The sequence below is a fragment of the Salvelinus alpinus genome, chromosome 26 (genome assembly GCF_045679555.1).
Source record: "Salvelinus alpinus chromosome 26, SLU_Salpinus.1, whole genome shotgun sequence".
Lineage (NCBI taxonomy): Eukaryota > Metazoa > Chordata > Actinopteri > Salmoniformes > Salmonidae > Salvelinus > Salvelinus alpinus.
Window position 1 is genome coordinate 10,055,009 of NC_092111.1, and position 142,777 is coordinate 10,197,785.

Here is a 142,777-nt window from a genome sequence, read left to right on the forward strand (position 1 = left end):
AAATCAGAGCAAGATTACTGAATGTAAGTACATTATTTACCTTCAGAAGTGAATGTATCAAACCAAGTGCCATGATAAAAGTTTAGTTGTTGTGCACTCTCCTCAAACAATAGAATGGTATTTTTTCACTGTAATAGCTACTGTAAATAGAACAGTGTAGTTAGATGAACAATCATTTAAGCTTTCTGCACATATAAGACATGTCTATGTCCTGGAAAGTTGGATGTTACTTACGTCATTCTAGTCACATTAGCGCACATTAGCAACAAACGTCCCGGTATAGGGTTTTCTTTTAACAATAGTCACTTTTGAGGAGTTATTTTCTATGCTACAGGAAGTGTTACTTTTACCAAGAAGAACTTACAAACGGAATAATTCAAGGTAAAAAGGAGTTGGAGATGGATGAAATTAAGCAAAAATAAATCAAATTGTACAGGATGCGAACAGGTGACTGATGTTTCGACGTCAAGCTGACGTATTCCTCAGAGTGACCTGACCTTTGCACTTTGCTCCTATTTATAGCCTAGTGGCTCATTGAGACACAACAACGTAAAAAAGAATCCTGTTTCAAGCTAAATGGCCAATTACAGCATCAAATAATAAGAGAAATAGCACGTGTCAAAATATACATAGGCCTGTAAATCCAGAAACACAGAGACCCCCCAAAAAATCAGGGCAACAACATTATAGGAGGCAACAACATCCTCGTTTAGCCCCTTTGGATCCACAATGTGTAAGATGTGTTGTCAGAATGCCTCGGTGTTAGTTAATGTATGATGTCATGTCCTCTTGGTGAAATGTGGATGTGTTCTATGGCGGCAAAGAGCAGGGAGGAAGGTGAGCCATGGTTGGCGTCGATACAGTGTCGCAAAAGCATAGTCCATGTTTTATCTTGAATAGCAGCCTTATGTTCCGCGATGTAAAGTTTCGATGCTCGTTTGGTTTGGCCAATACAAGCAGCCCCCTCAGATTCATTTGAGCATGTACAGTGCATTTGGAAAGTATTCAGACCCCTTGACTTTTTCTACATTACAGCCTTATTCTAAAATGGATTAAATCGTTTTTTCCCCCTTTATCAATCCACACACACAATACCCCATAATGACAAAACAAAAATAGGGTTTTTAAAAATGTTTGCAAATATATATTTTAAAAAACTACTTAAATATCACATTTACGTAAGAATTCAGACTCTTTACTCAGTACTTTGTTGAAGCACCTTTGGCAGTGATAACAGCCTCGAGTCATCTTGGGTATGATGCTACAAGCTTGGCACACTTTTACTTGGGGAGTTTCTCCCACTCTTCTCTGCAGATCCTCTCAAGCTCGGTCATGTTGGCTGGCGAGTGTCACCGCACAGCTATTTTCAGGTCTCTCCAGAGATGTTCAGCTCTGGCTGGGTCACTCAACGACATTCAGAGACTTGTCCTGGAGCCACTCTTGCATTGATTTGGCTGTGTGCTGAGGGACATTGTCCTGTTGGAAGGTAAACCTTCGCCCATTCTGAGGCCCTGAACGCTCTGGAGCAGATTTTCATCAAAGATCTCTCTGTACTTTGCTCCGTTCATCTTTCCCTTAATCCTGAATAGTCTCCAAGTCCCTGCCGCTGAAAAACATCTCCACAGCATGATGCTGCCACCACCATGCTTCACCATAGGGATGGTGCCAGTTTTCCTCTAGATGTGACGCTTGGCATTCAGGCCAAAGAGTTCAATCTTAGTTTCATCAGACCAGATAATCTGTTTCTCATGGTCTGAGAGTCCTTTAGGTGCCTTTTGGCAAACTCCAAGTGGGTTGTCTTGTGCCTTTTACTGAGGAGTGGCTTCCGTCTGGGCACTCTACCATAAAGGCCTGATTGGTGGAGTGCTGCAGAGATGGTTGTCCTTCTGGAAGGCTCACCCATCTCCACAGAGGAACTCTGGAGCTCGGTCAGAGTGACCATCGGGTTCTTGGTCACCTCGCTGACCAAGGCCTTTCTCCCCCGATTTCTCAGTTTGGCTGGGCGGCCAGCTCTAGGAAGAGTCTTGGTGGTTCTAAACTTGTTCCATTTAAGAATTATGGAGGAGGCCACTGTGTTTTTGGGGACCTTCAATGCTGCAGACATGTTTTGGTATCCTTCCCCATATCGGTGCCTCGACACAATCCTGTCTCGGAGTTCTACGGACAATTCCTTCGACCTCATGGCTTGGTTTTTGCTCTGACATGCACTGTCCACTGTGGGACGTTATATAGACAGGTGTGTGCCTTTCCAAATCATATCCAATCAATTTAATTTACCACAAGCAGACTCCAATCAAGTTGTAGAAACATCCAGGATGATCAATGGTGACAGGATGGACTGGAGGTCAATTTCAAGTCTTATAGATAAGGGTCTGAATATATGTTTATGTTTATCATTTTTAATACATTTGCAAACATTTCCAAAAACCTGTTTTCACTTTGTCATTATGGGGCACTGTGTGTAGATTGATGAGGAAAATGTTTTATTTAATACATTTTTAGAATAATTTGTGGTGCAACAATTAATTAAGCTTTATTTTTTGTATTTTGTCACACACCTGTTGTCACACACCTGTTCTCGCATGGTAAAAAAAAAAAAAAAACGTTAGTATTGGTCGTATTGTCACAATGAACACATTGTCCACACTTGTAATTGCCAGTGGATGGGCATGGGAGCCAAGTCACACGCTTCTTGGTAGCTGCATGCTGTGCATAACGGAATCGGCCTGATTGCCTCCATTTGTTTCTGTAGTGCGCTCAATGTTGTTAACTCTAGTAGGTCTGGATCACTTGAGGATGTTCCAATACAATGGATTTGACGCGACCGACACATGGGCTGTACTCCTTGGAAAAACACAAACGTGGGGGCATTCCCCCCCCCCCCCGGTTTCTATTAGTGCCAGGGAGTAGATGTTCAGTCTCCCTAGCAAGGGTATAGATAGGCCTGTTCAATGACACTCTTATCATACCCGCCTTGCAGGAACCTGGTGCACATATGAATTTAATTAAAGCCATTGTGTGTACAGTATTGTACCCCACAAGGCTATTGTATCTATAGACAGCGCATGGAGTATAACATTAACCAGATCCCGATCACACTCCTATCACATTGAATTAGACTGAATAGATTGGGCCTCAAATTGAAATAAAGCATTGTGTAGGCTATTGTATAGCATTAACAGAGTATGGCATTAACAGAGAGATAAAGATCCCCGTTGCACTCGTCGCTCCATTTAATTTCCCTCTGGCCTGAAGGTCTTTCTCCCTCCCTCCTCTTTATGGGTGACAAACTGCGAGACGCTTGCGCTGCCAGGCGAGTGTCGAGACTGGCGACCCAGGGGGAGTCAGGCAGCCAGAGAGCCAGGCCGTACAGATGGCATCCCAAGACAGACAGAAGCCACCGCATATATCACAACACTGACGCCAGTGTAGTAGCTAATAGGCCTTAGGGCATAATAACGAGGGTACGAGGCGGGTACAATGGAAAGGGTAGAAATGACATTAAAATATGTTTTTACCCGTGCTGCCACCCAGTCATGGGGACAACAGGTCATGAATTGTGGATAGAGGCATGGTTAGACTTTCCTATTAGTCACTGTGTTAGAGGGGAGGAAGGAGACAGTCTGCTCTCAGTGCAGACAGTCATGAGATGTAGATCTGTGGGAGGGGGGGGGGGGGTGAGAGGGAGAGTGCGAGAGTGCGAGAGCGCGAAGGGAAGACCGAGAGACAGAGAGAAAGATGTAAGAGAGAAATTAAATGGGCGTTTCTGTACCTAAAACAAGACAAAGCAATAGGAATCGACAATGAAACCGAGACACGAAAGGCCAACAATTCTTTGAATGGATCTTCGCCAAGGCACGCGGCTCCGCATGGGTGCCCATTACCCAGGAGTCAGTGCTTTGAGACCGCGGGGCCGGACCGCCCACTCAGGCTTTCGAGTGTAATCAGGCCGAGTAGGTGAGCCACGCTCGCCCGCCGTCTCTACTCGTCAGGCTAATGCAAATGGATGGATGGATGGACGGCGTCCCAGACGGGTGATAGAATGAAGGAGTGACAGCTGGGTCAACAGCAGGGAGGGAAGAATAGAGAGAGAGATGGAGGGATGGGAGTCATAGGATGGACTGGTTTATTAAGACGGTAAAGATGGTTAAAGTTAGTGGCAAGATGTCTCCATGTGTCCTGAGGGAAGAGCCCCCAAGAACCGTAGCAATGATAAACTGGATTCTGTTAGTGAGCCTGCCGTGTGAGAGGGAGGGACGGTGTGGGTGTATGTGTGCGTGAGACAGAGAGCTAGAAAAGACAGAAAGAAAAGGAAATGGAAAGAGGAAGAGAAAGAGAGAATGTGTGTGTATACTGTACGTGTGTGTGTGTGTGTGTTAACCAAATAAAGATAGTGGAGATGGATTGAGTGATGTGAAAGCGGATATGAGACTCTATTATATCACCCTCACGTTCGCCGGGCTAAGCCGGTCGGCGAGACGAAGACGGAGGGGATGAAAGACAAATGAAACTGATATCCCGGGTGAAGATGTTCTCAGTAAGATCCTGACAATGAGATATGATCTGTCGGCTGGAAGAGAGATGGAGAGGGGATAGACGGACATGACAATGCCCCGGTCTTCAAAATGAGAAAGCGAGTGAGCGTGTTCAAGGAGGTAGACGGATGGATAGTTGGAGAAAATGAGAGAGGGAAATACAAGACATGAGGCAATATGGTGAGCTGCACATAGACGAGTTGTGTGAGTCTGTGACTGATACACAGAGTAAGGTGACGGGAGAGAGGTGATGATGAAGGGAGCGAATGAAAAGAGCGATATGAAAGACAGGTGAAAAGATGAGGAAAGAAATGAGATGAGAGCTATATGAAAGAGGAGAGTGGACTGAGGGGTTGAGTGGCTATTCATCATGCACTGAATAGATGGGTAAATATTTGAGGAATGAAAAGGCTTCTCTCCCACTCTCCTTCTTGCTCTCTCTCAGATGGAAAGGTATAGGATAAACAAACCAAGCTGTTTTTGTTCAAACTAATCCTCAAATTCTGTAGAAGATGATATTGATTTTCAACAAACAAATGCAAAGGCATTCACACACAAAAAAAAAAAAATGTAAAGGTATTCCCACAAAAATGATAACAGGCATTCCCGCATACTGTAGAAACATTCTGTTCAACAGAGTAAATCCAATGAGACAAACACACACACTATACGCACACACGCAATCATCCAGCCACACACACACACACACAAAATCATCCAGCCACACGCACGCGCACGCAATCATCCAGCCACACGCACGCGCACGCAATCATCCAGCCACACGCACGCAATCATCCAGCCACACGCACACCCAATCATCCAGCCACACGCACACCCAATCATCCAGCCACACGCACACCCAATCATCCAGCCACAAGCACACCCAATCATCCAGCCACACGCACACCCAATCATCCAGCCACACGCACACCCAATCATCCAGCCACACGCACACCCAATCATCCAGCCACACGCACACCCAATCATCCAGCCACACGCACACCCAATCATCCAGCCACACGCACACCCAATCATCCAGCCACACGCACACCCAATCATCCAGCCACACGCACACCCAATCATCCAGCCACACGCACACCCAATCATCCAGCCACACGCACACCCAATCATCCAGCCACACGCACACCCAATCATCCAGCCACACGCACACCCAATCATCCAGCCACACGCACACCCAATCATCCAGCCACACGCACACCCAATCATCCAGCCACACGCACACCCAATCATCCAGCCACACGCACACCCAATCATCCAGCCACACGCACACCCAATCATCCAGACACGCACACCCAATCATCCAGACACGCACACCCAATCATCCAGCCACACGCACACCCAATCATCCAGCCACACGCACACCCAATCATCCAGCCACACGCACACCCAATCATCCAGCCACACACACCTAATCATCCAGCCACACACACAAACACATCTACACACAGATCTACGCAAACACATCTACACACATCAATCACCCATCCCACTCCACACACACTCCCACCACTCATCTCATCTTTGATTCCCTCTGCAAAGATGATGATTAGAAGAAAACACAACCCCGGGATATCAGCCCAGAACGTACAGAAGTGCGTCATTTTCCCCTCTCTTTCTTCTCTTTGGTTAGGATCTAGAGGAAGTAGCGCAACTCTAGAGTGGGAGCTGCCTGTTGGGAATCGTGCTGGCGGGGGAAAGCGCTGGATTAAACATTGAATGATCTGCAGAATGCCCGGAGCCACGCACATAACACACACAATCACGCGCACACCCTCCACTTCACATTAAAATCATTTCCGTTTCGCAGATCTATTCTTAGGCGCTAGAATACCCACTTCCTCCTTCCCAACACTCATAAAGCAGCAGTAGAATGCTGGAGAACCAGAGGCCCTGTTGAATAGCTCTCCTAAGAACGAGTCACCAATCTTCTCCATTACCGACCCTTCTTACAACGCCAATTAACCATGCCTGGATCTACGGGACGCCATGGAAACAGGGTTATTGTTTACTTAAGTGGAGGGAATAGAGCGCTATGCTACTAAGCGGTAGGTAGCCTAGCGGCTACAGCGCAGGGCCAGTAACCAGTGCCTCTGGGGTGTCATACTAAACTCTGTAGATAACAAAAATATCTTGGTGAATAAATAATTCAAGCTAACTGGGGGACAGAATATACGTTGAACGGTACACTAAAGATCGTGTTCTGGATGGGGGAGAAAGCATCATGGCTGTGGATTTAAAGTGGAGCTCCGCAGCTCAAACAATAACTAAGCAGGCACCCCACCACTGTTTTGGTAAACAGCTGAGGGATGGGGTTGGATAAATATAACCACTTGTTTCCAATTACACAAGCTTATGAACTATATATACAAAGCTTCAAATTATTGGAGTCGGCCATTTCAGCAACACAACAGGTGTATAAAAATCGAGCATACAGCCATGCAAATCGCCATTGACAAACCTTGGCAGAGGAATGGCCTTACTCAACACGGCACCGTCATAGAACGCCACCTTTCCAACAAGTCAGTTCGTCCACTTTTTGCCCTGCTAGAGCTGTCCCCAGGCAACTGTAAGTGCTGTTCTTGTGAAGTGGAAACGTCTAGGAGCAACAACGGCTCAGCCGCAAAATGGTAGGCCACACAAGCTCACAGAACCGCCGAGAGATAAAGCGTGTAAAAATAGTCTGTCCTCGGTTGCAACACTCACTACAGAGTTCCAAACTGTCTCTGGAAGCAACATCAGCATAAGAACTGTTCATAGGGAGCTTCACGAAATGGGTTTCCATGGCCGAGCAGCCCCACACAAGCCTAAGATCACCATCGCCAATGCCAATGCTCGCCGCCTTTCAACTCTAGAGCAGTGGAAACGCGTTATCTGGCAGTCCGACGGACAAATCTGGGTTTGGCGGATGCCAGGAGAACGCTACCTGCCCGAATGCATAGTGCCAACTGTAGTTTGGTGAAGGAGGAATAACGATCTGGGGGTGTTTTTCATGGTTCGGGCTAGACCCCTTAGTTCCAGTAAGGGGAATCTTAACACTACAGCATACAATGACATTCTAGACGATTCTGTGCTTCCAACTTTGTGGCAACAGTTTGGGGAAGGCCTTTTCCTATTTCAGCAATACAACGCCCCTGTGCACAAAGCGAGGTCCATACAGAAATGGTTTGTCGAGATTGGTGTGGAAGAACTTGACTGGCCTGCACAGAGCCCTGACCTCAACCCCATCGAACACCTTTGGGATGAATTGGAGCGCCGACTGTGAGCCAGGCCTAATCACCCAACATCAGTGCCCGACCTCACTAATGCTCGTGGCTGAATGGAAGCAAGTCCCTGCAGCAATGTTCCAACATCTAGTGGAAAACCTTCCCAGAAGAGTGGAGGCTCTTATAACAGTAAAGGGGGGGAACAATTTCATATTATTGCCCATGATTTTGGAATGAGATGTTCAACGAACAGGTTTCCACATACTTTTGGTCATGTAGTGTATTTTGGGTTACGACAGTTGAACTAAGCTCACAAGGCTCATAAGTTATATTCTTCAAGAATCACTGGGTATATATCATTAATTGAATAAGTCAAAAATGGATGCAGCAATCACAGATTGACCCTTTAAATAATATCATTTAAATTTTAAATGAAAGATGTTCTTGATGGGGGAGAAAAGTATATAAAATGATAGTGGATTTAAAGATGCCTATCACTTCGCAGCCTACATAAAAAGGCTTCGAGAACTGGTGGACTCTGACCATCATTTCACAGGGAACGATGGGGACCAGAGAAGCGATGGTGCAGTGGTGTGTTCCAGAGGTGTCAGTGTTATCTTCACAAGCCAGAGAGAGAAGAGAAAGAGAGAGCAGCCGTCTGGTATCTCTCCCTCTGCTTTTGTCACCGCCGTGCAGAGAGCCAAACCGAAGATGACATGTCCGGTCTCCAAGTGCCCACGTTCAACCTCCTCTCCTTGGCTCAGTGTCACTTCCCTGGTTATACATTCTGAACCTTGTCGTTGCAGTTAGCGAGCCGGCGCTATCCATTACCCACTGTCCTGGGATCAGTTAGGATTAGCTACTTTAACTTGCATAACATCACATACCAACTGGTGACCACGTTATGGGTGGTAGGTAGATGCTGATTCTAGATCAGCTGGAAACACGTTGACTCCTGTTGCTAACATAGCCTTATCAAAAGCTGCTGTAGCGAGGTGCGCTCGCCGAGTTCTCCCTCGTGCTCGGGTTCACACGTACAACGACACACCCGCGAGTGTGAAAAGGCACAGCTGACTAAGTCACGAGGCTTTTCTTAAGAAACCTGCGTTCTAATAAATAACAGTGAGTGTGATCTTCACACATTGTATCACACATTGCTGTAGGTTTTCCCTGGCAGCTGCTGCACATGGAGTCGGTACTGGTACTCCCTGTATAGGGCGGCAGGTAGCCTAGCGGTTAAGAGCGTTGGGCGAGTAACCGAGAGGTCTCTGGTTCAAATCCCCAAGCTGACTAGGTGACTGAGCAAGGCACTTAACCCTACTTGCTAATTACTGGACGTTGCTTTGGAAATATGCAAATAACCCCGTTATTTTTACTCCTTATTGCTATTCGTTATTCACTGTGTAATTATTCCTCACTATTTACATGTCATTTCCACCTTTAACTCTGCATTGTTGGAAAAGGACTCATAAATAAGCATTGCACTGTTAGTCCACACTGGTTTGCCCCTTTTACGTTGCCCCTTTTACGTTGCAATCCCTGATGTCTCTCTGGAATGTTACCCGTGCTCGGATTTCATCAACCTTATTGTCAAGAGACTGGACATTGGCGAGTAGTATGCTAGGGAGTGGAGCGCGATGTGCCCGTCTCCGAAGCCGGACCAGGAGACCGCTACGTTTGCCCCTTTTACGGCGTCGCGTAGGGTCGCCGGCTGGGATCAGATCCATTGTATTGGGTGGAAGGCAAAACACTGGATCCGTTTCGGGAAAGTCATATTCCTGGTAGGAACGATGGTGAGTTGACGTTAATCGTATATTCAGTAGTTCCTCCCGACTGTATGTAATGAAACCTAAGATCACCTGGGGTACCGATGTAAGAAATAACACATAAAAAAACAAAATACTGCATATTTTCCAAGGAACGCGAAGCGAGGCGGCCATCTCGGTCGGCGCCGGAAGTTGAAAAACAGCTGGTTTCTTCACGCATCGCGCCGACAGAAACAAACATCTTTCTGGTAAGAAGAGGGGCGGGGGGGTATGCCTTATGATTAACGAGACGTGGTGTGATCATCATAACAACACACAGGAACTCAAGTCATTCTGTTCACCTGATCTAGAACTCCTCACAATCAAATGTCGACCGCATTATCTACCAAGGGAATTCTCTTCGATCATAATCACAGCCGTATATATTCCCCCCCAAGCAGACACATCGATGGCCCTGAACGAACTTTATCTGACTCTTTGTAAACTGGAAACCACACACCCTGAGGCTGCATTCATCGTAGCTGGGGATTTTAACAAGGCTAATCTAAAAACAAAACTCCCTAAATTCTATCAGCATATCGATTGTGCTACCAGGGCTGGTAAAACCCTGGATCATTGTTATACTAACTTCCGCGACGCATATAAGGCCCTCCCCCGCCCTCCTTTCGGAAAAGCTGACCACGACTCCATTTTGTTGATTCCAGCCTACAAACAGAAACTAAAACAACAAGCTCCCGCGCTCAGGTCTGTTCAACGCTGGTCCGACCAATCTGATTCCACGCTTCAAGACTGCTTCGATCACGCGGATTGGAATATGTTCCGCATTGCGTCCAACAACAACATTGAAGAATATGCTGATTCGGTGAGCGAGTTCATTAGGAAGTGCATTGACGATGTCGTACCCACAGCAACGATTAAAACATTCCCAAACCAGAAACCGTGGATTGACGGCAGCATTCGCGTGAAACTGAAAGCGCGAACCACTGCTTTTAACCAGGGCAAGGTGACCGGAAACATGACCGAATACAAACAGTGTAGCTATTCTCTCCGCAAGGCTATCAAACAGGCTAAGTCCCAGTACAGAGACAAAATAGAGTCGCAATTCAACAGCTCAGACACAAGAGGTATGTGGCAGGGTCTACAGTCTATCACGGATTACAAAAAGAAAACCAGCCCCGTCGCGGACCAGGATGTCTTGCTCCCAGACAGGCTAAATAACTTTTTTGCCCGCTTTGAGGACAATACAGTGCCACTGACACGGCCCGCTACCAAAACCTGCGGGCTCTCCTTCACTGCAGCCGAGGTGAGTAAAACATTTACACGTGTTAACCCTCGCAAGGCTGCAGGCCCAGACGGCATTCCCAGCCGCGTCCTCAGAGCATGCGCAGACCAGCTGGCTGGTGTGTTTACGGACATATTCAATCAATCCTTATCCCAGTCTGCTGTTCCCACATGCTTCAAGAGGGCCACCATTGTTCCTGTTCCCAAGAAAGCTAAGGTAACTGAGCTAAACGACTACCGCCCCGTAGCACTCACTTCCGTCATCATGAAGTGCTTTGAGAGACTAGTCAAGGACCATATCACCTCCACCCTACCGGACACCCTAGACCCACTCCAATTTGCTTACCGACCCAATAGGTCCACAGACGACGCAATCGCAACCACACTGCACACTGCCCTAACCCATCTGGACAAGAGGAATACCTATGTGAGAATGCTGTTCATCGACTACAGCTCAGCATTTAACACCATAGTACCCTCCAAACTCGTCATCAAGCTCGAGACCCTGGGTCTCGACCCCGCCCTGTGCAACTGGGTCCTGGACTTCCTGACGGGCCGCCCCCAGGTGGTGAGGGTAGGTAACAACATCTCCACCCCGCTGATCCTCAACACTGGGGCCCCACAAGGGTGCGTTCTGAGCCCTCTCCTGTACTCCCTGTTCACCCACGACTGCGTGGCCATGCACGCCTCCAACTCAATCATCAAGTTTGCGGATGACACTACAGTGGTAGGCTTGATTACCAACAACGACGAGACGGCCTACAGGGAGGAGGTGAGGGCCCTCGGAGTGTGGTGTCAGGAAAATAACCTCACACTCAACGTCAACAAAACAAAGGAGATGATTGTGGACTTCAGGAAACAGCAGAGGGAGCACCCCCCTATCCACATCGACGGGTCAGTAGTGGAGAAGGTGGAAAGTTTTAAGTTCCTCGGTGTACACATCACGGACAAACTGAATTGGTCCACCCACACAGACAGCGTTGTGAAGAAGGCGCAGCAGCGCCTCTTCAACCTCAGGAGGCTGAAGAAATTCGGCTTGTCACCAAAAGCACTCACAAACTTCTACAGATGCACAATCGAGAGCATCCTGTCGGGCTGTATCACCGCCTGGTACGGCAACTGCTCCGCCCACAACCGTAAGGCTCTCCAGAGGGTAGTGAGGTCTGCAGAACGCATCACCGGGGGCAAACTACCTGCCCTCCAGGACACCTACACCACCCGATGTCACAGGAAGGCCATAAAGATCATCAAGGACAACAACCACCCAAGCCACTGCCTGTTCACCCCGCTATCATCCAGAAGGCGAGGTCAGTACAGGTGCATCAAAGCAGGGACAGAGAGACTGAAAAACAGCTTCTATCTCAAGGCCATCAGACTGTTAAACAGCCACCACTAACATTTAGCGGCCGCTGCCAACATACTGACACAACTCCAGCCACTTTAAAAATGGGAATTGATGGAAATTATGTAAAAATGTACCACTAGCCACTTTAAACAATGCCACTTAATATAATGTTTACATACCCTACATTACCCATCTCATATGTATATGTATATACTGTACTCTATATCATCTACTGCATCTTGCCATCTTTATGTAATACATGTACCACTAGCCACTTTAAACTATGCCACTTTATGTTTACATACCCTACAGTACTCATCTCATATGTATATACCGTACTCTATACCATCTACTGCATCTTGCCTATGCCGTTCTGTACCATCACTCATTCATATATCTTTATGTACATATTCTTTATCCCTTTACACCTGTGTGTATAAGGTAGTAGTTGTGGAATTGTTAGGTTAGATTACTTGTTGGTTATTACTGCATTGTCGGAACTAGAAGCACAAGCATTTCGCTACACTCGCATTAACATCTGCTAACCATGTGTATGTGACTAATAAAATTTGATTTGATTGTTTACAAAGCATGCGACAAATAACATTTGATTTGAGCTCGCAGGTGCTGTGACAACTGACAGCAAAACTGTTCACACAGATACAAATGTGAGTTTGACGAGAAACTGAGAGAACATTCAGGAGGTGGTGAACTGGACAGGATTTGCTCCCTGGCTGACTATCTGTCCATCCCACCGAGAGACTGGCCTGGAGAAAAGACGCTGTAGGCCATTTATCTGTCAATCTGTGTCAATCCATTCAGCCCGAGTGGCGCGGGAAAGGTGAGAGAGGGGTGTCAGGCCCCAGGGCGGTCCACAAAGGGCTCAATGGAAGACCCCCTGTGGCTGTCCACAGTTCTGCCGGTCTATTAATACCGGACAGCCAGAGCCATTAGTGGTCTTGTCAATATACTGTGGGCAGGGCAAGCAGGCCCGAACATAGTAGGCTATCAGGCGTTTCTGCTAGCCCTGCCCGGACACCCTCTGGTTAAGATCACAAGCCCCAAGGTAAATAACGAGCTACTAGGTCATGTGGGCGAGACACTTATTGACGAGTCGAGGAAAATCATTTCAAGCATTCCGCCTTCCAGTGCAATTTGATGGGCTACCTAGTACAAACAATGACATTCCACAAATAATACTACGGAAGAATGTGTTAGGCAGTTTATTTTACATTTCAGTTTCAATTTTATTTATAAAATCGCTCTCATTTCTAAAAATTATTTTCTAATTTGTCATGGAATTTTGACATGCCTGGGAATGCAGACATGCCCGTCTTCCATTCATACGTGGGGATAAAGGAACGTTTTAAATAAAGAAAAATTAGATGCATAGATGTGGCGGCCTACAAAATCCATAACAATTCACATTCTCACACACATAGGTCTCGTGAGGAAAAAAAGTCCAACAGTCACTGTTAAAAGACAAAAGGGGAACTAATAGAATAATATGCACCAACAAAAAAAAAAATGGAGTGTCAGCTAATGACATGATTTCACATTGAGGCAGAAAAACGACATCCCATTACTATGACATGTGGGACTACTTCAGTCGTTAATGTGCCCTGCTGCATTATTTAACATTCTGCCTGTATGCCCCGCCAAAAACAATTGGTGACAACCAAAGATTGTCTGAGGTACAGTAATTGTTTGTTGCTTGTCACAATCCCACCTTTCAAAGCCGTTACTAAGATTTACATGCCAGCAGACTTGAGGTAGATTGACTTTTGTAAAATATGACTCTAAAAACAAATCTTTATATATAAAAAAAAAAGGTTATTCTTTTCAGTACCGTTCCCTGAACTAAAACTAAGCCATTCGTGTCACAATCACCTGCATTAGGTCAACAAGGATAAAAGGCCTGAATGAAGAGGGATTGACAGAGTGCTGCAGAGAGGTGTAGTCAAGGCAACAGACGAGGACCTAAAGTGGACTCAGGAGGACCATAAATGTCTCGACTGCAGTCAAGAATTTGGCGGGGCAATGTAGTACCACAGGTTTGGCTGAATTAGCCACCTTATTTAAGTACATACATTTTTGGGGGATCTGCAGTCAACATACATCATCTAGCCCACATGTTGTGAACAACACACTCAGCGAACCATGAATGCATCTACTTGCATCTACTCAGTATTCTTTGCATGACAGTTACTCTCCGCTTATTACATCTCATTGTTTCACATCAATAACCCTATAGTTTCTCTAGCACTTTGGGTAACTACACTTGTCTAGATAGGATTGTTGTCGAAGCATGTGATAAATGTAACCGAACAGACCGTTCTCTGTGTAGTAATGAGAATCATTTCAGTTTTATAATAAGCTCGACCTAATCAACCGCAAGGGCCGAAGCGAAAACATTGTCGATATACATGTTACATATCAAATTCGCAGACGGATCATTACGCTGGCTGAACGTCACACATAACAGACTCAAATCATATTTAGAAATCCATCATACTTTAATAAACACCAGAATACAAAAATAATGTTGACAGGACGAACCGGAACGAAAGGTTCCAAATGAAAACACCCACACAGTCAGACGGTGATACAGAAGACATTGTTATTCTAGCAGCTTATAGTGAGAGACACAAACATCTTGGAATATAGGAGCATTTTAATATTATTCATATTCTCCAGGTCACCGTCCTGTCAATATTGTACACAACAACAACAAAACTGTAGAATTGACCAGAAAATATGAATATCTTGTTATACCAGCAGCTGGGCAGAACAGATGCACTAAGGTAACCACATCAATTAGTAATGCATGTAGCAAGTATGTTGGATTTATTTATACTTTGTACACAAGGGACACGGGGAATAATGCATGTGGTAAAACTGTGAATTTAAGGCTTTGTTTGGTGGTCTTGAGATTAGAGTCGGACAAGAATTGTAGGATGTCGTGACCCATTTATGCTTTTTAAAACCACCACCACCATCACCGCCCTTAGACAGGGCTGGTAATTGCATGCTAGAGACATCGCTTTTTATTCTGACATGGTCCTTAGAAGCTGTAGCACCACTTCCCACAGAGTGAAATTGGTACTTGTTTACTTCTAAAAACAGGGGAATGGAGAATCAAAGGTTTTAAGCCTCTGTAGAGAAAGATGTTGCCCCTCTGTTCATCTTAATCACAAGATGGAGAGTGATGGAGTCACAGGAGCCCAACCAGGAACAATCTTGCCCCCCCCCCGCGCTAATGGGAGGCATCGAACTCAAAGTGTGTGTCGGGTCAGGGAAATATAGTTTGTGTGAGAGAGAATTCTATGGGTGAAACAGCTCTGCATGGGTGTGTGATTATATGCTCTCGTGAGAGTTTATCCGTGGAAGGGAGCGAGAGAGCGTTTGTGTGGAAAAGATGGTCAGAGCAGATTGGAGATCAAGGCCCTCGATAATATACACCTCTACATAACAGCAGGCTACAAGATACATGCCTTGACACACATGTAATTACATTAAGGTCATTTGTACTCATTGGTTATCTTCCAACCATTTCCCATGAGAGTAGTCTGTGATACTTACCATTACCCACACTGCACTTATAAATAACATCTCTTAAGGGAGTATTGAAGATAAACACACTTCATTAAATGTATATCTTCCATCAAGATGTACACAACCAACACCTCACATAAGAACACTTATTTTCTTACTTCTAAAAGAAATGGATACCCATTCGCACAAAACATCATAAGGAAAACAGTTCATTTGAACACAGTGGTGATGATCTGATAATGTGATAGGAATCTGTGATTAGAGGTCGACCGATTAAATCGGCATGGCAGATTTCAAGTTTTCATAACAAATCGGTAATCGGCCTTTTTGGACGCCGATTATGGCCGATTACATTGCAATCCACGAGGAGACTGCGTGGCAGGCTGACCATCTGTTACGCGAGTGCAGCGTCAAAAGGACCTTGTGGCTGCAAGGAGCCAAGGTAAGTTGCTAGCTAGCATTAAACTTCTCTTATAAAAAAAACAATCAATCTTCACATAACTACACATGGTTGATGATATTACTAGGGTAACTAGCTTGTCCTGCGTTGCATATAATCAATGCGGTGCCTGTTAATTTATTATCGTATCACAGCCTACTTATATTTCACCAAACGGGGGATGATTTAACAAAAGCACATTCGCGAAAAATGTACCTAACCATAAACATAAATGCCTTTCTTAAAATCAATACACAGAAGTATATATTTTTAAACCTGCATATTTAGTTAAAATAAATTCATGTTAACAGGCAATATTAACTAGGGAAATTGTGTCACTTCTCTTGCGTTCAGTGCAAGCAGAGTCAGGGTATATGCAGCAGTTTGGGCCACCTGGCTCGTTGCGAACTGTGAACTAATTTACCAGAATTTTACATAATTATGACATAACATTGAAGGTTATGCAATGTAACAGCAATATTTAGACTTTGGGTTGCCACCCGTTCAATAAAATACAGAACGGTTCCGTATTTCACTGAAAGAAAAATTTTATTTTCGAAATGATCGTTTCCAGATTTGACCATATTAATGACCAAATGCTCGTATTTCTGTGTTTATTATATTAGAATTAAGTCTATGATTTAATATTTGATAGAGGAGTCTGACTGAGGGGCGGTAGGCAGCAGGCTCGTAAGCATTCATTCAAACAGCACTTTACTGCATTTGCCAGCAGCTTTTAGCAATGCTTGAGGCACAGCGCTGTTTATGACTTCCAACCTATCAACTCCCGAGATTAGGCTGGCAATACTAAAGTGCCTATAGGAACATCCAATTGTCAAAGGTATACGAAATACAAATGGTATAGAGAGAAATAGTCGACGCATCATCATTTCTATAATAACTACAACCTAAAACTTCTTAACTAGGAATATTGAACCACCAGCTTTCATATGTTTTCATGTTCCGAGCAAGGAACTTAAACGTTAGCTTTTTTACATGGAACATATTGCACTTCTACTTTCTTCTCCATCACTGTGTTTTGCATTATTTAAACCAAATTGAACATGTTTCATTATTTATTTGAGACTAAATAGATTATATTGATGTATTATATTAAGTAAAAATAAAAGTGTTCATTGTTCATTCAGTATTGTTGTAATTGTCATTATTATATATATATATATATATTTAAAAAATAATAATAATAAAAATTATTTACAAAAATACAAAACATACATTACATTTTTTTTAAACTGCCGATTAAATCAGGATTGGCTATTTTCTGGTCCTCCAATAAATCGGTATCGCCATTGAAAAATCATAATCAGTCGACCTCTATCTGTGATAAGAAAAAGCAAAGGAGAGGGAGTGGGTCACAATATTTACAGAGCAACGGCCCGGACACTAGTACCCAATCAAGTTTCCATCTGGCCGGGGTGGCACAGGAGACCACTCCAAAGGCCCTTTGAGCCAGTCCGGCTTCATTCCGGCTCCGCCAGTGTAATATTCATGTCCATGCGGGTCCCCGTGCTAAGCAGTTTCCTATCACCGTCCCCCAACCCCTTCATCAGTGAGGTTACTGTGCATGAAATGACAGATGAATGACTCAGAGATAGGCTTAGCCATCCATATGTATGACATTATGAAAAACAACTCCTGCATAACATTGGGCTATTGCACGGTGAATCAGCATGTGGGATATACACAACTCGAATCTGTACAATCACGCTACACACACCCTTGCACAATACACACACACACTAGTCAGCACACACACTCGGCCGCTACTTTAAAAAGTGAACGGCGCCAATCCGACAGTGGAACATACTGCGGGTGGGGTTAGCCCCTTAACTTCGTTCCAAGTCTGGCAGCGAGTCAATTTCGGTCAACTCAGAACTCGAAAACACATATGCCGGCCAGGCTTAGAACTAATGGGCCTCGCACATGGTCAGAAATATCCCCACACACAGTCACAGGCGTATTTTGTGTGTTACTGCCCCCTTAGAAGGCCCGGCAGAGATTTTCCCATTAACATACAGCAAAAAACAACTCAACTAAGCATTTCGCCCTGCTAAAATAATGATAATACTGTATTTTGAAGACAACAAGGCAGACGGTCGACCTCATAACACTTCATAACTCCTACTGTGTTCGGGAGCAAAACTTCGCAATTACAGCCGTATGTGCGGCTTGTCTTATTAATGCTTGGGCTTATCTGCATTTTTTTTTTTTTATTCACAAAAGCGCTCAATACCAGCCGGAAATCAGCCTCTCTCGCTCTATACCTCTACATGAGATAATGCGCAACACTTTTATGCTTCTTCTACTCCTGAATTAAACATGTGGGCTAGGAACAGCTTGTTCTGGTAAAAAAAAAAGGGAAATATTCCGCCTCCGGTCCCTCGAGCATCAGCGGCGAAACATTTCTTTACTATTAAATAGACGGTGCATTTATTGACTTGCCGGGGAAATGGAGTCCGCTTCCTTTTTTTAATTGGTCAAACTGACAGGCAGAGCAGGAGGTTCAGTTAGAGCTGGGTGTGCATGTCGATCTGTCGGTCTGTCTTGTACTATCGCTAGGCAGACTAGACGTGGCGCTGATCATTACAGGAGCTGGTTGGTCCCTCAGCGTGGAAGGCTAGTACAGCCTGGCACGGGGCCCAATACCCTGGGATGGTGCCAGCTGATCCGCTGCCCTTCGCTTAGCAGTGACGTTCCACCAACATGAACAGCCAACAGACAGTTGGAAAAACAAACTGATCTGGTCGCACCATTTCTCTCATCCAAACCCCAGCTCGGTCTACCACGTCGCTGGCCTCCCATATGTAAAAGAAAATAATGAAGAAAAAAGAAAGAAAGAAGGAAATGGAAGATGGAAACTGCCTGAGTCATTAACACCAACTGTGGTTCAACAAGGCCTGAAGGCCCAAACATCTTGACAATACAAAGACCATTTACGTAACACTGTGCTATGGAACGCCTGTGATGATGTACATTAAGACAACAAGTTACAGCTTTGTTCCTTGTCCTCCACACCGTGGTCCGCTGGAGGACGTCTTCAAGCAGTAGCCGTGGTTATGGAACGAGTGCGACCATCTATGAGCGCGTCTAAAAGTTTTACCATGAAGGCGACATTGAACGGTACATTTCCTTACCGAGAAAAAGTCTTAGTGTTTTGCAGTCCTGTGGATTAGTTGGCTACTAACGCAGTCACATGGTCATTCTTCACGTTTCACTTGCTAAGCTGAAATGGAGCAGTAAGCAGCATTGAAGATGAGTTACATTGTTACAATTTATTTTGGTAGACTGACTGACTTATCGAGATGTCTAGTCATTGACCAGCGCACTCAAGTTATCATTCTGCTTGTTCCTCAGTTACAGTTCAGTTTCAACGTCTTGTTTTGTTTCTGTAGTGATTTTTTGGGGTAAAATTACCATAAGCGTAGCATGTCTATTTAGTATGCAGGGGGAGGGGTGGTTGTTGGTGGTATCGTTCCAGAGAGGTGGTTGTTGGTGGACTCTCCACCCTGTCCTCAGCTCTCCCTCCTGGACCCTGTTGGTTGACCGCCCCTCTCTAGACGTAGATGGCAGTCCGGGAGATGACCGACCCATCCCGCTGTGACTCCATGTCGTCGTCGAGGTACATGCTGACCCCTCCCATCTCCTCGTTGTGCCGGTGGATGTGATAGGCTGGAACCATGCCCACGCTAAAGCTGTCGTAGCGCTCCTCTTCCTCCTCCAGGCTGTCGCCGAGGGCGTCAAATTTCCTGCGCTCCGCCTCGTCCATCTCGCTGCTCAGCAGGATGTCGTGGGCGGTGGGAGTGGAGCCTGGCGGGCCGTGGAAGTCGTTGACATTCTCCGCCAGCGCTCCGGGGTCGCTCTCGCGGTACGTATAGATGGGCCCGTTGATGTTGGCCCCCGTGCCTTCGTTCTTGTTGCCAGCTCCGCCGAAGAGGCGGGCTTTGTTCCCGTAGGCGCCAGGCTCTCCATTGCCGGGGTAACCGCGCCGTTGCCGGCGACTGCGGGTCACCAGGACAGCAATCAGCGAGATGACCAGCAGCAGGGCCAGCAGGCTGCCGATGATAGCCCCCGCCACCATGCCCACGTTGGACGGGTCCACTATGGCCTCTGAAAAGGGGGGAGGAGAGGAGCAAAAGGTAGAGGGAGAGACAAAAAAAATGGGGGGGTAGGAAAGAGGAGGTTGGTCGGTTTTTAAATGGGCCTCTTTCCATACGAGTAGTGTTGTTGTTCTGGTGCTCTCCTGGTGAGATGCGGTCAGTGAGGTGGTGGTGTCTCGATCAGTGTTGTAGCGATTTAACTGGGATTGATTCCTCCCCTTTAGTTGCAGGTTTTTTTTTTTTTGCAGCCCCCCGTTGCCCATTTCTACGGTCCTAGTACGGTTGGTGTGAGCCAAGTTTGAGCCGGTCCACTCTTGTTTCGGTAGAGAAACAAAAATGAGGAACACATTTTGTGACCCACGATGTGACGAATCCCGGGTCTGAGATTTTGACCGAGGCGTACATCGGGCACAACAACGCAGAGACGAGAGACAGGGAAAGAGACAGGAAAAGGGAAGTGAACTACAGAAGTGGTAATGACTAGCACACTGTGGTCATGCATGATGGAATTGAAAAATGGAACACGTCGACATACTGCTCTGCCCACCCCCACCCTCTCGCACCTAATGGGTCAGTTAGTTTAACCCCAGGCTATGAGCGCTCCCCCACTGTAAACCAGTCCAATGGAGGAAATAAACTCAGTCACACGAGGCTATAAGAGGCAGAAAGCCGCCTGCAGTTTGATCCATTCCAAAAACCAGACCCCATACAGGGCAGCTTGGAATGTCCTGCCAAGACAGAGGGCTAGGGAGATGCAAGGCCCTGATGTCCATATCTAAATCTGGGCATAGGGAGGTGAAAACATCAAAGCCACAGTACAGGGAGAAACAGGACAGGGGTAGTTAGGAGTCAGGACTAAATCAACCAGCAAGGGGTAATAAATGTCAAAATGATCACAGCGAGCTTATATCACCGCCTATATTACTGTCACTCAGAGATTAGGGGGAAAGAGCACAACAGCCGACCTGAACCATCTTTCCCTGTTTCAGCGAATCACAACTTTGCGAACAGGAAGAGATTCTCAGAACAGGAAAAAGGCAGGGAAAATAAAATGGATCTGGAATGGATGTTGAAAATAATGAGGAGTACAATTTCAGGTTCTTGCTGTAGGTAAAGTACAGGTAAAGTACCCATATGTATAGAACTGTAAATATCCAATAATATTTAAAAGGTTGACGCACTCAAGGCACTTAACGTGTCGAGAGGGAATGTACGGAGTCGAGCTGCCAGTGCTGTACAGTGTGAACTTTATCAACGGGGGTAAGAGCACCTTCTCAACCTCTGCATGCACGTTCACCTCAAATCTTCCGTCCCGTCTCCCCCCTCCCCTGAATAGCTCCAGCTGTTTTCATGACAATCTCAATCATTTCAATTCCAAGTAGTCTAGTCTGAAGCGACCGGGGCGTTTCTTCAATTCACCCCAATTCCCTCCCTCTCTTTCCGTTTTGGAAGCAGACAAAAACACGTATTTTTTTACTCCTCAGTTCTCTACAGCCCATTTAATCCCCCCCCCTCTCTCTGGAGACGCGAAAGTTTCTAAACCATTTATTTTGGAGAACGCCGGGCAGATGTGCTTAAACTAACACGCAGAGCTCTCCCTCACACACACACACACAGAATTTAATTGCGGTGCTCGCTCGTCCCCCTACAGAGGTGAGAAACGCTAGGAGGCATCCCCCACCTCACCCCGGTGAAATCCCCACCCTTAAGTCAATCTGCTTCCTCATTCACCAACGCCTTCTTCCCAGCTGCAGTCTCTACGCAGCAGTAACACCGTATTCACACAGTCGGCAAGCACTCTTAAGTGGCCTTGCTGGCTGCTGTGAGGATGCGTCGACAGCACACAACAAGGCGGGGGTGGACTAGCGTAGCGCCGAGGGCGCCCCTCCCAGTCTGACACGCCACCACAACAACGTAAGCTAGGAGTTAATGAAAAGAAACGACTGCATGGCGTGATCGTAAAATAAAAATGCATCCTGGAAAGCAGATGGGTGAAACTGGATCGGGTATTGATTTCCAGTGTTGGTGTCTGGCAGTATGTGGCTAGATGTAAACACACCGCATTTCATAGCTGCAAAGGATACACATCTTGTTAATGGCTATACTCTGCATACTGGATAATAGAAACTTTGAGAGGGTCCATCAACAAATATTATTGGGTTACCGTCTAAACACATCTGATGGTTTAGCTTACGGGCACATTATTTAGACGCCAATGCTACAGTACACGAGGCACACAATTTACACATTTGTTAGCACCCGTTTTGTCTTAAGACTCAATAAATTCATAACATGAATTTCTATTCTTAGATAAAGGACTCGGATTCTCAATCAGTTCTGCAACTACTGTACCAAGACTGCATTATACACAGACACATGTATTTCGAGACCAATTTTAAGTTAGACAAATCCTGCTGCGATGATTGAATCCAGACCTTGGCTGTTGATAGAGATCAACAAACCGACACACGGTGAATAGCAATGCTGCAATCTGCGTCAAAATGAATTATTCTGTGTTTCCATGAGTCATTCATGAGGGGAAGCTGAAGGGACAGAACAGGAAAGAGAGAGAGAAAAAGTAGTGTGTGGTTCCAGCTTCCTTCTTCCAGAACAGAGTGAGGAGGCCCAAAAGCTAGGGTAGAGGGGGAAGAGCAATCCTCAGTACTAGTCCTGAAGGATTTAGGGCACTCCGTCTTGCATTGACTACCCATTGATTAATGATGGGGGATTATTGAGACAGATAGTCATCTGATGTGCCATAGAGCTAACCCTCTGGCTAATTGAAAGGTAGCTTCATGACCCTGGAGGATTACAGAGGTATGCTCCTGCCTGAGGCTATGCAGATAGTGCAGCCTGTTTCTGCTGGGTCAGGCCAGAGGGCAGTTGCATTTACAAGCCTGAGAAAATGAGGGAAATGACAAAGCGCCAGGCACAAAATGGCAGGGTGTGAGCGGTTAATGCAACGGCAAAGCGTTCGGGCTTAGACTTTATCATTCAAATTGAAATGCAGCCGCTCACAGGCAAGGCAATCATTGCCCTTTGCTTGGGTCTGTTAGACGCCTGGCAGTGGAATGACAAATCAGGCATATCATTCTGTCGCTCTTTGACGTCAAACGGCTGAGGCAGAGCGGGATTGGAATTGGGGGGGGGGGGGGGGGGTCTCTCCTGAGAAAGTCTGGCTGCTACTGCAGGTAGTGTTGGTGGAGAACCTGACCACCAGAGTAAAATGGAAAATGTGGCCCAAGTTCAGTGAAGGAAGCACAAGGTGGTTGCTGACATTTGAATGAAAGTCAAACAAAGTCTTCCTGACTAGTAAGTAATGAACCTCACATTTCTATCAGAAATATTTAGGAGATATACGGTGCATTCAGAAAGTATTCAGACCCCTTGACCTTTTCCACATTTTGATACGTTACAACCTTATTCTAAAATGGATTAAATGAAATGTTTTTTCATCATCAATCTACACAGAATACCCCATAATGACAAACAGCCTTTTAGAAATGTTGGCAAATTTATAAATAAATAAAAAACAGAAACACCTTTTTTACATAAGTAGTCAGACCCTTCGCTATGAGACTCGAAATTGAGCTCAGGTGCGACCTGTTTCCATTGATCATCCTTGAGATGTTTCTACGACTTAATTGGAGTCCACCTGTAGTAAATTCAATTGATTGGACATGATTTGGAAAGGCACACACGTCTATATAAAAAGGTCCCACAGTTGAGAGTGCATGTCAAAGCAAAAACCAAGCCATGAGGTCGAAGGAATTGTCCGTAGAGCTTCGAGACAGGATTGTGTCGAGGCACAGATCTGGGGAAGGGTACCACAACATTTCTGCAGCATTGAAGGTTCCCAAGAACACAGTGTCCTCCATCATTCTTAAATGGAAGAAGTTTGAAACCACCAAGACTCTTCCTAGAGCTGGCTGCCTGGCCAAACTGAGCAATCGGGGGAGAAGAGCTTTGGCCAGGGAGGTGACCAAGAACTCGATGGTCTCTGACAGAGTTTCAGAGTTCCTCTGTGGAGATGGGAGAACCTTCCAGAAAGACAACCACCTCTACAGCACTCTACCAATCAGGCCTTTATGGTAGAGTGGCCAGACGGAAGCCACTCCTCAGTAAAAAGGCACATGACAGCCCGCTTGGAGTTTGCAAAAGGCACCTAAAGGACACTGACCATGGGAAACAAGATTCTCTGGTCTGATGAAACCAAGATTGAACTCCTTGGCCTGAATGCCAAGCGTCACATCTGGAGGAAACCTGGCACCATCCCTACGGTGAAGCATGGTGGTGACAGCATCATGCTGTGGGGATGTTTTTCAGTGGAAGGGACTGGGAGACTAGTCAGGATCGAGGGAAAGATGAACGGAGCGAAGTACAGAGAGATCCTTGATGAAAACCTGCTCCAGAGTGCTCAGGACCTCAGACTAGGGTGAAGGTTCACGGCCCAACAGGACAATGAACCTAAGTACACAGCCAAGACAATACAGGAAGTGGTTTCGGGACAAGTCTCTGAATGTCCTTGAACCCGATCGAACATCTCTGGAAAGACATGAAAATAGCTGTGTTGCGACGCTCCCCATCCAACCTGACAGAGCTTGAGAAGATCTGAAGGATCTTGAGAAGAATGGGAGAAACTCCCTAAATACAGGGTTTAATTGACCAACCTTGGACTTCAGCACTCCACCAGACTGGGTTAGCATGCAGAGCTTAAAGGGATAGTATGACATTTTGGCAACTAAGCCATTTTTCTACTTACTCAGAGTCATATGAACTTAATGAGCATGTTCTGGTAGACTTCTAGTTACTGCGCTAATGCTAATTGGAGACATAAAAATGGCATCCATGAGTTAATCTGACTCTGGGTAGGTAGAAAAAGGGCTTTTCCTCAAATCACCAAAATCTCACACTGTCTACTAAAGATCTGCAAGCTAACCCTGTCTGGTGGTGCTAATGTCCAAGGTTTGTCAATTTTGCTAGTTCTTTGTGGTTAGTTCTTTGTAACACGCCTCTTCAGGCCACGGGCAAGGTTACTGGGTCACATTGGACTAGCACCATGGTAGATATTCTCTAACTTGTTTATTTGTATCTTCCCGACGGGCTCTCCATTGGGCAGGCTTAGCCTCTCTCTGGGCACCACGGGACAGTCTCTGATAAACCACCATGGCCAGCTGCCTGCCTCTCTCCTTATCTCCCTCACAGAGATGAAACCTCACGATCTGGCAGTTCTCACTACACCCGCTTAACATGGCCTAAGGTGGGAAACAATCATCTGATAAATGGAGATGGATTTTATCTGCTCAATGGAGATGGATTAATCAAGATGTAACAATCAATTAAATAGGAACTTCCAGTGGCCTGCAGCCATTCCAGCCCTGAGGACAAAACCAGAACTAAGGCTACAATACAGTAGGTTACTAGCACCGGGTTTATGTCAGCAGCCATTTCAGTGCCAGCATTTCCTCTCAGCTAGATTAGTTTATTATTCTTTCCCTGTGGAGGAAAGTGTGTGTATGTCCAGAGGATGGCTTGCCTGAGGCAGTAGAGGAAGTAATGTGTATGTGTGTGTGTGTGTGTGTGTGTGTGTGTGTGTGTGTGTGTACACGCTGGTCCCTTCAGAAGTGTTCCAGTGTACAGTGAAAATGTACAGAGCCAGCTGGACAGCCCACAAAAGGGGGGGGGGGGGACTAGAGACAAGGGGTCGCGAACCCCCGCCAGGCCTTTGAAAGTCTAGCAGGAGTCATCTAAGAGTTCTATGGAATTTTCTGTTATTGTTTTTCCCCTCTCTGCCGCTCTCTCTACGGGGACAGATCCAGCTGGCACCTTGTTGACACTAACACGCCATCTCTGGCACGTGCCCGCTAAGCAAGTGTCGAGCGAGAGAGCGGCGCATTTTCCTCTCCTGTCAGCAGGACTCAGTTCTGTAATTTACACAGAGGTCGTGGGTCACGTGACCGAGCACTCCTCTTTAAAACGTAGAGGAGAAACTTCATCTTCTACTTTGTGCTCGGCACCTCCGTCAACCCTCGTTACAATCACAACCTCAAAGGGCTGTTACGAAAGCCACCCCAGACAAATAGAGCTTGGCGCTTTCATCTGAAGTTAAAGGGAACAGAGAGGGCTTTTAAAATGGTTTCAGGAGTGAAAATTAAGGGAGCTGATTGTGTTTGTACTACAATTGGTTTCATTTAGAAGAAAAAAAAATGTCTGGCACCATCGCTTGGGATGAAACTAGAGGTTGGACCAGATTCTCTCAAGTACTTGCAAAGATGTGGTGCTGGTGGGAGTGCCAGCCAGCCCTAATACAGTGGTCACAAGGCAACGCTGCTAGCCAGAGCTTACTTCTTCCCCACCTCCCACATGTTTCAGCGCCTACAAAGCACCTTTGAGAACAAAGGGAGACAATTCAAAATCTCTGAAAGGATTCCCACGGATTCTAAATGTAGCTTTCACGTTGTCTTTGGTGAGAACAAGTGCTAACTGCACTGGCTCCACTGATCCAAAGGCAGCACCCGTTTTGACCAGGCAGAATCCAAACGTAACAAAGCATAACGGACATCTTGCAAACCATAACTGACGCCCAAGTCGAGGCTAGCCAATGTAAGGCTGTTTTGTGTTCATTGGATCAATGTGTGAAAGCAAGAGAGGAGAAACCGCAGCATATCCGAATACAGGAAAAATCTGTTGAAAGTGCATGCAGAGGAAGAGCGGACTCTTATTTTGAAGGGGGGGGGGGGGGGGAGAGATCCAGACCTACACTAAGGATGTTAGTGGGGAGAAAAGAAAACCCGGCAAACTGGCTCACACCAACTGGTTTCCCGCATGAATAGAAGAACCCTTCCAAGAACCCCTAAAAGCCAAACCTTCACCCCCTTTTACCTGCCCAGCAGACGACAGAGTTAGCTGTGAGAGAACGTTGGTCTCTCTGACAGTGTAGAGGATGGAAAAGACCACTGTATAGCTCTGATCCCTGTGTGTGTGTGTGTGTGTGTGTGTCCACAAAATGTCCGCACCTGTGTTCGCTCGTGAGCTGGAACGTGTGCATCAGTGTGTGTACATAAGACTGAGTAAGAGTACGCAGGCGGTTGTCACGTGCTCAGTGGGCTTGACTCACCGATGACCGCCGTGGTGACCTGGTGCTTGCTCACTCCCAGCCGGTTCTTCACCTCGCAGACAAAGGTGGTGTTCACTGCCTCGTCCACCTTCCGCACGATCAGCTTGTTGTCGGCGATCTGTACCGTGTCAGGCATCCGACCGGACATGCTGTGTGTGTGTGTGTGTGGGGTGGGGGAGAGAGGGGGAGCAGGGGTGAGAGAAGGAGGGAGGACAGAGATAAACGACTTGGAAGAAGCACAGCCTGGTGACGAGTTCCTATCTGGTTCCATATTCAAGACCTCAACTGGAGGAGCAGGCTGTAACAGTCTAACCGCCGTCTGTCTATCACCGCCAGACGAAATTAAGACCACGTGGATAATCAACAAGAGAAAAACAAATTAAATATGTTTTTCTTTTCCGTATAACCAATGCAGAGATACTTGTGTTCCCCATTAAGAGATGAAGGCAAGCTGCTGGGACCCAGAGGACGGGCAATATTGGTGCTCTAGCAGATCAGATTGGAATTGCTAATTGATTGTTTTTGGATGACTGACTCCTTCTGTTGTCTGGGATAGATCGGGGAGACGCTGTCTAAAGTCGTTCTCCCATCTCAGGGTAAATTAAGACCAAAACGGGTAGGGACACTCCTAAAGTCTGGGACAGTCATGGATACTCCAGTCCAAAAGCCTGGGACTGCAATTGGGGGGGCGGGTACTCCAAAGAACAGGGGCCAGCTATGGGAAGATTAACTCACGCTGTCCAAGTGACGTTGGTGGGGACAGGGTTGCCAGTGGCCTGGCAGGTCAGGACAGCGTCGGTCCGGCCAATGTACCAGTTGTTATCATAGCCCACTATGGACACAGTCGGGGGATCTGAGAAAGAAGGGGGAAAGGAACAGAGAGAGTAGAGAGAAGGAGAGAGTAGAGAGAGGTGTTACTGTGAATTGGAGCGACCAAGTGAACACTGATTGCCTACTGGGGTGCAGGAGCGGGAGAAGCTTCAACAGAGAGGTTTTCACAGCGAGAGTTGACCTATAAAGCATCACTGAAACTGAAAACTACCGCCGGAGGATTGCAGAGATATGACTAGGGACCGATGACTCACACCAGGTAAAAACAAAACACAGGGAAGTCCCAAAATGTTTCGGAAATGGAGGTGGTGAACCAGGCTTGTGCGATGAGTAACCCAACCTTGTCTGAGACCTAATGCAAATATTCGGTGCTTTTCCCCTCCCACTTGGTTGAATAAGACAGTTATTCAAACATTTGTTATGTGAGTAATGCCTAGGTTTCGGTTCAGAGTGTTAACAATCTTGTGGTCTGGGTTCGAAACACTTACACTCGACGGACAGCTTCATGGGGAAGGTCTGCGGCTTGTCCTGAGTGCGCTGGCTGATCATGCAGGTGACCTCCTTGCCGTTGTCCTCGGGCGTGGGCACCAGTAGGTACACGCTCCTCACCGTCACCGTGCCGTCCAGACCTTTTTTGGAGGTGGTGTTATCGGTGCCACCGACTTCTCCCATCCACTTGATGGTGGCTGCTGGCTTGCCGTCGGTCGCCTCACACTGGGCCACGACCACTGGTTTGCCGCTTGTGCTGGCCTGGACGATTACGGGAGATGCAGAATTCTTGGGTTTCGCTGAAAGAGAGACGGTAAGTGAATGCATGAGTGAGTTTGTTGTTGTGCATATACAGGAAGTGTGGTCCCTCCTAGAGTCTAAGAAAAGACAACAGTGCAAGAGAAAGGCAGCAGAGATTCAGCTGGCGAGGGTGAAAAGGGAGGCGATCGATGTGGAGGCTTAACAAGGTGGGCGCATTGGAAGTGATGCTTTTCGTGACACCGCATTCATTTGAGGACACTATTAGTCATAGCACCGGAGCCCTCTCTTCGCCGAGAGCAATTAGGGCGCAGACTGAAAGAAAACAAAACACCAGCTGCTCACCAAGTATGACCAGATTGGTGGTGCCTTGCTCATTGCCGCTGGGGTAAGTGGCGTACTCGCAGGTGTAACGCCCGGCGTCGGCCATCTTGAGGCTGGTGATGGTAATGGAGGGGTTTGTCAAGGTGCCTTGGATGAAGCGGACACGCCCGTTGAAGGGCGAGTCGGGGAAGCTCTCGCCGTATGTGGGGTGAAAGACGGCAATGTTATCCCTCTGGCCTTCCGTGGGCTCCCATATCCACGACACCTGCGTCCAAGAATGACAAGGAAGAGGGTTGCAGGATGGCAGTCTATCCACATACAGTCTATCCACATACAGTCTATCCACATACAGTCTATCCACATACAGTCTATCCACATACAGTCTATGCACATACAGTCTATGCACATACAGTCTATGCACATACAGTCTATCCACATGTTCAGTCAATTTCATGAAATAGCATAAAGAACACCCACACTGGCAGAATTTCAATGCAGCAACGTTCGACCACAACGGTTGCTACATTAAAACTCTAGAGAACATCTTTACAGTACTGTCCTTCCTTTTCAAAGAAATCAGAGGGCAATATTTATCGTTCCCTGCGTCAAGGCCGACATGCCCAGCAGGCTCTCTCATCGTGTGTTATCTGGCTACCTGTGTGAGCTTGGTGTTTCCTTCATCGACAAACTGACAGCGCAGGTCGACCGACTCGGTGGGGTACGCCTCCACCTCTGGTTCCACCCTCACCCGCTGACACGAAGCAGCTGTGGATGGAGAGAGAAAGAGTGAGTAAGTGAGTGACACATGTCAGCCTCTCAGTTTCTGCCTGTGGCTCATACGTACAGAACCCCCTCTATAATCCCTACGACTCATACTAATGCTGAGTGTAGTGATTGAGAAGTGCTCTGCCATTGAACCAGAATTCTCCCCCGCAGGGAGACAATGGGGCCGGGGCTGTCAAAAGCAGCAATCAGCCGTTCTCACAACCCCTTCCTCCCCAAAACGACATATTAAAATCACTGGGATCAAAATAGACCATCTAGTTTCAGGAAATTATTCAGTGGGTAAAGCTCTCTCGGACGCAGGTATAACTAGCAAACGGGCCATAATGCTGAAAGAGAAAGAACCACTTATCACTACAGACTGAGCCTATTATTTACAAGTATCGAAATGGAAGGCTCCGGATTCACCCCTCACATCCTGTTTATGGCTGTCTATGATCTCCAGTAAACTGATTTCCTTGTATGCCAGCGTTTTAGATAAACGAGATATGACTATAGTGAAACTTAAAAAGGTACATTCAGAGGTGACGCTGCATGCAGAAAGTAAACACAAAGCTGGTCAATTTCCGCAACAACTAAGAGCGTTGAAGCGCGAGGCTAAACTTCTCCGTCGTTTTGGTCCCGTAGCAGCGTGAAGCGCCCCCGTGCACATGCGCGGACACACCGTGTGACTGTGTGAGAGCAAAGTCTTGCATCTCTCTCATCTCAATATCTGCGGTGCGGTTTGTTGCGACGTCATCTCGCCGAGTATGCCTTTATCCATACTCCGCAGTGCATGAAAGATCCGAGGAGCACAGCCTTGAACCCGTGCCTACTGTAGGCTAAATTGACATGAATAAAAGGCAACAGATTAAGATCTCTTACGTCTTTCGTTCAAAGCACTTCAGTGTGAGCTTTGAGCTGGCAAGCACTGAAGGAGGAGTTCCTTTGAAAAACAATGACTTCCAGCATCAACAGCAAACAGGTATTAGATCCGAGTGAGCGCACCGTCGAGAAATCAGCTCGACAGTATCACAAAGGAGAGCTGTGCTTCAGCTCAATACGGGCTGACATCGACATATGTTGGAGAACAGCAGAGGAAAACCCACATAATTATGCCCGTTTCTTACTGGGCAGTACTGCACATTAACCATAATAGCATGGGGAAATAATTTTTTTATTCTATAGTCCTGTGACACTCATCAAGGCTACTCCTTTCATGTAGACATTCTTAATCAAAAAGATTCCTTCATCATTCCTGCATTAGTCAGGAATCATTAGGGATCATTAGCATCACTAAGCAAACGGGAGTGAGCAATAGCCTATTGTCACAGGGCTCACACGCAGAGCCAACGTCATTTGCATCTTCCGGCTTGTAAGCAGCAGTGAACGGGAGAGAACATAATTAACACCTCAGCCATAAAATCAGTGGCGTTAACCACACTGGGGCAATTACAGATTTCAATGCATATACTTTTCCCCTGATGCCTGGTTGGCCAAAACGCTGACCGCGTACGTACAGTGTTTTAGATTTCCCCCCCCCAACTTCATCAACAGCAGTTTTGGCCACAGTGAATGTGGGAAGAGAAAAAGCGGTCGAAATGGGAGAAATATTACAGGAAGCTTTACGACCTGGGGTCTGGGTCGTTTAAAAAGTGGGATCGGTCCTGTACGTGGAGCACCCTTGATAAACACTCCCGAACTAGCAAAATCAAATCCAATTTTACTCGTCACACGCTTCGTAAACAACAGGTGTAGACTAACAGTGAAATGCTTACTTCCGGGTCCTTCCCAACAATGCAGGATTGGTCAGCAGCACGTAAAAACGGCTGCTATCCACTGCAGCGGGTAGTCAAGCTCAAAGGTGTAATTACCGATATTTCTGCCTGAATGATGTAAAAGTGGCAAGTAACGGGATAAGGGGGGGGAGAAAGTACACAAGCGCCGTCTCATTTCAGGCTGGATTGGAGACAGAAGAACAGGTACTGGCCGAGTTGTGAGGCAGCCAAAATGAAGAGAGAACGAGGGAGGGAAAGAAAGCGAGAGGAGGAGAGAGGAAGATGAGGAGGGAGAGACAGAAAGCGAGGGTAGAGAGAGACAGACACACACACAGAGAGGGGGAAACAGAAGGAGAGAGAGCCAAGGCCCACAGAGGCAGTACTAGAGGAGAGTGGAGAGCACAGGAACAGAGAAACTACAGAGGGAGCTGGAAGAATTGTATGTGGGCACTCTGTTCTTTCTTTTACACCAAAATAGATGAAGAAAGAGAAAGCAGGAAAGAGAATCGAGTGCTGCTGTGTACTTCAGCCCAGAATGTGTCCAAAGCAAAGGCACTTTTCCCACCCGCCACTCTTTGTGACCCCTGCTATGAGCGTTGGCGCAGTGATGACATCTCTGCCATATTAAAGCAGACCTCCGGTGTGCCGGCCCATTCGTCCCCCTCCTCCCTCCCACATCTGAATCCATTAGCTCTGCAGGTACACTGATCACAGCCAAATGGCCATACTAGAGGATTAGGCTCTGGCAGCTAGGGTCATACCTCTCTCTCCCTCTGTCCTTCCCTTCTCACTCTCCCCATCCCCCTCACTTATACAAACACACACATAAGGCAAACTGTAATACAGGCAGAGCAAACTCAGTAAACACACATCATGCAGAGAAAGACACACACACACACCTCACAAAATGACACAGAGAGAGAGACACACAGATGGACACAAACACACATACCTCACAAAAGGACACACACACACAGAAGGACACACACTCACTCAGAGTGCCTCCAGCTGTTTCCCCTCACTCTCCTGTCGATCTGACAGACACTAAGCAGACTGATCCTCTCAACTCTGGCTGTCACCGACTGCCGGCTAGCTCTTTCGCTCTCCACTGCACTCTGTTCCTCGCCCCTCTCCCCCCGCTCTTCATCTCAAGGTCAAAGTAGTGCTCCCTTCCATCTTCTCTGTACTCCCCAATCCTTTTGTCCCTATCTTTCTCATCTCTACCATTTTGCTCCGTGTCAGTGCGCCTCTCCATCTACCTCCTTTCCACTTTTCACTCCCATGGTCTCAAGTCGGCTCTCTTTACAGCCAATGTCCTATCACGTCATTCACTCTCTCTTAAGCTTGTAGTCTCCGACTCACTTTTTTCCCTCTCTCTTTGTGCTGTTCTCCTACCCCTCTGTGCTGTCTTTGTACAGGGAGGATGGTAATATGTGGAGTGTGTGCGCACACGCTACGGTGCATTGGGAAAGTATTCAGACCCCTTGACTTTTTCCACATTTTCTTACGTTACAGCCTTATCCTAAAATGGATAATGGATCATCATTCTACAAACAATACCCCATAACGACAAAGTGAAAACAGGTTTAGACATTTTTGCAAACATATTCAACATTAAAAAAAAATATATATATATATATATTATTTCGATATTTATTCAGACACTTTTGCCATGAGACACAAAATTGAGCTCAGGTGCATCCTGTCTCCATTGATCATCCTTGAGATGTTTCTAAAACTTGATTGGAGTCCACCTGTGGTAAATCCAATTGATTGGAAAGGCACACACCTGTCTATACAAGGTCCCACAGCTGACAGTGCATGTCAGAGCAAAAACCAAGCCATGAGGTCGAAAGAATTGTCCGTAGAGCTCCGAAACAGTATTGTGTCGAGGCACAGATCTGGGGAAGGATACCAAAAACTGTCTGCAGTATTGAAGGTCCCCAAGAACAGTGTCCTCCATCATTCTTAAATGGAAGAAGTTTGGAACCACCAAGATTCTTCCTAGAGCTGGCAGCCCGGCCAAACTGAACAATCGGGGGAGAAGGGCCTTGGTCAGGGAGGTGACCAAGAACCCGATGGTCACTCTGACCGAGCTCCAGAGTTCCTCTGGGGAGGTGGGAGAACCTTCCAGAAAGACAACCACCTCTGCAGCACTCCACCAATCAGGCTTTTATGGTAGAGTGGCCAGACAGGAGCCACTCCTCAGTAAAAAAGGCACATGACAGCCTGCTTGGAGTTTGCCAAAAGGCACCTAAAGGACTCTCAGACCATGAGAAACAAGATTCTCTGGTCTGATGAAACCAAGATTGAACTCTTTGGCCTGAATGCCAAGAGTCACGTCTGGAGGAAACCTGGCACCATCCCTACGATGAAGCATGGTGGTGGCAGCATCATGGGGATGTTTTTCAGCAGCAGGGACTGGGAGACTAGTCAGGATCGAGGGAAAGATGAACAAAGCAAAGTACAGAGAGATCCTTGATGAAAACCTGCTCCAGAGCGTTCAGGACCTCAGCCTGGTGCGAAGGTCCACCTTCCAACAGGACAACAACCCTAGGCACACAGCCAAGACAACGCAGGAGTGGCTTCAGGACAAGTCTCTGAATGTCCTTGAGTGGCCCATCCAAAGCCAGGACTTAAACCCGATCGAACATCTCTGGAGAGACCTGAAAATAGCTGTGCAGCGACGCTCCCCATCCAACCTGACAGAGCTTGAGAGAATCTGCAGAGAAGAATGGGAGAAACTCCCCAAATACTGTAATCGCTGCCAAAGGTTCTTCAACAAAATACTGAGTAAAGGGTCTGAATACTTACGTAAATGTGATTTCTGTTTTGTTCATACATTTTCAAGAATTTCTAAAAACCTGTTTTTGCTTTGTCATTATGGGGTATTGTGTGCAGATTGATGAGGGGGGGGGAAACAATTTAATCAATTTTAGAATAAGGCTGTAACGTAACAAAATGTCAAGGGGTCTGAATACTTTCCAAATGCACTGTATATAAAAAGAGACAATGTGAGAACATTAAAAAGAGTGTGTGTGAGAGAGAGAGAAAAAATGTATTGTGTATCTGTGTAAAACGAAAGGAACAAGAACTGGTGTGTGTGTGTGTGTGTGTGTGTGTGTGTGTGTGTGTGTGTGTGTGTGTGTGTGTGTGTGTGTGAGGACTGGCGATTGCAAGATCTGCATAATATACAATGTGATTCACTCCGAGTGAACCCTCCTCCCATAGGACCCAGAGTGGTTCTGTAGCCATGCATCACGTCTGTGGAATGGCTCTCCAGCCCCACGGCTACAGCTCTACTGCCCAGCCCTTCTATGATAAATGTATGTGTGCCTCAGCACTCACAAACCTGCTAACATACCCCCAAACACAGTTATCCACACAGCCCATCTATACACACAGAAAATAAAAGAAGCTATTCATTTGGCTACAGACGCATGCTTCTAAAACATGCATGAATGAGGCTGTGCCTGCCACAGTATGTACATGCTCGTCTTCATACTTCTATATACAATTATTTAATCATTCCTCTTCACAAAAGCCCGAACACAGCCCCGCAGCATTCCGAATAGTTAATAATTCATCCGCCTGGTTAAGAGCGAGTTCTCCCGCTTATTAAATTATTGACAAGCAACATCTATACTGCACCTGACCAGGGGGAGAGAGGAAGAGGATGTGGGAGGAATGAGATGAGGAAAAGGGTGGTGGAGTTGGATCGGGGAGTACGCTGCGTTTCCCCCCCCCATTGTTTCGAAGCCTAGTCGATGCCTTGTTGCCATGGACTCCACTGCTTCTGTCACGAGGGCCGCAATATTCATTTGAGAGCCATTAGAGTCGGTCGCTTGTCTGTCGGCACACAGCACTGGAAGTTAATGACTGAATGGAACAGGCAGCGCAGAGTGAACGCCAGCTGACGGGAGAACAGCACTTAAGACGAATGGAGTCCAGGTGCACACCGTTGCAACCCAGTGACTTTGACAAGCTGTTTTGACGCACGTCAACAATCGTCCCTATTAAGAGCAGCCAACTACAAGCTAGACCCCCCCCCCCCCCCCATGTAAATATCTTTGATAGAGGAGGTCTGTAGAAAGAATGGACGTCACGCCTTCCTTGGAACAAATATGAAAGGGAAAAGATATGTAGGAGCTGGAGAAATTGGAAGGAAGTCCTTTGTGGACAATTTACATTGTTTGGACAATGCCTCTTTTCCGTAGTGGGGTAAACCCAGCCATTACCGTATGTCAAAGCCATAAAGAAAAGCCACACCGCCACAATTACAGGGCGCCCACTTCAGTTCTTTTGCCAGAAATCCTAGACTATGGGCTTAAAGTTCCACAATCCATCCAAAAACGACACTTCCCAGAATCCCGCTTGGGCTGTACATTATTTACTATGACAGTTTGTCTCTACGGGCTGTCGTGTACCATACACTGAGTGTAAGACACATTAGGAACACCTTCCTAACATGGAGCTGCACCCCCCCTTTGCCCTCAGAACAGCCTCAATTTATCTGGTCTTGGACTCTACAAGGTGTCGAAAGCATTCCACAGGGATGCTGACCCATGTTGACTTCAACGCTTCCCACAGTTGTGTCAAGTTGACTGGATGTCCTTTGGGTGGTGGACCATTCTTGATACACACCGAAAACTGTGAAAAACCCAGCAGCGTTGCAGTTCTTGACACACTCAAACCGGTGACCTGGCACCTACTACCATACCCCATTCAAAGCCACTTAAATATTTTGTCTTGCCCATTCACCCTCTGAATGGCACACATACACAATTCATGTCTCAATTGTCTCAAGGCTTAAAAATCCTTCTTTAACCCGTCTCCTCCCCTTCATCTACACGGATTAAAACGGATTTAACAGGTGATATCAATAAGGGATCATAGCTTTCAGCGGGAATCACAGTGGTCATTCTGTCATGGAAAGAGCAGGTGTTCCTAATGTTGTGCACACTCAGTGTAGATCCGTCATGTGGCGAGGCAAAGACCTATTTGGCTAGGGATTAACGTCATGCATGATATTTATTCCTGAATCTAAGGGTTACTCGTATAATAAAACTAGCTCTGCGAGCGCGAGGAACAGCACCGGGTAGGGGAGGGTTCTAACACTGAACAGGGTGAGTTTCTAAAGAGCACACTACTGTCACCGAGCCACAGGCAGCAGTGTCTACATTTATAGTCAATCATCACGGTAAGAAAAACCACCCAGGAGGGGAAACGCAGAATTACATTAAGGGCAAGAGACTTATCCACTAGAATGAGAAGAGGCAGCTTAATCCAAGTTTCCATTATAGACCAATCACTCTCCTGAGCACAGATGAAAAGATCCTGGGAAAGGTTCAGGCAAATACATTGACGAAGGTCCTTGGAGGAATAATTGGTCCTGCTCAGACTGGGTTTATTTCATTGTTACAGTTTTAAAGAAAAGGTTGATTAACAGAGTGCGGGTTGTTGCGTACTCACCCTCTCAATTGCCTGGTTATGGATTTTGTACAACGCTCTTTATTATCTGGTAGGCTTTGTAGACCGTAGTACTCCACTGGGAGACGTCGGGTTATGTGTATTCTCTTGCCCGAGTGAGCCACCGCACCGCAGAGGTTAGCAAACATCAGTTGCTTTATCTTTTAAGTAAGCGGGTTGAGTACAGCTCAGATATTGCGGAATTGATTTTATTTTTATTTTTTTAACACGTGGGACCAATGTTTCCTCGATCCCCCCCCCCCCCCCCGCACTGAGCAAATTTCAGGTCTGCTGAGTGCAAACTTCAACATTGTGAGAACTCTGTATTCTGTGCAATAGAACTACAGTTGTAACAGTGGCCAAGTAGGCTACTGTGGCTACTTGATCATAATGTAGGCCTACCAGTGGCCTACCACCAAAAACAATGGAGAAAATGCATTCCATAACATTTTAACATGGAAACAGCTGTTCTATCATTCAACCTACAGTAGCAGCCAATGTGTGGTGTTCAACGTAGGCCTACATTCCATGAGACTGAATAAAGAAAACATGCAGGGCTTGACATTAACCTGTTGATCCACCTGTCCTTCAGACAAGGAGGTGACTGAAAATGTTGTGTTGTTTGATGCAAGAAACCTCTTTACAAAATAAAATTATTATTATTATTATTATTACCATACCATTATTACAGAAAAATCTGACAAATTATTCTACCCTCTGCCTATTGGCTACTTGGCTTATTCAAGCCGGTCTCAAAATACAACGCTGCCCCTTTAAGACAAAAAAAACCAACCTCTTTACCTGACTTGCTTTTCAAAGAGGTCTAGAAATGTGCACTTTTTGTGCTCTTGTAGGAAGCAATCAGTCCCCTATTGCTGACTACAAATGATCTATAACTGGGCTAATAACTCACTAACTAGTAAAGGATATGAACAAAATGTGCACACGTGGCTTCATGCAGCTAATTCTATTTGATCTGGACTCACGACCACAGCTGTAAACACAGTCCAGTTCAAAGTAAACGGCACAGATCCACATATGGTAATGATCTATTTGCATATAGGCCTACCGCAGCTCTGATTGGTTATACCGCACGGGTCTGTGTATGGGCTGAGCCGCGCGCAATAGAACAGTCTCGGGCAACTGCCCGCCCTCACACGCAGCTTAGAGAGAGCATTGCATGGGACCCGACGGCTCGGAAACAATGATGATTCAAATAGCAGGTGATTGGCCCCAGGCACTGGGCTAGCCCTAAGGAAGATACTTCACCTGATTAGCTTGAAATGGATAACGAAATGTGAGCAATGTAAACAGCCCCAGATGATGCCATCAGTTAGCTAGCTGAATACCAGGAGACTAATGTATTAAGATACTAAGGCCTCTGAATCGGATGCAACATGCAGTGAGTACACTATTCAATTGAAACAGCCTCCGTTTCAACTCCAGACAGCAGTCAAAGGTCGCACTGTGCACACCATCTCTGTTTTGTCCTTTTAACCCCCTTTTCACCCCAATTTCGTGATATCCAAATTGGTAGTTATAGTCTTGTCCCATCGCTGCAACGGGAGAGGCGAAGTTCGAGAGCCATGCGTCGACCCCGCCAAGCTGCACTGCTTCTTGACACACTGCTCGCTTAATCCGGATGCCAGCCGCACTAATGTGTCGGAGGAAACACCGTCCAGCTGGCGACCGAAGTCAGCGTGCAGGCGCCCGGCTCGCCACAAGGAGTTGCTGGAGCGCGAGTTGACAAGGACACCCCCAGCCAACCAAACCCTCCCCTAACCCGGATGAAGTTGGATCAATTGTGCGCCGCCTCATGGGTCTCCCAGTCGCAGCCGGCTGCGACACAGCCCGGGATCGAACCCGGGTCTGTAGTGACGTCTCTAGCATTGCTATGCAGTGCCTTAGACCACTGCGACACTCGGGAAGCCCTGTGCACACCATTTCTGTCAACTCAGCAAACCTAACATGCGTGCACAGTGTTTTCATCAACATGCCAAAGGTATAGATTTGTGGACGTTAGATATTTATAACCCCGTCAAGGACGTTGCCGTAAGGGCTACACAGCAGTTCAGGACTGGAGCTGCATTAGAGACAACCTGGTAGAGGTTTATCTCGGCTGTGTGTCAGGAGTTCTCACAAACACACAGGTGGTGAAATCATGCCGGCTTTGTGACTTAAGTCCTCAAATTAGGGGTCTTGCCGCTTCAAAACAAAACAAAAATTCAAATCACCCTATTGAGGGATTCACACCGATTAAAAATACCCAAATCTCTCATCTCTGGCTTCTAGGCTGGGGCCGGGCTGCTCTCTCCCGTTGATTACATACATATCTGACTCTGCTCTGATCCCTGGATTTCCAGGATCACAGGCACAATCTGTCAGATGGGTGAGGAGGAAACATAACAGGAGAAATCTAATTAAATAACAGCAGGTCCTTGGGCTAAAAGATACTCTTTAAGTCTAGCACCCTTTTCACCTCTACCCTGATAAAACTGACATGTGATAGGCCGGTCATAAAGTTCCAGTCACCTCTTCTTGAATAAAGGAAAGATACGATTGGCAAGGTCACAAGGTCAAGGTCCCTGAATGTCACAGTCTAGCTGCTCACACTTTGCACCGAAATGAGGAGGGCCGCCAACCTTGTCCGATTCTATAAATTCAGTTTTGGTTTCTGGAGACTCTCTGGCCACATCAAATGTCTTAACTTTCCTCGTAGTTCCATCTGGTTAGTAATCCTAAAACTATCACACACACACAATATTGTACCAGTGCCCTTCAATCAAAACATATCAAAATGTCCTTGGCTGAGATTAGTCTGGACGAGAAACTGTCCAAATCCCTCCCCTCTCTCTCGGTAACAATATCAATATTTTCACGACTCACTCAAGCCAACCGTAAATAAAGTCGTAAACAGACTGAAATTCGATCCCAACCCAGCTCGTGATTTCCAGGAACGCATGCTGGGCTATTGGTCGTCAAGGAGATGTGATGGAGTCACGGTGGACGAGGCGAAGCAGCTGTGAAGCTGAGCAACATCTGTTCTTTCTCAGTCACATCTGGTGACAACCCCGCTCATCACAGAGCAGACAGACTGCCAAGAGTGGACCGGGGATAGGGAGGGGCAGGAAAGGGGGAAGGATAGGGAGAGATAAGGGGGTTTGGGGGGGGGGGGGTAGAGTTGGAACAGACCATAGTCCTGTAGGCCTGTACAAGGACAGATAATTGCATAGTAATTTAACATACTTGTAAAGCTGTTATTCCATCCATGACAGCAATCAAGAAAATAAGCATTCACTGGCATATGTTACATACAGATGATCAGGAGCGAGTACAGAATCTGAGGTATGGCAGTTGTCAAGTGTCGATATGCCGACCAGTGAAACTATAGTGTACGGATGGCGAAGAACGACTCCGAAAGTGCAAGACCATACGTTTCAATAGAGAGCAGGTAGGTACGCTTCTTCAAGAGCATTCACATTTCAAAACAGGCTTCTCCCCAGGAAACCTTATCACTTGCTAAGCCTGTCTTCAAGAGACTCTTCACTCCTCCTCTACACACTCCCACCCACTGCATCTGTCATTCACCGGCTGTCCTTCCTCTCAGTCACTCGCTTTCATGTTTCCCCTCTCTCTACACCACATCAGTCTCCCCTCAAAGACAAACAGAAAATACCACGCCAAGTCTGTAGAATATCCATCCATCTGATTTTCTTTTAACACCTTTCCAAGCCTCTGTCACAGCACGGATAAGGCAAGCAAAGAGATCATAAAAGTGACAGGCGCTCGCACAAACAGAACAAGAAGGTTCTACACCTGCATTGCTTGCTGTTTTAGGGCTGGGTTTCTGTATAAACACTTTGTGACATCTGCTGATGTAAAAAGGGCTTTACAAATACATTTGATTGATTGATATGGCTGCTAAATACATTTGATTGATTGACTTGGTACACTCACATGACAGTTCATTAGGTACACCCCCCAGTTCACGGAAATGGATCGCTCCTACAGACAGTAAGACATACGGCTGTGGCTTGCTATACAGTGCATTCGGAAAGTATTCAGACCCCTTGACTTTTCCCACATTTTCTTCTGTTACAGCCTTATTCTAAAATGGATTAAATCGTTTTTTCCCCCTTCAATCTACACACAATACCCCATAATGAAAAAGCAAAGAGGTTTTTATACATTTTTGCAAATGTATTAAAAAGAAAGAACTGAAAAATCTAATTTACATGTATTCAGACCCTTTACTCACTACTTTCTTGAAGCACCTTTGGCAGCGATTACAAGTCTTGAGTCTTCTTGGTTATGACGCTACAAGCTTGGCACACCTTTACTTGGGGAGTTTCTCCCACTCTTCTCTGCAGATCCTCTCAAGCTCGGTCAGGTCGGATGTAGAGTGCCACTGCACTGCTATTTTGAGGTCTCTCCAGAGATGTTCGACTCCGGCTAGGCCACTCAAGGACATTCAGAGACTTGTCCCGAAGCCACTCCTGCATTGTCTTGGCTGTGTACTTAGGGTCATTGTACTGTTTGGAAGGTAAAACCTTCACCCCATTCTGAGGTCCTGAGCGCTATGGAGCAGGTTTTCATCAAGGATCTCTCTGTACTTTGCTCTGTTCATCTTTCTCTCAATCCTGACAAGTCTCCCAGTCCCTGCCACTGAAAAACAACCCCACAGCATGATGCTGCCACCTTGCTTCACAGGATTCACCTGAGCTCAATTTCAAATCTCATAGCAAAGGGTCTGAAACCTTATTTACATAAGTTGTTTTTTATTTTAAATACATTTGCAAACATTTCTAAAAATAGTTTTTGGTTTGTCTTTATGGTTTATTGTGTGTAGATTGATGAAGATTTTGTTTAATGTAATCCATTTTAGAATAAGGCTGTAACGTAACAAAATGTGTGGGAAAAAATCAAGGGGTCTGAATACTTTCCGAATGCACTGTATAAAGCAGGAAGACAGGCATCAAGGCATTCAGTTACTGTTGGATTGAACATTAGAATGGGCAAAACGAGTGACCTAAGTGACGGAGCGTGGAATGATCATCGATGCCAGGCGCGACGGATCCAGTATCTCAGAAACGGCTGCCCTCCTGGGCTTTTCACTCACGACAGTGTCGAGGGTTTACCGAAGATGGTGCGACTAACAAAAAACATCCAGTCAGCGGCAGTCCTGTGGACGAAAACAGCTTGTTGACGAGAGAGGTCGAAGGAGAATGGCAAGAATCGTGCAAGCTAACAGGCCACAAACAGACAAATAACGGTACAGCACAACAGTGGTGTGCAGAACGGCATCCCAGAATGCACAACTCGATCCTTGTCACAGATGGGCTACTGCAGCAGACGACCACACTGGGTTCCACTCCTATCAGTTAAAAATGAGAAGCAGCGGCTCCAGTGGGCACGCGATCACCAACACTGGACGATTGAGGAGTGGAAAAACATCACTTTGTCCGACGAATCCCGGTTCCTGCTCAGTCATTCTGATGGCAGAGTCAGGATTTGGAGTAAGCAGCATGAGTCCATGGACCCATCCTGCCTGGTGTCAACGGTACAGGCAGGTGGATGTGGTGCACCGCCGTCCAATCTGCAGCAACTGCGTGATGCCATCGTGTCGGCATGGTCCAACATCCCAGTGGAACATTTTCGACTTTTAGAATCCACGCCCCGAAGAACTCGGGCTATTCTGGAGGCAAAGGTGGGCCCAACCCAGTACTAGATGGTGTACCTAATAAACTGTCTGGTGAGTGTACACCTTCACTGTGGTGGTCTACCATGGACTTTACTGTGTCTGATTTTAACATCCTAATATAAAAATACCAGTGAAGAGGTGCTCTCCACAGTCACCCACCTCTTTGGGTAAATGTGCCCTGTGTAGGTATCAGCTTACAGAGTCAATGGCACTTGACCCCTTTTTATGTAGCAGTACGTTCACCACTATGACCGTGGGACTGATTTCTCACATACATAAAAGACAACTAGGGCACAAAAACAAGCGAGCTAAAACAAACTGAGCAGCAAACCGGGCTGGCCTATTTTCTGTGTGTTCTGACATACTAGCCCGTCCAAGGTCTGAGAGTTGAGCAAATGGCTCCACGCCGCGTGAGGTCTTCACCAAAGGAAATGCCCATGAATCAAAATAAATGGGGTTTTGTTATGCTCTGATTTTATCTGGTGGGGAGGTTTATTTACTAGCCCACTTCCAGAGGTCTACCCACCTCGGCACGAGCAGTCAGTCTACCCACCTCGGCACGAGCAGTCAGTCTACCCACCTCGGCACGAGCAGTCAGTCTACCCACCTCGGCACGAGCAGTCAGTCTACCCACCTCGGCACGAGCAGCCAGTCTACCCACCTCGGCACGAGCAGCCAGTCTACCCACCTCGGCACGAGCAGCCAGTCTACCCACCTCGGCACGAGCAGCCAGTCTACCCACCTCGGCACGAGCAGTCAGTCTACCCACCTCGGCACGAGCAGTCAGTCTACCCACCCCGGCACGAGCAGTCAGTCTACCCACCTCGGCACGAGCAGTCAGTCTACCCACCTCGGCACGAGCAGTCAGTCTACCCACCTCGGCACGAGCAGTCAGTCTACCCACCTCGGCACGAGCAGTCAGTCTACCCACCCCGGCACGAGCAGTCAGTCTACCCACCCCGGCACGAGCAGTCAGTCTACCCACCCCGGCACGAGCAGTCAGTCTACCCACCCCGGCACGAGCAGTCAGTCTACCCACCCCGGCACGAGCAGTCAGTCTACCCACCCCGGCACGAGCAGTCAGTCTACCCACCCCGGCACGAGCAGTCAGTCTACCCACCTCGGCACGAGCAGTCAGTCTACCCACCTCGGCACGAGCAGTCAGTCTACCCACCCCGGCACGAGCAGTCAGTCTACCCACCCCGGCACGAGCAGTCAGTCTACCCACCCCGGCACGAGCAGTCAGTCTACCCACCCCGGCACGAGCAGTCAGTCTACCCACCCCGGCACGAGCAGTCAGTCTACCCACCTCAGCAAGAACAACAATGGGCATTTCCTCACTGTCCATTTGCTCTACCCTAATTGAATTTGTCTCGTGAGGGCAGCTGGACAGAGCCCTTGCATCACCTGACTCACGGATAGAAATGCACAGTGTCGAGTCGATCCATTTCACTGTCAGCTAGATAGATGGCTAGCTATGCACAGAAACAGTTCAATACAATTCTAACCAATGAGAGCTGTGCAAGAATCCTCACATCATTTGGATTTACTGATGTCGATTCACCGGGTGTGTTCGAGTCCATCCGTTCAGCGTCAGATCAGTAGATCTGTGCAGATTGACTGACGCGGAGTTCAGACGATGTGAGACAGCCTCCGACTCTCCCCACAGGCTTCTGCGGGAATCTCCCACGCCAGGCCTCCCTAATCATCATCACCCCAGTTTCTTCCCTCTCTGGTGTGCGCTCACGAAGCACAGACCTTCATCACTTCAGCTCATTACGGAGAACAGTAGACACCTTCCCTGTCAGCTTAGCACCCCCCCCCCCTCCCCAGCCCCCTTCCTCGTTTCTCGATTCCATTACTTATAATGAGGCAACCCCACCCCTCTCTGCCTTCTGCACTCAGTCTCAGTGACAGATCATCTCCTCCATTATCTCTACCTTCTCTAACTACTCTCTTTTGTCTGCTGCGGCAGTTTCTCGCTTTCCTGCTGTTAGCATTCACCCCATTCTGGCTCTTCACGCAGGTTCCCTCCACCTCTTCTTTCTCTATTTCCTCTCCTCTGATTTCTTCCTGTCAGATCTCTCGCTTTCTCCATCTCCCTATTCATCAACACCTGGGTCATTATCCCAGTAGATGAGCAGCGGCATATTGCGCAACTGTTTCCTCTAAAGCACAGTTTTTCCGAGGTCAGCCGAGCATCATCTGATCCAAACCTACAACACAGTATGACCAGTGCCTTAGTTCGGATTCCGGGTCAGCCCGTTATGGACACCTCTTCAGGAGGATGCCTGCGTGGCGAAACAAAAGCCTCCGCTCGGGCTCCCGGTGTGATCGCTAATTAGGTGCTCGTCAGCGTCAGCCTGTCCTGTTCAATCCGGCGCGGTTCCCCCCCTACAGTGTCCCCAGAGTGTAGGTACTGCCTAATGAAGTCCTGTAGCCATCACGGCTAATGGAGCCGTCACATTGCTTATTCCAACAGTGCCAGGGCCTGGACCCTCTCCAGCATCCGCTGCCTCAGACGATGGGAGGCTGCGCCGCGGCACGGCTTATCTGGCAGACTACTGGAGTGACAAAGATCGAGAGGGACAGTCTGTGTGCGAGTGTGTCTGTCGGGGTCAATGGCAGAGGTGTCACTGGAGATTCCCAGCGATACGATGACACATTAGCCCACATTTGTTCTGGAAGGAAGGAAAGTGTCCACTGAGCGATACTATACTACCGCCGAGACGGTGGCCCTGGGTAGTGTGACTGGTCCCATTCATAGTCCGACGGCGATTGGGATCTCTCGTTCACTACTACCAAATGCAAAACGTACACCGCCTCCGCCGAGCTCTACTCACTGAAGCTTCACTCATTGAGAAACTGTTGAATTCCGTTGGCTTTAGATTGGAGATCGGTCATCTTTAACCCCTTCTATCTGGAGGCTGACCACACTAACGGAGAACGGAATGCCAGAAATGCTCACTTTCATGTTGGTTGCTCGGAGGGAGAGCTCATTGCGTTTCCCTGGCTCCCCTCCCTTGACACCCCCACCTTTCCTACCTCCCTCCCTTACTCTCATTTGCTCTCCTTCCCTTCACATCTGAATAAATAAACATAGGGAGGGGTGGCGGAGTGGGAAAGTAGGGCACTTCAACCTGAATGTACTGCACCAGTCTAACCAATTTGCAGAGATTGGACAAGGAAAGACAGTGGACAGACAGAGAAAAAGAGAGAGAGATTGAGAGCATGTCTGCTAAAGAGGGGGATGGTTTGAAACAGGAAAATAAATCAGGCAGTCTCTGCCAGGGAGCGCTAAAGAGGGAGACAAAAATGGAAATATTAGCGATGGAGGGCTGGGTTGAAGAGGTGAACTGAATCAAGGGAAGTGGAGAGGTGGCCTGAGAGGGGAGGTAGATAGAGAAAGAATAGGGGAAGTGGGGGAGAGAGAAAGCGGAAGGGGAGCGTTTCGACATGGAGACAGGGGGTACAGAAGGGCCACATTTCCACAGTGCATTAATAATCTATGCCGGTTCCTGTGGGCATGACGTGCAGGCACCGTCCCCCTCCTTTTCTCTTCTGCTCCCTCCCAAGGCAGTGTCTATTTAAATGTGTGTTTAAAAATCGGGGAGTACAATAGCTCTAATGGCGGCTGGCGTCACAGCCCTCTCTTCCCCTCGCTTTCCTCATCTCTCTCCCCTCTTCCTCTCTCCCTGCAGCACTTTTAGCCTGTCTCTGGAAGAGAGCAGGAGACAAGAGTGTGAGAACAGGGAGAGGGTAAAGCAGTCCCTCGGCCCCTGAGCGCCGGGCCTTGTGGTGATGATGATGAATTAATGAATCGCTGACAAACTCTTGGGCTGCAAACGAGTGTAAGCACACGCCGAGGGGACGTGATGGGGGGGAGGGGGGGGGCTAAAAGCATTGCGTCTGAAATTAGGAAAGAATAAAGTTGGGTTGCAGCCAACAGGGTGGCGCCTGGGGGGGTTGGGGGAAATCACCGGGGAGAAGATTCAGCTCCCCCCTCTCACTCCCCCCGCTTCCAGCTCCCAAAAATACTGGCACGCGCAGCGCCCATGCCCACCAAGCAATCATAAACACAGCTCGGCTGCAACGCGAGGCCCAAATAAAGGGGAAACCAGGGAAGGAAAAAGGCCCTTGGGGGCCCACGGGGTGGTTTTTAGTTCAGGGGAGGTCCTCAGCAGCACGCACCAATGCTCTCCACAGGCAGAATGTGCAGCGAGACGGAAAATAGCAAAGCTGGGAGATAAAAAAAAGGATATACGTCTCTTTTACATTGCTGCTTCACTCATCCGGTTTCTTCATCGACAACTCCAAGGCACAAACCCCCTCAGAGTCCTCGGGCATCACATTCTCCTCAGGTTTCTCCTGTCATCGTCCGTCCACTGTCTTCTGTCCGAGGGAGATACTGGCGCCCCGCCACCGTGACCTTATCCTATCTGACCTCCGTTAACCTCCATCTGGTATGGTTTCACCGTCTCCTCTTTACTACACATGGATGGGGGTCTGATTCAACCCCACAGCTCAATCCTGTCAGCGCAGTAGCTCCATTAAAGGGATACTTTGGGATTTTGGCAACGAGGCCCTTTATCTACTTCCCCAGAGTCAGATGAACTCTTGGATACCATTTGTTATGTCGGTGTCCAGTACATGCTAATAGATACCTGTAGACTTCCAGTCATTGCGCTAACGCTAGTTAGCATTGGCTCGCAAAACCACGTTCATATACTGGACACAGAGACATAGAAATGGTATCCACAAGTTCATCCAACCCTGGGGACGTAGATGAAGGGCCTTTGCCACAATCCCGAAGTATCACTTTAAGCCATAAACACTATCTTGATTTAGCATGGGGGGGGGGGGGCATGGTCTGTTTGTCCTCCATTGTCTGTCGCTGGGAAAGACCTTCTAATCTGGTAGCAATTCTTATCCTGGGTATATAATTAGATAATTAGCAGTTGGGTGGAAGAGGTCACAAAGCCCAGGGGCTTTTACAAGACGCAAAGAAATAATACAACGCAATTGTTGGACGACTGCGCATGTCTGGGAATTCCCTTTGGACTGCGTAGTCTGCCTCGACTTTGACGGCGCACCAGTATCATTATCTCTCATCGGTAATGGTTATCTCTATGTATCAACAGGGCGGCTTAAATATAATGGTTTTTTTCCCTCCCACGTGAATAACATGTACTTCTCCCCAGTTACGCTGGCCTTCGGAGATAATGAACTAGTGCTACGTTGCTCTTAAGACGTAGAGGACTGTTATTTATCCTCATGAAAAGAGAGAGTGAAGTACTGTGGATGCTCTCGCTTTACAAAACATGGTTTCTCTAAACTAGGTCCATATTGAGTGGCTGTCGCTACAGTAGATTCTAGATATAGAACACAGATGTTCTTTGCCACAAGGACTATCATTTGAAACAGAATCTCTTTGGAGCGAAGCTTGTCCTTCACACCATAATGGAAGAAAAAGGTCTAATGCCCACATCAACAGGCTGGGCAACATACAAACAGCGATGGTCTAATGGGAACAAAATCCTAGCAAAGTATCTATTCAACCCCATTCATGAGAGGCAAAAAAACAGGAAGCTCCTCTCTGGAGTGCTGTTTGGCAGGATAAAACATGAAAAAGAGCCACTCAAAAGGTTGATCTGGAGCCAGTTTTTTTTTTTTTATCAATGAATCCCAGGGGCCAGTTTGGGCAGTGAGAACAGATCCCAGAACAGTGTTACCGTGAACACTGATCCAAATGACTTATGGAAAGCTTGTCTCGTACAGGTTAGGCGCACAGGCTTCAAAGGGCCTCCCTCTCGCTCTCAATACTCTGTCACAGCGAGAATGGTGGGAGGGAGAACATTCAAAGTCTATTTCTGTCTGGAGAGGCCAGGGCTCCATTTTCCCAGATAGACTAGGACTACATGATGAATAGGACAGCGGATGACCTGTCACAGAGTCGGCCCGCAGGCACGGCGCAGGACTTCGTGGACTGGAAAGCCATCTGTACATCATAGGGCCATGACACTCCGTTTAGGTGGCAATTAAGCTCCAACCCAGAGGGAATCTGTCTGGCTCCTTCCAAAGGCAGGACAGCAAAAGGGCACCAGGAAGAAAGTCATGCCTGCAGGACAGGTCTGTCTAGATCCGCCGGGTCATCTTTTACTGTCCTCTTAGTGCAGACACACCCTGTGCTGTATAATACCCATCCTCCTGCTCATACTAAAAGTCTGCAGTCCGAGTCAGGCAGCAGTAAGGGTTCTGAGAAGCTCTGACACACCGTGTTAATCAATCGTCAAAAGCGACACTGCAATTAGTCTGTGCTACATTTAATCTGATTTATGGCGCAGAGATAATGTTTGAGCTGGCATATGTTTTCCAGCATAAGAAATGTTATTCTGCTCATCTTCATTCATTAGGAATGGGGAGACGCGTCGTCCCAGCTACGCGGCACAGCGCTCAGAAGACCCGCGCTATTGAAAATCCATGTTTAAAAACAAATGCTAAATTGTAAGAGGAAATTAAAATTAGACTAGCAAACACAGACTGGCAAGAACAGCGAATGAACAAACAATATTAACTGTACTCATTTTTGGACATTCTGGGGTGCCTTTTCTCAGTAAACCCCCTCTCCCTGAACACACACACACACAAACAGAGCATTGAGAGGGAACAGCGAGGACAGTGTAGAGAGAGACAGCTGGAACATCAGGGATGGTGGGGCGGGGGGGGGGGGGGGTAGGACAGTCCTCAGGGGAAGAGAGTTAAAATAAGCACTTCTTCCAGCCTTTTTGTGCTATGATATCTGGGTTCAACAACTCAGTCAGAATGATAGATTATTTTTGTCTGCTCCTATAACAGAGAACTGGGAAATTGGAGAACGAGATACGAGGGGGGAGAGGCGTCTTATCTTTGATAGTACAATATTATGTACATCGTTTGGCAAAATGAGGGCACATTTATCGTGACAAGACGGTACATTAAATTGAGCAGAGGGGGAAAGGAAAGGGAGACAGCCAAACTAAACCGCTCTGCTGTGTGTAGACGCCTAGACGCAGGGTGTGCAGAGGAATGGCTTGAAGAGATGAGAGAGAGAGAGAGAGAGCAGGGCGGGATAAGGAAATGGTGGCTGGCGAGGCAGAGCAGCACAAAGGGAGAAAGATTGGATGTGGTGAGAGGAGGAGAGAGAGAGAGGGGGGTGGTGGGAAGCGACGAGAGACCATAATATATGGTGGCTCGGTCTGAGGGTCACCGTTACAGATAAGCACTAAAATAAACATGACCATGCCTGACCCTCTCTGCCGCCGAGTCAGCGAGAGATGGAGGGATTTCAGGGGGAGCATATGAAAGAGAGAACAGATAAAAGAGAGACAGAGAGAGCTAGTGAGGGTGCCGGGGATTAATCTTAGAGGACTGGCTTTAATGTGCGAGGGAGAGAGAGACAGAATGGGAGTTGGAGAAAGACCGAGGGCAGAAAGCCAATTTAGCTTTCACAAGTAATCACACTGGTAAGCCTTTTACAGGAAAAGAGGACGAAATTATTTTCTATGACATGGTCATTTCAGACAGTATTTCTCAGCACTGAGCAGACAACACTCAGGGAACTGTGTGGCGCTTGCTGAATATCAACAATAAACCAATCAATATATACCTAGTCCTGCTATAGAGGCACATTATGCCTGCCGGGAGGGTAGATTCCTGGGAAAATATTCAATGAAACATTTACTCATCACCTTTGTGCAGGGCCAAGGAATCTGTTGCGTGCCTGAAAAGGCACAAGTTAACGCCGTCCCCCATTACTTTTCGCTTGGCACTGCTTATCTGATCACACTTTGAACAGAGGAGTGGGAGACGTGAACGAGAAAAGATTGAGCACAAGAGAGATCTTGAGATAGAGAGAGACAAAAGAGGAAGGGAGGGATGACGAGCATAAATGCGAGAGTGGAGAAAGACAGCGGCGAGGAGAGAGAGGCTGAGAGAGAGGCTGAGAGAGAGGCTGAGAGAGAGGCTGAGAGAGAGGCTGAGAGAGAGGCTGAGAGAGAGGCTGAGAGAGAGGCTGAGAGAGAGGCTGAGAGAGAGGCTGAGAGAGCGATTATGTTAAAACTACCCCGCGGCCCACGGTAATTGTGCTGTCTCGCTCCACTGCCCAAATAAGGCAATGGAATGCGTGAGCGAAGTGGTAAGGATAACCTGTATTGGATTCAAAACCTTTGCTACGGTGCTTTCCAGACAAACAATATATTCACTGTGCACAGAAACTAGTGCACACACACACAAAAGACTAACAAACAGAAAATGGCAATTCCAATGAACTTGTGAACCTCGCTGCGAAGCTTATCTGGAAATTCTTCAAATTCTGCCAGAAAGGCAGATGACCTCCAGCGGTGACCTCACCAGAGGGGGTGCAATGAGCATCACCCCATGTGACACACACCGACTGAGCGATAGCGACTGATGGAGGTGGGAGGCCTGCCATGTCTTCCCTTAGGCAGTGTCCAGCCTGCATCATCCATGAGTCACAGACAGACATAAACCTGAACGGAGGAATTCACCCAACAAACAAGCTGGCGGGGGGGAGAGGGGGGGGGGGGCACAGATACGGAGGCATAATGCACTGTCTGGAAGCAGGCGTGCCAAAGACGGCGTCACTGCCATGCCTTACATAGCATGCAGTCACCTTGGCTTGCTGTGGTCGGTGTTAACCCACCGCCAGTGCAGAATTCTGGGTATGTGTTGCATAACAGAGGGTGAAAACAACCAACCTGTTGAAAGTCGCTGCCATCGACTCCGACTCTCTGTCAGAGAAATGGTACACACTAAACGCCTTAACCGTTTTCCCCCTACAGTGCTGTGTGCTGTCATGAGCCTCAGAGCAGTGTCTTCCTCCAGACGCTCCAGTGGATACACTCCCGAGGAGGCGGCGTCCAGCTCCCTCTGACACTCTCCGGATGGCTCATTCCGGGAAAACCAGAAACATTTTGACACTCAACAGGGAGCAGCAGTGTCACAGCGCAATAAACCCAGACACTAGAAAAAAGTTCCAGGAATAGCGAGAGGTTGACAATTCCCACAAACTTGTCAAGTTCAATGCGGTGTGTTACAGGCGGAGACTCAATTCCAAATCCATGTAAGGTGAACTCATAAAAAATAAAAATAAATAAACTAAATGCGGGACAAGAGGATGATTTTTTTTCAGGACAGTGTAGCCTACATTCTTTAAAAAAAAATGCCATCTGTACACTGAACAAAAATATAAAAACGCAATATGTAAAGTGTTGGTCCCATGTTTCATGAGCTGAACTAAAAAGATCCCAGAAATGTTCCATAAGCACAAAAAGCTTATTTCTCAAAAATGTTCACACATTTGTTTACATTCCTGTTAGTGAGAATTTCTCCTTTGCCAAGGTAAGTCATTCACCAGACAAGTGTGGCATATCAAGAAGCTGATTAAGCAAGATGATCATTACACAGGTGCACTTTGTGCTGGGGGCAATAAAGGGACACAAAAAATGTGCAGTTTTGTCACACAACACAATGCCACAGATGTCTGAAGTCGAGTGTGCAATTGGCATGTTGACTGCAGGAAAGTCCACCAGAGCTGCTGCCAGAGAATCTAATGTTCAATTCTCTACCATAACGTTGTTTTAGAGAATTTGGCAGTACGTTCAACTGGCCTAACAATCACAGACCACGTCAGCCCAGGACCTCCACATCCAGACAGCTGATGAAACTGAAGAGTACCTCTGTCTGTAATAAATGCCCTTTTGTGATGAAATTCTGATTGGCTGAGCCTGGCTCCCAAGTGGATGGGCCTATGCCCTCCCAAACCCACCCATATTTTGTTTCAGTATATTTAGAACTTCTTGCAATTGAATTACTGTTTCATGAGTAAATTAGAGCAGATGGTGTTAAACTATATAGCCTTCCTGCATTTTGTTTAAAATGAAAGCACATTCTGCCTAGTAGCCTACAGTAGCATGCTGTTGAGTTTTGACCTAATTCGATTTGTTGTTGTTGGACTATTCAGCTAACAATCACCTCATTTCTTCTGAGATTTTCAGTTGTTTTTGGTGTAACAGTAACATTATACTCTGCTATTATATGTGTCTCTGTAGAATACTAATGAATCATTGTGATCTTCCAAGACATTAATTAATCTCTGATCTTACACACTCCGGTGCGCTCTGGCAGTACTACTACACCTCCGCAGTGCGCTGCACTAAACTAGCTAACAGCGCCCCAGCCGCACCTAGTCTATCCGTTTTCCTCGTCCAAAATTTGGTGATGCAGAAAACGAGAGACCACGCGGCGTGGCTGTTTTATGAACATCCGGGAATATGTGGACAAGGAAACATTGGTTGGTGTCAGTGAATGTAAAACGGTTAGCAAGGGAGACTTCTAAAAACGGGGTCGGGTGAAGTAGCAGCGTTTATGTTGAATGAACAACTAACGAGCATGGAGACTGGAGAGCCTCACAAGTTTGACAAAAAGTACCTTATAGCTTTCAGTCTAATATGGCCAGTGGCGGTTGGTGCCGTTTAAGATTAGGGAGGAGGATTTTTTGGAATGAGCATGTCCTTATTTCTATTACAGTATATTGGATGACTGTCATTCATATTACATTCGCCCAGTTCAATGTAACATAAGATAGGTTTAGGCTACTACATGATACTAAAATATTCCCTATACCCATCATCAGGTTACTACAACCTAGCCTATGAATGAAAGTATACAATGTAGGTGCAGAGATTGAGAGAATTTTTTTAGTAATCAAGGTGACAGATAGGGACACATTCAATACCACCTTGCATCTAGCTGATCTAAGGTGTAATCATTGGTCCAAATGAGTTTCTATTGGACAAATTCAGTTATTTTTATCCCAGTTTTGTTTCCGTTTAAGAAACTTTTTCAACAGAATTAGCAGAATGAATACACCCCTATCACCCGCACACGCAGTTCACTTTCATAGCAGCCACATACAAACAGCATGATCACTTTGCTCGTTGTATAATTCCTTCTCGATTCTGTCCTCCTCTCACCTTTTTCCTTTGATTGTGGACTTCAGTGCACAACACAACAGCTGTCTGTGACCAGGCGAGAAAACCTTTCCAAGCCAAACCTTCATACCATAACCACTACGCACAGTCTACATCGTTTTCACTATTAGCTAACTTCCTAGTCAGCATAGCTACTGGAACTAACATGTCAATAAACCTGCTACAATCATGCAGTACAGTGTACAGCAAGCAGTTACACCGGCAGGCCCCGGTGGCAATACATTTATAAAACCAAAAGCTTACCAAAACATGGAAGAGTTCCAGTGTTGGATAGCCTTAGCCAGCTAGCTAACATAGCACCCCTCTCTGTTAGAGCCAGGTGTTTAAACTAGCTAGCTGCATTCACTAGCTAATTAAGTGAATCAAATACCACAAAATATAGCTAGCTCTGATACGTTGGAGGACATCCTCTGGAAGTCATCTTAATTACTGTGTAAGTGTATGGAAGGGGGTGAAAACCATGAGCCTCCTAGGTTTTGTATTGAAGTCAATGTACCCAGAGGAGGACGGAAACTGGCTGTCCTCCAGCTACACCATATGTTACCCCAGGGAGTACTGTCGAGGCTACAGACGACTTTCATTGCAAAACAGTGTGTTTTAAACAATTACTTGGTGACGTGAATATATTTAGTATAGTTATATCTAAGAAGGATAACTTCTGAAAATGTTTTAGCATTTTTATGAAGTTCACTGAGGAGGATGGTCCTCCCCTGAATACGGCTATTTACTTACTTTTGTAGCTCTTTGTCAGACGCACGCTTTGTGTAAGTAGTGAGGCCTAACTGTCCTCTCAAAGTTTAGCCTGAAAGGATTTGAGAAATGTGATAGGTATTTCGTCAACCAATGACATTGGCCTACGTCTCCTCTTGCGCTGCGCACAACATCAGATCTCAACAACGATTGGAGAAATGTTAATCACCGGTACAACATCCTTATGATACAATATGTACAGTGCGTTCAGAAAGTATTCAGACCCCATGACTTTTTCCACATTTTGTTACGTTACATCCTTATTCTAAAATGGATTTAATTGTTTTTTCCCCCCCTCAATCTACACAGAACACGCCATAATGACAAAAGCAAAAATAACTTTAGACATTTAAGCAAATGTATTAAAAACAAAGAACTGAAAAATCACATTTACATGTATTCAGACCCTTTACTCAGTACTTTGTTGAAGCACCTTTGGCAGCGATTCCAGCCTCGAGTCTTCTTGGGTATGATACTACAAGCTTGGTACACCCGTATTTGAGGAGTTTCTCCCATTCTTCTCTGCAGATCCTCTCAAGCTCTGTCAGGTTGGATGAGGAGCATCACTTTCTCATAAGTGCAACGTGACTGCAAGAGACAGGTTGGAATGTCTGACTGAAATATGGGACAACTCTACTTTTTTTTCTAAATTTTGCGGTGTTTGAATTTGTTGATAAAATGCGGGAGATGATTGTTTGGTCGCGGGACACGGAACAATGGGCTGAAATGCGGGACTGTCCCACACAATCCGGGACGTGGTCACGCTTACTGGGAGGCTGTTTTGAGTTATTCCAGTCGTTCTGTATTCTAGTTGGATCAGATCATGCCCCTGTGTCTCATCAACGGTGTTCAGTGCCGTGTGCTGGATGATTCCGACAACCTCCTGTCAATGTGTAAGAATGTGCGATGCTGCGAACAGTAAGTCTCCTTAGCATGTGCTCACATCCCTTCTGCACTCCCGCTCACCAGTCAAACATTCTTAACTGTTTAAACATTTGTGTAGGCCTGGATTTTATACGCCAGGATCATCGGATTGGGCCTGCTGGAAATGGCATGCAAAAAAATGTAACGGAGCATACTTGAAAGAGAATGCATCTTATTAGCAACCTCTGCAGCAATCACTCACCCAGTGTGACAATTGGGTGCCTATAAATCACTCCCCTTGAAAGTAAAAGACCAATAGAAACATCTCAAGGTATTGGGGTCTCATCATCACATTTGCAAAAGCCTCTGCACTGAAAATAGACTCTGGGGTTAGACTGTCAGGCCTAGACATGCCTGTCCGTTTCATTTGCCAAACCCACTGGAAAATGGAAGCTAAATGTTTATCTTTTTGTTTGCTACCCAAGACAACAGTCATGAAAATGCATCCTGGCCTCAATGTTTTCTGTTTTTCCATGCATATCATTTCATTCCATTTTTGCTTTGATGCCTAGGGGTAAGGGAGCTGCACAAATTAAAATCAGAAGATGAAGTGGTAATAAGACCTCTTTAAGGGAAGCAACTAGATCCATTTTTGTTTAGTCTTCCGGTTCAAATTTTGCCTATAGACTCCACAAAAAGTGAACGGATACAAAAGTGATGGAAAACGTGACGGTGCTTAGCTCCTGTTTGAGCCAGACCAGAGACGGGTTACGACATCTACCATAAAGACAATTAACCACGTGTTTGCCATGCCTTTTAACAGCCAGACAGAACGGTCGCCAGGTCTGCAGAGACTACATGTTGTGATGAAGTGCTTGAAGGAGAGCACACTGAAGTGGCGAGGGCAAGCATTGTGCTGCAGCTGTCAGGCACAATTTTCAATCAACCCTAGAATTACTGAGGGATATAAAAGTAATTAATAAAGCTTGCGCTGGACCGGCGGGGGAAAAAACTATTATATTCTGTGTCTGTTTTACATTGAGAGGTGCTGTGAATACATTTTCACCCCGACACTGGTGGAGAGAGATGTTAGTGTGCAGTATGCAAATGGGAATGACATGCTAAACGCAGGGGAGTCGCAGGGAGCCAAGTCAGACATTCTGATTTAGACAGAGGGCACATGGAAGGGCGAGAGTTCTCCTAGCCCACTCAGAAATCCATCTCTTTAGCCTCCGTTTCATCTCAAACTGCAGGTGGGTGGAGGGGTTTGAAAGACTAGGAAAAAAAGGAAAAAAAATGGAAAAAAAACTGTAGGTTATCTGCCGCCATCTCGGTTGCATCAGCAGGAGGGGTTGACATAAACAACTTGTTGCAAACGATTTAGAAGTTACTTGGTGGAGGAGAGGGCGTTTATTTCTGGTGAACCCATCTCATTACTCCACCATTGCGCTATTCATTTATGTTTCTAGTTGCATGGATTACTCCTCTGCATGTCTTTATACATTTGTGAAGGTGCCGTTCTATTCCATTTGCCTGTAAGATTATCTGGGTTATTCCACAGTAATCCTTGAGACGGTTGACCGGCCATAAAAATAAAATGTATCATTTTCTTTTGGAATTGTTGTTATAACAGAGAGTAGGTCATTTTATTTTACCATGCCTGAAAACCTCTACATAGAAGACTGAGGAAATTAGGAAATTATAGTTGATACCTCCCCTTCAGCGAGAGGCATGGTTTGGGTGAGTTGAGGACATGCAGGAACTTTTACCTAAACATTTTCTGTTTGAGTCCCCCCCCCCCCCCGAATCTCTGACACACCACACGTCTATAAACAATGGGGCCCAGAACTCCGGTTGGAGAGGGAGGGGAAGGGGGGATATCGGACCAATGACTAAAGCTGCTCCAACAAAGGGCCAGGACAGGAGCTGGAGCAAAGTCTGAAAATAGGCTAGAAAGAGAGAATGGGCATACTGTGAAAGGGCAGGGATTTTTTTACTCTGGGTGGAGGTATTGGATGGGGGATTGGGGGGATAGAAGTTTGTTATGTTCAGTTTATTCAGGGTGCTTCGAATGTTGATTGAGCTCTGAAATCATAAACATTCAGAAATGTATCCAAGCAAGGAGACAGTCTTTTTGCTTAAATTCTACTGCAGGCTTTACAATACCTGTTTGCAATGAGGATTTGTATGGACATAAAAATTGCAAGATGGATTCCTAGAAAAGTGGAATTGTCTTTACGCTTACTAAAACATTACAGTACACAAAACTGATTTTTTTCCCCCCCACACCCCAGGCCCGAATTCAAGATGTATCAAACAGTATACTAGCAAAGCCACCAGACAAGATGGCCATCTCAATGCCCCAAATTAATGCTGCCACTCAGGAGTATCCATGACAACCAGCTCAAAATCTGAACTATAAACCCAGGCAAACCTCTACCCAGAAACTCTTAATATGACTAAAAGCATCAGGCTACAGTAAATGTACAGTAAACACAATTTACATAGGCCTATGGAACACTGTGCAACATGTGCAATCAACCATCAAAATCAATAAATTCCTCAAATCTAGTAGCTCTAAACCCTAACAGGCTCAAGACATCTATACTCTCTCTGGTCAAACACCAGTCCAACCTTAGGAGAAACCTTATTTTTCATATCCATGCTCAGGTTTTGGCAGTGATGAGGCTTGCAGTCAATGCACTCTTCAATTGTGCTGAATGCAGGTAAGTTCTTGGAGACATGACAACTGAATTGTTTATAAGGTTAAAATAACTAGTTCATATGCTATGTAGGCTACATTAGCCATCTTCATTTTACAGTTTTGAGGCTACAATAGATTGACATTTGGTTGGTAAAAACAGTAGGATAAATACACATGTAGGTAGAGTCCATTCTCGTTTTTTCCCTTGTCACAACGGACCAGTCAGTCAAACCACACAAAACGCTCATAACCAAGTGTCTTTGCTGACAATGTCTTGTAGCCTACAGCAACACCCTGTTGCTTTGTCTGACTTCATTTCAGTTCTTGTAAAATATCAGCTAGATCACTATTGGCTGAATGAAACTTGATCTGCGGATACCAACAAACAAAACAAAACAAAATCAACCGAGTCGGTGTCGAAACAGACCACGACTGGATTAAGGTGATTCGGAACAATCACACCTGCGCTGCAGTCTGCGCGCTCTGAGTAATAAATACCCCGGGAGGCCACACCTTGCATGCATAACATGGCGTACCGAAACTCGGGAGGAACCAGACGGTATTGTGTATAAGTCAACTTCCATAACAAGTCTTGCGAAATCCAATACCGCCACCTCTGAAATCATGTATGACCGTGTTGATGAGCCACACAATGTGCATGCGTTTCATATGGGACTGTGAATGGATCTATGGCACAGTTCGGTTGCCGATACCGAACATTTGAATGAACGTGACCCATTGAAACACATTAAGAAAACGTAAAGGTAATAAAAGGACTGGAGATTACAGAAAATAGGGTAAATGTTCATGGTTCTTACCTTGAATAATCAGAAGTATCCCTGCTGTCACCAACAAACTGTTTTTCATTGGTGATACAGGGCAATGTTTAGCGTCTCTCGCCATTCTTCTAAAAAGACGAGGTGGATATAAAATCCCCAACACCACACCACACCAGAACAGACTTAATATTCCTTGACTGATTGCTTCTCAATAAAAATATATAATAGGACTAGACCGCAAAACAGACCGGAGTCGGTAAGCTATAGGTTGGATCTTCAGTCAGACGTCGTATTTTCTCGATTTCAAATTAGAGTCGACTTGACAGTCACACAAAACATTCAAAACCCCTCCCCGTGTGGGGCGTACAGGTATGTCTCTGGTGTTCGCTAAATGGCACCAGAAAAAAGTAACACTCATGTTCGGTGTGTCGGTTATTTCCACTAAGCATTCGCACGCATTCTGAGTGGGGGATTGGTTGTGATGTCACAATATGCCGCCTAAAACCAGAGCCATATATTAAGGGTGCGTTCGTAAATTCAATCTGGAGTGCCAGAGTACACTCAGAGTGCCCTCTGGTCGTAAATTCAGAGCGTTGTCAGATTGTCCGTTCGTAAATTCATCAGTTATTCTGCGCTCTGACACACTCAGACGAGATTACTCTGAAATCGGAGTAGATAGCCAGAGTGAATTTACGAACGCACCCTAAAATAGTTAGGCCAACTTTTAGAATTGTGAATATTGTTCTAATTCTAGACATTCAATTGCATAGCATTGTTTAAATATTCTCCATGTAATGTTAATGGTAAACCAACATGGCTGCAATAGAACGTTGAAGTATCATGTTTATGCATCCTAATGCTCATTCTATACATTCCGTTTTATAGTCTTTTTTTGTATATTCCCATGTAATATTAATGGGGAGCTAAAATGGCTATCATAGAATGTTGAAGTGTCATGTAAATGCACATAATGCAGAAACCGCATTGGCCTGATGCCGCGTTCAAAAGAACTGGAAATTCGGAAATCTCAGACTTCCCGAATTCAAAGCGTTCAAGACAACTAGGAACTCTGAAAAAACGAGCTCAGATTTGGTATTCGGAGTATTCCGAGTAACTGGGGCTTTTTTTCTAGCGCTCCGACCTGAAGATCACTGACGTCATTATTTGACCTCGTTTTTTCCCGAGTTCCAAGTTGTCTTGAAAGCACGATGAACGTGTCTCTAATGGTGCTTTAATGACAACTGGGAACTCAAAAAAGAACGAGGTCAAATCATGTAGGCCTATCTTGTTATTCAATTTATTTCAACATTCTGTCATAAAGAGCACATGTTCAACTTAATTTAAAAAACACGTTTTCCCATCTCATGAGGTTACATTTAAAAAATGACTGTAGAAAGTGCATATTTATGTGCCAAATAAAGTAACAGGGTTGACGATTTCATCTTAAATCACCCATAAATCTTGTGATAAGGGAAACAAATGGAAGATTGTTGTGTGCAACAGGGATGGGCAATTGAATGCAAGCTTTAAAAAAATGTCTAGCCTGTCTAAGGGTAACATAGATGATGGATAACAGTTGTTATGCTGGACTCAATGGATTTTCCAACACAAAACACCAGAAAATTGTTTTAAAAAAGAGTAGAACCAGCTCACCTTCTTTTACACTATAATTTGACTGTTAGATGTCAAATGTTTCTTTTGAAAAAAATATTTAAAAACGAATAGTTTCACCATATTAAAAAGAGAGTTCAGTTAATATAACAGGGTTGGCCTTAAAATGAATCACTAATCACATGAAATGAATAATCATCTTCAGAAATGACTGTTCAAAGCAACAACATAACTAGGGATCTACAATGACGGTGGACATTTGGGAGAAAAGTTGGGGGTAAAGGGATTCAAATCTTCCCGTATGTCACCGAGGGTGCATGGAAGGGCATGTCAAAAGCCTTTGTTCATATACAAAAAAAATATTTATTGAATTCTCCATGTGGTATATATTAAAGGGCACTATATTGAATATAACAAGCTTTTAACATTTCTACTTAAAATATCAAAGGCACTCATTATTTTTATTTTTTTATCACAATAGAGAACATTCTTGCATATTCCGCTGACCTATATGGATGGTGGATCCATTTTCTGTCTATTTGTCTATACATTTTTCTCTGTAGGATATGGCATGAATGTTATCATAGTGCTAGACTACACAGAGGATAATTGGGCTATTTGGAGTGGGTGGGACCCATGATGAATATATCTATGCTGAGACCACAGGTTGAGAGGCAGCATAGATATCAAAATGCTTCAGTTAAAATGATCAGGTTGTGAAAAGCAGTGAAGTTTAGGGATTTTCCTACCACCAACACTCATTCCTATGAAACATGACATTCAGGAACTTCCCCAACTATTTCACAAGTATTCAGACCCTTTACTCAGTACTTTTTAAGCACCTTTGGCAGCCGTTACAGCCTCGAGTCTTCTTGGGTATGACGCTACAAGCTTGGCACACCTGTATTTGGGGAGTTTCTCCCATTCTTCTCTTCAGATCCTCTCAAGCTCTGTGAGGTTGAATGGAAAGTGTACCGGCACAGCTATTTTCAGGTCTCTCTAGAGAGAGTTAGATCGGGTTCTGTCCGAGCAGTGGCTGGGCAACTCAAGGACATTCAGAGACTTCTCCCAAAGCCACTCCTGCGATGTTTTGGCTGTGTGCTTAGGGTCGTTGTCCTGTTGGAAGGTGAACCTTTGCCCCAGTCTGAGGTCCTGAGTACTCTGGAGCAGGTTTTCATCAAGGATCTCTCTGTACTTTGCTCCGTTCATCTTTCCCTCGATCCTGAATAGTCTCACAGTCCTTGCTGCTGAAAAACATCCCCACAGCATGATGCTCCCACCACCATGCTTCACCGAATTGATTGTGCCAGGTTTCCTCCAGACGTGGCGCTTGGCACTCTACCATAAAGGCCTGATTGGTGGAGTGCTGCAGAGATGGTTGTCTTTCTGGAAGGTTCTCCCATCTCCACAGAGGAACTATGGAGCTCTGTCAGAGAGACCAACGGGTTCTTGGTCACCTCCCTGACCAAGGCCCTTCTCCCCCGATTGCTCAGTTTGGCCAGGCGGCCAGCTCTAGGAAGAGTCTTGATGGTTCCAAAATTCTTCCATTTAAGAATGATGGAGGCCACTGTGTTCTTGAGGATCTTCAATGCTGCAGAAATGTTTTGGTACCCTTCCCCAGATCTGTGCCTTGACACAATCCTGTCTCTGGGCTCCACGGACAATTCCTTCAACCTCATGTCTTGGGTTTTTGCTCTGACATGCACTGTCAATTGTGGGACCTTATATAGACAGGTGTGTGCCTTTCCAAATCATGTCTAATCAATTGAATTTACCACAGGTGGACTCCAATCATGTTGTAGAAACATCTCAATGATGATCAATGGAAACAGGATGCACCTGAGCTCAATTTTGAGTCTCATAGCAAAGGTTCTGAATACTTATGTAAATAAGATATTTCTATGAAACCTGTTTTCACTTTGTCATTATGGGGTATTCTGTGTAGATTGATGAGAATTTTTGTGGAAATAGTCAAGGGGTCTGAATACTTTCCAAATGCACTGTACATTCATTTAAATCCTCTGTTGATCAAATGTGGTATTGATTATAGGTTGGTGTTGTTCGTCCTTAAGTAATTTCCAAGATGTCACCTATTTAAATATTTTGCATAAACACACCTTCAGTAACCTTCTTATGTATAAATGTCGCTCAGAGGAGAATGTTGCCTCAGAATATGGCCCTGTGATTGGTGGTATGGCCATAAGCTGTGAGATACTTCTCTATCAGCAGTTCATTATCACAGTGGTCACCAGCTGACTCTTTGTCTTGGCAATACTCTCAATCAAACACTCAATACTGGTGGAGCATCTAAAACCTTCTGTCCTCTAAACTAGTGACCACCCCGTGTGAGTGTACACAGCATACAAATCACCAACTACAGTGTGCCATCTGTTGTCAGTTTGATGCAATTGCGGCCACATATATCACCTCGTGTTCAGGTCATCCTGGCCTTTGCTCCTCATTCTCCTTCCAGGAGGGAATATAAATCAACTCCCACCCCCTGACAGCTTGGACCCCTATTGTGTTATTTACCCAAGATGCTTTGGTCTACCGCTGGAGCCAGGCAAGCTAACAAAGTGCTCTCTCCCTTATTGTTTTCTTTATACAGGAGCCCATGAATTGTATATGTGGCCCTCTGTTTTCACTCCCATTCCAAGAAGCCACAAGGCCCATATGGTTTCCATGTGATTTGTGTGGATATAGATTCGTATGTTTTTCTTTGAGGGAAGGGGACCCGTAGGTTGCCAGATAATCTTTCAATCTGCAAACACATGGAGCGGTGGGTAAGAGGTGGCTGTCCATCACGATAAGGAGCCTGCTGACATGGCTGTGATTGGGGGTCGCAAACAGTAAACGGCAGGGGGCCAGAGCTGTGCCTGGGCAAAATGGAGGCAATGTTCACCATCACTCAACCGAGGGTAGATTGGGTTGGCCATATCATCTGCAACATCTAGCCAGTACAGATGTAGGTCAAAAGGGTCTTAATGCTTAACTTCAGCCCTGGGGTTTATTGGGGGTTTATTAGGGTTTGTGCTGGGGTTATCTCCATGGAGACCAAGGGGGCCATAAACAACAAAGTTAATACCTCCAACTACCACTGGAAATTAGTTCTGCTTGTGAACTTTAAACACTGAAATATTGCACTGTTCAATGGGTAATCTTTTTCAACTAATAAAATAATGTGTTTATCTGTCCCAAAGCTCTGCCAATTGTCTGACTGGCACTACTGATGGCTCGACCCAACATTCTGCAAGGAGGCTTCAATGAAAGACTAGTCCTTCCACTGTGACATACAGAGCAACAGAAACACCCTACCTACAGTATCTCTGGGAAACTAAAAAAACAAAAAGTTCATTTGGTAAAACCATGGAATCAAAAAAGATGACTACAGTAAATGCATCTAACGTTTACTAGCCTCTTCCATCTCCCCCTCTCTGTCAGACCTTTTCCGTGCCATTTGAGAAATTGCCCCTGTGGCCAAAGATCGGCTCAGAGGAATGAGAATGATTTAACAAGCTGCCGCTTAATGTGATTGTGTATCAGCCGAAGCAACACATTTAAGCGCTGTACATCTTAGCCGGTGGCAGCCTCCTTCATTTTTTGAAGCGTTGATCTCCCATCTTCCTCCTCTCTCCTCCTCCCTCCATCTTTTCCCTCCCCCTCGATGACTTCCTTCTTCCCCCTTTCTTTTCCTTCTGTCATTACTGCACCTGTACATAGCCCATCTATAATTTAGCCCAAACAACTACCTCTTTCCCTACTGTATTTATTTATTTATTTTGCTCCTTTGCACCCCATTATTTCTATCTCTACTTTGCACATTCCTCCACTGCAAATCAACCATTCCAGTGTTTTACTTGCCATATTGTATTTACTTCACCACCATGGCCTTTTTTTGCCTTTACCTCCCTTATCTCACCTCACTTGCTCACATTGTATATTGTAATGAAACAGCGGGGAGCAGGTCTCGAACCCTCGACCTTCTAGCCCGAGGTCCGGCGCGCTATCGACTGTGCCGCAAAAGCATGCTCAAAGCATGCTCAAGCGGCAGAGTCGATTTCCGCGCTTATAAACCCAGGGTCGTTACACTATAGACGTATTTTTCTACTGTATTATTGACTGTATGTTTGTTTTACTCCATGTGTAACTCTGTGTTGTTGTATGTGTCGAACTGCTTTGCTTTATCTTGGCCAGGTCGCAATTGTAAATGAGAACGTGTTCTCAACTTCCCTACCTGGTTAAATAAAGGTGGGAAAATAAATAAATAATAAAATAATTAGAGTTTACCCCTCTCCCTTTCCCCTCCCCTATTAGCTGAGCTGTAGCTAAGTGTCGGTTTGGTAAACGCACTCCAAGGGAGCAGCAGATAATACTGTTCGCTTTAATTAAAGACATTAAAGGGCTAGAGAGACATGGAGCCCCAGGGAGGAAGTGTTCTCACACCTCCTGAAATATTCTTAATTTCTTCCCCTCCCGCTCTCATTCTATCTTCCATTCTCTCCATCTCTCTCCCACTCGTTTCTCTTCCTCTATCTGCTTCTCTCTCGGTGTCTCCGCCACCTTCTCCTTGGTGTTCTCCGACTCGTGAATATCTTCATTAGTTTAGTACCGTGGACTTTGTTTACAGTTAATGAGTGTTTTCCCTGCTCATTTATTTCCAGTACGCTTGTTGCTGGATTTAAGAAACTGTGTGGGTTTGAGTTTCAGGCACAATGGTGGTAGCTGTGTGTTTGTGAATATATATTGAGGCCCATATGGGTGTGTGTGTGTGTGTGTGTGTTTACAGCTTCTGTGAGTTGGCATTTGTCTCACCTAAAGTGTAGGCTTTTGTCCTCATGCTGAGAGAGCCTCTCCTAGAAGGTGTTGTTGCATCTGGTCCGTCTTGTTTCTCCATATTTTGCCATTTTACACATAATACTTGTGCATCTGTTCTGTTCCCTGTATGCCGTCACTGGCTCCTGTTTGTTTGTCCGCTCATCCACTCCTCATCCACAATGCACAGCTCACACACAAACACAACGTCAGGAAGGCGCTTTCTGATTGTCTCACATCCGCTCAACACTGCTCCATAAATAGAAAACCGGCTCCCCAGGGGTGAAGACAATGTTTGGTGGACAGATTAAAGGGTGGAGAGCTCATTGAGTGAGGGGCTGACAGGCTAGATGGGTGAGACTGGTGAGATAAATAGTCCTGTTTCAATAGTCCTGTGTGAGAGGGCCTGTGGGTTTTACATCCCTTATGCTTGACTCATGTCCACTGCTTGGCCCCTCTGCCATGTGAAAGAGTAGGCCTTTTACTCCCATCACATATAGACTTAGCAAAAACAATTACTGAGAATGGATTGAGACAAGAAAGCTCATTTACTGTAAGCAGCAGTGCAGATGCAGAGCAAGTGTATCACATAATTGGCAGTTCAACAGACTTCACTCAATCACGTAAAAGACTTAAATCAATTAGAGAGAGCGAACCGATACAGCCTACTGGGAGGATGCTTTCTCTTTCTTTATTACAAGCAGTGGATTTAGAGAAAGTGTACCACGTAATTGGTAGTTCAACAGCAGTTTGCCCTTGTGGAAGACTAAGTGGGCACTGGTTCACATCCTACAATAAAGCCACCTGCCATTGCTACCATTTACTTTCCTCCACTGAGAAATAGCCGTGCTACCTGTGGGAGCCGTGGAATGTAAGAAAAAAGGAATTGTTTTGCATTCCCCAACACAGAACCTCGTAGGTGCAGTTAAATACAATCTTGTTTTGATGACCCCAGCAGTCTCCAACACAGACCCCCCTAGGTGCAGTTAAATACAATCTTGTTTAGAGATTCACAATAATAATGAACTGCTCTTGTGATGTTAACCCCACCACCCCAGATCACTCAAATACCAAGACGCTGGAGGGTTGATATAGCCAAATTGATTAGAATAATAATCAACTGCTCTTGTGATGTTAACCTCATAACCCCAGATCACTCAAACACACAGACATTACAGTGCAGATATAGCCCCATTTGTTTAGAGATTAGGATAGACTGGAGACTGATGGTTGTTCTGTTCCCCACCTGTGGACTGTTCAGAGAATGAAGCATGCCACCCACTGTGAGATGCTGCTGTGTGAGTGATGGCCTGTGTGTGTGTGTGTGTGTGTGTGTGTGTGTGTGTGTGTGTGTGTGTGTGTGTGTGTGTGTGTGTGTGTACGCACGCATGTTTGTGAAACAGAATTTGTGTGTGTTTGAGCCTAAGCATATGTGTTCTTATGGGTGGCATGACTGGTCATTTCATTAAATGCTGTGATAGCAGGATGTGTTGTATGCTTGGGCAGCGTGTTAAAGCCTCTCTGATGAGCCTAATGACCGATAGGCTGCCATTAAAGTGGCATGTCCAATTACCGCTACACTTACTCTCCCCTCCCTCTGACACCAGGGCCATCCATCAAAGACCAGACCATCAATGACCAGGCTTTATGCGACATAAAGCCTGGTCATGTGCGATGACCATCCCCCTACAACTGGCATATTAAGGAAAAGGAAAAAAGGGGGATACCTAGTCAGTTGTACAATTGAATGCATTCAACCGAAATGTGTCTTCTGCATTTAACCCAACCCCTCAGATTTATTAAATGTTTAATATGTGTTCCAGGCTGATTCGATCCCAAGTTAAGTATCTGACTACAATTTTGGTCAGCTCGAAACAGAGCCATGAATGTATGAATGGACTATCTCTATCCCATTGCCCGCCTGTGGTGATAAGTAATACATACATTCTCCCCTCGGTTCTGCTAAATGTGATTTATTTAAATCTTTTAGAATCATACTTTTATAACCTGTTGTTACAGGCCATGTTTTATTCATTATTGAGAAAGAGTTGCAACTTTGAACCGCAAGCATTATAGCCCAGCTAGTGTAATAATGCTATCAGACATTCATTTCCATGGCCCATTAATATTGTTTGAGTGTAATTGATACTCATTAAATTGAACACAAGGCTTATGAACAGTACGCTCATTGTGTTCCAGGCACTTACCTCTCAGGCTGTACTAGTGAGTAAAAGGGTTTTCCCTCCTCTCCTGACTGGTGCTGGAAGCCCACCAAACCAGGGTCAGGATGGGGTCGGGAGGAAATAGTAAGCGTCTCATATCCTGCGCTGAGGGCAGAAACAGGTTCTTGGGGGAAGTGGCAGCTGCTCCAGAGTGATCCCATTAGGCTTCAGTTAAGCCTGTGTGCCAGTCACACCACACCTCCCAGGAACCAGAGCACATATGGGCCAAACTCAGTTTGGCTGGGGTGTCGGACAATATGCTGTGCCAATAAATGCACTGTAATCCATCCATTCCAAGCCTATTTTGGCCCTCGCAGTAATTTCTCACCCGCATGCGTTCAAAAGATATTGAATTATCTTTGAATTGTGTAATGAAAACATATGATTTTCATTGAAAATAATTGGGAATGGCTGCATAAATATATCCAGACAGGTAGTTTTATACCAGACACTTTTAAGTGAAGTCAAAAGCCAGAGTTCACTTAAAAGAACAAGACAGCCCTCTGCTGGTAACAAACAATAACAATGTGAAATAGCTTTTTAGCTCCATGTTCTCATTACCACCCTCCCGATAACAGTACTGCATTTTCCCTCAGACTACAATTATCTGAGTCAAATAGATTTTCCCCTCCCTACCATCTCATCTCCAATCGCCTCCAAGGTTCCCAGAATTAACACTGCCTGTTGCTGTGGCTGGCCGAAAAAGTGTTGCCATGGAAACAGACAATGCAATACTCTCTCTTGAGAGTCGGGCAGCTTTTTTCTGCTCTATAATCTATTCCCCTGGCCGTCTGAGGCTGTCTGCAGAGATCTGACTTGGTATCACGTTAACCAGGGCTTTAGGGCACACCTCACTAACCTGAGAGAAGACGTACTCCAATTGGAGAAAGAACATCTGGATGAAAAGCTATTAGAAAGGCCAGAGAATGTTATCACGACTCACAACCCAGAGCCATAACTAGATGGATATGTACCCCAGAGGGCCGGAGTATGAGTCATTGGTAATATCATGGTGAATTGAAAAGAAGCTCACACTGGTGATCTTGATGCTCCGCAGAAGATCAATTAAATCTGTGAAGCTGCTGCGTCAAGATCACCAGTGTGCTGAAGTTTCTTTGCAATTTAGCACCGTTTTTAACCGCGCACCTGGTAATTCAATAGCCAATAGGTGTGTGTGTGTAACACTTTCTCAATACGACTCACAGTGAACAGACGGACTTGTGAACTACAGGTTGAAAAATATACTCCATCAACACATTTTATTTCTTCCCTAATAACTTTGAAGAGAAACATCCAAACGGTAACGCGCTCTCACGAGCTGATCTTATAATCATCAAAGTGAAGACAGTGTGAAATCTTTTGCGACCATACATCAGGTGTAGCAAACCCTCCTTCCTGGAGAGCCGGCTTTTACTCCAGCCGTACTGTGTCACACCTGGTTCAGCCAATCAATATCCCGAGGAGCAACTGGTGAGTTATAGTAGGGCTGGAACAAAACCCTGCAGGAGGTTGGCCGTCCCTGCGCTACAGCTGAAATCTAGTCGTGTTTTGGACAGATATGCATACATAGTTAGATATATAAATCGACGTCATCAGACAGAAGCACAAATTATGTCGGCATGTTATAGATCAATATCAACACAACGACAGAGTGTGAACGCAGAAAACCCACGCTCATCTTTTTGAGTAGACATCTTTACCGAACGGGATAGACTCAAGCTAAGCAGATCCTTGCTCGATTATTCGTATTGTGTGATGAGAGCATTGCGATGCATATTGTGTTACGGCAGATATGAATTTGGCGAATTCTCCAATACCACCTTCATTTAGCCCCATCAACAGCAGGGTTATTCACAACCCAATATGGAAGGACTTCATTCACAAAGACCTACAGTCTGTCACTGTAAGCCTACTCATTTCGAGACTTGTACTGTTCACCAGAGTAGCCTTTGTGCGGCTAAAATAGTTCAGTTCATATCAGTCCCCGGGGTTACCACCGCTAACCCAAGTTCTAGCTTTCATTGTATTCCTCAAACTGTTCCTCAACATCAGAGCTTGGATGAACACTTAGAAAAATGTCAGGTAAGGGAAGCCTCCAACCATTAGGTACATGACACCCATCCTACTGTTCATAAGAGCCTCAGTCGCAACTTTAAAAAACCTCCACGAACACTGTACAACATATATTTTCATCATACAACAATAAAATGTACTTTTCCCCCCATAATTCATTGTGGTATGATTAAGGCATTAAGTGTACTCTAGTGTAGGGGTCTGTGACCCACTCCTGCTGTATCAGCAGCAGCCACAGTGGAAGTCTGCGTTGGGGTCCAGCAGGAGGTTCTTGCGGTCGCAGTGCAGGCAGTCCAGGTGGTACCAGGCGTCGCAGTCGTCACACTGGACCCACTGCACCGTGTCCTGCTGGGGCAGGCGGCAGCGAGGCGCGGCACACGGCTCCACCCCCTGGGACACTCCCTCCACTTCGTCTTCTGAGGACGACGAGGAGGAGCTCGAAGAGGACGACGACGAGGAGGAGGAGGAAGACGAAGAGGAAGGAGGGGGAAGGGAGGGCCGCAGAGGAGGGTGCTTCCTTGGTCTGCCCCGCCGCTTGCTGGGAGGGAGGGAGAAGAGCGAAGTGTCACATTCGACTTTCAACGTATTCACTATATATCACAAAAAATACATATTTGAGAATGTGAAGAGAGAACGGAGCATATTCGTTTCCAGAAAAATAAAATGCACAATGAGAAATACAAATATATGATAGAGCAATGTCACTGTAGTTTGGATGCTGTCACATGAGGGCATTCTTACCCAGAGGTGATGTGAAATCTAGCAAACTGCCCTGCCCGTCCTCGATCCTCTTTGCAGATCCTCAAGGATGGAGACCCTAGGGTGTAACTCGTTCCTCCCACCACCATAGGGGAGTAAACTGGGGAGCTGTGAGCCCGTTGCCTTCCCCGCCCAGAGGATGGCGGCGAAAAAATATTCTGCTGGCGAAACACAGAGACGTTCACATTTGGGCCAGTCCTTTGATTGTTTGGGTTGATCTCCCGCCTCTGACTGATGTTGAAGGAAACATGGTTGAGTTTGCCGTTAGCGACGATGGTGTGACAGTTTGCGATCGGTTTGGGCACAGGCACGTGTTTCAGTTCAAACTGGCGTCGTACATCCTGGTCTGTTTTGGGTAAATGAGCATGGAAACCCTCAGATTCTGACTTGTAGAGGCGCCTTCTCTTCGTCCCACTCGGCCCGTCCTTCACTCTTCGGTGGTTCCCGGGATCGTCCGAGCTGTCATCCTCCAGAAGGACAGTGTGGGCTGACTTGCGCCTGCTCTTGGATGAGGGCGGGAGTGACTTGGATGAGGCCACAGAGGTAGTGGGTGGAAAGGGAGGAGGGGTGGAGGGCGGGACCAAGGATGTAAAGGGCAAGGAGGTGGAGCTTGTGTCTGTGATATTGCCATCACACCTCTTAAATGTCCAAGGAGTCCCAGTCATCTTGCTCAGGCTTCCGATGGAATTCAGAATGACAGTCGCCCTGTTGAGATCCAAGTTGGCCACCGCCTTGCGGTCCAGGCTCGTTCTGATTCGGTTCTTCAGGTCGGAGGAGAAGGTGCCGGCCTTTGGGATGGTGATGGCGTCAAAGTCCAACGGCCGCACGCTAACCTTCTGGAAGAGGAAGTAGAACTCTGGGCTCCCTCTCTCTGATTGGCCGCCGAAGGTGAGCGTGTCACCATCTGAGAGCACCCATTGGACATCTGGCTGCAGCCGGACCTCATTCACCCAGGTACCTGGCATGGGAAGGTGGAGGAGAATGCTCAGATGAAAGGCTAGTAGAATAGAATTTAATGAGACCTAAGGAAACTAAACACAAGTGTGTGTAGTTGTAGAATATGTTACAAGAAATTAACAAAATAAATATTAATTCCCTCCCAAAGATAGAATGACAGACACATCATATCAGACTACATCACAGTTATATGTCTCTGATGGTGATTCTTCGAAGAACGGTGTACTGTAATCATGTGGGATGGTGTGGAACTCACCATGGCTGCTCCGGTCTTTTATCTGCACTTTCCAGCCCCCCTCAGCTGCTCCCTCCGCCTCCCTTTCAGCATGCAGCTCGGCATGGATACGAGACACAGACGTTGAGTCCAGTGTGACATCACACAGCTCTGCCGCACGGCCCAGCCGGAACACCGAGTGGGTCAGCGCAGGCCGGAACGTGTACAGGTCCCGGGCTGAATCCGTAGAGGACAAGCCGATTCTCAGCAGCTGGAAACATGGCTGGACTCCGGACAGCATGGCCACGACTCACCGATGCCCACCCCAGTCAGTGACAGATACTTTCTTACATAGAGCCTTCCATTGCTTAAATAGCACTTAAGTCAGTGAATGTGATAACAAAAACTGTAATGTCTGTAATGCTGGTAAAAGCTTTGTTCTTAGTATGTTGCGTAGAATGAATTTGAACAGATTTAACATTCAAACAATTGTTTTAATAGTAAAACGTATTGGATACAATCTATAACCTGCACGGTTATTTGCTGAGTAATGTCACCTAAATATTAGTTGTAATACCGTGTACATTTGACTAAGCTAAGTAATTCATAAATAGACACGTAAAGGCTGGGAGCTAGAGCTGGCAGCTTGAGGTGGGTTCAACCTGAAAAGACAGAAGAGGGAACGTTTGTAAGACAGAATGCTCATATGACTCACTCAGCCTGTCTACACCTTAAATAGTTAACTCATTTATATTGCTAATATAATCAATTATGACAATTTCATATTTGACACAAGTGATCAATCTATGGATTGATGGCAATGTAGCATCCTATTGCCTAGTGATGGGGAGAAAAAAGTATATCGTTACTACTTTGGACGATATTATATCGATACTTTGACTCCAAGTATCGATTTGGAAATCTACTCTTTGCTAGGTAGTGTTAGCTAGCGCTAGTCGGCTGTACCTGTGCCAAAACTCTGGTAGAGCATTTTTTATCCTATAGCTTGTTCTCCATCTTTATAACTTGAGCCGATTTTCAAAACTTATTGCCACGACTGATCAAAACCAATTGTCTCATGCTCTTGTAACAGTATAACTTTCAACCGTCCCCTCGCCCCGACACGGGCGCGAACCAGGGACCCTCTGCACACATCAACAACGGTCGCCCACGAAGCATCGTTACCCATCGCTCCACAAAGGCCACGGCCCTTGCAGAGCAAGGGGAAACCCTACTTAAGTCTCAGAGCAAGTGACGTAACTGATTGAAACGCTACTAGCGCGTACCCGCTAACTAGCTAGCCATTTCACATCCGTTACACTCTCTGCAGAAGACATATAGTGAGCAATATGTTTGGAACATCGAATCACAATACATATCGTATTTGCACCTAAGTATTGTGTCGTGAGGTCCCTGGCAATTCCCAGCTCTATTGCCCTATCTGGCCCTTTTGTAGGCCAGCAGATCAATTTCCAAAAACGAACACACACACTTCCAAAAATATATTTTAGGAACTCAAATCGGGATCTCAGCTTACTGTTGAGTTAGAAAACACAGATGCAATTCGAAATGTGGTTGCGCATCAGCAGTTTCTCTTGTTATGTCAGTCAGAATTGCAGAAAGGCTTCAGACAGGCCCTGATCACTGTGTCCTCTCATGATGAGTTCAGATTGTGGCCCCCATCAAAGTTTCCCATAGCTGCACTCTGTATCTCAGAAAAGTTGCATAAATTAAAAATACGCAACAAAATAGACTTTTACATGTAGTTGAATTGTAGGTACTACCTTGCCGTTGTGAGCATTCACCAATATGATGCACATTGTTCTATGAAAAACGAACAAACTGCATGTAGCTAATAGCTAACGTTACTGTATGCCTGACAGTGCTGCTGATTTGCTAGTGTAGCACAAGGCTCGTGCGGTGAAATTACACAGGGACAAAGCAGTGGGCAACAAGTGTATCACTTTTGTTAGGTAACTAGCTAAATTACAACGAATAGTTTTGCCAAGATGACTATGCAAATGTCAACAAACTAAACCATCGTTACACCGATTAAGAGGTGTATCATATTAAGATGTCAAAATACACTACTCGGAAAAAGCATTTCACAATCAAGGCGTAGACAGCCGGATAGTTCCTGTAATCCACATTGAAAGTCATACCTCCACAAAAGTGGCTCGAATCTGCTGCACTTGAATTCTTATCCACTATCTAAATATGATGCTAACGCTGCCGATTGTTTAAAACTGTCTATATACTTTAGTCTTTTGATAACTTATGTCCAATTTAAACGTCGTTGTTTGCTGAACGGAGATTTTCGCGTTCTTTTCCCCAGGAAGTCCTTTGAAATTTGGCGCGCCATCCAGGCTTCCTTGCGCTTGATTCACGCCATTTCCGCCCGCCTCTGTTCTGTCACTCACAGCTATGGCATAGTTTTAATTGAAACAGAGTGGTACTGTAGCTACCTTGGCCAGCTATTACATATGAAACTCGCAGGTAAGGTGTAGGTGGTTAGTCAGTTGATAGGCTATGGTGTCTGTTGATTTCAGAGTTTCCTGTAATTAAGACAGGAAATTATCAAAGAAAAATAAATTGATAAGGTAAGGTTTTTAGAGCGTTTCATACCGTGTGGCTTCCACCTTAGAACAGTGCACTGCAGCACCTGCAGTAGCAACATATTGTAGGCCTACTACACCAGATAATGTGATATAACTAAAGATTGTTGGTGTCCATTACTGAACGTTACAGGTTTGCCTATACCAAACAGCGCCATAGATTTAGCATCTAATCTGCAACTCCCTTTGTTCTTGATTCTAGAAAACAGTTTCTTATACACGACGTATCCAGTTGCAGGTGGTTCTACAAAAAAAGCAGCACAAACGAAGGTTCCTTGCCATCTTAGCCGCCGCACATCTAGAATTTCCCAGCATCTTTGTCAGAACAAGTCCTTTCTATGAGACATGGCCACATGTAGAAGTAGGTGACAGGGCGACTAAAACAGATGCATGCAGTAAGCATATCTCACTCGATACAAAACATGTATTTACTATCTTCCTGAGTTTTATATGGTGTTTGTAGAACCACCTGCAACTGGATACAGACATTTTATAAAGATAACTGTTTTCCTGAATCGAGAACAAAGAGAGTATCACCAAATGCAGGTTAGTAGAAAAATTGTTGTTGAAGTTTTGTATAGGCAAACTTATAACATTCAGTAATGGACACCAACAATCTTTGGTTATATCACATCGTCTTGTGTAACAATCTGTAGATACACCTCCAGTAGGCCCTAGGTCTACACGTTACAGGAGGAATCTCGATTCACTTCCAGAATTTGACTTCATTATGGAAATTACTTTCCCAACCCTCCAACACTAAGAATGTTCCCTAGTGAGTTTACCTCAGCTCAGTATTTTCATTATATTGGAAGAATATTATTGCAGACATGGCACTGACACGAGACACAATTATGGCATCCTTTTCCATCAGTCTCTTCAAAATCCTTTAATGGACATTGCTCAGTCATTACAGAAAAAAAGGGGGGAAAAGAATCTGTGCATGATGCCAAAAGTATAACATTTTCAAAATGGTTAATTCTAGCATACAAGGGCATAGTTGTTCGTACGTGATAGCGAAGTATTATAAAAGTCAACGATAATATAGCTAGAGAGCCAACAGTATGAATTCTGGACTTAAACCTAACAGGCAAGTATGGAAAGTAATTAATTTTAAATGAAACAAAACAATCAAATGTAATCATAACAACCAAGGTTAGCATGCATCATTTCATTTGCAGAAGCAGTTTTCCTGAATACATCTGACATCTTTTCCCACCAAGGTACCTGAAATAAACCTGCCGGGTAGGTATACCATTCAGCTGAATTCAGCTATGGACTTCGGCCTTGTGAACTCAACCCTGAAGTAGATTAAATGGACATATATTGCTGAATACTAAATACTACTATTAATGAATGGTCGTACTTTGTAATGAATGGTCGTACTTTGTTGCCGAAATCCCACTTTTTTTACCTGTATAGAGCACAAAGTCACCCCAATACTTACTCTCAACTCTGGGTGACCATTTGTTTACATACCATGTTGGCTGACATCAATATTAAGGAAATAGAATCATTGTGAAAATTGCAGAGGTGATTTTGTAATGGCTTTTGCGGGCGACGTGTACATTATTCCAGTCTGAGCCATAGTAATATTGACAATGAGAATACCTCTTTGACTGCATGAACAGACACCAAAAAGATAGTATTTACGTTGCAATTTAAATATGACAGTATTCCTGCTGTCTCACAGGCGACCTACGGCTCAACATGCAGCAGTAGTTTTTAGGTACACTATAGCTGACAGCAGTTATCTGCATAAGAAGAAAAAAGTGTAATATTAGTTAAAGTAGTCGTGATACTAAGAGTTCTTATGAAATGTTCAAGCACATCTAGCATTTTCCAAAAAACATTCTGAGGTGCGGATACTATCGTGTGATACTCTAGGTAGATGATGTGTGATGCAAAAGAGAGAAGAGAATGAGAGACAGAAAAATAGGCATTTTACTGCTATTATGTCTCCTTGATCACTCAGTCTAAGGCATCTCCTACATTACGTGTATCAGTATAACTACTATGAACATAGTGAAAGGATAAATTACCCAACTCAGGGATATAAAATCTTGCATAACTTTGCAGTAAGAAACAGTATTGGCTGTATACACATGCAATATATCTCGGCTATATACAAGAGTGCTTGACTGTGAGCTTTGGGTAATATTTGTAAAGTAAGATTTTTAGATATATATCTTTTTTTTTCTTTTTTTTCAGTGCTAAAGCGCAGATATTGCTCAAGATTCAATGAAAAATCAATCCCCCTTCAATTAGTTAAAATAGGAATGGGTCAAATGTACCTCACCAGACCATGGATTTAGTAGCTTGTTACCTGATATGAAAACGATAGCTTTAAAGGTGGCTTTTACATTGTCTTTAGTCAAAGTTGTCATCAATTCTAAATAATTAGTGCAAATTCAACACCAATTGAACACAAATCTATAAATAAATTATATTCTACAAAACCAATATAATAGCCGATAGAATATCAACGATGAAGTAGCTACATCATATATGATGAATTTACACATAAGATATTTATTTACGCTGTCCAGCATTCTCATGTTGTACTAAAAACATTTAACCTTAATTTTCAACAAAAAAAGGAATGTAGAATCATACTTTTTATTTTGTAGGTAGTGTTATTTACAACAGCTGCAATTAAATTCATTTTTAACATTTTTGTTATACTTTTAACTGTTTCTCAAGTTATATTTGTGCTTTTTCTTTCAGACACCAATCATGTCTGCCTTACTCAATTGAGTTCCACTCACGGACATCCTATATCGGTCACAACACAAGGTAGCGATATTGCTAGCAGACGCTGTCCCCAACAACAACTATGCCGCGTCCCTGGGACTGTTACACCCCTTCATTCCCTTTGTTTTGACCTTTTTAACATGATCATGTGACACACACCAATTATCGTCATACAGAATGCCCTCGTTAATAATATGCAGAACCTGATTGGACTAGAGTTGAAACCAATGGGAAGCCTTAGTGGAATGGTTTGTCAGATGTTGTAATGGGTGTATTAATATAGTGTTACTGAAGCAAATGGACTGATGGTGGATGACTTTGCAATATATATTTGCAGCAAATGGACAGACAGACAGCTCTCACTGATGTTATCTGAGCGGTTGGCGAACGGTTCTGCGTTTTTTCCTGTTCAGGCTGAATGTATTGAATAGATCCGGGATATTAGGCCTATTTGACAGTACAATTCTCATAGAATTTAGACAATACAATAATCATGAAATGTCAACAGTTCAGCAATCACGATGTTGGATTAAGATTCATGTTCTGTTTTGCATTGGGACTTTACTGCGTTATTATAATCTAGTCATGCATCCTCACCTATCTGAAATACAATGCGTTTGAAAAAATGTTGTACTGAATTGAGATGAAGTAGCGACTGTTATTCGTTTAGAGATTCTGGGTGGGATGTTTGGTTCAAATAAATGAATCTGACAGTAGAGACCGTGATGAATAAAGACCGTGATGAATGCAGCAGCAAGTGCATTGAATCTTAATAACTTGCTGGCTTTGTTGGCGCGCCAATCTCAGGAAGCGATGTGTTTTCAGTCTGTCAGGAAAGTTGGCTTAATCGTTAGCATTTATCAATTCAGCACTCAGTTCATTTTGGGCCGTGGAGTCAGGCAAAATAGGAATGAAAAAAGGGGGCTTCCCGAGTGGTGCAGTGGTCTAAGCATCGCAGTGCTAGCTGTGCCACTAGAGATTCTGGGTTAGAGTCCAGGCTCCGTCGCAGCTGGCCGTGACCAGGAGACCCATGGGGCGGCGCACAATTGGCCCAGCGTCATCCGGGTTAGGGGAGGGTTTGGCCGGCAGGGATGTCCTTGTCCCATCGCGCTCTAGCAACCCCTGTGGCAGGCCGGGCGCAGTGCACTCTGACACGATCGCCAGGTGTACGGTGTTTCCTCCGACACATTGGTGCGGCTGGCTTATGGGTTAAGTGGGCATTGTATCAAGAAGCAGTGCGGCTTGGTAGGGTTGTGTTTCGGAGGACGTGTTCTCGACCTTCGCCTCTCCCAAGTCCATATGGGAGTTGCAGCGATGAGACAAGACTGTAGCTACCAATTGGATAAAAAAAAAAAAAGGAAGGGTGACATCATGCATTAGCATTGGATGTCATAGGTCTGAATGTCATCGTATTCCTCCACAATCACTCCTGAGTCTGTCTTTATTAAAGGGCAACGATCCAAATGTTCAGGTCCCTTCCAACCAGAAGTCCCTATTCCAAGGCTTTTTCTGCAGTGGCTGGGGTTGTAATGAGAAACATGCTCTTATGGAGATGGGTTCAAAATGGCGTGATGTGAAGTTGCCGTTGTATTAGTTCCGGGTCATTTGTGTTGCAAGATAAGGGATGTAGTAAACATGTGTTTTACTGGATGATGTCATCAAAAGTGGCAGAGATTGGACACCTTGTTACATGCCCAGGGACACAACAAGCTTTCTTGCATAGCATGGTGTTATTCAATCTACGAGGCTTGTATCAGTTATCAAGAATTAGCTCTCCAACTCTGGTATTCTATAGAGGCTATATGCTGAGACAAGCGCTTTCTCTGAGTTGGTGCCAAAGCCTTGCCTGTAATTTCTGTTATGTAATGAAATTGTAGCGGTATAGGCCTATGTCAGAAACGATGGGCTTATGGTTGTCAGAAGCGTTATTTACCAAGATTTCTTTAGAAAATAAAGTTGTATTTATTGATTTTGTTAGTCTAGTATTACAATTTTATTTGTAAAATTAAGTTGGTCTATTACCCTGGGCCTATGTCATACATTTTGCTGCTATGTCTATGTCCCCACATACAGTATCAGTGGTAGGAACATTCAATGCTAATAAGAAAGATGGATTAAATATATTGTAGCTCTGTCAGAAATGTCATCATTTTTGTCATTATAGGAAATCTGGGATACATTTTTACAGGATTATTAAAAAAATTAAAAAATAAAAATGCTTTGATATCAATGTGCACTCATTCCTTTTGGACATTTTAATCTGGCATTATCTTAGATATTATCTCTGAGTCTGTGGTTCTTAGGAATGCATGCAGTACGCAGTAATTAATACTGTCAATTCCCTCTTGGGCCAGCTAAGGATACATTCTGGCTTTAAGTCTAATTTAAAAACATGTGTAACGGGGGTCAGTGTGCTGTTAACAGCTTAGCTTCCTCCACAGTCCAACTGCCACATACTGGGCTCGACCCAGTGATCCTCTGCTTCACAACACACGTGACCGCCCTCCTTGACAACATTCCAACGGGTTGAGCCACCCAAAAGGTACCAATTGGATGGCTCCATCCGTGACATTTCAACCTAGCTGTGGAGTGAGCTTACGGTATGTTCTTAACTCTGTTACACATGCATTTCCCGTATGCACAGAATTCATGTGTTCTAATGAGCTAAGTTCTTGTATTTTTTTCTTTAGAAAGTCTAGTGCATTTAGAGTGGCAATTTTTACACCAAGTATTTTTTTGTAGCTTTAGGTTAAAAAAGCAGTGATCAGGATTTGGGTAGTGTCTGTGTGAGTGGGGGAGTAATTGAGGCTGAAGAGTAAAGGTTGTTAGGGTGTCAGGTGGTTTGTGTCTGACTTTTAGGAATACAATGCAGGAGCTCTCAGGGGATGGTGCTCTCTGCGGTGGCACTGGGAATCAATGGGCTTCTTGCTTTATCGGCAGGCTCAGCAACACTGTCGGCTGCCTTAAGTCCTCCAGCCAGCTCGGCGCCCCTGGATGTCATTTCTGGCGTGCTGTTACCCATCAGGTCTTCTTCAGGGGCGTAGGCCTCAGAGCGGGCCTGGGTCACGGGGCTGGGTCTCATGGCCAAGTCGGGGTTCCGGTTGGCGCTTTGATCTCCCTCTGGGATGACAGTGGCTGCCACGCTGTCAGAGTTGTTGAGGACCAACTTGTGGGAGGTAAAGGTCTGGGGCATGTCCGTCTCGTATTCGCTGTCTAACGGGAGGCCGGAGGAGTTGAACTCTACCCCCGAGTCGCTCATCTCCAGGAAGTTCTTGTCCGAGGAGAGAGTGTGGTAGCGGCCTGCTTTGGATACCTCCAGACCCTGTGGAAGGAAAGTCATGTGGGGTGGAGGGGTGTGTAAAGAAAGGGTCAGCAAAAAAAGAACATGAATGATTCATTTCGGATGTTTCTGCAAATGTAGTTTAGGTACTGCTTGGCGTGTAGACTGGTTATTTTCAGCCTTTTATGGAAACATTACCCCCGTATTTCTGTTTATGTCTGTCTTTATTTAAAACATTTGCAATTATAATGGTGGAATCTGTTTTCCTCTTGCAACTTAACATGCGCACCGGTAGGCCACTTCCCACCCCATAATGTTTTCCTGCTTACCTTAATAGTGACCTCAGTGCTTTCTGTAGCATTGCTGTTGTCCCACGTAGACGTCAAAGTGGACTCCTCAGCGAACCGCGTATAGGCCTCTTGAACAACCTACCAACAACAGCACAAGAGGGTCGTATTTTAGCAGGAACCCACGGCAAGCACATTACAGTAGCAATCACAGGTTCACTTCATCGTGTATACATCATGTATATATATGCGTCATAAAAAACACATACAGGTAAATAGGAGTTGGCGGGAAAAACTGTACATGTACTGCACATTAAGCTCTTATATCGATGTATAAGATCGTAAGGTGTGTATATATAGAGTGACAAGTTGAGCGACTGGAGTTGTTTGGCGTGAAAAGAACACACTGGAAGTTTAGAGGAGCAGGCTTCGGGGAGCCATCGTTCTTGAGGGACAGGGATTCGCATTCTAGTGTGTATGTCAGGAGAGAGCGAGAGATGAGGTAGATCAATCGATTTTTTATGTCGGAGCGCTCCGGAAACTGCTGTGGGGAGCGCAAAGGCAATCAGACAGGCTGTCCAGGTTTGTCGACCTAATCTCCAGAAATCCATAATGAAGTGGGACATGAAGCCTCGCTGCATATTGATAGTGTCGTCTAAGCCTCCAGAGCAAACACCTTACAGGGGGATTAGAACAGTAGAGGCCCCTCACATCATGTCACAATATATACATGTAAATTATCTACGGTACACCACTTTCAAACACACAAATGTATAGCATCAGGTGTACAGAAATTACACAGACACACACGTAGACACAGACAAATAGAAACAAACAGAAATGGCACACCTTTGACACAAACGTCTGTTGGGCTAGTAGCTGATTAAGCAATAGAGTTCCCCTAAATTTTTGGTAATCAAGAATACAATCTTACTTGGACGTACAGTGTCGAATACTTTGAGTAATTACTACAGTACTTGAATTGGCCCGGCTTCCCGAACCCAGATTAAGCCTGTAACTGGACTTAAAAGCATCCTCAACAGAGATTCACCGTTGAGCATGTGTTTTAGTCCAGGAGTAATCTGTGTCCAGAGAACCCACCCACGTACTCTTAAACTACATGATGTCATAATGCATAATGCTCTTGGTCGATGTACAGTACAGTAGTTATTTGATGCACTAATTAATGTCTATGAACTCATCTCCACAGTATTCCCTTACTAGAGAACACTAATTGCTATAATACCATACTGTACGGCAGTGATAATCTTAGTGGCAACTTAATCCAGTGTATTATACAGCCTAAACCCACATTATGTCTGTATACTTTGCATGTAGGCTACTGTAAGTGTGCCACAAACTAGGTGGACATATCCTGGTTCCCCATGTGCAATTCCCAATGTACCACTGCATATAATCAAGAAAACAAGTGGTAGATCTATTCCAGTATCACCAATCCAATTGATATGTTAATCGCTACTGCCCCGATCTTAAACAAACGCACAGTAGACTCACACACACACAAATCAGCACATACTCACACATACACATAAATACATGTTTACCTTGTAACTCCGCCCCCCAACAACAACATATGTGCATGTGTGCTTGAGAATAGCTGAATCGTATTGGACGGCTGCATCTGTATGCTTATTTGCACTGAGGCTATGCCTGCAGTTATCATGAATTATCATGAATGAGTAACTGCAGTTATTTGTCAGCTTGGAGATTTGGGCGAAAGGAGGGAGGGGTGAGGAATGGATGGCACAGACAAATAATCACTGACGGTGGTAGGAGGCCCACACAGCATAGTGACTCTATGACCATCCCCAGAGCGTTAGTACAAACACCAATACAGATTCATCCACTTAACACTACGGAATGAAGCCAGAACACAGTTCTCTCACCAAGCAGAGGCTCCGTCTGAGGCTCCTTTAAGAGGGAGAAATGTAACCAAAGGCAAATCGTTAACTAGATTTTCCCCAAACTTGTAATTAGGCTGACATCTATTGGGTGGACCAAATACATAAGGATTGAGATAAAGATGATGGGTGGACAATGGCAACATTGTGGGCTGCAAATGTACAAAACACTTCAAATTGCCACTGATGGATTCTGCGATATGGAGTGAGCGATGATATATGTGTGATCCCATTGTGTGACAACGGCAACATTGTGGGCTGCAGACAAAACACTTGAAATGGCCACTGTGATGGAATCTGCCATGTGGAGAGAGTGATGACTAATGATATGTGGATGATCTCATTTTGTGTGATTCAAAGCGCCACACATCCAGGAATCCGACATTGGGCAGGCAGGTTTTGTTCCATAGTGAATTCCAGCAAATTAACAAAAGTAAATTAGGACCTTAAGTGTAATTAAAGCTATATATCTGAGACTAAAAGACAAACACAGGAATGCACTCTAAGGAAAAGAGAGCGGGACAGACAAAGGTGCACACGAACACTCACAAACACAGTTAGATGTCCACTGACATCTTTCTTTGACCATACTTAAAGTGATCATTTTACAGAATGACATGTTGTTTTCCTTACCCTGTAAGCAGTCTACGGACAAGGTATGACAGCAACCCGTGCTTTAGTTTTGTTCAACTTTTTAGCATTTGTGGCACAAATCCAATGCAAGTCAATGGGAACAACGTTAACATTGTCATGCTTCATTGTCCAAATCATCTCTAAGTAACTACATTGAGTTACAAAACCAATTTTAAGATACTTTAGGATGATTTGGACATATACTAATGTTGTTCGCATTGACTTTGATTGGATTCGTGCCACTAATGCTAAACGGTTAGCAGTTGAAACAACGGCAAGGTAAACAAAACCAAAGCATGGGTTGCTGTCATACCTTGTACATAGACCGCTTACAGGGTAAGGAATCCAATATGTCTCACTATCCCTCTAAGAGGGGTTACCATCACCAATATTTCTCTAACAATCACTTTGCAATCTGCTCTACGACTATATTAGGCCTACAATCATAGTAACATGGTTCCAGAATATTCATGAATAACCAAAACAGGAAAACCGCGCTCTTGAAGAGACAATGGCCGATAATTGTTAATAAATGTAAGTGTTTCGACATGAGAATAGCACACAGGTGTGATAAAGCAGATGCTGCCTAACTATAGTAAAAGGGTTGTATCGTGGTGTCTTAAAGTGTTCCGTCCTGTTGAGGAAGCGTTAGGCTGAGTTACCTTGACGAATGCGTCTCCATCCCCCTTGTCCGCCTGCTGGGCGATGAGGGCAATTTGCCTCGCCTTCTCCGCCCGACGGCGCACATTGGTCAGGCAGGAGAACAGGCACACCAGCAAGAGCAGGACCAGGAAGCCCAGTAAGGAGAGGATTGCAACATACAGCGTGGGTAACTTATAAGCTAAAAGAGAGATGGAGGAAGGAAAGGGAAGACAAGGAGGAAAGGAACACCAAGAAAAGAGGAGAGATGAATGACGGGGGAGGTGAATGTGGAGAGTTCCAACATGAAAACAATAGAGTGAAATAGACAGTCCCATCGATGACAATAAGAAGAAAGAGAAAGGAAAGACCATTAAAAGGGGTGATACATGGATCCATATGTTAAAGGCCTAGTCTCCTCCCTGACAACCCACGGTTTACCTTCTACCTCCAGGTAGATGTTGGTCACAGGAAACCCCAACAGGTCTGTCACTCTGAAGAGCCCCATGTCACTGAACCGGACCCTCTCCAGAATGCACATGGAGCCTTCTACAGTCAGCCTGCCGTCCAGTGATGGGTCCACCGGCACCACTAGCTCTCCTTGCTCCAATATGACCCGGTCCTTCCGGTCCCAGTCTGGAGTGTACAGGAGGTTGACTTTGGTGTGGTCCACAAACAGGTTGATCTTCAAAGTACTGCCATATGATAGGTGGACGAAGTTCTGGTGCTCTTTGGAACAAAGGGGCGAGATAAAAAAGGATCAAAGTTGTCAAATAGTTCTGTTTGCGCTTACCTTGGCCTGTGTCTTTCAAGCTTTGTCAACCATATTTTGGGCACACCACTAACCACAATTTCAAAACCCCTGGATAAAGTATAATCTCCCTTCCATCTCTGACATTAACCACTCCCTCTCTGACTTTGGTCTTCCTCATCTCACCTTTAACGTTAAGGCATGACCTCCTCCTGACTTTCCCGTTGCGGTCCAGTACGGTGAAGCTACCTTCGTCTGTCCCCTGCACCATGCTTAGAGTCACCCTTTTCTCTGACACACTCAGACGGCCCTTGTACTCTTCCGCGGGGATGGAAGTCTGGTTGAGAAGCACCACCGCCGGTGGCTCCGTGGTCTGATTGGCCTGGGCTTGACTGGGCCTGAACTCCAGGGTGATAGGGCCCGAGATGTCGCTGAGTGGGATGTGGTATGTCTCACCGTACTTGACCACCTGCTCCAGCGCGCAATCTGCCAGGGAACACACAACAGCACAGTTCTATCACTCTGGGCTCAGGGGGAGTATTTTATTCCTATACAGTTGCACTTGCATCAGAACAGTGATCGTAATCGATTGCAGGCAAAAATGCAAGAAACTCTCATTTAGATCGATATCTGCGTCTAAGTTACATTGTTTGTGCAGAGTTAGGATACAATCTTAGACAGTGAATGTATTGGATAAACACCGATAAGAAGGAGGATACAAACAAGTCGATTGCAACATTAGAAGAAAAGTTTGAAGAATTAAACGGACAGAAGATGATTTAACTGTACAGTAATTAGAAGAACAGTACCCCTGACAAGGAGGAGGATGTGTTTGACATCGGCAGGCGCCCCGGTGTTCTTGATCATGTACATGCCCTCGTCCTCCTCCCCCACATCCTCCAGGATGAGGTGCTTGAGGGAGTTAAGCTGGGCCCGGTGGCCCACCACCCGCCCGTCCCTCATCAGGGCCACCTCGGCGGTTGGATTGGAGGCGGGCTTGAAGAGAACCTCAGTGCTGTCTAGGGATGGGAGTGGGATGTGCACATCCTCGCCGAAAAAAGCAATCTTGTGTTCTTCTTTGACTGAAGACAGAGAATGGAAAAGAGGTGGAGATTGATAAGGGGACTCAAGAGTATAAGGAATAGTATGTCCGAATCAGGGAAACGTTAGTGATGGTATTCATACTCAATCTTCAGGTTTTGACAGTCACAGACAGAATAAACTGTAGATCATGCGTGACTTTACCTTTCAGGGATGCAGTCAGAACTGTAGAGTAAAAGAGAGGTTTATTTTAGCATTACTTTATGTTCTTTGTCAAAGATCCTTCAAGAAGTTAGAAATGCTTTGTTCTGCTGGAAGAGAAACCACAGAACTTGGCAAATATCTCAAAGCGCTTGCAATGTAAATGCCCTACATTCTCACCGCCAAAAATAGAACTGCTGTCAACAACATCAAACCCTCCATAAATTAACGAGGGGGGAAAAAGGAACAGATAATAAATGAATTGTGTACTCATGTGAATAAAATCTGATGTAATCATGTGACTGTGTCAAACTTTGCTTTTTGCTCTTTCAACCTCTCAACCTAAATCCCTGGTGACTAATTCTCCAATATGCTTACCAGTGCAGAACACGGCTCCAAACACGGCAACACCAATTATTTTCATCTTGATTGAATCTCTGAAAACACCAAATAAAAAGTGGTTTTTACAGCAGGATATTGCTTACCTAAATATGGATTTAATTATTGTACATGCATGTAGAGATATGAAGATTCACTAAACATAATAGGGTATAGTTTAAATCTGGACATGAAGAGCTCATATTCAATAATCTACTCCCAGGAAATTCTACTGTCACTGAAGAAAAAAAGCCAAGGTGTCTGCAGTGGTATTGACATCATTTCCTGAGGTTAACAGGACTGGCTTGTAGTTCCCCAGGGCATTAGTCAGCTCCGTTGTATGATGATGAGGCTGACCACCATTAGACTAGAGTGGACATGAGCCCAGGCTCAGACCACCATTCTGCTTACAGTGGCAGGAGATGGGAAGGAGAAGGAGTTAAGTGGCTCCAAAGATCTAGCGTACAACCATGAAAGAACACAGAGTGCTGTTTAATAAGCATTCTCTCTTTCAGCGGCATAAATTAAGAAATTACAGCACTAGCTCTTCCCTATTTGCGTCTCATATTCAGGACAATCAAAGTGTAGCCAGAGTTTTGAAAGCAATTGATTTCCAATGGGTTGTGTTTAGTATCTGAGAAGAAGGATGCTAATCTACGTTCGAGTGAAGCTTGCCTTGAGCCTGTCGCATGCAATAACAATGTACATCAATCAGAACTCTGAAAGGTCAGGAGTCTAACAAATGCAGAGCTGAAATTGTTCACCCCAATTTCTCGCACATATATCATCAGTATGACATCCCCGTGTCGCTCTTCCTCCACTACACACTCTCGCGCGAGCAGCATCCTCTTTCTTGTTCTATCTCTCAGTAAAACAGTGTGCAGTCTATACACCGGTGGTGCGACAAGGGTGTGTCACGCTCCGCTGCATGGGCTGTCCCAACAAGATAATACACAGCTGTGGTAATGATGATGACTATACTGCCCTGAGGAATCTGAAAGACATAGAGGAGACTCCTCACTCCAGTTAGGATTTCTGTCACGCGTGTGGATTTGTATTCTGTCTTCAGTACAGTGAATATGTGACCATACCAAACACTTACTCAGCGACTACGCTAAATTTGCCATCTGTCGTTCCCATTAATTACGAAGCCTAACGATTGGGTGTCCTGTCAGGGTGTCCACGTATTAACGCATTGGGCAGGACATCAAACGAATAATGAAGAATCACCAATTTCACATTGAACTACCATTCGTTCATCAATTACATAAACGATTGAGGGGGGAGAGGGTGGGGGGACGAACCCTCATAGTGTTTGTTCTGGTGTTCATTGTAAGGATATAGGTTACAATCTGAAGATGCAGAGAGGGCGTTCAACCTTCCCAAATAGCATAAGTAGCCTATGAAATGCTGCCTGGTGCCCAACAATAGTCATTTTTCCCGTTTCTATTTTCTATTATTAGCCTTTGTTTATGGGAAGTGCTATTCTCTACATGTAAAATAATAATGATGTTTGTGTTCTAGGTGAATATGAAGGTAATTACTGTCATCCTACCCGATTCTGCTGCGCTATTACCGGTAACACGCCCTAAATCACGCATATTAGATATAGCTGTTAGACATGCATAAAACAAACAGCCAAATTACCAGCCAGCAAACGAAAAAACGGCCAAATTTAACCCATACATTTCCCGGTCAAATAAAAAACCGCTAGAACTGAGCAGATACCAATGAATCATGATTCGATGCTGGTAAATACCTTTCAGACAGGCTTGGATCCGAAAGCAGCAGATGGAACGGACGGGGTATAGGAAGTAGGGTTTTCTGCTAAATTAGTTTTTTTTCTTCTTAATACCGTCCCCCTCTCCCTCACCCCCAACCCGTCAAATAAAGGGACTTCAATGGTGTTACGAATCGGGATTATCTGGAGAGCTCCGGTAGGTGTCGGTTTGTGGTCTATTAATGATCGGTGGAGCTCGTGCAATTTCGTTAGAATCCGGACTCCGGAGGTTCGGCTCTGCATTATTTTCCGTTATAAACTAGAGCCCTGAATGCTGATTGGCTGACAGCCATGGTATATCAGACCATATACTGTTAAAGGTCCCCAAAGCACACACATCCCTGGGTCGCTCCTCTTTTCAGTTCGCTGCAGCTAGCGACTGGAACGAGCTGCAACAAACATTCAATCTGGACAGTTTTATCTCAATCTCTTCATTCAAAGACTCAATCATGGACACTCTTATTGACAGTTGTGGCTGCTTTGTGTGATGTATTGTCTCTACCTTCTTGCTATTTGTGCTGTTGTCTGTGCCCAATAATGTTTGTACCATGTTTTGTGCCCCTACCATGTTGTTGTTATGGTGTGTTGCCACCATGCTGTGTTTTTTATTTATTTAATTTTTTATTTCACTTTTATTTAACCAGGTAGGCCAGTTGAGAACAAGTTTTCATTTACAACTGCGACCTGGCCAAGATAATGCAAAGCAGTGCGACAAAAACAACAACACAGAGTTACACATAAACAAACGTACAGTCAATAACACAATAGAAAAATATATGTACAGTGTGTGCAAATGTAGAAGATTAGGGAGGTAAGGCAATAAATAGGCCATAGAGGTGAAATAATTACAATTTAGCATTAACACTGGAGTTATAGATGTGCAAACGATGATGTGCAAGTAGAGATACTGGGGTGCAAAAGAGCAAAAAGATAAATAACAATATGGGGATGAGGTAGTTGGGTGTGCTATTTACAGATTGGCTGTGTACAGGTACAGTGATCGGTAAGCTGTTCTGACAGCTGATGCTTAAAGTTAGAGAGGGAGATATAAGTCTCCAGCTTCAGTGATTTTTGCAATTCATTCCAGTCATTGGCAGCAGAGAACTGGAAGGAAAGGCGGCCAAAGTAGGTGTTGGCTTTGGGGATGACCAGTGAAATACACCTGCTGGAGCGCGTGCTACGGGTGGGTGTTGCTATGGTGACCAGTGAGCTGAGATAAGGCGGGGCTTTACCTAGCAAAGACTTATAGATGACCTGGATCCAGTGGGTTTGGCGACGAATATGTAGCGAAGGCCAGCCAACGAGAGCATACAGGTTGCAGTGGTGGGTAGTATATGGGGATTTGGTGACAAAACGGATGGCACTGTGATAGACTACATCCAATTTGCTGAGTAGAGTGTTGGAGGCTATTTTGTAAATGACATCGCCAAAGTCATGGATCGGTAGGATAGTCAGTTTTACGAGGGTATGTTTGGCAGCATGAGTGAAGGATGCTTTGTTGTGAAATAGGAAGCCGATTCTAGATAAAATGTTGGATTGGAGATGCTTAATGTGAGTATGGAAGGAAAGTTTACAGTCTTACCAGACACCTAGGTATTTGTAGTTGTTCACATATTCTAAGTCAGAACCGTCCAGAGTAGTGATGCTAGTCGGGCAGGCGGGTGCGTGCAGCAATCGGTTGAAGAGCATGCATTTAGTTTTACGAGCATCTAAAAGCAGTTGGAGGCCACGGAAGGAGTGTTGTATGGCATTGAAGCTCGTCTGGAGGTTAGTTAACAGTGTCCAAAGAAGGGCCAGAAGTATACAGAATGGTGTCGTCTGCGTAGAGGTGGATCAGAGAATCACCAGCAGCAGGAGCGACATCAATGATATATACAGAGGAAAGAGTCAGCCAGAGAATTGAACCCTGTGGCACCCCAATAGAGTGCCAGAGGTCCGGACAACAGGCCCTCCGATTTGACACACTGAACTCTATCTGAGAAGTAGTTGATGAACCTGGCGAGGCAGTCATTTGAGAAACCAAGGCTATTGAGTCTGCCGATAAGAATGTGGTGATTGACAGAGTTGAAAGCCTTGGCCAGGTCAATGAAGACGGCTGCACAGTACTGTCTTTTATCGATGCCGGTTATGATATCGTTTAGGACCTTGGGCGTGGCTGAGGTGCACCCATGACCAGCTCGGAAACCAGATTGCATAGTGGAGAAGGTATGGTGGGATTCAAAATGGTCGGTGATCTGTTTGTTAACTTGGCTTTCGAAGATTTTAGAAAGGCAGGGCAGGATGGATATAGGTCTATAACAGTTTGGGTCTAGAGTGTCTCCCCCTTTGAAGAGGGGGATGACCATGGCAGCTTTCCAATCTTAGGGGATCTCAGACGATACGAAAGAGAGGTTGAACAGGCTAGTAATAGGGGTTGCAACAATTTCGGCAGATCATTTTAGAAAGAGAGGGTCCAGATTGTCTAGCCCAGCTGATTTGTAGGGATCCAGATTTTGCAGCTCTTTCAGAACATCAGCTGTCTGGATTTGGGTGAAGGAGAAGCGGGGGGGCTTGGGCAAGTTGCTGCAGGAGGTGCAGAGCTGTTGGCCAGGTAGGGGTAGCCAGGTGGAAAGCCTGGCCAGCCGTAGAAAAATGCTTATTGAAATTATCGATTATTGTAGATTTATCTGTGGTGACAGTGTTTCCTAGCCTCAGTGCAGTGGGCTATTCGATGCTAATGCATAACTCCACAGGATGTTTTTGTGCTGGTCAAGGGCAGTCAAGTCTGGGGTGAATCAAGGGCTATATCTGTTCTTAGTTCTACATTTTTTGAACGGGGCATGCTTATTTAAGATGATGAGGAAAGCACTTTTAAAGAGCAACCAGGCATCCTCTACTGACGGGATGAGGTCAATTTTCTTCCAGGATACCCGGGCCAGGTCGATTAGAAAGGCCTGCTCACTGAAGTGTTTTAGGGAGCGTTTGACAGTGACCCATTACGGACGCAGGCAATGAGGCAGTGATCGCTGGGATCCTGATTGAAGACAGCAGAGTTGTATTTAGAGGTCAAGTTGGTCAGGATGATATCTAAGAGGTACCCATGGTTATGGATTTAGGGTTGTACCTGGTAGGTTCCTCGATCATTTATGTGAGATTGAGGGCATCTAGCTTAGATTATAGGATGGCTGGAGTGTTACGCATATCCCAGTTTAGGTCACCTAACAGTACGAACTCTGAAGATAGATGGGGGGCAATCAATTCACATATGGTGTCCAGGGCACAGCTGGGGGCTGAGGGTGTCTATAACAAGCTGCAACAGTGAGAGACTTGTTTCTGGAAAGGTGGATCTTTAAAAGTAGAAGCTCGAATTGTTTGGGCACAGACCTGGACAGTATGACAGAACTCTGCAGGCTATCTCTGCAGTAGATTGCAACTCTACCCCCTTTGGCAGTTCTATCTTGGCGGGAAATGTTGTAGTTGGGGATGGACATTTCAGGATTTTTGGTGGCCTTCCTAAGCCAGGATTCAGACACGGCTAGGACATCAGAGTTGGCGGAGTGTGCTAAAGCAGTGAATAAAACAAACTTAGGTAGGAGGCTTCTGATGTTAACATGCATGAAACCAAGACTTTTACGGTTACAGAAGTCAACAAATGAGAGTGCCTGGGGAATAGGAGGAACAGAGGAGGAGTAGGATAAGGGTACGGCTAAAGGCTATAAGAACTGGTCATCTAGTGCGTTGCAGAGCAAGGGGAACCACTACTTCAAGGTCTCAAAGCGAGTGACGTAACGGATTGAAACGCTTTTAGCGCGCACCACCGCTAACTAGCTAGCTATTTCACATCCGTTACACTTGCTTCGGGACAGAGACGTTAGCCAGGAGTAGCCACTCGGATTGCAGCTAGCTAGCTGCGATGATCCGGTGTAAAGGTTCAGAGCTTGCGGTAGGAATCCGGAGATGTGGTAGAGAAAAAGCAGTCTGATATGCTCTGGGTTGATATCGCGCTGTGCAGACTTGCAAGGTATTGACCGAGCTGAGGCTGGCTGGTGTCCGAGTTAACGGTGAAGACCGCTAGCAGTGGCTAACTGACTACTAGCTAGGGTTCCGGTTAAAAAGTATAAAAATAGCAAATTCGTACCACATTGGGTGATGCGGGTTGCAGGAGACTATATTCAGTCCGTAGATGGAAAGTGAGATTAAAATATATACGAAAAATACAAGGAAAACTATATTTACACAGGACGGGACAAGACAAAACACACCTCTGACTGCTACGCCATTTTGGAGGATGTTAAGTGTTGTCATGTGTTGCTGCCTTGCTATGTTGTTGTCTTATGTAGTGTTGTGTTGTCTCTCTTGCCGCAGGAGGCCTTTTGCCTTTTTGTAGGCCGTCATTGTAAATAAGAATTTGTTCTTAATTGACTTGCCTAGTTAAATAAAGGTTAAATAAATCAAATAAAAATATACCAGGGGTGTGACAAAACATTTATTTGAACTTCTCTAATTACGTTGGTAACCAGTTTATAATAGCAATAAGGCAACTCGGGGGTTTGTGGTAATTGGCCAATATACCACGGCTAAGGCCTGTATCCAGGCCCTCAGGGTTGTGTGTCGCTTAAGAACAGTCCTTATTATCCGTGGTATATATACCACACCCTCTCGGGACTTTTTGCTTAAATAATGCACAGTAGGCCTATCTTTACACGGTAGAATTCAATGGCTATAGTTCTTACATGTTCTATGTTTGAGCTGCTTTTGAAAACAATAGTTGAATTGAAAACATTATTGGCTTTGTTGAATTCGATTTTCATAAATAGCAAGGTTAGGATTGATGGTTTGGTTAGCTAAACTAGCAAGTCTATTTGTTTGGTTACCAAGGGAACTACTACTGTTGCTATTTAGTAAACTTGCTAGCTACTTCAGTGAATGTTGAACACATTTCTACCTGCAAAATAACAGATTTCTAGATTACGTTTGTTAAAATATCGCCATGGTACGTGTTCCACACATTATTTTCCAGAGAACGCATACCCCATCGTTGATTGTCCCTTGCTTATTATGACTTCACATCTTGTTTGCCTTGATGTTTGATTAAAAAAAGAACAAATATAACTGTTTTATACCAACAAATGTTTAAAAATATATAGTTTTACAGCTTTAGATATCCTGTAGGCTGCAATAGCACACTTATAGGCAGGTTAGTTACAGTGGTGGCTGATGATTTAAACAAATTCAAAATGGCCCTACATTCATGACCTAATTCGTTTTTCATTTATCTGTTTTTACTCTTTTTTCCCTCCCCTTCTCTGAGTTTGTACTAACATAAGAAGAGCCAAGGGATTCGCCAATTCCAAACCTGTTGTTTACGGAGCATGATCTGACAGATAGAATTTGATGTGTCTGTCACTGCTTATGCCCTTTTGGAATTCATCACAGACCCAGGCAGAGGAATCTACATATTCTAGTGCATTAGACAAGGTAGCAATATATTGGAAGATCATTTGGGTTTATTTGCTGTTTCCAAGTGCTTATTCATATTCTTTTATAATCTCGTTTTACAAATAGCCTAAACACCCAAAGGATATTTTTTTGCCTTTGCCTAACAGTTTATTGATTTAATATTTGTTTCTATTTAACTGATTTTCTAAATGTTCAATGCAAGGGTGTTACAGTAAATGTTTGCAATAGTTTCATTGTGAATGTATTATTGCTTCATTATACCACAATATTATTTTCCAATAATAACACCAGAGGTTTTCTAAAAAAGCCTTTTTATTTCTCCCCAGGGGCACCTTGCCTTTCACTTTCTCAGAGATCATTTTTTTAATAATCAGAATAGAAAAAACAAAGAAAACACATACAAGAGAGTTGCAGTTTCATCCCTTCATAGTGCAGTACAGATGTCAACAATACCTGACACTATAGCCGGGTTTGGACATATAACCTGGCTTGGACCTAAAATAACAATGACATCTATGTGAATAGTGGTTAAAAATGTAAACGTTTACTAAAATGTTCTGTACACACACATTTGCAGAGGTTCCTTCAGATAATCTTGTTTCAAAACCTTGCTATGGTCAAATGGAATAAAATTCATGGACCTCTCCCCATTATGTTCCAGTTCCACCATCATTGAGATTGATAATAATGGTAGAACTCAACACATGTTCACTGGTCATTGCCATGATATTGTTGTCTGTTATAAAGCTCCATTGGCACTATCAAACTAAATCCATTGATTCATTTCATCCCATCTTTGTCTATGTCATCCTGTATTCACAGACGTTGGTTGGCGTCCGGGGGAGGGCGGCTCCAGGTGGCACAGACACCTTCATTAAAGTCAGGCCAGAATCAAGCCCCCGTTCAGAAGTTAATTAGTCTGATCCCAGATCTGTTTGCCAATGACGAGGCAATGACCATAGAAGTTGGTGGCAAGACAACACAAACAGATCTGGGACCAGGCTATAAGTTAATAACCATAGTCTCAAAATCAGAACTGTGGGGTGAGAGGTCCTGTAGTGCTTATGTGGTCACATTCACATTTATTTGTGACATGATTAAATGCAAAATCATGGCAACAACAAAAGACTGAAAATAACAGGAACAATCTTGTCATAGGCACAGGCTTCTTCTTTAACTTTCTTTCAACAATTTTGTTTCTTAACGTACTTATTTATTAAATGGTGTTACAGTAAATGGAATGCAGACTGTGTCCGGTTTATTTGTTCATAATGCTGCTTGTCACTCCTCTCCTCCTCTTACTTACATTCATTCTCCCTTGTCCAGTCACATTCTTCTGTCATTCTATTCTACTCGAGCCATTTCAGCCATTTTCAGATTTGATCCTCCATTTCTGGGTGTGCAATTGGGCCCCTCTTCTCAGCTACGTTCTATAGTATTTCTCCGGTTTTCTTTTGGCACTTTTACGGCTTTCCATAGGACTCTTTTTCATTCTTCCACCTCGCTCGTGTTGCTTCACTCCATCTTTAAGCATCCTCCTCAGCCTCCTCCTCAAACTCACCTTCCTCCTCAGCGGTGGCGTCCTGGTACTGCTGGTACTCAGACACCAGGTCGTTCATGTTGCTCTCCGCCTCAGTGAACTCCATCTCGTCCATGCCCTCTCCGGTGTACCAATGGAGGAAGGCCTTGCGGCGGAACATGGCGGTGAACTGCTCAGAGATGCGCTTGAACAGCTCCTGGATGGCCGTGCTGTTGCCGATGAAGGTGACGGCCATTTTGAGGCCGCGGGGTGGGATGTCACAGACAGCGGTCTTGACGTTGTTGGGGATCCATTCCACAAAGTAGCTGCTGTTCTTGTTCTGGACGTTGAGCATCTGCTCGTCCACCTCCTTCATGGACATTCGGCCACGGAAGACAGCGGCGACAGTGAGGTAGCGACCGTGACGCGGGTCACATGCGGCCATCATGTTCTTGGCGTCGAACACTTGCTGGGTGAGCTCCGGAACGGTGAGGGCACGGTACTGCTGGCTCCCCCTGCTGGTGAGGGGGGCGAAGCCAGGGATGAAGAAGTGGAGACGGGGGAAAGGCACCATGTTGACAGCCAATTTACGGAGGTCGGCGTTGAGCTGGCCGGGGAAACGCAGGCAGGTGGTCACTCCGCTCATGGTGGCCGACACCAGGTGGTTGAGGTCTCCGTAAGTCGGCGTGGTGAGTTTGAGGGTCCGGAAGCAGATGTCGTAGAGAGCCTCATTGTCAATGCAGAAGGTCTCGTCTGTGTTCTCTACAAGTTGGTGAACCGAGAGGGTGGCGTTGTAGGGCTCCACCACAGTGTCTGATACTTTAGGGGAGGGCACCACGCTGAAGGTGTTCATGATGCGGTCGGGGTACTCTTCACGGATCTTGCTGATGAGCAGGGTGCCCATGCCCGAGCCAGTGCCCCCACCCAGGGAGTGGGTGAGCTGGAAGCCCTGGAGGCAGTCGCAGCTCTCAGCTTCTTTCCTCACCACATCCAGGACTGAGTCCACCAGCTCTGCTCCCTCAGTGTAGTGGCCCTTTGCCCAGTTGTTTCCTGCACCGCTTTGACCTAGAAAAATAGGAGGAACGGAGGGTCATTTGAAGGAGAAAGGGGCAAGAGAGGAGAACACCCCAAACCCTATTTTACTTCAAAAATGACAGGACTGTTTCATAATATGTATTTGTATCACTCAGTTTCATTTCCCTATGTGCTAACTAAAAGTGATATGTCCCATACGTTTCCAAGCAGTGCTAAACTCAAACCCATCTCATTCCTTACCAAACACAAAGTTGTCTGGTCTGAAGATCTGCCCGAACGGTCCGGATCTGACAGAATCCATGGTGCCGGGCTCCAGGTCCACTAGGACCGCTCTGGGTACATACTTGCCACCTCCAAGAGAGACAAAGATAGAGAGACACACACCAGCTCAATACTGCAGGGAACAATGGGATATATGATGTCAAGGGGAGTAGAGCTCCTGTCTGTCCACCAGGGGGAGGACAAAATATATCACGTCATGTACACCTCCATTAGTCCACGAATTGAGTGATCCTATTCAGTATCCCTTGCCACGTTGACATTTTCACCCATTACTTTATGGATATAATTTAAATTAATCTCAATTTCAATAGAATAAATGTATATATGTATGTTTGCATATACAGTACCAGTCAAAAGGTTTGACACATCTACTCATTCAAGGGTTTTGTCTTTATTTTTACAATTTTCTACATTGTAGAATAATAGTGAAGACATCAAAACTATTAAATAACACATACGGATCATGTAGTAACCAAAAATAGTGTTAAACAAATCAAAATATATTTTACATTCTTCAAAGTAGCCACCCTTTGCCTTGATGACAGCTTTGCACACGCTTGGCATTCTCTCAACCAGCTTCACCTGGAATGCTTTTCCAACAGTCTTGAAGCAGTTCCCACATACGTTGAGCACATGTTGGCTGCTTTTCTTTCACTCTGCGGTTCAACTCATCCCAAACCATCTCAATTGGGTTGAAGTCGGGTGAGTGTGGAGGCCAGGTCATCTGATGCAGCACTCCATCACTCTCCTTCTTGGTCAAATAGCCCTTACACAGCCTGGAGGGGTGTTGGGTCATTGTTCTGTTGAAAAACAAATGATAGTCCCACTAAGGGCAAACCAGATGCGATGCAGAATCGCTGCAGAATGCTGTGGTAGCCATGCTGGTTAAGTGTGCCTTGAATTCTAAATAAATAACTGACAGTGCCACCAGCAAAGCACCCCCACACCTCCTCCTCCATGCTTCACAGTTGGAACCACACATGCGGAGATCATCCGTTCACCAACTCTGCGTCTCACAAAGACACGGCGGTTGGAACCAAAAATCTAAAATTTGGACTCATCAGACCAAAGGAAAGATTTCCACCGGTCTAATGTTCATTGCTCGTGTTTCTTGGCAAAAGCAAGTCTCTTCTTCTAATTGGTGTCCATTAGTAATGGTTTCTTTGCAGCAATTCGACCATGAAGGCCTGATTCACGCAGTCTCCTCTGAACAGTTGATGTTGAGATGTGTCTATTACTTGAACTCTGTGAAGCATTTATTTGGGCTGTAATCTGAGGTGCTGTTAACTCTAATGAATTTATCCTCTGCAGCAGAGGTAACTCTGGGTCTTTCTTTCCTGTGGCGGTCCTCGTGAGAGCCAGTTTCATCATAGCGATTGATGGTTTTTGCGACTGCACTTGAAGAAACTTGAAAAGTACTTGAAATTTTCCTGATTGACTGACCTTCATGTCTTAAAGTAATGATGGACCGTCGTTTCTCTTTGCTTATTTGAGCTGTTTTTTGCAATAATATGGACTTGGTCTTTTACCAAATAGGGCTATCTGTATACCACCCCTACCTTGTCACAACACAACTGATTGACTCAAACACATTAAGATGGAAATAAATTCCACAAATTAACTTTTAACAAGGCACACCTGTTAATTGAAATGCATTCCAGGTGGCTACCTCATGAAACTGGTTGAGAGAATGCCAAGAGTGTGCAAAGCTGTCGTCAAGGCAAAGGGTGGCTACTTTGAAGAATCTCAAATATAAAATAGATTTTGATTTGTTTCACACCTTTTTGGTTACTACATGATTCCATATGTGTTATTTCATAGTTTTGATGTCTTCACAATGATTCCACAATTTCGAAAACAGGTAAAAATAATGAAGGACCCCTGAATGAGTAGGTGTTGTCCAAAACGTTTGACTGGTACTGTATGTACATGTCTGTGTAAGCACCAAAGACATTCTTCTGTTGAAAGGTTCTTTGTAACTGTAGAGGGTGGAGATGTGCTACCTGAAGCCTCGTTGTAGTAGACACTGATCCTGTCCAGCTGCAGGTCGCTGTCTCCATGGTAGGAGCCTGTTGGGTCGATGCCATGTTCATCGCTGATCACCTCCCAGAACTAAAGAGGTTAGATCGATAAAAGTCAACAAGAGGCTTGAATTGACACAGGCCAGCACTCCTAAAGTGCAGGTTGCACTAAGTGGCTGAACTACCAACGTAATGTAATAGCCCATTCACTTGTGGGGTGGTGTGAGGTCAAGTGGTTGGGAAGCTGAGCTAGTAATGTATATTTGATTGCTGTTACTATATTATTACATTAGAAATGTAATGAAAAAAATGGCTATTGCTGTAAAGATGAACATGGCCATATACCATATAAGGTATCATCTATAACACATCACTTACAAAATATCATGCAAGACAAACTATTATGTTAAGTTGAACCATATGGATATTCAATACGTTACATAATTCCAAAACTATTCGAAATGTCTCCCAGTGGCATTGTCTATCCTGGCACAGATGTGTGCTCTTGACTTCCCAGGTGTCACATGGGTGAAAAATTGCTGTCGAATTCTCTCAGGGAGTGTAGAAAGCAGATGTCGGCATTGGCTCAGAAGTAACCCTCAGTTCCATCCCTCCTGGGGCAAATCCAATAAATAATTACCTTCGCAGTCACAAGACATTATACTAGAATAAGGACCATCCATGAAGATTCATTATAAGTGGCTAAGAGAGAAGCAGTACTCTGTAGGCTACCACACAAGCAGGCAAAGTATAACCATCCCAGAGGAATTAGACTACTGGGACAGATTGATGGGGTGAGACGTTAAGGCGAAACCTCGTTAAGAAAGTGGCACAGACTGTCACACGAACTCGACTGACCCCATTCTGAAATGGAGAGAGAGGACACTGTGTGATATCATACACCTCTTGATCTTCCACTCCACTTTGAAATCCATTTTTTAACCCCTCTCAATAACAAGAAAGATTAGTGAAACGGCCAATTCTTGTTCACTGTGCTAATACAAATTCTCATTTAACACATCAACAAGTTAGGCCTACCAAATTAGGCTAGTGACACACTCCGTTTCCATCCACCACAAACGGTAGGGCTGAATAGACTTATCTAGCGAACCGGTATAGACAGTATATTTAAAGAGAGTAATTGAGGCCTTGTGGATATTAAATTACGTTGATTACATTTCACTGGCCCACTCGACCCTCCACGGTGGTGTTCCCAAACGGTGTTGTGTAAAATAATGAAGTTGAGGATATAAACATATAGGCTACTCTAAAGTGTTAGCTCGGCTCTTTATCATAAGCGTTAGTCATTTAAATGACGTCATCAGCTCTGCTAGTCTACCGCTTGTTCATATCCCTCCCCCTCGCCCAGAATCACAGTTATTGGCATTCGTTCCTCTCTCCTGCCTGCTTCAGCAACTTTCCCCCTTTTTTCTTAAAGGACGTTTATTCAGCTCCAACAAGACAACGGTTATAGTGTCCCCGCTTTTCAACTTAAATCGCCATTGCGAAATGACTATCATAGCGTTAATAATGGTTTATTTTACTGGTCTATTATGCGCACTCAGCCAAGAGCCGGCGTATAAATGCGCAACAGGGCATGCGTTACTGTCGTAAAAAGCCCATTACTCTTTTAAAGTTTGACTAACGTAAGTAACGTTCCGTATGTAAATGTGTAATGCAAGGGAATACTGAGACTAAAATTATAGAAAACCTTGACTCGGCAAACCACAAAAAAACCTAAATAAATTGTCTCAAAAATGCTAAATTTGTGCATCAACATCTGTAAACGCGGGGGGGTGAACTATATGAAGCTATAGTTTTTGCCAGTGTCATAACTGTAGGACTAAGTGTCTTTTTAGTTGTTTTATCATTTGTGTTTTAAAGTCTTCATTTTAGACATCTGTTTTTCGTAGTCCGTTGAAGAGAAGGCTATTCCAGACACAAAACAATGAGCGTGGCAGAGAGAGGCCAGGCAGAGGGATACAACCACACGCCCAGCGAATTCATGGCTCGATAGACCCGTTATCTCACTATAATAAAAGAACTGTCATCGTTCTTCCAGTTTAGCTTTCTTCTACGACTAGTTCACATTGACAAATTATACATTTATATCCCATAAAGAACAAAACGAAGTAAAGTTTTACAACAGGACTGAAAAGGGGACAACAAAATGGATATTCTTTCCGGTACTCTTCTTCCATTGAGATAACTTTAAATGGCCACCTCATGTTAGAAAAGAAACCATAACGGAAAATTCTGCATTGAATGTTTATCATTTCGGCTAAGTGGAACATTTCGACTTAAAATACACATAGCCTAGAATACAACTTTTTATCTCGAGAAGCAACAAATGGTACAATGCATTATTGATTAATTCCTAAATGTAAGCCTTGTTCATTTCAGTTTTCAAGATTCTTACCTTGGCCCCAATCTGGTTACCACACTGGCCGGCCTGAATGTGCACGATTTCCCTCATTCTGTATGATAGTTATAATAGAAAATACAAGCGAAGAAGTGGAGTGCTGTATTGGCCACACAGTTAACACACTGACCACTGTGAAGTATGTGGATGCCACCTTTGAGCAAGGCGGGACAAAGAATTTATAAGTCTGGACCGTGCCCAAACCGAGGCTTGCCCTAATGATTGGTCACGGTCTTCGGAAACCCAATCTTGATTGGCTGAGGAAAGAAAATCTAAGGGGTTTCTCTGCCGTAATGAAAGGGGCCGGAAGTAGAGAGGGAGTGCCGCGTCCCGTCCTGTCATCACTGTCCTGTTGGAGTAGGCCATGGAATCAGCATCTAATGTATGACTTTCCTGCCATGCGTCCTGTAAGACTCCTATAGAATTGGCTATTAATGCAAAAATATTTTGTTGAATAATAATTCTCCCCCTATTAGATGTGAAAACAGTCCCTATAATAAAAAACTAAAAGGGGATATTATGTACAGTAATATTACTTGAAATCAGATCAGCCAAGACAAATCACTGACATATTGATAACCTTACTACAATAAATACAAATATGTTCATCATCCAAAATATGAGTTTAAAACAAATATGTTTTAATGATGCTGTAAGTAACAGCAAACTTTCCAGGACATAGACATGTCTTATATGGGCAGAAAGCTTAAATTATTGTTAATCTAACTGCAGTGTCAAATTTACAGTAGCTATGACAGTGAAAAAATACCATGCTATTGTTTGAGGAGAGTGCACGACAACAAAAACCTTTATCATGGCAAATGGTTTGATACATTCACATCTGAAGGTAAATAATGTACTTACATTCAGTAATCTTACTCTGATTTGTCATCCCGAGGGTCCCAGAGATAAAATGTAGCATAGTTTGATAAAATAAATTTTTATATTCAAATGTAGTAACTGGGTTCTACAGTTTGAACCCCTGCTGTCTTTGGCTCCACACCCACCCCGCCCGGCCATCTAGATGTGTGAAAGTTAGTGTATAAGCTAATGATCCATCATATATGACATTCCTGGGAGTGTGTGAACTTAAATTTTGTAGTACCATATAATTTCTGTATGTTCTCTAAAATGTACTTGAAAATGTATTAATTGACCAATTCGGCACATTGTGCAGTATTGCAATGGTCCCGTGTGGCTCAGTTGGTAGAGCATGGCGCTTGCAACGCCAGGGTTGTGGGTTCATTCCCCACGGGGGGACCAGGATGACTATGTATGAACTTTCCAATTTGTAAGTCGCTCTGGATAAGAGCGTCTGCTAAATGACTTAAATGTAAATGTAAATGCAATGCTCCACTGGATCAATCTGAAACTTTGCACACACACTGCTGCCACCTAGTGGCCAAAATCTAAATTGCGCCTAAACTGCAATATTATATTATGGCCTTTCTACTGCATTTCAAAGATGATGGAACATTTGTATTATCTTTTACCAGATCTAATGTGTTATATTCTCCTACATTAATTTCACATTTCCACAAACTTCAAAGTACTTCCTTTCAAATGGTGTCAAGAATATGCATATCCTTGCTTCAGGTCCTGAGCTACAGGCAGTTAGATTTGGGTATGTCATTTTAGGCAAACATTTAAAAAAAGGGTCCGATCCTTAAGCCAATCATTCAAGGGGTGGTTGTATGAAGCAAAACACAGTACAACCTGTCACATTGGTGCCATGACTCAGATCACAGCAGACTGGCCTCACTTGAAAGAAGTTGGGTTCCCATCAGAATGAGAGGCTATGGGTAGACAATTTGAGGACACACACACACACACACACACACACACACACACACAGACACACACACACACACATAACTTTGTTGATATAGCTAAGTAATTCGATTGTGTATCCTAAATGCAAAAGTATTTCACACTGATCATTGAATGAAATCCAATTCACCACCGCACCACAAGATGGCGACAGAACATTTTGCAAGGGGCGTGAGACGATGGATAGACGCTTTTGACGGGAAGAGCTATAACGGACAGAAGCTTCATATATACATATATATATTGGACAGACGATAGCAAGAATAACACTGCTGTATTTTGAGAGCCAAAAACAGTATTGTTGCAACGCATCTATACATTTGCATTCTGCATTAGTTCATTCTGTCAAATTGGTAAGTGATCGGACATATTTTGACTAATCTTTAGACTGATTTGATGCATCTCGGTTTGCAACATAAATAAACATCAGTGGGGTCTGGCAGAAATGATACATTTGTATCATTGTTAACACACCCCTGCATGTTTTATTCAAATCCTATTTGCATGTGTGTTGATACATTTGTTGATACAGTACATGGGCGTGTCGTTCTATGCGCTTAATCAGCAAAATGTCCTGGGTGTGATCGTGATACAGATGCTGCGCAACATTTACGCAGATTCAATTAACTGCAAGTGATGTCTCCTGACCCCTTGGAATTTCATGGGGAATGTTACAATAGTTGTAATACTGACTATCTGCTCAGATTCAGATGAAATCTTAATAGAATATATTAAACATGTAGTAACATTTAGTTACTTACAGCAGCTGTATCAAATTGTTATTATTAGGCCAACTGTATAGATTTCAGTCAAAGCTGTCAAGCATGACTGATGAATTACAAATGCTTAAGCAATAGGCCAATGTAAGGCTCTCAAGTAACCCACTGTCAGGCCCACTGCCTAGGATTAGAGCTTGGTATATGAAATTGTTTAATTAAATTGTGTGTGTGTGTGGTTTTTGTTTGTCTTTACAGCATCTGAGGAAGAAAAACATGTTCTACACGTGTGGTCCAAATGAGGCTATGGTGGTGTCAGGTCCATTCTCTAACCCAGTGTTTCCCAACCCTGGTCCTCCAGTACCCCTAGTGCACAGTTCAGTTGTAGCCCTTGACAAACACACCTTGTTCAACTCATTGAGGGCTTGATGATTAGTTGACAAGTTGAATCAAGTGTGCTTGTCCAGGGTTACTCGAGGTCCAGGGTTGGGAAACAGTGTAAACATGTCAAATTAAAAAGCAGTAGGATGGTAATAATACTCTCATGTGTATCTCACCATCCCCCCTCACTCTCTCTCTCTCTCTCTCTCGCTCTCTGTTTCCCAGGGTGCCTCCGTTCTCCTCCAGTAATGATTGCTGGAGGCAGAGTGTTTGTGCTTCCCTGTTTTCAGAAGATCCAGAGGGAATGTCTCTTCTCCTGGTCATGTCTGCAAACACACACGGTAATAATCTGGCCATGTATAGCCATCTGCCATTGTTTTGGGATATCATACTACGACATTGTGGAATGACTATATCTCTCCCTCCTTTCCTCTCGCCCAGGATCTCCCTGAACACTCTGACGCTGAACGTGAAGAGTGAGAAAGTCTACACCCGCCGTGGGGTTCCCATCTCGGTCACTGGTATTGCCCAGGTTAGTCTCTCCGTCTGTCTCCGTCTCCATTTATTCCTGAGCCAATGTAAGTACACTATTCTGTCAAATCAAATCAAAGTCAATTAAACATGTTTAGACACCCTAGTTTTGAACACAAGTGTAAGGGCTCTCTTTGATTAAGTAGGTATTAAGTAGATCATTAAAACTTGCTTATATCATTCATTTATGCACTGGCATTAAATTCTGAAATACCTCACTCTCTTGTGCTATGGACAGGACAGAGTAACCTTGCCTGTTGGAGTGTTAATACAGCTACTACGGCTGTATAGCTGGGTAGTGTACAGCAGATGCTTCTGTTTGTTTAGCACTGTGCACACCTGAGTTGTGTTCATTAATCACCCAAAAACAGACTAAAACTACCTGAACTTGCTCAGAAATGCCCATTTTCGTTTTCTGTTTAAAAACATTTTAAAATGTTAATATGCTGTTATGTGTTCTCTCCTTTGTCCAGATGAAGATCCAGGGGCAGAACAAGGAGATGCTGGCCGCAGCCTGTCAGATGTTCATGGGGAAGTCGGAGGGCGAGATCGCCCAAATCGCCCTGGAGACGCTGGAGGGCCACCAGAGGGCCATCATCGCCCACCTGACTGTGGAGGTAAACTTGACAACACGAGGGGCCGTGGGTTATGACCTTTTTAGCACAGCTGTGCTGCGGTCGTAGGTACAAGATGAAGCCGAGTACCGCCGACTACCCAATCACAACGCTTGTTTTGACCAACCCGTTGTAAAACAACTGTTTTGCAAGATGTCACAAACAGATCTGGGACCAGGCTACATTATAGCAGTTCACTCGTTTTAGTGCAACATAGAAACATTTCGGCACTATTTGCCTTCTTCATGGTTACATGAGGTAAACTGGACAGCACCCTTACTGGCCACATCCACAGTTACAGACAGTTGTAGATAAATAAACAGCACATTATAGCTGCTCACTCATTTCAAATGCAGTAAAGCCATGACCAGCTATGGCCAGAGACACACTCCCCCACGTATTTATTTGGACAGTGAAGCTAAAACTTTTGATTTGGCTCTATACTTCAGCATTTTGGATTTGAGATCAAATAATTCATATGAGGCGACAGTCCAGAATGTCACCTTTTATTTGAGGGTATTTTTGTATGTACCATAGTCAGCACATTACACAGTAGAACTGTCTTGTTACATAACCATAACAAACAGACGATAACAAACAACACATGCAACAGTTGTATATACATCAGAACCATAGTCATATGGATATCTCTGTCTGGCTATGTGTTCAACAACTTGTACATAGTAACACGATGGAGCGGGAATACTGCAACTTTTTACTGTCATGACAGTTACACTAAACACAAGCATATCAACATCGGTACGAACTCAGTTATTTTTCCCCCTCCAGGAGATCTATAGGGAACGTAAGAAGTTCTCAGAGGAGGTGTTCAAGGTGGCCTCGTCCGACCTGTTCAACATGGGCATCAGCGTGGTCAGCTACACGCTCAAAGACGTTCACGACGACCAGGTGTGCTTTCTCGCTCTTCTTTCAATGGAGACTCCATTCTTGCAACTACTCCAATGCTGGATAAATAATGGACCCTAAACTAAAAAGTAACCAATGTTGTTCTCTTCCTCTCTGTGGTTCAGGACTACCTCCACTCCCTGGGGAAGTCCAGGGCCGCCCAGGTGCAGAAAGACGCCTGCATCGGAGAGGCCCAGTTCAAGAGGGATGCTGTGATCAGGGTGAGCCACCTGTCCCTTCTCTCTGCTCTCTCCCTTCTTTCTACCTTCTTCTCTTCTTGCGCCCTTTATCCTGTCCCTTTCTCTTGTTTATTTCTGAGTTCTACATCACGTTCCTTCGCTTGGTTTTCCCTATCCGTTCTTGCTTTTCTCTTTTCTCGCACTCCACCTGAACCTTTCCTTCTCCAATCTCTCCTTGTTCCTTTTTTATACTCCCTGGGGTTCTCTCTCTCTCTCTCTGTAGGAGGCCCATGCCAAGCAGGAGAAGATCTCAGCCCAGCACGTCAATGAGATCCAGATGGCCATGGCTCAGAGGGACTATGAGCTGAAGAAAGCATCCTACGACATCGAGGTCAACACCAAGAAGGCAGAGACTGAGATGGCCTACCAGCTACAGGTATGTCCATAATATTGCACTAATACTTGGATGTATTGTATAGCACGCCCAATCTTGTTGTTTGATTGTTGTCAAAATCACAACGTACGGAAAGCAGCTCACTAAACCAATTGAAACAAAGCAACGAAAAAGTAAAACACAAAGAAATGGTCATAGAGAGTACTACTGAGATCTTGGGCTTACCATTTGAACCCTCCCCGTCAGGTGGCCAAGACCAAGCAGCGCATCGAGGAAGAGAAGAAGCAGGTCCAGGTGGTGCAGCGCTCTCAGCAGATCATGCTCCAGCAGCAGGAGATCACCCGCAAGGAGAAGGAGCTGGAGGCCAAGGTGAAGAAGCCTGCTGAGGCCACGAGATACCAAATGGAGAAGCTGGCCGAGGCCCGGCGGTGAGTACCAGATAGGGTTGGGCCGATATATGATTAAATCGAATGTCGTGGTATGCAAGACAATATATATCGTGATGTGCAAGACTATATCAAATCAAATGTATTTATAAAGCCCTTTTTACATCCGCAGACGTCACAAAGTGCTTATATAGAAACCCAGCCTAAAACCCCAAATGGCAAGCAATGCAGATGTAGAAGCACGGTGGCTAGGAAAAACTCCCTAGAAAGTCGGGAGCCTAGGAAGAAACCTAGAGAGGAAACAAGGCTCTGAGGGTCTGGCCAGTCCTCTTCTGGCTATGCCGGGGGACATTATAACAATATATGGCCATTAAGGCCAGATTGTTTGTCAAGATGTTTGAACGTTCATAAATGACCAGCAGGGTCAAATAATAATCACAGTGGTTGTAGTGGGTGCAACAGGTCTGTACCTCAGGAGTAAATGTCATTTGGCTTTTCATAGTCGAGCATTCAGAGGTCGAGACAGCAGGTTCGAGAGAGAGAGAGAGAGAGAGGGAAACAGCAGGTCTGGGACAAGGTAGCACGTCCGGTGAACAGGTCAGGGTTCCATAGCCGCAGGCAGAACAGTTGAAACTGGAGCAGCAGCATGACCAGGTGGACTGGGGACAGCCAGGAGTCATCAGACCAGGTAGTCCTGAGACATGATCCTAGGGCTCAGGTCCTTGGGAGGGAGAGAGAGAATTAAAGGGAGCATATTTAAATTCACGCAGGACACCAGATAAGACAGGAGAATTACACCAGATATAACAAATAAGACTGACCCTAGCCCCCGCAACATAGACTATTGCAGCATAGACACTGGATGCTGAAACAGGGGGGGTCGGGGGACACTGTGGCCCCGTCAGATGATACCCCCGGACAGGACCAACCAGGCAGGATATAACCCCACCCACTTTTCCAAAGCATAGCCCCCACACCACTAGAGGGATATCAACAGGCCACCAACTTACTACCCTGAGACAAGGCTGAGTATAGACCACAGAGATCTCCTCCACCGCACAAGCCCGAGGGGGACGCAAAACCGGACAAGAAGATCTCGTCTGTGACTCAACCCACTCAAGTGACGCACCCCTCCAAGTGACGCATCCTTCCAAGTGACGCACCCCTCCAAGTGACGCACCCCTCCAAGTGACGCACCCCTCCAAGTGACGCACCCCTCCAAGTGACGCACCCCTCCAAGTGACGCACCTCTCCAAGTGACGCACCTCTCCAAGTGACATATCCTTCCAAGTGACGCACCCCTCCAAGTGATGCACCATTCCAAGTGATGCAACATTCTAAGTGACATATCCTTCCAAGTGACGCACCCCTCCCCTCCTATACTCTATTTGAACTTTTCTAATCAAAATGGTGCAGTTTTATCAGTTAGGCTGTATCAATATGTTAAAAATGAAGTCTAAATGAATTAACAAAGCCTTATTGTTTTGCCTTACTAAGGTTATTTAATTAGAATGTGACTTTAATATCGTAAATACGTTTAAAAAAATTTCCTCATCTGGAAATATCTCGTCATTAACGGCGCAAAACGGTTATATCGGATATTGCGACATTTGAAGTAGCATATCGTAGAAGAGCTCTCCCCAAATATCACCCCAACCCTCGTACCAGCCACATTTCACAAATTATATATATCATTTTGTGAACAATTTACTGCATAGACAATGAAAATATACTAGATATTAATGCGTTCCATGGAGTACGAGACAGACAAATATACAAACTATACTCAATATGTACTATGTACTTTATACTGTACACCTAACAGGCCAAACAAGGTGTAAATAAATGTTTTTTTCCCACAGTGCACAGCTCATTATGGAGGCTGAGGCTGAGGCAGAGTCCATTAGGGTGAGTGTGTCTATAAGTATCACATTGTTCCAGACAGATTCTGAAAAGCAAAAGTACATTGTTACTATCAGACTGTTACTGTTCCAAGCTTGTTTTAACCCTAAAAGCAGTTCATTCTTGTGTCTGGGACTCGTATAAGCAGACAGCACTTTAACAGTAAGAGAAGGCCATGTTTACCACACTCAATTCTTTTAGCTTGTTCAATCAATACTACTAAATCCTGCAGTTAACTTATGATAAGTCACACCTAAAGAAGCCGTAACAACATAGTGTGTCATAATAATAAAATAAAACCTTCAAAAATGTTCCCTTTCTCAGATTAAGGGAGATGCGGAGGCCTTTGCCGTGGAGGCGAAGGGGAGAGCCGAGGCGGAGCAGATGGCCAAGAAGGCCAAAGCCTTCCAGCAGTACAAGGAGGGAGCCATGGTGGACATGCTGCTGGAGCAACTACCACTAGTGAGAAAACCTTTCAAGACATAGAGCTCAAATACACACTTACGGTGGAATCATCATGTGAGATCTGCGCATTTAAATATTGCGTAAATCATGCATTGAATTGAAGATTTGCATGAAAAAGTCGTAAAACTCATATAAAGTTAGTTTGAATACAAAATTACACATCGTTATGGAGTCCAACATCTGATCACTCGTCACTGGGGTGAGCTTTTGGGCAAAGAAACTGGGCGAATAACTGTATGTTCTCTGCCCTCCTCTAGATGGCGGAAGAGATCAGCAGGCCTCTGGCGCAGGCTCAGAAGATCACCATGATTTCCAGCGGGGGTGCGGAGGTGGGTGCGGCCAAGCTCACAGGAGAGGTGCTAGACATCATGACCCGCCTTCCAGCGACGGTGGAGAAACTGACGGGAGTCAACATCTCACAGGTGAGACAGCCTAACCAACGATGTGTGACGTATTATATAACAAGAGGACTGTTATTTGTCCGAACAACAGTTTTCTCAGTAGGTCTCCAATTAATGAACCAGTGGTTACCCTCACATAATATAGTTATAGGTGCAATGAAATGGGTTGTTTTACAGCAGGGGTGTCAAACTCATTCCACGGAGGGCCTAGTGTCTGCAGGTTTTTGGTTTTTCCTTTCAATAAAGCCCTAGACAACCAGGTGTGGGGAGTTCCTAACTAATTAGTGATGTTAATTCATCAATCAAGTACAAGGGAGGAGCGAAAACCCGCAGACACTCGGCCCCCCGTGGAATGAGTTTGACACCTGTGTTTTACAGAGTCAGCCATAGTAGTACGGTGCCCGTGGGGTAAATTGGGACTAAATGCCTTACTCACCGGCACATGGGCAGATTTTTCACTTTGTCAGCTCAGGTATTCCAACCAGCGACCTTTCGGTTACTGACACAGCGCTCTAACCACTAGGCAACCTGCCGCCTCTGATCCAGAGTTATATTTTACAGAATAGGATATATAAATAACTTGCCAGATAACTGTGACAAACACAGATCTATATGTATAACTCTTCATTCTTGTCACACCCTGGCCTTAGTTATCTTTGTTTTCATTATTATTTTAGTTAGGTCAGGGTGTGACATGGTGTAGTATGTGTTTTTGTATTGTCTAGGGTGTTGTATGGTTTAGGGGGTTAAGTAGAGTAGATGGTTTAGTGTTCAGTGTAGGTGTCTAGGAAAGTCTATGGTTGCCTGAATTGGTTCTCAATTAGAGACAGCTGGTTATTGTTGTCTCTGATTGGGAGCCATATTTAAGGCAGCCATAGGCTTTAGCTGGTTGTGGGTAATTGTCTATGTCTAAACGTTAGTAGCTTGTGTGTGCACTTTCGTTTTGTAGCTTCACGGTCGTTTGTTGTTTTGTTAGTTTGTAAAGTGTTTGGTTTCGTTTTTCTTCTTCAAATAAAAAGAAGATGTCTTATTTTTCACACGCTGCGTTTTGGTCCTCTCTCTCTTCACAAGACGATCGTGACAATTCTACTGTTGATAAAGAATGCTAAAGGTTAATATGGTCACCATAAGCATCAAGTACAAGATAGTATATCATGCAAATTTCCGGTTAGTATTGTTCGTAATGTTAGTAAACCTAGTTGGCTAATTCACTGATCCACCTTTGTGAATCGCTGCTCCTGTTGGTGTTCTATGCTAAGACTTCATTTTCTCTCTTTCTCCATATCCCCCCCCCCCACACCCTCTCGCTCTCTGTCTCTCTCTCCATCTCGCTCTCTCTCAACCTGTCCTTCCATTCTCTAGGTGACAACTCATATGGGCTGAGGACTCCGGTGATCAGGCAGACCTATTTCACAACCCTGCCTACCACCACAGCCTTTAACTCTCTCCTCAAGTATGTTATGCCAAAAAACATATGGTGCCCTCCGTAATTATTGGGACAGTGAAGCATTTTATCTTCTTTTGGCTCTATTCTCCAAAAGTTTGGATTTGAAATCAAACAGTGACTGAGGTTAACGTGCAGACTGTCAGATTTTCATCCATATCGGGTGAACCGTTTAGAAATTGCTAAGGGACAAATTCCCTTATATACAGTGGGGAGAACAAGTATTTGATACACTGACAATTTTGCAGGTTTTCCTACTTACAAAGCATGTAGAGGTCTGTAATTTTTATCATAGGTACACTTCAACTGTGAGAGAAGGAATCTAAAACAAAAATCCAGAAAATCACATTGTATGATTTTTAAGTAATTAATTTGCATTTTATTGCATGACATAAGTATTTGATACATCAGAAAAGCAGAACTGAATATTTGGTACAGAAACCTTAGTTTGCAATTACAGAGATCATACGTTTCCTGTAGTTCTTGACCAGGTTTGCACACACTGCAGCAGGGATTTTGGCCCACTCCTCCATACAGACCTTCTCCAGATCCTTCAGGTTTCGGGGCTGTCGCTGGGCAATACGGACTTTCGGCTCCCTCCAAAGATTTTCTATTGGGTTCAGGTCTGGAGACTGGCTAGGCCACTCCAGAACCTTGAGATGCTTCTTACGGAGCCACTCCTTAGTTGCCCTGGCTGTGTGTTTCGGGTCGTTGTCATGCTGGAAGACCCAGCCACGACCCATCTTCAATGCTCTTACTGAGGGAAGGAGGTTGTTGGTCAAGATCTCGCGATACATGGCCCCATCCATCCTCCCCTCAATACGGTGCAGTCGTCCTGTCCCCTTTGCAGAAAAGCATCCCCAAAGAATGATGTTTCCACCTCCATGCTTCACGGTTGGGATGGTGTTCTTGGGGTTGTACTCATCCTTCTATTCCTCCAAACACGGCGAGTGGAGTTTAGAGCAAAAAGCTCTATTTTTGTCTCATCAGACCACATGACCTTCTCCCATTCCTCCTCTGGATCATCCAGATGGTCATTGGCAAACTTCAGACGGGCCTGGACATGCGCTGGCTTGAGCAGGGGGACCTTGCGTGCGCTGCAGGATTTTAATCCATGACGGCGTAGTGTGTTACTAATGGTTTTCTTTGAGACTGTGGTCCCAGCTCTCTTCAGGTCATTGACCAGGTCCTTCCGTGTAGTTCTGGGCTGATCCCTCACATTCCTCATGATCATTGATGCCCCACGAGGTGAGATCTTGCATGGAGCTCCAGACCGAGGGTGATTGACCGTCATCTTGAACTTCTTCCATTTTCTAATAATTGTGCCAACAGTTGTTGCCTTCTCACCAAGCTGCTTGGCTATTGTCCTGTAGCCCATCCCAGCCTTGTACAGGTCTACAATTTATCCCTGATGTCCTTACACAGCTCTCTGGTCTTGGCCATTGTGGAGAGGTTGGAGTCTGTTTGATTGAGTGTGTGGACAGGTGTCTTTTATACAGGTAACGAGTTCAAACAGGTGCAGTTAATACAGGTAATGAGTGGAGAACAGGAGGGCTTCTTAAAGAAAAACTAACAGGTCTGTGAGAGCCGGAATTCTTACTGGTTGGTAGGTGATCAAATACTTATGTCATGCAATAAAATGCAAATTAATTACTTAAAAATCATACAATGTGATTTTCTGGATTTTTGTTTTAGATTCCTTCTCTCACAGTTGAAGTGTACCTATGATAAAAATTACAGACCTCTACATGCTTTGTAAGTAGGAAAACCTGCAAAATCGGCAGTGTATCAAATACTTGTTCTCCCCACTGTATGTATTAAAGCAGTATACGGTTTAGTATTTGGTCCCATATGACTAGATCAAGCTGACTATACACATTTGTTGGATGTATTTGTTATTTTGTTTTGGTTGTGTTTCAGATTATTTTGTTCCCAATAGAAATGAACGGTAAATAATGTGTTGTGTCATTTTGGAGTCACTTTTATTGTAAATAAGAATATAATATGTTTCTAAACACTCCTACATTGATGTGGATGCTACCATGATTAGGGATAATCCTGAGAAAGTGAGAAAGTTACAGACGCACAAATGTCATATCCCCAAGACATGACAACCTCTCACCTTTACAATAACAGGGGAGGTTAGCATTTTTGGGGGTTATTATATTTGTGTTTCTGTAACTTTCTCACTCATCATTATTCAAGATTCATTCAGGATTATCCCTAATCATGGTAGTATCCACATTAATGTAGAAGTGTTTAGAAACATATTCTATTCTTATTTACAATAAAAGTGACTCCAAAATGACACAATACATTATTTACCAATCCTTTCTATTGGGCACAAAATAATCTGAAACCAAAACAAACAACAAATTCATCCAACAAATTCGTAGGGTCACAAGCTTGATGTAGTCATTGCGTGCTATGAATATGGAAACCAATACTAAACGTTTTACTACTTTTGAAGTATAGAGTCAAAATAAGAAAAAATTATTCACTGTCCCAATAGTTACGGAGGGCACTGTGCTGTATCTAGTATCTACGCTTCTATCAAGCCCCTCTTCTTTCCATGTGCCTTAATACCCCTTTCTCTGCCTAGCTCACCTTTTACCTCTTTGCGTGTATATTTGTCCCTTGATTCCCTCCTTCATAACTGGCTGTGTCCACTGCCTTGCTGCCAAACCCTAAGTGCATCTTAACTGGCGAGTTCAATGTAAACGCAGTCAAATCCTCCACTCAGTATTCTTATTCTCAGCGCTCAGTCTTACTTATCAGAAGCAAAGGTGACCTGACCAAATTTATGTTTCAGTCTTTCATTGTTTTTACTGTTACTGGTTGTCGTTTTAGTCTGACAAAATGTAATTGGTTAAGAGAGAAATGTCATGGCTCTGTTCGTACTAAGTTTGAGTAACAATGAATGTGCAAAATATGAACCATTCAAAGTATCCATTATTCTAATCTATACCTGCAAAGGCTCTTGGGAGAAGTAGTGTGAAATAAGACAGTCAATTTAGCTGTTGTTTTTCTATGTATTATGGATTTCTATCTGCGAAATGTGTGCTTTCCCATTGATGTGTGTCTACATTCACTGTTACAACACGTAATTTACGTGTTTTTGATGTTTTCGTTGTATTGCCTGTGTCTCGCATACTGAAGGATCCTATTTAATCGCTAGTCTTTTGAAAGGTCAGGCAGATTATGTAGCAGCTCTCACAGATGTGACTTGTATTCATTTTGTCCAGAGTGCTAGGGTACTGGTTTACTGCTCTGTTATAGCTGTCAAAACGGTAATTTGACGTTATAATCATGGAACTACTACATAATGTGAAGTTGTACTATTGATGCTCATTGAGATGTACTGTTAGCATTGAAGCTACGTTGTTATTAAGGTGGTCCTCAGATCAACAGAAATAGTAGCTGTGGTAATGAATGATAAAGGGAGGAATTTTAAGTTAGAAAAAAGTGATTGTCATCAGAAGTAAAAAGAGAGGAGGTGTCATATGTAAAAAGGACTTCTGAAAGCAGATTGTTATCTATTTGAGAACCTTTCGTAGCCTTAACTAAAGCTAGCTGTGTTGTATTGTACTACTAATAGACGTAACTGCTAGTACATAATAGTATGATATACAAGTAATGAGTACATGGCACATATGTCATGACATTGCATTTCACCAAAGGAAAGGCAAGTGGTCATTCCTCATCACTGTATGTATTGGCTGGTGCAATCAAATTTCCCCTCTGGGGGATTAATAAAGTACTATCCTATCTTATCGTTCAATCAATGCCTCAGATCAGTATGTTCAAGGGAAATAAGTCAGATAGCATAGCTTGCAAGCCCTGTGTGTCTCATGGTATTGTAGGGTTTAATGAAACGACTGACTCAGTATAGGAAGTGAGGTTGACAACTAACTTGCCTTATCTCCACACACTGTCACCCTCTACCTCACCGTCGCCACAGAAACTCCCTCTTATCAACTGATGATGTCCGATTTTTATCATTTTCTCCCTTCATTTTATTTATTTATGTGAAACACGAGACATTTGTTATATTTAAGTGTGTTTTTCAGTATGATGATTTGTCAGGAGCCTGAATGCATGTGTCCGAACAGGTACTACTGTTATAGCTCAGTAAACAAACCAGAAACTGAACCAGAGGTTCCAAATATGGCCAAAGGGGCAAAGTATGGGAATATTTTAGATGTAATTATTGTTGAAATACTACTACTGTACCCATTTTAGTGAAGTATTATACGATGTTTTGTTCAATTTAGCTTGAAACATTTTATACTGTACACAAAGATTTGTAAAAAATGATTTGAAACATATGATTTTGTTATGTCAAGTTGTCACATTTATCTTCATATATGAAGGGCCTTCTGAGCTCAGCGTGTTGGCCTGAGGTTCCATTCAGTTGTATCAGAAGACCAGAGTAATCAAACATCCTTATCCTTACTAACAGAAGCCTGTGATGTATCTTACTTTAACCAGGATATCATCTATTTTCATGGTTGTCCCTTTTTTTTACCAAGAAATAATACCAATAGTTGCTTATATATGCTTATAATATTCTATATTGAGCTTATTTCAGTGAAAACCAAATAAAGCTTGGGAAAAAGTTACTTAATGTACATTTAATGAACATAATGGGATGAATTCCATGGCGAGTAGATTGTATCCAGGACTGATTTCATTTTACTAGAGTTATATTAGAATAGTGTGTTGTTTACTTTGTTTTTGAGGACTTGCCAAAATGTAAATGTGTCTCTATTGTTTTCAAATTGCTGTGCACTGGTGTCATGAAGAACCTTGTAGTTTGTAGAAAACGTATACCCTTAAATTATATCAAATACATCATTCCTTTGATTCCAAAACCACTACCCTCGTCTTCTTTGGTGTGTGTGTGAAGGTCGTGAAATGGGCATGGCATAGGTTATGGCAAATTAATGTCCCAAACACAATCACCTAGCGAACCATTCCAACATACAACATAATATTTAAATTATTTTAATGTATAATTGACCTATGTACTGTACATTGATACAATACCTCCAAACTGACTCTCCACAGCATGTCTGCATGCAGTAAAAGGAGAATCTGACAGCAAGCTTGTCATCTCCGACTGTCTCACTTTATTGTCCTTACAAAGAGAAACAGTCTCTTCAGATGAATGTGTACTATGCATATACAGCGAGTGTAGCATAAGGGTAGTTAATAACAGTATTAGGAGCAATAATAACGACACTAATAAGAATATTGAGAACTGTGTTATTTCAAAAGACACATAACGAAGTACAAGGAGTATACATAAGATAACCGGCCAATCACGAGCCTGCTCAATAAATAGAGGGAGCAGAATAGAGCTCTGTGATTGGACGGGTTAGAAATACATGTCAACGATTCGTTACTTTTGGAGTTATTTTGTTTTCTGGTTTACTTTACAGAGGCAGAGAGTAGAAGTACATCATTCCCTTTTTTTGAATGAAAAAAATCATTTCTATATATATCTACATAGATTACAGTATCTTCCAATTGATAATGAGGATAACATTGATACAATAAGAATAATGTAATATTCAGTATGAAAGGTTTAAAAAACTAAACTTAAAAAAAACTTGTTAACAGTACCTGACAGCCATTTTAATGTTTCAACACGATGCGCCTTTCTCCCCATCACCCCTTGCTTTGCAAAAATGAGTTGGGGAATATAGAAAATTATCCTTCTTAAATACAAAATCTGCTGTTTCTAGATGTTTCTTCTCACTCACATTCCTTGCACAATCTTTTTGCTTTCCCACGCCGTTCGTTAACACATTCCACTGTTGGTAGAAAAATACATACATATGATAATATACATACAACAACTAAATGAAACGATGAGAAACCGAAAAAAATACGAGATTGACCAAGTGCCTTCTTTATATCAGACCCCCCCCCCATTTTTTGTTCTCTCTCTCCCTTTTCGATGTCTTCTCCTTTAAGTGCATTCTTTGAACCATTCATATATCATCTCTTCATTCAATACTGGACTACATATCCCATGCTTCCTCTTCATCTCAGGTAGTCCCTTCACGCCCTCCTTTCCTTATTCTCTGATTGGGTCTTGCATCGCCAAACCTCATTCTTCCATTCATTCCTTCGCCAACCCCAAGGCAGTGTAGTTTTTACTTAGTACTTTCTCCCTCCCAGTGGAGGCTGGTGGGAGGAGAAATCAGTGGACTGCCTCATTGAAATAGCTGGTTTCAAACACATTTAATGTGCTTGACACACGTTCCATTCCAGCCATTACAATGAGCCCATCCTCCCATTTAAAAAGTGACACCAGCCTCCGCTCCTTCCCTCCCTCTCCATCCTCCCCTCTGTCCATCCTCTCGCTCTATGAGTTCATGTGCTCCACCTGAATGGCTGAGGTGGACACGGTCAGGCAGAGGTCCTTATGGGCCGACAGGTCGGTGACACTGACCGTCTTGTACTGGTGCAGGTCAAAGGGGCACGGCACGCCCTCTGTCTGCGGGTAGCTGCCTTGCTGAGGGTTGTTGGGGTTCTGGGGCTGGTTCTGCCCTGGGTTCTGACCCGCCCCTCCGGGACCACCGCCTCCTCTGCCACGACCCCTCCCCCTGCCCGCTCCTCCAGGAGTGTGACCCTGGGCCTGCTGGGCGGCGACGGCAGCCGACACTGTGAGGGGGTCAGGGTTGTGCTTCCGCATGTGTTTCATCAGGTAGGTCTCCTGGAGAAGAGGAGAGGAGAGAAAGAGGGTGAGCAAGGTGGACAGTGCAGTGAACAATTACCATGCAGTGGGTCTTGGGAACAAAATGCAAGGGCTCGGCAGCACATACACTACCGTTCAAACGTTTGGGGTCACTTAGAAATGTCTTTGTTTTTGAAGGAAAAGGGCCAGCATCCCAGAGTGATGGTTGCTGATAATGGGCCTCTGTACGCCTATGTAGCTATTCCATTAAATATCAGCCGTTTCCAGCTACAATAGTCATTTACAACATTAGCAATGTCTACACTGTATTTCTGATCAATTTGATGTTATTTTAATGGACTTTTTTTTGTGCTTTTCTTTCAAAAACAAGGACATTTCTAAGTGACCCCAAACTTTTGAACGGTAGTGTACATACAAACTCAGTAATATGTAGTCTATGCAAATGACTGGGAGGAAATATAGGCCGAGTGTATATAAACTAGTGGAGGGGGGGGGGAACTGTTTTTAACTACATAGCCAAAGCCTACCTGTACAGTCCTATTCAACCCTATAGGTTACCATCAAGCCAGACTACTGCTTGTACATGTTGTTCAACTGTTTTCACTACCAACCAACTTACAGTTAATTACCTGAAGTAGTCATTCAAGTAATCTAATACTGCAGTTACTGAAAGAAGTACATACAATGAATTAGTCTCCACCCTCACAATTCCCTAGCCCCTCCCCTAAATGATGACATTGCTGAGCATCCCTTCCATGCAACAGGCCCCTCTCGCAAGTAGAGGCCTTGCACCTAGAAAGCAAAAGTGGGTGTGACACTTTAAGGGGTGGGGACTATATGTCGTTTGAGGAGGAGGGTAGAGGGAGGAGTTTTAGGGTGATTGGCAGGCGTACCGAGGTGTAGGCGCGGTTGCACAGGCCACAGGAGTAGAGCTTGGCGTGTTTGACCGTGTGAGTGGACAGGTGCACCTCCAGACTGGCCGCGTCTGTGTAACCGCGGTTGCAGTTGTGGCACTTGTACGGCTTGTCTTTGTTGTGCTGCCGGCGGTGAGACTGGGGGAAGCCATGAAAGAGTTAATACATTAGGATTATTTTTGACTATGATGTCATCACATCATTCCGCTTCTGTTATTAACTGTACGTAACGATTTTAGAGCTAAGCGACATTTTGCGATGAGAAACGTACAACCAAATAAATGGAAATTGAGATGATTAGTGTCCAGATGTAAGATCCGTTGGACTTGTGAACTGGATGTTGAGATGTAGTAGGCCTACCTGCAAGTTGGACAGCTGAGTGAACGCTTTCTCGCAGCCAGGATGGATGCACTTGTAAGGTCGGTCCCCAGTGTGGATCCTACGGAAGTGAAACACAGTCTGTAATGAACTACAGCTCCCACAAACCCCAGTAGCCTGACTACTTCCGTTACAGCGTCACTCACTCCAAGGAACTGACAGGAACGATGGAAAGAGAGACATCCAATCCCAAATCAAACAAACTATCCATAGAGATTTCTTGATGGCCCTTCATAGATAAGAGTTTCCACCATATTGCTTCCTGGTACATCCAACCAGTCCTTTCAGATCTATGATTGAATGAGCAAAAACAGGGCTCGACATTAATGCTTGTCCTCTTGTCCGGGACAAGTTGTCGGACACGAAGAATATATATTTAAACTGTCCGAATGGACAAATAAATAAAAATATTAATACAAAAATCCCAATATCTCTTGAAGGGGGCGGCAGCGTAGCCTAGTGGTTAGAGTGTTGGACTAGTAACCGAAAGGTTGCAAGATCGAATCCCCGAGCTGACAAGGTACAAATCTGTCGTTCTGCCCCTGAACAAGGCAGTTAACCCACTGTTCCTAGGCCGTCATTGAAAATAAGAATTTGTTCTTAACTGACTTGCCTAGTTAAATAAAGGTTAAATAAATAAGTAAAATAAAAGATCCAGTAAAAGGCTTTCACCAGGAAATGGCTACAAAAAGACCCTCCCACAGTGACACAATGGATAGACATTGTAGAAGAAATACACCACATGGAGCGTATGACCTTTGCTTTAAGAACACAAGAGGAGAGAGGTCAGGAACACTGGGAAAAATGGGTTTCGTACTTGAAAATGGTCTAATTCAAAGATATTCAAAGATACTAATATGATGGTGTGATGTGCACTGTAACTGACAGATCTTTTTTGTTGTTCTTTTATTTTACTTTATTTGTAATTTATTTGTGTTCCTCAATAAAAACAAAGTATTAAAAAAAATATATATATTTGAAATTCCAATATCAAACAATTACTCTGATCAGAATTGGATGGGAGAGGTCAACATTGGAATAATATTCATGTAGGCTACATAAATAAAAAGCCTACAGGTCAAAGTGTAGGTGATATACACATTGTCTACAGCCTCATGTCCAAACCCATGCTGACATGAGGGAGGCCCCAGAACATGTATTGAGACTTTTAATTACACAAATATAGGCTGAACGCTTTTATTAAAGAAGTCTGTGGGGATTAGGGGAGTTTTGAACTTGAACGAGAAAATAAGAGGATGTGAGACACAATGAGTGAGAGGGAACCAATTAGAAGAAAAGAGGAGTAGATGGAACTAGAGAGGGTGTGCGCTGATGTGACTGCCCACTGTCCCTGTTTAGTAGTGTTTACCTGTGGTGCTGCTGTAAGTGACTGAGCTGCCTGAATGTTTTCTGGCAGAAGGAGCAGGTGTAGGGCTTGGCCCCGCTGTGGATGCGGATATGCTGGGCCAGGTAGCTGGAGTTGGCGAACGATTTGGAGCAGTGGGGACACTTGTGCGGTTTGCCCTCAGTGTGGTTTCTAACAAGGGGATGGGGAGATGGAGAGAGAGAAAAAGAGAGAGAGATTGATAATGTATCAAATCAGCGACGAATGATCCAGAGATCAAATCATAATCAAATCCCCCCGAATCAAGTTTTAGCGCAGTTTGATTGACAGTGTGCACTTTTTGGTTGTTGCTGTGTCTGAGTTGCGAAACACAGTAGGAAAACAGACAGCAGGCACAGCCCCCCTTTCCTTTCTCTCTCTTTCTCTCTCTGTCTCTCCACCTATGGTGTGCTACTGATGTTCTGGGGTCATTCTACAGAGGCCTACTGCTAAGGAATTTGAGTGAAGGCAAGCTCTTGTGTCTTTATCTTGAAACCTAAGGCGAAACATCGAGAGGGGCGTGTGAGGGAGGATATGTAGCCTAATAGAGAAAGCAAAGGGTGCACTTCACTCTAACAGCATGGTGAGGCTAGGAGGGGGAGGAAGGGAAAAGCCATTCATTTAATTCCTCATAAACGTTCAAGAAACCAAAGACTAGTTGAAGAGATGACAGAACAGATAGAACTGAAAGTGTCAGGGAAAGAAAATGAAGAAATCAGTATGGAAAGTTGTGGTCGTAGGATAGCTAAATGTACAGATCACTTGTCTGACAGAATTTTTTTACATTATGAAGCTGTTTCTGGTATAGTTTATCCAAAATTGCATCCTTTCCCCAAGGATGAACGTAACTTATTAGTCTTTGCTGTGGTTGTCCGGGTATCTAAAAGGTTAGAACGCAATCTGTCACTTTAAAAGGAGTTAACTCACCCCCTTCAGATCAAATGTGGTGTTCCACAGGGATCGATTCTTGGACCTGTACTATTTCTAGTTTACCAAACGCATCAAAACAACTTTCTCAGATTCTGTTTGCCAATAACATAAGCGACTTGAATTCCCAAAGAATTCTGCAAACCACACATAAAAAACATAGCCTCCAAGACAGCAAACAACGCAGATACAACACTTGGCAACAGAAAAACAGCACACACTCTCCTTATAAAAGGGTCACTAACTGAGACATTTCGACAGAGAAAAAAAGGTGGTGGTGCTGCTTTGTCAAACATCACCAGAAATATAAATATTGGGTTTGTTTATTCTAAACCTGTGGTCATAGATGTAGTTATTGGGTTTGTTTATTCTAAACCTGCGGTCATAGATGTAGTTATTGGGCTTGTTTATTCTAAACCTGTGGTCATAGATGTAGTTATTGGGCTTGTTTATTCTAAACCTGTGGTCATAGATGTAGTTATTGGGCTTGTTTGTTCTAAACCTGTGGTCATAGATGTAGTTATTGGGTTTGTTTATTCTAAACCTGTGGTCATAGATGTAGTTATTGGGCTTGTTTATTCTAAACCTGTGGTCATAGATGTAGTTATTGGGTTTGTTTGTTCTAAACCTGCGGTCATAGATGTAGTTATTGGGTTTGTTTGTTCTAAACCTGCGGTCATAGATGTAGTTATTGGGTTTGTTTATTCTAAACCTGCGGTCATAGATGTAGTTATTGGGTTTGTTTGTTCTAAACCTGCGGTCATAGATGTAGTTTTATTGGGCTTGTTAATTCTAAACCTGCGGTCATAGATGTAGTTGTTGGGCTTGTTTACTCTAAACCTGCGGTCATAGATGTAGTACAATAAGAGGTTTTGTAATCAGTATTATTGGGAGCAATACTGTCTCATTTGATTTGTCGCAATAAAACCCTATGTATCTAATGCAAAGTGGTTATTAATATTGTAATGGTCAAATTCAAAGCCAAATATAGATAAGTACATTGGTATCACTAGCACTGAATTTGTAGTGATAGTGATGGTCTTTACTAACAATCCTTCAATCTTGTGTGATAGTCTATATTCTGCAGTCACTTATTCCCTGAAATCAACCACCACACACACACTCACACACATACACGCCAGGGAGGCAGCAGTACCGTGTGTGCTGCTGTAAGTGACTGAGCTGCCTGAATGTTTTCTGGCAGAAGGAGCAGGTGTAGGGCTTGGCCCCGCTGTGGATGCGGATGTGCTGGGACAGGTAGCTGGAGTTGGCGAACGATTTGGAGCAGTGGGGGCACTTGTGCGGCTTGGCCTCCGTGTGAGACTTGGCGTGGATCTGCATGTCCGACTTGCTGAAGAACGTCACCGCACACATCCGGCACCTGGAGGATGGGTAAGAGAGAATGGTAAGTGATGGAAAACGAGCGAAACAGAGATATACTGTTTAGAGATGAGGATATGTTGAATGGGGAAGAAAAATCTAGGGTCAACTTGGATAACAAATGATGAGTGTTAAGGAGTAAAAAGTATATAAACACAAAGCCTGTAATCTACCTGTATGATTTGGTCCCATCTTTGTTCCCATGCTCATCCTCATCATTTGATAAGTCATAATGGTCGGCAGTGTGGTGCTATAAACAAACACAAAACAATGTTGTTTGTTTAATAAACAACGCTTTGCTTCACTAATCCTGAAGTAATGACACTACAATATGTAGCCTTAACACATTTTATCACTATGGATTGACTGGGGAGATGCAGTGATCTAACCCCCACGTAATACTGAAGATAACTTCTATAGAGGCTGTAAGTCCTGCCTCCCCCATCTCGTCATTGGTTCTTAGGAGCATATACCCACATAGGTGATTGAAAGATGAACGAGGTCCACACTCCAGTCCAGTTGGTTGCAGTAAGGCACCTTAAAGTTGGTTGCCAACCGCCATATAAAATCCACAGAAGAAGAAGATGACTGAACTAGGAGAGATTACTAGAAACTAACTAGGTTTCCTCTTTTATCTGTGGATTAATTGTTGGAGTAGAGAACACACGATTTTGTGTGAATCAAAATGGGTCAAAATTCTACAAAGATCCAGCAAAAAAAAAGGACCATGTACATTTAATGTAGAATAACAACCCAGTGTTAATATCCCAGGACAAAATAGCAGCAACAGCAAGGTAGCTAGCTAATGAATGTTAATGTGTTTTGACCTGTCCTCAAATTAGTTGAGTTTGTTTTGAAATTTCAACCTGCGTGTCCTGACCGTGTCTGGTGTGGATGGACAAAATCAACATGTACGCGATGGCGCGTGCCCGGGTAGTCAGCATGTTAGTTCTTATGTGACATCACTTAAAATCTCAAATCACCTGCCCCCCAGCAGCCAGGTGTGCCAGAATCAATGCATCACTTCCTGGGGGGAGGTTGGCGCCAGCCCTCTGCATCATCGACTTCTTCTTCCTGCCCCGCTTCCCGGGCGTTGGCATGACAACAGGAGGGATGACCAAATCCTCTTTCTTGTCTGAAACAGGGACATAAAAACGGGATGGGGACAGGAGGGATGGAGGGAAGGGGAGAGAAAGGGGGAGAGGAATACAGCTCTGATTAAAAGAGACCAAAAACCACACAACATATCCCATGGGCCTCTCTGCTTGGTGAGTAACATCCAAAGTGGTCTCTCCTGGTATGCAATGGTGAAAGCAACAACACGTGAGTGGTAAATCACCCCACAACACAGAGGCATTTTAATCTCTTCATATACTGGAACACCTGACAGAGTTCATCGCTGCAAAAAAAGAATTGGTTACACTCAACGGCCTATTTGGACAGTGTTGCACAGCTACATAACTAAACAAAATTGATTTCGCTTTTTTGAATGGGCCAGATACTGTAGTTTGTATGGTTTGGATGTTATTCCAAGACAAAGATTTTCATCAACTTTTGGATGATCACATTCATGGATAGAACTGCACCACCAGAGAACATAGCGGCGTACTCCAGAACATAGCGGCGTACTCCAGAACATTCCTTTGGTACTCCAGATAACTTCCTTGGACCATTAGTGGGAGGGCATCAGATCATATTCTTCGACATTCAGATTGGGTTTTTGGAGTCAATATAACTCATATAACTATTGGACCATCCACAGGTCCCAGATTTGATCATCTTCATATGTTGTGCAATTTATAGTGTGAGCTTAAATACAGTCTTCAGTAAAACACTACATCCAAGCATCCTGCACATTTGAAGACATTTTATACATTTTCTTCGTAGCTTATGACAGGGCTTACTGCAGCGTTTCCCAAACTAGGGGTCGCCTGATTTGAAAATGGGGTCGCGCTTGGTTCAGAGGTGCGCTTGGTTGATAGAACCCGGGGCTATGTCAGTGACCTCTGGTAGCCGCTAGATGTGGTTGTAATAAACAGGAGAGGTTTCTGTTTTCTTCCTACACATATGGCTTTATCTTTTGAATGGTTTTAGCTGCAACATATTATGACCCCGTCACTGAAAGATAAGACTCCACGTGTGGATGTGTCTGACGTTTCCCTCTATAATGCCCACATGCCGCGCAGGAGTCATTAGAATAGAGAGGACGGGACCAGACACAGATCCTTTCTAGGTCATAGTGGGGCGGCAGCGTAGTCTAGTGGTTAGAGCGTTGGACTAGTAACCGAAAGGTTGCAAGATCGAATCCCCGAGCTGACAAGGTACAAATCTGTCGTTCTGCCCCTGAACAAGGCAGTTAACCCACTGTTTCTAGACCGTAATTGAAAATAAGAATTTGTTCTTAACTGACTTGCCTAGTTAAATAAAGGTTAATAAAATATATATATATATATATATATACACAATTATTGCCTGATGGTCTTCTGAACTTCCCAATACCTTTCTGATACATGTCAGTCACTTCAAACCTTACTGTCAGACTGATTTGTCATAGCCCCAATTAAAATATTATACAACAACAAAAAAAGAGATCAAAATGGGGTCGCGGGCCAAAACCGTTTGGGAACCTCTGCCTTACATTATCTCAGCACAGAAATGTCATTTAAAAAGCAACTCAACTGCACATCCAAACCAGGCTTCAAACAGTCCAGAGTGCAGGTAAACACAACCACAGGACTGGCCATAGGCTAAGGCTGCAGATGCTTTACTGCTAAGCAGTAGGGATGGATGATGGCATATGGGGAGGAAGTAGTAGGCTAGGTGAGGCAGGGTGGAGGGGAGATGGAGCTGGGTACTCACTGTGGCTGTAGAAGTAGAGAGAGGAGTGCTGGCTGCTCTCTGACAGAAACCGAGAGAAGAGGAGAACACACTCAACACACGGAGCTCACTACCCGGCTCGCTCCCTCTCTCTCTCACCGCAGAGGTTGGGGTGGCTGGATCAGGTCAAGGGTTAGTGGCTGGCTGCTGGCAGCGCGTTGCCGGGGTTAGCTCAAGCAGCAATGTGTGTGTTACTGTGTGTTTGTTTGTGTGCGTGTAATGCATGTCTGTGAGTGTTGAGGATTGAAGTTTGTGATAAAAATAAAAAAAAAGACTAGAAGGTGGTTCCACCTTTGCTGGGTCAGCCCATATCAACAACGGGATGAAATAAAATAGAAACAAATGCTCAAATTAATGTATGTCTGTATGTGAGTGTGTGCCAGTGAGTCTGCTTTGCTTGTTGATAAGCCAGGAAAGGTTTGCAAGCCACTCAGGCACACAACCTATCACAGTGCGGGTTTTGGGGAACGGGGGAATGCGGTGGAGGTTTTACCTGTGTTTGTGGGGTGTAGTGCGGACACTATCATGGTGTTGGCAGGGGGTCCGGGCACGAAAGATTGTGTGGAGGTGGGTTGAGAGACCAGGGTGCCTTGGGGAGTGGTTATCACTAGCCCTGCTGAGAGGGAGAGAGAGACGGTGACCTGACTGCACCACACCCCTCCCAGGGAGAGCCGAGGCACACATTACACACACAATGAAATACTGAGAACGTTTACGTTGGTTCTTTCTGTATCTTTGAATATATAACATGATTAGACCAGACAGAAACAGGGAGGAGGCACACATAAAACAACCACAGAGGACAGCCAGACAAACTGACACTGGCAGCGTGTCTTGTTTACTCACCTGCCGTCATGATGCCCGTGGACTGGACGGGCACCACCGTGATATTCTGTGAGGTGTGCGGCTGGTGCAGGTGACCGCCTAAGGCGTTCAGTTGGACGCCACCGACTCCACCTTCCTGTTTGGGCACCACCCGGCCTCCCGTGTCCATGGTGAGCACGGCGGCGGGATAGTGCGAGGAGTGAGGGAACGACGGAGAACCCTTATTGTCCGGACCCAACTGCTCCTTCATCTTGTTCAGGAACATGGCGTTTTCAATCTATAGTGGAGGGGTAGTGGATCGTAAAGGAGGGGTGGAAAAGAGAAAGACGGGCAATAGAGAGAATGGGGTGAGATGCCAAAAGGAAATGAGTAGCGGTGGTAGAGGTTGATAAGGGAAGTGGAAGAGAGGAGGGGCAGAAGTGATCATTTGGGGAGGCCCGTTGTTTTGTTACTTACATATGTATTACAGTGAATTTGATGTTTTGCCATCCTCACCTAAGGTGCAAACTCATTATTTGTTAGCGTTAACTAACATGTATTATTTATTTGCGACACCACCATGTACATTTCAAGATAAGGTCCAGTAATAAGGTTTCTACCTGTCCTTGTACTGTGGGAACGGGAGACCAAAAGTATGATGAGTTGAAATGGGAATCTTCCATTATTTCTGTAATTGAAAAGCAACATAGCTTATAAACACCTGCTCGCTCTGCGTCGTCAGTCGAAACGAGACCATGCCCATCTCAACTGATGTCTGGCCAAAGTTCTTGATCTCTCGCAACTGCTAAGCATATCCAAGAAGTTGAGTAAAAGAAATTAAGAGTTTTGCTCAAGGGAATGGGGGACATTGAACGATACAAATGCTGAGCTAACACTGTTTTCTTCACTGGCATGCATTTTGTCCACTGCCAATAGATTTAACTAAAGATAGAAAAGTGTGAGCCATATTGATTGCAAGTCTCCATTGCCCACGGACAGAGTGTCGTTGTTGGTCAGGATTGTAAATGGCACATTACTGTTTACATACAAATAAATGCATGCAGAGCGCAGTAGCGGGGGTGTACAGAAAGAATGTTTCATCAATGGCTACGTATAACCTCTAGCAGTCTACAGATGAGATCATAACAAAAAAATATGGATACATTGTATTGAATGCATAATAGAATATTTAGCTGAAATATTTTAAAATGCCATGCAACTCCCTGAAACCTATTGGCTAGCTTCTCTCACTGAGTTACATGGCAGGAGTGGGCACTATACATAGCAAGGAACAATGGCAAGTCTGTCATTGAAAACCATCCCGCTAACGTTAGGTGTATAACGGGGAAGTTATTTATTGAAGCTTTGTAACTCAATACACCAGAAACAGAGACGTGTCTGCTAACAATTCTGATGGGGAATATTGAGTTATCTTAAGTTATAGTATTTCCTATCCCAGGCCAGGGCACACATAAGACAGCTTGCCAGCCAACGGGATAGCCACCACTACCTACAATAAAACACTCGTCTACCCTTTATTTTAGCTAACTGGATGGTGGCAAGCGTGATAGACTACTATTGATGTTAGCTAGCAACAACAGATGAGTGAAATCTGAGCTAGTTAGCTAACGTAGAAGCTACCTAGCTACTTGAGGTTAGCTAGCTACAGTAGCTAACTTGCCTCCATTAATTTCAGTATTGTTAGCTAGCTGGCTACTATGCGGCCTATTTTTAAGTCGACAATAAACAAATAAACTTCCGCTTGAAAACAACAATGTCACAACCCCTACGCCTCCATCCCTCTCCCTGTTCGTCACACTGTGAGAATAAAAAAAAAAAACGAGAAAAAAACGTCGACGCCAATGCCCCTGTGCGAGACGCAGTTTCATGTAGACTTCCGGCTATCCAGACAGAGGGGAGTAGCAGCTCATATGAGTTGCTCTGTCAAACAGAAATAATTAACGATTGAGTAATAACTCGATGTTAATTACCGGTGTTGGCGATTCCCTCTCAACCCCGGGGCTCCCTCGGGTTGGGACAGTTCGGAAACTCAGTCCAAATCCGCCCAAACCCTCAGATTCTCCGATTTTTTTTTCCTCGATTTTTTTCTTTTTCCCTCTTGTGGGTCTGCTCCGCTCTACACTTCCGGTGCCGAGAATTTGATTTCCGGTCTTTGGGAACGTATAGAACTATTTAAATTAATGTGATCATATATTATATGATTATTTAGATTAATTGATGATAATATGGAATGTCCTTGTTATTGCTGGTAGCCTTCCACTATCGATGATGGCTGATAAAGGTATACCACAGTACAGGCAAAGAAAGGGGTTCCCAAACTGGTTTCCCTGCTCTTATTTCCAGAAAAGTGCAATATTTTTTTATTTATAAATGATGCTCCCCCATCATATATGTTTTGGACTCTCTCTCTACCGCACCTGCTGTCTCTATCTGTGAATGATCGTCTATGAAAAGCCAACTGACATTTACTCCTGAGGTGCTAAACAACTTTAAACCACCATCGCAACAATATACTGTTCCCTATAAGATATTGCTTTCCCATCACATAGGCCTACTGTTTTTCCCCCATCATGGCCATCATTGACATTGCTACATGTGACGTGAACAACAGCTGGACGTGATGGCCTTAAACCTACTTCATTCCTGCTCAGACATTACCACGCACCAGACAACCCTGAATAGCCTGGGATACATGGGTCCAAGCCAGCAAAATATCACTAAACCCATCTAAATGCAAAACCACCTTCGCCAAAAGACCTCATCCCATAGTATCTGATGGGGTAACATCACGGGTGAACAGTATTTGACAGGGAACAGTATATGATGAGAGAACAATGTATTTTAGGAACAGTAGGTTTTGATGAATGTGAAAATGTTTAGAATTTATGTATTTAATCTATAACATAATAATAATAATAGTAATCATCATCATCATAATCCCTCGACTAAACGGGTGCGCCTGCACATTGACTATGTACTGGTAACCCCTGTATATAGCCTCGCTATTGCTATTGTTATTTTACTGCTGCTGTTTAATTATTTGTTACTTTAATTTTATTTTTTTACTTATCTATTTTTTACTTAACACGTTTTTTTTCTTAACTTCTTAAAGCATTGTTGGTTAAGGGCTTGTAAGTAAGCATTTCACTGTTGTATTCAGCGCATTTGACAAATACAACATTTATTTGCTCATCATCATAATTCATAAAAAATATATAATTTGCCAATGTGTTGTGGAAATATTTCTCGGGGAAAAAGCTAGATTTTAATGAATTCAAACAAAGAATAAAAAAACTGGTTTTACATAATAATTAAATGTGTTTGTTTTTCTTATCTCTCAATTCCAGGTATTCCATCTTGACTGTATCTGACTCAATATTCATATTTAATCTGCTCATATTTAACAAAATATTGTTATTTTATAGAGCCACGCTGATGGATCAGAGCTATATCTATATTTTATATTCGATATTTAATTTCAATGATCCCACCACGACTGATCTATGGATTTTCTGTATCAGGGTTCCACGGATGGAATTGCGGAAAATTGTACATCCCCCAAATTACTAGAATTTAAATTTGATTGGGTAGTAAGGCAAAAAAGAAGGCGGGATTGTGTTTCCTATGACGCGATTGGTCTAAGGTCAGCCAATTACGTTGGACGGTGTAAAGCGCCACCAAAACATTTCAATTTGAAATTCAAACGGCTGTTGTGTCTGCAGCGAAACAAGTGTGAATGCGCGTATTGGTAAGTAAATAATAATAAACTAAAATGTGTGAAATGTTTTGTTTATATGTTTGTAATTACGAAGAGTGGTTCAAATGAACGGCTGTTTGAATTTTGTTTTTCCTGCTATGGCTTTGCGGTTACCCCAACTTGCTGGGTGTGTTAACGTTTACGGTAACGTTAGTAACGTTACCTAGCTAACGTTAGGTTGGTTAGATAGTTAACAGTACAGTAGTTAGCTAAGCCAGTTAATTTTAGCTACACTCCTACTAACTTGCTATTGGTTTATTCACACAACTAAAGCATGGCTTTCTAGCTACAACCTTTACAAAGTTACAGTTTAATTCTACCCACCATTCCACTTGCAAACTGGCCAATGTTATTTTCTTTTTAGCTAGCCTATGTCATGCCATTGATGTATTTATGGTTAGCCTTACATGTTGCTCCCTCTGTTTCAGGTACAAATTCAAGCCATATGAATAAAGAGGTGAGTGGGACTCTGATATAACTAGCTAGCTAACTATCAACCTAACGTAAGCTACCAATCTGAATAGGGTGGTTTTGGATATAAACAAGCTTAAGCCAGGAACTAGTTAGTTTAGTCTCTTTCTCTATTGACAGGTGCAGAAAAATAACATGTAACTAAATGGACTGCCTGCCACAATCTGTTGTCACTTTGTAAAGTTAGATGATTTTTCCTTCACTAACCTCTGCAGAACACCTCCCGACTACCAGTCATGTCTGGTAAAAGGGTCCTCTCCGCTAGTAGCAGTGAGAGTATAAACTGCTCAGACCAACAACCTGCTCAGGTGTGTAAAAGCATTTAGCAAAACTAATACAGACAGTGATGACGGGCATGTTCAATTCCTTTAGAAATGCATCACAAACACACGTTAGACGTGTCCTTTTGTTTCCAATCTATCCTTAATTGCCAGGAGTAAATGTTTTTTTTTTCTTCTTTAGAAAAAGATGAGAAGAATTGATTCAGACCCAAAGATGAGACAGACAGCAAGTGCGATGGGAACAAAGAGGCCCCTTCCACCAAAGCGAGCTGTTGGTGAGTGTTCTCAAACTTCAACGACTGGATTGGCCAATGTCATCCTCTTGTTTTTAATAGTTTTAGCTCTGTCTTTCTGTATTACCAGTATTTATTTGTATTTTATAACCCTCTCTCTCCTTCCCTCTTTCTTAGCAGCCAAATTGATTCGGCATACAGGAGCAGCCACTATAGCTGCTGGTCCCTCTAGAGGTGAGATGCTGTGAAATATGTATACATGTGATATTAATAGCTAGCCGTGTAAGTTTCTTGTTTGGTAATATTTCTTCACATTGTTGTCTTTTTAAATATATATATATTTAACCCCGAATAGGGTTTCAGAAGCCGCCCATTGCCTCTGTTGCTAAAGCAGGTAGGTACCCAAGTCCCTTTTCAATCACATGGTCCTTCCTTAATCACATTTTCTGTATATTGTATCCACAAACATTCTCTTCCATATCTTAAAACATGAGTGTTGAATGTGTTTTCCTAGCACCAATAGCAGCTGTTGGGGGTTCACGGCGGCCTGCATGGGACCTGAAGGGAAAAGTTACGGACATGGAGGGCAAGATTTCCAATTACCAGAGCAAAGTCAAAACGGTGGGCCAGGAGAATGAGAGCCTGAAGGAGTCTGTAGCTAAAAGCAGGCAGAAGGAAGCACAGATGACTTCAGACCTACAAGAGCTCCACACACAGCTCAGGTACAGAGTACCAAGGAACATGCATAGGGTCGACTATTATGTGAAAATGGGTGTAGTGGCATGGGAAAGGGCATTGTAACCACATAGGAAAGAGTGATTCATTTTAAATAAGGAACATCAAAGGAGAGTGTTGCGTTAGCAAAACAAGTGGGCCTATAGCTGACATGATTTCTTGCCTGCCTTGAGTCCAATACTAGTCAAAACTTTATGCATACATTTAGCCAGTAGTGGTGTAATAGTAACTTGATGGTATCACTACATGTTACTCTTTTTGTCCTTCTGGTGTTTGTCATTTGTACCCATTTTTACTGTGTTGCAGCCAGTATGAACTGAAACTGGCTGCCCTGTCTGGTGTCAAAGAGCAGCTGACCATTGTGTCCAGTGAGAAGGCCTCCCAGGAGAAGATCTTATGCAACCTCACTGAGGAGCACAAAGTCCTTCTGGGCTTGAGGGAGAGTCTGGAGGCTGAGCTTCACAGTGTGCAGGTAGGACATGTTCTCCCACAAAATAAGTGAAATGGCATGCAGGCCTACTCATTGTGACAACGGATCACCTTGACTGCTGTGACATGAGATGAATGGAGTATAGCTTGTTTTCTAACGTGCCTCTGCTCCTTGGTCAGTAATATCTAAGGAGGTCTGGCATAGCCCTTTGGCCCAGCCTCACTCAAACCCACTGCCATTACAGCTTGTCACCAGCCCCTGTTGCAGTCCAAGATTTTTTTGTTTTTAGTGCATCGGTGTCTGACTTCTCTCTTTCTACCAGACCCAGCTCTCTGTGCAGGCCTCCACTCTCTCCCGTTGCCAGACCACCCTGAGGGAGACCCAGGACACTGTTCGAAACTTGGAGGAGACTGTGGCCCGCCAGACAGACGAGATTCACTGTGGAGAGATGGAGCGCAGGGGGCTCCACAACACAATCCAAGAGCTCAAGGCAAGGGGGTCTTTCAGTAGGGGGAATGCTCAATTCCCTGAAGATATGATTGTATTGCATCATTTTATTCTCTGGAGCCTATTGAATTAGTTGTTTTATATTTCTGCTTCAAACAAACTGTATGCTCTCGTTAGCTAGGCCCCTGTCCATTTGTAGCTCATGACGGAGGAGCATAAAGTTGCATTGATCATCTCACACTAACAAGACTGACCGCTGTCTTATTTCTATAGGGAAACATCAGAGTTTTCTGCAGAGTGCGCCCCCTGCAGGCCGGCGGGCAGAGTGACCATATTCAGCTCCCTGCTCACGACAACAAGGCTCTCACACTGGCCAAGACTGAAGAGGTAACAATCACACACCTGAAGCACAGTCATGAAATGGGTCACTATAATCATTGTTTAGGTAATTGTATGTTTTTCAGTGTGGACCTCTAATCTTACTCTATTCTTAAATGTCAAAGATTGCAAACAAATCATCACTTCCCCATTTCCACGTAGTCTCACATAGGGCGCTCCGGAGACACCCAAAAGAGCTACAACTTCAGCTTTGACCGGGTGTTTGGGCCCTCCATCCCTCAGAAGGATGTGTTTGAGGAGATTTCCCTCCTGGTGCAGTCAGCCCTGGACGGCTACAACGTCTGCTGCTTCGCTTACGGCCAGACGGGCAGTGGCAAAACCTACACCATGGAGGGTAGTGAGATGGAGGACATGCGTGGGGTCATCCCCCGGGCCGTGCAGCAGATCTTCCAGGCCTCCAAGAAACTGCGGGAGCAGGGATGGAAGGTACCGATGACGCCATTGGTTTTCATCTGAATGAGTGGTAGCTGTCCCTACAGCTGGACATTTCTATTATAGTGAACAGGGAATTTGAACATGTTGATTTGACATTTGCTGTATTGATGTGTTTCTGGTTTTCAGACAGATGATACTGTATATTTCCCATTTTGTATTTAAGTGGAATGAGTTAAAGCTTGTGTAAATGCATGATACTTGCAAAAAAAACATTTTTTTGACCGGATTCTGGTACACCCCCCCCCCCCAGTTTACATTTACTGCCAGTTTCGTTGAGATCTACAATGAAACTCTGCGTGATCTCCTCTACACTGGCAAGGCCAACAAGAGACCGGAGCATGAGATTCGCAAAAGCGCCAACAACGAGATCTCTGTCACCAATCTGACCTACCAGAAGGTCAACTCTGAGGATGAGGTGGGCATTTCAACATTCATATTATCCTAAATTTAACTAATGTTCGATTTTCATTTTATTTGTACGTTTTAGATTTAAAGGTAGACTCAGCATTATGACCTAGATGCAGAAAGTAAAGTTGTGCATCTTGCTCACTGCAATATTTGCGGTGCTGCTTGAGGCAACATCATTTCGCTATGTTGACCTTTAAGTCATTTAGATGGCACTCATCCATAGAGACAGCGAATTGTGTAGAATTAAAGTATAGGTATGTACAAATGCATACCAGTTAGTGCATAATAATTACCTCAATAGTGCTACAGTAAAGGAATGATGCGATGTAGCCTCTTGTTTAAAAAATAAATACAAAATTGCCCATTTAGGACCTGAATTGTCCTACATGTCAAACACAGGGAGGAGAGCAGTTGTCTGATAAACCTGTATGGGTGGTTCAAATCCCTCTGCAATAAAGTATCCCCTATCCTATAAGATAATCTAATGTGTCCATTTTGACCAAATGTCCATCCAGGTCTGCAACCTGATCGCACTGGCCAACCAGAACCGATCCACAGCCCGGACCAACATGAACGACCACTCCTCCCGCTCGCACTCGGTGTTCCAGCTTGACATTGAGGGCGAGAACTCCGGGAGAGATGTCAAGTGCAAATGTAATTGTGTTGTCTGCGTTTTGTACATCTGCAACCACACAGGCTGAGATGTTAAATTAGAACAAATGATAATCCTGTTGTCTGATTGCGTTCTGGTATGAGAATCCTGACCTGTGTTTCTGTGTCTGTCTGCAGCCTCTCTGTGTTTGGTGGACCTGGCTGGCAGTGAGCGGGTGCAGAAGAGCCAATCCCAAGGGGACCGCTTCAAGGAGATGACAGCCATCAACGGCTCCTTGACCAACCTTGGGATTGTTATTGCTGCCTTGGCTAATAAGGTATATGTTTGCAGTCCAATGCCTCTAGACTGGTGGCTTGCTTATGGAGCCACGGGTGCTTTGTAAGTTATAGCTTGATTGCGTTCGCTTACCCTCCCACTCTTTGTCTCTATTCCAGGAGAGCTTTATCCCATACAGAAACTCAAAGCTGACGTACCTTCTCCAAAGCTGCCTCGGAGGAAACAGCAAGACGTAAGTTGGGTTATGAGCGAAGTTTGAATGGGATTTGTGCGCAGATTAGTCTTTTTTTAATTGACTTTTAGTTGTACGGTTGTGATTATGAGCAGATCAAAGTATGTAACCTTCTGTCTCTGCTCTTCTAGCTTGATGTTTGTCAACATTTCCCCAGAGGCAGACAGCTTCCCGGAGACGCTGAACTCTCTGCGGTTTGCCAGCAAGGTCAGTGACCTCACACATTATTACATTTTTTAAACAACATACAGTTCACTCTGGTACTTGTTCATATTAGTGCTGTGCATATTTTGTTTAAATATCTGAATAACAATTACATTTTTTTTAAATTCTGTTGCAGGTGAATGATTGTGTTATTGGCACAGCATCAGCTAACCGGAAGTAAATGTGCATCCTGTGGAGAGAAATTAATGTGGTGTCTGTACATTGTGGTTTTTAGACATATGCTCTTGTATTGGTGGTTTCATTTTATATTATTCATTTTTAATCAATTGGATCGGATATACAACGATCAATAAAAGCTCATTTTTTAAGTCTTGTTTGTCTTGTACTTAATCATAGATGGATGTTGTCAGTAGTGTAGGGATAAACAGTTTACCCACCTTTTTTGTTTGCCCACAGTTTGCTGAAAAATTCTGTTAAGTATAAAAAATAAAAGAAAAACATTTTTAATAAAGCTGCATACAAACATGGTATCTCTTTTGCTTTCTTGGGTAAGGCAGCTTCAAAATGCAGGTGTTTTAGCCTATTTGAGTGCTTTCTGTGGTGGTGGGGCAGCCAGTGGAAAATACGCGGTGTAGGGGTTGGTAATGTTAGTTGCGCCGTGATTGGCTCAGTGTTCTGTCACTCATGGGAACACCACTACGTTGGTGTAAAACATCTACATGTAGAGCTCTTGGGTGCTGCTGTAGACTTACATTAGAGTTGACCATCCAAAAAGTCTCAAAGTAATTCGCCACAGGTCAAATCAAGTTATATCTACAGTAGCTTTGATTGGACTGATGTCAACATCATACTTTCAAAATCTTAGTAAGCTAGATAAGCAGTCATGGATCGAGTCAGCAATCTACTGCCAAAACCTTGTCATAAGATAAATTATAGATAAAACGTATCGGCCATTGGACGTGAACATTACAACAAGTTGGAAATCGCAAATTCAACAATGAGTGCTAAGGCACCACTGCAGCCCGAGGTTTGATCCCATGCTGTGAAGCGCACAATTGGGTTAGGGGAGGATTTGTCTGGCAGGAATTTCCTTGTCTCATTGTGCTCTAGCGACTCCTTGTGGTGGGTCGGGCACCTGCAGGCTGACTTTAATCGTCAGTTTGACAGTTTCCTCTGACATGCTTCCAGGTTAAGCAAGCAGTGCGGCTTGGCTCTCGACCATTGCCCAGTCCATAGGACTACGTCATATGGACTGTCTTAATCATTAATGTCTTAATCGGAATTACGGATTGCCTCTTATCAGCTCGTCCATAGGGAGTAGCAGCGATGAGAAAAGATCGGAACTACCAATTTGATATCACGAAAAAGGGGGTAACGACATGGGCCATAAAAGTTTGAATACATTGGCCAAGCTGTCAATCCAGCATGACTTCTGCCTTGTTCAAAACAACTGGAACCTCCAGAACTGGGAAATCACAGACTTCAGTGAGTTCAAGACTACTGGGACCTCGGATAAAACTAGCTCTGACTGGGAAAATACGGGAAATAATTTAATGGTCATCCAACTTGAAATTCCAACTCGGGATTTCGGGCCTCTTTCTAGAGCCCACAAGGACTGCAGCGCCACCTGTTCAAGTGAGCACAGCACAAGGTGATTCCAAAAATGTTGTGTATACTGCTGCATAAATTATGTAATATGTCAGGGCGATATGTATACTGTAGCCAAGAAAGTAATACTTAGTGTATGTTGTGTAGTAAGCTGTTAGTAGTCCATGTGCATCACCTTAATAATTTAGCCTACTGTTCTGACTTGATGTTGCACATGTAGCCTATAGCCAGTTTAAGAGAAATGTAATCATTGAATATTGTAAGAGCTTTCATAGTCTGCTTATATGCCCCCATTTATTTATCCTACGGTTCTGACTTGGTGTACAGGGAGAATACTATAAGGATGGGCCATGTTCTGAATTCTGTCGCTGTAGATTTCAAAAGCTGAACAAATAGTTATATTGACTACGTCCGTCCTAGCGCGCTCATTAATGTCTTAATCGGAATTACGGATTGCCTCTTATCAGCTCGTCGTTCCCTTATGCCAAAGTTTGTACATCTCAAATGTTAGTAGAAACCACATTTGTTTAATCAATCACCCATATCAGCTATGTTTTTCAAAAAGGCAGTAAATGAGGCTGAATGAACGGTTTCGCTGCCAGACAAGGCTCCGCTGATAGCCAGGTGTAAGGATTCACTCCATGGTGCTGAAAAGAAAGCTCTGCTGTTGGGACAGCTTTATGTAGGCCCTAACAGTTTGTGGGCACTGTTTGTCACGGCAATTAATGTATTGTTTAGTGTTGTGTTGTGGCTTTGCTGGCATGCATAACATTTATTGTTTGCACCACCAAGATTTACATGCTTAATTCTCCCCTGTTAAGGAGAATGGTTATTTGGTCTGATAATGTTACCTTCCAGATCTGTTGCAGAGGTTAAACTGAAATACAGTTTAATCAGAGAGGAAGAGGCGAAGTGAGAGCGCTCACTCTCCGCTAAGTATGTTCAGAATAAGCCCAATGCGTTTCTATGGGCTTAATATGCAGACCTAAATTTGCCGCATGCCTTCCCGCCTAGGGCAGAGATATGAGCATCTCATTATATACACAACAAAAATATAAACGCAACATGTAAAGTGTTGGTCCCATGTTTCAGGAGCTGAAATAAAGATCATAGAAATGTTCCATTTGCACAAAAAGCTGATTTCTCTCAAATGTTGGTGCGCAAATTTGTTTACATCCCTGTTAATGAACATTTCTCCTTTGCCAAGATAATCCATCCACTTGACGGGTTTGGCATCTCAATAAACTGACTAAACAGCATTGTCATTACACAGGTGCACCTTGTACTGGGTACAATAAAAGATCAATCTAAAATGTGCAGTTTTGAAACAACACAATGACACAGATGTCTCAAGTTTTGAGGGAGCGTGCAATTGGCATGTTGACTGTAGGAATGTCCACCAGAGCTGTTGGTTTGCTGATGTCAACGTTGTGAACAGAGTGCCCCATGGTGGTGGGGTTATGGTATGGGCAGGCAGGCATAAACTATGGACAACAAACATAATTGCATTTTATTGATGCCAATTTTAATGCACAGAGATACCGTCAAGAGATCCGGAGGCCCATTTTCGTGCCATTCATCTGCCGCCATCACCCCATGTTTCAGCATGATAATGCACGGCCCCATGTTGCAAGGATCTGTACACAATTCCTGGACGCTAAAAATGTCCCAGTTCTTCCCATGTCCTGCATAGTCACCAGACATGTTACCCATAGAGCATGTTTGGGATTCTCTGGATTGACGTGTACGACAGTGTGTTCCAGTTCCCGCCTATATCCAGCAATTTCGCATAGCCATTCAAGAGGAATGGGATAACGTTCCACAAGCAACAGCCTGATCAAATCAAGGAGATGTGAGGCAAATGGTCACACCAGATACTGACTGGTTTTCTGATCCACGCCTCTACAGTTTTTTTAAAAGTATCTGTGACCAACAGATGCGTATCTGTATTCCCAGTCATGTGAAATTTTATAGATTAGGGCCTAACGAATTTATTTGACTGATTTCCTTGAACTGTAACTCAGTAAAGTCTTTGAAATTGTTGCGTTTATATTTTTGTCCAGTAGACATCTGGTTTAATTAACTAACCTCTTCTTTATTTTACCACTTTCACTAAACGCCACAAGAGGTCGAATTAGCTTGGTTGCTATGCTACCTCCAGTGTCTAGTCGGTAGTCGAGACAACCCTACTACTTTTTTAGTCGTCTGGCATTTCTTCAGAGGCGGCGCATGATGGGTTGTATGCAAAACATGATGGAAAACAAATCATACCATTGGAAATGTATATGTAAACAACGGAGAGAGGGTAGCTTGTCGGTATAGAGTCTGGCTTGACATAATTGTGCACATTCTAAAACGGTAAGTTGTGTTTAGCTTGCAAGCTAATGTTAGCTAGCTACCCGTAGATAGACATTGAAGGCAGTTTTTAGTTGTAGCTAAATGATGCTCTCATGATTAAGAGCTTGAAAAGTACTATGCTTTGTAATGAGAGAAACTCCCAACACTGCCTTTTCAACGCATGTCCACCGGCGCAGACTGTTTACACACCAGCTTGCTTTGCTACTAGCTAACTAGATTGGCAACAAATGCTAGCTGGTTAGAATAATTGACTGACTGCAAGCCCGTGCTAACTAATTGCATTGCTATCTGTTATTTTGCTATACATGTGACAAATAAAGACTACTACTCATCACGTTTATTAATTGGCAACTGACAGTTTCTTTCTTTGATTTATTGAACCAATCTGTAGGCTGTAACATTTCCCCAACAAAATGTTAATAAATGTTTTTGAATCTCAAGGTAGTGTCTGTCTGTCATTCAGAGAAATTTGAGTCAATGCATTATAAGAAAGAATGGTTGTGATTTGTAAAGCTTAGCTTACATTAAAAATGTGTTTTGATTGGTTGATTGACCACCTAGGGCAATTTCATATTACTGTTATCGGGAATGTGGTTGAACAATGTTTTGTGGTAGGCATTAATAAGCACTAATAAAGGGTCAATCTCAGGAAAACTGTTGCCTACTTGTAGGTAAATGAAAGGACACACAACATTCATCCACCACTTGATATAACGTGTCCTTTGAATTATTCTGTCACAAACTTAACTTTCCATCTCTTCAAACGCCTAGATGCATTCTCTGTCAATGGGGCAGGGCTGTAGCAGCTCAGGTGCCCCCTCTGGCTCGGTGGTTCAGGTGTGCTTCCCCAGCTCCCAGGCGTCTGTACTGGACAGCCTGAATCGGCAGCGCGAGGAGGGCCAGCTCTGTGACCTCTCCATCCAGGTCCAGGGGAAGGTGTTCAAGGCCCACCGCTGCGTGCTAGCTGCATCCTCACCCTACTTTCACGACCAGGTGTGTGTCTTGTTCTGCTTGCTGGCGCGTTGCAGAGCCAGACTGAACTTAGTTTAACTCTGTAACGGCCTCTGATAGTGTCTCATGTAGATAGTTTTCATCCAAGGCCTATGGCACTATGCAACTTGCTGCACTGAAGTGAGAGCTTACATCGATATTCTTGATTCTGTGCATTGGGATGTCGCCAGCCATCATTAACTGTCCCCCCCCCCAGGTGCTCTTGAAGAACATGTCCACTGTCTCCATCCCTGCCGTCATGGACCCGCTGGCATTCGAGAGCGTCCTGAGCTGCGCCTACACGGGCCAGCTGCGCATGCTCCGCGAAGACATCGTCAACTACCTCACCGTGGGCAGCGTGCTGCAGATGTGGCACATCGTGGACAAGTGCACAGAGCTCCTCAAAGAGGGGCGGGTGGTGGGTAGCTCATCCAAGGGGGTCATTGGGGGAGTGCAGGGGAACCCTGGATGCAGTAGCAGTGAAAGCTCCCTAGCAGGTGGAAGCAACACCCAGGCAGCCCCTCACCCTCCCAGCCGTCCGTCCCTGAGTGAGAGCCAGTCTCCCAGCAGCACCAACTACTTCAGCCCCAGAGATGTCAACTTCGGAGGGGGAGTAGCGGCAGCTGGAGCTGCAGGGCAGGAAGGCGTGAACGCCACTCCCAGCTACTGCACCCCTTCTGGGGCCGAGGAGGCCTTCCTGATCGAAGAGGAGGATGAAGAAGAGGAAGAAGAGCTCATGTACCATAGGAAGCAAGGGAGCAGCAGGAGGAAACGGACAACCTCTGTCTCGGACCAAGAGGTTGGAGTCAGCGACCGCTTCGGAGTGTCGTCCTACCAAGACGGGGACGCCTCCCCTCTCCAGAAGCGACCCACCTACAGCCAGCCCAGCATCATGCCCCGGAAGCAGTGGGTGGTGGTGAAGACGGAGGGACCCCAGGACGATGACCTGATTGTGGTGTCAGGGGAGGAAGGGCCAGATGAGGAAGAGGAGAGAGAGTTGGAAATGTTGAGGGAGAGGGAGAGGACGTTCAACATATCCAACGTCAGGACTCTGTCTGGAGAGCTGAGGAGCAGAGCGGACCATGAGATGGAGACACAGGTTAGTCAAACCCTTGATGCGAAATGTTTGTCTGTGTATGTGGCTACTTACCATTCTAACTTATCAGGAGGACAACTGTCAGGTTCTGTATTTTTGGATCGTTACCAAACTGAATCCCTTTTTCTCATAGATGGATTACTGCCAGTCTTCTGAAGACTACCTCAAGTTTGACAGTGGTTTGATGGACCAGACTCCCCCACAGCACCTTCATGACAGCGCTGGTCAGAGTGGTGGCAGAGCCGTCTCAGCCCTACTCAGCCAAGTCCAGTCTGCTGCTGCTGCTAGAGCTCAGCTCTTTCCCATAGACATGCAAGGCAACCAGATCCTCATGTACAGCCAATCCTCTTTAGACTCCTCTCAACCCATAGGAATAGGAGGTGGTATGGCTGGGGCACCATTTAAAGGGCCAAACTTAGAGCATGGAGCGGTCCATTTGTCAGCACAGGGGGGTTTGGGCGGTGGCATAGATGGACTGGAAGGGGGTGGTGGTGGCGGGGGCTCAGGGAAGGTGTTCATGTGCCACTGTGGAAAGACCTTCACCCACAAGAGCATGCGCGACCGCCACATCAACATGCACCTGGACCTGCGGCCCTTCAACTGCCCCGTCTGCGCCAAGAAGTTCAAGATGAAGCACCACCTGACGGAGCACATGAAGACCCACACGGGGCTCAAGCCCTACGACTGCCACGGCTGCGGCAAGAAGTTCATGTGGCGCGACAGCTACATGCGGCACCGCTCCCACTGCGAGGGACGTGGCGGGGCGGCTGGCAGGAGCGAGGATGGGGGAGGGTCCGACCGCACTGATGGCGTCTCCCCTCAGCATCTCCCCCTCTCGGCCAGCGAGGCCGGTCAAGATGCCGTTGGTGGCAGGACTGGGATCTCTGTCTTGTCGCCACATCATTCCAGTACAGGCAGCAGCAGCAATGCCGTCTCTTGCCTGACCATGGCCGGTGCAGGAGCGTGCTTAGGGGTCAACTCTCCAAGCGTGTTGCAGGATCAAGGTTCTGTGTTTGGTCTGGGGGTCAGCCAAGGTGGGTGTGAGGAGGAAGTGTGTGAGGTTGGTGACAATGATACTAGTGTCACTTGACCAAACGGGTGAACACCATGTGAGTGTTTTAAGACAAGGGGGCTTTGGAGAGGTATTCCAATGACCTCTGGAAAGTGACCCTCTTGGAAAATGGCTAGGGACCATTGTACAGTTCAGTGTACTATTACATGTCAAGGTTATTCTCTGTATGACTGTTTTGTGGCACATGCTGTGTCTAAGAAAACCAAAAATCAAGAGACAATGACTCCGCAACAACGCTTTTGGCAAAATCTAAACTAGAAATAGAGGAAAGTTGCTGTTGTAAGTGATGTGTTCTACAATATTCTAAGCTTTGTTCTGCCAGGGAATGAGTGCATTTCAAGTAAGTGTCTGTGAAGAAGAGCCTTGCAGTACTGTGGTCTTGTTTCACAGGATGCCCTTCCACACGGGTGATGTGTTCACTGTCCAATTCCAGTGCTATGG

General features: G+C 44.6%; 8 protein-coding genes and 1 long non-coding RNA gene across 14 annotated transcripts in view; 4 read left to right on the top strand and 5 right to left on the bottom strand.

Annotated features, from left to right (window-relative positions):
* Window positions 1-14,643: 14,643 nt before the first annotated feature.
* LOC139554622 (poliovirus receptor-like) lies at window positions 14,644-59,633 on the bottom strand. Its single transcript, XM_071367582.1, has 7 exons — window positions 59,180-59,633; window positions 29,938-30,047; window positions 29,304-29,547; window positions 28,700-28,999; window positions 28,116-28,233; window positions 27,381-27,529; window positions 14,644-20,273 (listed from the first exon to the last, which is right to left on the bottom strand). Exons 1-7 carry the CDS (start codon window positions 59,262-59,264, stop codon window positions 19,720-19,722), a joined length of 1,560 nt encoding a protein of 519 aa, XP_071223683.1. The 5' UTR covers window positions 59,265-59,633; the 3' UTR covers window positions 14,644-19,719.
* LOC139554624 (uncharacterized) lies at window positions 28,878-52,148 on the top strand. The gene is made up of 2 exons (XR_011670866.1): window positions 28,878-29,013; window positions 51,833-52,148. It is a non-coding gene; the product is annotated as an uncharacterized lncRNA (long non-coding RNA).
* A 9,384-nt stretch (window positions 59,634-69,017) lies between the features above and the next one.
* Window positions 69,018-74,212, bottom strand: LOC139554625 (transcription factor 19-like). The gene is made up of 4 exons (XM_071367584.1): window positions 73,951-74,212; window positions 71,831-72,450; window positions 70,600-71,575; window positions 69,018-70,396 (listed from the first exon to the last, which is right to left on the bottom strand). Exons 2-4 carry the CDS (start codon window positions 72,087-72,089, stop codon window positions 70,081-70,083), a joined length of 1,551 nt encoding a protein of 516 aa, XP_071223685.1. The 5' UTR covers window positions 72,090-72,450; window positions 73,951-74,212; the 3' UTR covers window positions 69,018-70,080.
* Window positions 74,213-75,277: 1,065 nt separating this feature from the next.
* LOC139554626 (uncharacterized) lies at window positions 75,278-88,253 on the bottom strand. Its single transcript, XM_071367585.1, has 9 exons — window positions 88,049-88,253; window positions 86,290-86,348; window positions 85,915-85,935; window positions 85,479-85,751; window positions 84,856-85,155; window positions 84,360-84,647; window positions 83,942-84,120; window positions 80,767-80,865; window positions 75,278-80,479 (listed from the first exon to the last, which is right to left on the bottom strand). The coding sequence occupies exons 2-9, from the start codon at window positions 86,333-86,335 to the stop codon at window positions 80,036-80,038; spliced, it is 1,650 nt and encodes a 549-aa protein (XP_071223686.1). The 5' UTR covers window positions 86,336-86,348; window positions 88,049-88,253; the 3' UTR covers window positions 75,278-80,035.
* A 5,549-nt stretch (window positions 88,254-93,802) lies between these two features.
* Window positions 93,803-100,953, bottom strand: LOC139554627 (tubulin beta chain). Its single transcript, XM_071367586.1, has 4 exons — window positions 100,785-100,953; window positions 98,348-98,456; window positions 96,303-96,413; window positions 93,803-96,092 (listed from the first exon to the last, which is right to left on the bottom strand). The coding sequence occupies exons 1-4, from the start codon at window positions 100,839-100,841 to the stop codon at window positions 95,035-95,037; spliced, it is 1,335 nt and encodes a 444-aa protein (XP_071223687.1). The 5' UTR covers window positions 100,842-100,953; the 3' UTR covers window positions 93,803-95,034.
* A 1,838-nt stretch (window positions 100,954-102,791) lies between these two features.
* LOC139554630 (flotillin-1-like) lies at window positions 102,792-111,188 on the top strand. 2 transcript variants are annotated; one of them, XM_071367594.1, is made up of 13 exons: window positions 102,792-102,970; window positions 103,592-103,652; window positions 103,940-104,033; window positions 104,156-104,246; window positions 104,719-104,862; window positions 105,649-105,768; window positions 105,891-105,986; window positions 106,228-106,380; window positions 106,585-106,766; window positions 108,587-108,632; window positions 108,951-109,088; window positions 109,349-109,513; window positions 110,855-111,188. In XM_071367594.1, the coding sequence occupies exons 2-13, from the start codon at window positions 103,610-103,612 to the stop codon at window positions 110,873-110,875; spliced, it is 1,293 nt and encodes a 430-aa protein (XP_071223695.1). In that variant the 5' UTR covers window positions 102,792-102,970; window positions 103,592-103,609; the 3' UTR covers window positions 110,876-111,188. The 2 variants fall into 2 exon arrangements, with proteins under 2 accessions (XP_071223695.1, XP_071223694.1); XM_071367593.1 differs by having other exon boundaries at window positions 103,592-104,055; window positions 110,855-111,185.
* A 4,739-nt stretch (window positions 111,189-115,927) lies between these two features.
* Window positions 115,928-128,458, bottom strand: LOC139554629 (zinc finger protein 384-like). Of its 5 annotated transcripts, none has more exons than XM_071367588.1 (12): window positions 128,301-128,458; window positions 126,930-126,997; window positions 126,352-126,607; window positions 125,999-126,118; window positions 125,488-125,526; window positions 123,612-123,763; window positions 122,802-122,878; window positions 122,405-122,629; window positions 120,307-120,474; window positions 118,920-118,998; window positions 118,539-118,697; window positions 115,928-117,663 (listed from the first exon to the last, which is right to left on the bottom strand). In XM_071367588.1, exons 2-12 carry the CDS (start codon window positions 126,990-126,992, stop codon window positions 117,313-117,315), a joined length of 1,689 nt encoding a protein of 562 aa, XP_071223689.1. In that variant the 5' UTR covers window positions 126,993-126,997; window positions 128,301-128,458; the 3' UTR covers window positions 115,928-117,312. The 5 variants fall into 5 exon arrangements, with proteins under 5 accessions (XP_071223689.1, XP_071223688.1, XP_071223690.1 ...); XM_071367587.1 differs by having other exon boundaries at window positions 125,999-126,121; XM_071367589.1 differs by lacking the exon at window positions 125,488-125,526 and having other exon boundaries at window positions 125,999-126,121.
* Window positions 128,459-129,956: 1,498 nt separating this feature from the next.
* kifc1 (kinesin family member C1) lies at window positions 129,957-135,742 on the top strand. Its single transcript, XM_071367595.1, has 17 exons — window positions 129,957-130,078; window positions 130,516-130,544; window positions 130,774-130,866; window positions 131,021-131,114; window positions 131,250-131,306; window positions 131,428-131,466; window positions 131,587-131,794; window positions 132,114-132,279; window positions 132,560-132,727; window positions 132,958-133,071; window positions 133,225-133,509; window positions 133,769-133,933; window positions 134,442-134,580; window positions 134,716-134,855; window positions 134,974-135,047; window positions 135,179-135,254; window positions 135,388-135,742. The coding sequence occupies exons 2-17, from the start codon at window positions 130,533-130,535 to the stop codon at window positions 135,430-135,432; spliced, it is 1,875 nt and encodes a 624-aa protein (XP_071223696.1). The 5' UTR covers window positions 129,957-130,078; window positions 130,516-130,532; the 3' UTR covers window positions 135,433-135,742.
* A 2,701-nt stretch (window positions 135,743-138,443) lies between these two features.
* LOC139554632 (zinc finger and BTB domain-containing protein 22-like) overlaps window positions 138,444-142,777 on the top strand; it is an 8,110-nt gene continuing 3,776 nt past the window's right edge. The window contains exons 1-4 of the mRNA XM_071367596.1: window positions 138,444-139,178; window positions 139,950-140,171; window positions 140,386-141,267; window positions 141,398-142,777. The exon at window positions 141,398-142,777 is cut by the window's right edge and continues 2,823 nt beyond it. Of these exons, the coding sequence (XP_071223697.1) occupies window positions 139,950-140,171; window positions 140,386-141,267; window positions 141,398-142,354 (2,061 nt within the window). The 5' untranslated portion in view covers window positions 138,444-139,178 and the 3' untranslated portion in view covers window positions 142,355-142,777. The remainder of the gene's footprint in view (window positions 139,179-139,949; window positions 140,172-140,385; window positions 141,268-141,397) is intronic.

Excerpts from the sequence above, each read along its gene's own strand:
- LOC139554625 (XM_071367584.1), bottom strand. The coding sequence starts at position 72,089 with ATGCTGTCCGGAGTCCAGCCATGTTTCCAGCTGCTGAGAATCGGCTTG. Across the intron at positions 71,576-71,830 it reads AAAAGACCGGAGCAGCCATG|GTACCTGGGTGAATGAGGTC; the intron begins GTGAGTTCCACA and ends TTCCCATGCCAG. Across the intron at positions 70,397-70,599 it reads AGATTTCACATCACCTCTGG|CAAGCGGCGGGGCAGACCAA; the intron begins GTAAGAATGCCC and ends CCTCCCTCCCAG.
- LOC139554630 (XM_071367594.1), top strand. The coding sequence starts at position 103,610 with ATGTTCTACACGTGTGGTCCAAATGAGGCTATGGTGGTGTCAG. Across the intron at positions 104,247-104,718 it reads CGGTCACTGGTATTGCCCAG|ATGAAGATCCAGGGGCAGAA; the intron begins GTTAGTCTCTCC and ends TCCTTTGTCCAG. Across the intron at positions 106,767-108,586 it reads AAGCTGGCCGAGGCCCGGCG|TGCACAGCTCATTATGGAGG; the intron begins GTGAGTACCAGA and ends TTTTTCCCACAG.
- LOC139554626 (XM_071367585.1), bottom strand. The coding sequence starts at position 86,335 with ATGAAAATAATTGGTGTTGCCGTGTTTGGAGCCGTGTTCTGCACTG. Across the intron at positions 84,121-84,359 it reads CATCTACCTGGAGGTAGAAG|CTTATAAGTTACCCACGCTG; the intron begins GTAAACCGTGGG and ends TCTCTCTTTTAG. Across the intron at positions 80,480-80,766 it reads GCACTGAGGTCACTATTAAG|GGTCTGGAGGTATCCAAAGC; the intron begins GTAAGCAGGAAA and ends TTCCTTCCACAG.
- LOC139554629 (XM_071367587.1), bottom strand. The coding sequence starts at position 126,992 with ATGGAAGATTCCCATTTCAACTCATCATACTTTTGGTCTCCCGTTCCC. Across the intron at positions 126,608-126,929 it reads TTCCCACAGTACAAGGACAG|ATTGAAAACGCCATGTTCCT; the intron begins GTAGAAACCTTA and ends CCTCCACTATAG. Across the intron at positions 122,879-123,611 it reads ACCTGGCTGCTGGGGGGCAG|CACCACACTGCCGACCATTA; the intron begins GTGATTTGAGAT and ends GTTTGTTTATAG.
- LOC139554627 (XM_071367586.1), bottom strand. The coding sequence starts at position 100,841 with ATGAGGGAAATCGTGCACATTCAGGCCGGCCAGTGTGGTAACCAGATT. Across the intron at positions 98,457-100,784 it reads GTAACCAGATTGGGGCCAAG|TTCTGGGAGGTGATCAGCGA; the intron begins GTAAGAATCTTG and ends TAACCTCTTTAG. Across the intron at positions 96,414-98,347 it reads CTACTACAACGAGGCTTCAG|GTGGCAAGTATGTACCCAGA; the intron begins GTAGCACATCTC and ends TCTCTCTTGGAG.
- kifc1 (XM_071367595.1), top strand. Across the intron at positions 131,115-131,249 it reads TCCACCAAAGCGAGCTGTTG|CAGCCAAATTGATTCGGCAT; the intron begins GTGAGTGTTCTC and ends CCTCTTTCTTAG. Across the intron at positions 132,728-132,957 it reads ACACAATCCAAGAGCTCAAG|GGAAACATCAGAGTTTTCTG; the intron begins GCAAGGGGGTCT and ends TTATTTCTATAG.
- LOC139554622 (XM_071367582.1), bottom strand. The coding sequence starts at position 59,264 with ATGGCGAGAGACGCTAAACATTGCCCTGTATCACCAATGAAAAACAGT. Across the intron at positions 28,234-28,699 it reads CATGAAGCTGTCCGTCGAGT|ATCCCCCGACTGTGTCCATA; the intron begins GTAAGTGTTTCG and ends CTTCTTTCTCAG. Across the intron at positions 20,274-27,380 it reads GGTCACCACGGCGGTCATCG|AGGCCATAGTGGACCCGTCC; the intron begins GTGAGTCAAGCC and ends CCCCCTTTTCAG.